Genomic DNA, 144,179 nt, shown 5'->3' with positions numbered 1-144,179 from the left:
GTTTATGCTGTCAGCAGACACAATGTCACATGGTCACAAGATTGCTTTATTTACACGTCTCTTCCTTGCGACGCATTCATGTGATCAAGGCCACTGTTCGAGTTAGCACTTTTGGAATGAAAAAATAAATGCTATTGCGGCTGGCAGTATCGGCAAAATACAAGCAGTCTGTCTCTCTTTTCGGTGCCTGGATCACCTTGAGTGGTAACTGGATATATATATATATATATAAAAACACAAAAAAGCTAAAATTTGTAAACAGCCTATTTAAACCTATCAAGCACCACTCAGCGCGTCATGTGATCAAGATCCCTAGAGGATCGAAACGCGTCAGGCGAGTGTGAGTGTACAAGGGGAAGAACAATAAATTGAACTTGCACGTACCCGTGGTCCGTCCTCCGTTATTGTTCAAAGCTGGAAGCCTTGCAGTGATTGGAGTTTAGCGCATATATATATATATATATATACATATCATCGCTCCTGCTGCACCTCCAAACCAGCGCACTCAAAAGACGGGTGCTTCAAAACGCGAAGGTGCATTCGCGTTAATAAATGCGCGCTCAGTCCCAGTCACATCACAAACACGGGAAAGCACTCACGGGACACTTCTGCAGTTCTTAGGTCATTTATTGCATAGCGAGCATGGAAAACATGACGCGTTTCGGCTATGCCTTAGTCTGATGTTGTAAAACATCAGACTTAAGGCATAGCCGAAACGCGTCATGTTTTCCATGCTCGCTATGCAATAAATGACCTAAGAACTGCAGAAGTGTCCCGTGAGTGCTTTCCCGTGTTTGTGATGTGACTGGGACTGAGCGCGCATATATATATATATATATATATATATATATATATATATATATATATATATATATATACATATATATATATATATATATATATATATATATATATATCAAGGCACGTGGGGTGTTCTGAAAGAATGAGCAGCACTCGAAACACGGACCTCTTGTTCCCCAGCAAGGCACCTGACGCGTTTCAAGTTATACTCTTCTTCAGAGGCGGTTCCGGTCAGAAGGTGCATGGCGGGCTGCACCCTCCTAATTATGCAGAATCGTATGTCCTGATTGGACGGCTCAAATGAGGCAATACGTTGCAGTCTGGGAGTTGCAGTCCCTTTCCTTGCCCCCTATAATATCTGCCAATATTCAATCTCAAGCTCTGGATGAGCCCCAGCCAGCGTGTCTGCCCTAAATCCATAGTCCGTGCTCCACAAGCGAGCCCCGCTGTCACGAAGCTCCGTGGCCCCCTTCACCTGGGGTGGTGCTAGCTCAGCGGCAGAACCACTGCTACTACATCAAGGCACATGGGGTGTTCTGAAAGAACGAGCAGCACTCGAAACACAGACCTCTTGTTCCCCAGCAAGGCACTTTATTGGTATGGGCCTCATTTGAGTCGTCCAATCAGGACATACGATTCTGCATAATTAGGAGGTTGCAGCCCGCCATGCACCATCTGACCGGAACCGTCTCTGAAGAAGAGTATAACTTGAAACGCGTCAGGTGGCGGTCAGCTGCCTGTTGAATGAACTGGTTTGCGTATCTGCCCATACCAATAAAGTGCCTTGCTGGGGAACAAGAGGTCCGTGTTTCGAGTGCATGCTGACATGTGATTAATGATGCGTCATAGACATAGAAGAAACATTCTTAACGTTCATTACATGAGTCGAATCCTCACATTCAGTTTTGCAATAGAGCGGATTGTTAATTTTTACCTCCTTGTCGCAAAAAGCAGTAACATAGCTTTTTTTATTTGTGCTGTGCTGGCATGCCTTGCATGTCTTGCATTTAGTAAATCCATTAGGTACAGTCAACCAGTTGGTGGTGTTGGATGACTCTGGGCTGCTAGAAACTAAGCTATTGTACATTGAGTGAGCTCTTTTATAAGTAATGTTAGGTTTGGGTGAAAGCTTGTGACCTATTATAGGCTAATTTTTGACAATTGCCCAGTTTCTCTGTATGATTTTCTTTATGGATTTTTCTTGAGCACTATAAGTGATAATAAGTGTCAACTCATCAGGATTTTGACTAGTTTTTTGTGACAACGTCCAAAGTTAAAAGTTGAAAATTGCTGTTCCATTTAAAATCTTTTAGTTTGGAAATAAAATCACTTGTGTCCCTTATATAGGAAGGTAATCCTTAAACCCATTCCTGAAGGAAGAAGTCTATATATTTAGATGCATTTTCCAGTAGACTAGATCTGGCTGAAATTATGGGCCTGCCTGGGGGCTTGGAGGCATTTCTATGGATTTTTGGAATTAAATAAATGTTCGGGACGGTTGGATGGTCTTTTCTGATGAACTGATACTCGTCCATTGTTTAACAGTCCTGCATATTTCCAAACCACCGGTTTAGCATAAAAATCATTGGCTGTCTCACTTAAGGCCACTGAGTTACTGAGTCTGTAACAAGATCTGTCGTTCAACTGTGACATTGCTTCCTCCACATAATCTTTTCTCGCCCACAAAACTACATTTCCTCCTTTGTCCGAATTTCTGATGATGACATTTTTGTCTTTTTGTAATTTGTTGATCAGAGAGTAATATTGTTTGTTTTTGTTGTTTATTTTCTTCTGGATATTTAAAATTTTGTGATTCAATTTTTTAATTTCACTGATCACATTTTCACTAAAAATATCAAGACCGTATCTCGCTGTTATAGGAGTAAATTTAGATTTCTTTTGGAATGGTGTGCTCTTCCTAGAGGCTTCCTATGAGGCTAATGTGTTCAGGGCTAAAGTGGGGGACAATTCTTCACCTTCCGTGCTGTAATTTTCCTGTTGTAGTTCAGTTAGAGCTTGCAACAGTGATTGGTCAGCTGAGGGCATAAGATGTGAAGATTCCTCTATCTCTGGGTCAATCAGGAAGTTAGTGTCAGTCCTAGCTTTCATTTTGTTTAGAGCATGACATTTTTGAAGCTTTAATTTTCGCACAAATTTGTAAATATCCATCCTGGTATTTGGATAATCAAAGTTTGATTCTGCACAGTACGATAAGCCAAGGGCCAGTATTTGAGTTTCGGCTTGGTTAAGAACTATTTCTGACAGATTAATCACTGTTCTTTTACTTTCCTCCTGTGTGTTTATCTGCGGTTCCACCAGCCCCTCCAGCGTTTTTTGTTGTTGTTGTTGCATGGAGTTGGCTCGTCTTCTGGCTTTCCGCCTCTGCCTCCGCAGGTAGTTTCTCCTCTGCCTGCTGGATTTTTCTGGGGTCTTGATCGGAGGGTTAATCTCCGCTCCTCAGTGGGGGACGGTGCCACACGTATTCCACCTGCCGTTGGTCGAATGGTTTCCCCTTCGGCTTCACTTTCCATCGCCAAGCTGAAATCGGAATTGGAAGTGTCTGCAGGTGCTTGTTTGTTAAATGGGGTGCCAGTTTGTTGTGCATTAGTGGCAGCATATTTGGTGGATTTCATGGCTTCATATTTGCGCGAAAAGGTGAAAATGGGGCCAGTTTCATAATCCACCCGGTCCCGGTGGAATTTGAACGATTTTCTTTCTTTCACCTTGTCTTCTTCTTTTCGTAATCGATTGGTCATTTCTTGTCTTAGTTTTGCTGTTTCCTCAGTAAGACCCATAGCAGAGATTTCATCATTCAACTTTTCAATGCAGAGTTGTAACACCGCTCAGTCTATCTCCGCATATTTTACTAGTATCTCTACCAATCACCTGGACGAGTCCAGATTGCATTGGGCCCATTCCTTCATCATTTCAGGATTCGGTTGGTCATACCTAGGTGCCGTTAAAATGTGCAATCCTCTGGGGATTCTCCCCACATCCAAATATCGTTGTAGTGACTTATGTTCCCACCACTTTCCTGTTCTCCGCGCATCAACTTTTCCAACGTTTTCATTTTACTTTTTAATTCATCATCCGTCCTTGTGACGTTAGGCCCTCGTTGATTATAGACGTTGCTAGTTGAGGGCTCATTGTCAAACAACTCGGAGGCTGCCGCCTCCCGGTCCTTCAGCGTGTCTGCCGACATTATGAATCTTAGAAGTAATGTAGCAAGCGTTTCATGGGCTCAAAGACGTATTAAGTAACCCTCTCCTCCCGTACGCTGTTCACACACCAATCGCCCCGGAATGCAGCTTCGTCCTACCTTTCACGTCTCTTCGGCGTCCCGTGAGTCCTCCAACACCACGAGTGCCGCAGACGATCCAGGCGGCACAATCCTTGGCTGTGGGGGGGCTGACTGTCCAAATTCCTTCCAGATTACTTTTACTTCCGGTCGTAGACTCTGATGTGGTTGTTTTGTGTAACAGTCGCCTCTTCGTGATTGGGGATCCGTGTTTTGACTGGTCAAAGCCTCGCCAGTCCAAATATCCAAAAGTCTGCTTCTCGCTTCCCACAAGTATCTACCAAGCAAAGCTGATGTGGAACCACGATTATGTGCTTAAAGTTGCAGTTTAATGTCAGCCATTAGTCGTTTTAGTCCGGACCCGACCTTGATCACATGACAACGCTGTTGGATATTGACAGACCATTTAAAGTGCTACATGCTGACATGTAATTGATGATACGACATAGACAGGGAAGACAAAAGACACACTATTGATGGAGGAATGCAGAACAAATCAAAACATTCTCCCCCAGTCAAGAGATCTGGGTTAAATCCATCATTCTTTTGCTCACCATGCCACTCCAGTTTAGACCTGGCCATACGCAAATCAGTCCTGACCCTGTGCCTCATGGGAACAGTCCAGCCCGAACTGCCAAACCAGGTCCTCCCTGGACCAGAAACAAGCATCCTAGCACCGGTTTTGAGGTTTCACCCCTCTTCAGCCAGAATAGCTTGATTCCAGTGGTACAGTGAGCCCGGGACCTATATCTAGGCATATCCGGCGCACTTAGGGCGAGAAAGCAAAAGACCCACAATTGATGGACGGAATGCAGAACAAATTAAAACATTCTCTCCCAGTCAAGAGATGTGGGTTAAATCCATCATTCTTTTGCTCACCATGCCACCCCAGTTTAGACCTGGCCATATGCAAATCAGTCTTGACCCTGTGCCTCATGGGAACAGTCCAGCCCGAACTGTTATACCAGGTCCTCCCTGGACCGGAAACAAGCATCCTAGGACCGGTTTCGGAGTTTCACCCCTCTTCAGCCAGAATAGCTTGATTCCAGTGGCACAGTGAGCCCGGGACCTACGTCTAGGCATACCCGGCGCACTTAGGGTGAGAAAGCAAAAGACACACAATTGATGGCCGGAATGCAGAACAAATCAAAGCATTCTCCCCCAGTCAAGAGATCTGGGTTAAGTCCATCATTCTTTTGCTCACCATGCCAACCCAGTTTAGACCTGGCCATATGCAAATAAGTCTTGACGCTGTGCCTCATGGGAACAGTCCAGCCCGAACTGCCAAGCCAGGTCCTCCCTGGACCGGAAACAAGCATCCTAGGACCGGTTTTGGGGTTTCACCCCTCTTCAGCCAGGATAGCTTGATTCCAGTGGCACAGTGAGCCCGGGACCTACATCTAGGCATACCTGGCGCACTTAGGGCGAGAAACCAAAAGACACACAATTGATGGACGAAATGCAGAACAAATGAAAACATTCTCCCCCAGTCAAGAGATCTGGTTTAAATCCATCATTCTTTTGCTCACCATGCCACCCCAGTTTAGACCTGGCCGTATGCAAATCAGTCTTGACCCTGTGCCTCATGGGAACAGTCCAGCCCAAACTGCCAAGCCAGGTCCTCCCTGGACCGCAAACAAGCATCCTAGGACCGGTTTTGGGGTATCACCCCTCTTCAGCCAGGATAGCTTGATTCCAGTGGCAGAGTGAGTCCGGGACCTACATCTAGGCATACCCGGCGCACTTAGGGCGAGAAAGCAAAAGACATAAAATTGAGGGACGAAATGCAGAACAAATCAAAACATTCTCCTCCAGTCAAGAGCTCTGGGTTAAATCCATCATTCCTTTGCTCACCATGCCACCCCAGTTTAGACCTGGCCATATGCAAATCAGTCTTGACCCTGAGCTTCATGGGAACAGTCCAGCCCGAACTGCCATGCCAGGTCATCCCTGGACCGGAAACAAGCATCCTAGGACCAGTTTCGGGGTTTCACCCTCTTCAGACAGGATAGCTTGATTCCAGTGGCACAGTGAGCCCGGGAACTACATCTAGGCATACCCGGCGCACTTAGGGCGAGAAAACAAAAGACATACAATTGATGGACTTAATGCAGAACAAATAAAAACATTCTCCCCCAGTCAAGAGATCTGGGTTAAATCCACCATTCTTTTGCTCACCATGCCACCCCAGTTTAGACCTGGCCATATGCAAATCAGTCTTGACCCTGTGTCTCATGGGAACAGTCCAGCCCGAACTGCCAAGCCAGGTCCTCCCTGGACCGGAAACAAGCATCCTAGGACCGGTTTTGGGGTCTCATCCCTCTTCAGCCAGGATAACTTGATTCCAGTGGCACAGTGAGCCAAGGACCTACGTCTAGGGGTACCTGGCGCACTTAGGGTGAGAAAGCAAAAGACACACAATTGATGGACGGAATGCAGAACAAATCAAAACATTCTCCCCCAGTCAAGAGATCTGGGTTAAATCCATCATCCTTTTGCTCACCATGCCACCTCAGTTTAGACCTGGCCATATGCAAATCAGTCTTGACCCTGTGCCTCATGGGAGCAGTCCAGCCCGAACTCCCATGTCTGAACGGGGGTGGTAAAGTGAGCTAAAGAATGATGATGGATTAAACCCAGATCAGTTTACTGGGGGTGAGTGTTTGATTTGCTCAAACGCTCCGTCCATCATCCCCTTTGGTATCGCTTTGTTCGCCCTAAGTTGGCAGGGTATGCCCAGACATGCGTCCCTTGCTCACTTTGCCACTGGATTCAAGATAGCCTGGCTGATGAGGGTTATGAACCCGAAACCGGTCCCAGGATGCTTGTTTCCGGTCCATGGAAGACATGGCTTGCCAGTTCGGGCTGGACTGTTCCCATGAGGCACAGGGTCAGACTGATTTGCATATGGTTGTGTCTGAACTGGGGTGGTGGAGTGAGCTAAAGAATGATGATGGATGAAAGCCAGATCAGTTGACTGGGGTGAGTGTTTGATTTGCTGAAACGCTCCGTCCATCATCCCCTTTGGTATCACTTTGTTTGCCCTAAGTTGGCAGGGTGTGCCCAGACGTGGATCCCTTGCTCACTTCACCACTGGATTCAAGATAGCCTGGCTGGTGAGGGTTATGAACCCAATACCGGTCCCAGGATGCTTGTTTCCGGTCCAGGGTAGACATGGCTTGGCAGTTCGGGCTGGACTTTTCCCATGAGGCACAGGGTCAGACTGATTTGCATATGGTCATGTTTGAACTGGGGTAGTGGAGTGAGCTAAAGAATGATGATGGATTAAACCCAGATTAGTTGACTGGGGGTGAGTGTTTGATTTGCTCAAACGCTCCATCCAGCATCCCCTTTGGTATCTCTATAGACATAGAAGAAACATTCTTAACGTTCATTACATGTGTCGAATCCTCACATTTAGTATCATAAAGGAGAAAAAATAATAAAACAATCCAACTCTGTTAATTAAGTGCCTTGAATGCATTTCATAATCAAAAGGAATTGGCACATTTATAATGATATCATAAATAGACTATAGAAGCATTCAAAAAGATTATCAAAAAATAATGATACTATTTGAATAATGTATAAAATGTAAGGGTGGGCGTAGTTCGCGAAGTAGCACTTCGCGAAGCTACGCAAAGTGAAGTTCGCACTACGCGAGCTACGCATAGCACTTCGCGAACTGCGTAGTAGCATGTTCGCACTGTGCAAGATGTTGTTTTCAATGATTGCACAGTGCGGACAAGCAACCGGCACTGTGCAATCATTGAAAATGGCATCTTGCACAGTGCAAGCTGTAGTTTTCTGCTGCTCGAGTAGATTTTTACTCGAGCGGCAGCTTTCTCAACGCGAACTGGTAGTTTCTCATCGCGAGCGGTCGCGAGCATACGCGACCCCTCGCAATGAGAAACCTGCCCTCCTCGCGTTGGGAATCTCGCCGGGAGGTTTATTTTCCATGCTCGCGATCGCGAACAAGGAAAAAGTCTCGCCAGGATGCCATTTTGCTTGCTCGCGGTCGCCAACTTGACGTTGAGGACCGCGAGCAAGCAAAAAATGACCGCAGCACTACGCAACACTACGCTACGCGTGTTTGCACTGTGCTACGTGCAGTTCGCGTAGTGCGAAGTTGCGCGAACTTCGCAAACTACGCGAGCGTAGCGTAGTGCTTCGCCCAGGCCTAATAAAATGTATAAATACATGTCAAATATTAAAAAGTTTCTAAAAAGGACATCTTAAAGTTGCATTCCTGATATATATATATATATATATATATATATATATATATATATATATATATATATATATATATATATATATATATATGCAAAAAAGAAGCAGAGAACTCTGGGTAGTTCTCAAGTTTAGGTGGAAAGCAGCTCCTGTATGGAGCACTCTCAACACCAGCGACACTCTAGATCTGCTCACCTCAAATGTCTGTTTTTCTATCAAAATCTTTAAGCATAGGATTAGCACAGTGCCATCCACGCCGAGATAGAAAAGGACAAAGTCTTTTGCCATTTGTACAGCAAAGTCTTTAAGCATAGGACTAGCACAGTGCTGTCCTTGCCGAGCTGTAAAATGACAAAAGCCAATGACCACTCCAGGCACTTATTACAGCTTTGAGTTGGTAAAATACCAATCAAGCCAACCTGAAATGAGTAAAAGCAACCCCTGACACAGTGTTTCGCTCTAATTAGAGCTCTTCAGAGAGGTATAGCTTTGTCCAGACACAAGGGAGCACCCAGTATAAGTATATATATCAATACAAACGTATTTAAACAAATACACACACATAAAAATGAATCTGCATATATACATAAATATATACACAGATATAATATAGAACTATCGTTTAAAAATAATAATCATAACTAATATGTTCATTTTCTAATGTTTAAGTAAAATAATTAATAAATGTGACAAATAAACTTCAAAAAAGTTACATATTTCTAATTTAATTATACATAAAATAAACGATATGTAAAAATACTTATCACTAAAAATATGTGAAAAATACAGACATATATATTTAAAAATATAAAATTAAGTACATAAACAAATAATAATAATAAGAAATATGTAAACAATACTAAAAAAACTGTTAAACTCCCAGAATAATAAATATACTGGGCCTTGTCTATGAGGCCTTGTGACACATTTACACCGCCTTGGCGTCACTTTTTGTGAATCACCGGCGGTGTAAACAATGGGCCATGTTGCGCCCTATTTATAAAGCGGTGCATCTAAGCAGATGCTTCACTTTGTAAAGCCCTGCGCTACATTATACCTGCTTCATTATACCTGCTTCAGGTATAATGTATGCAGGGTGGGTGTTCCTCCGCAAAAAACCTCATAGAAGTGGCACAGTGAAATCTCTCAGTTTACACTGCGCCACTTCTAGGATGCCACTGCGTGAATATCTTATGCATTCCTCACAGCAGGCCGAAGAATGGGGCTTGCCCCATGTGAAAGGGCACATTGCTGGACTTGCATCTGTTTTCTGACACACCCCAGAAATGCGTCGCTTTTGCACCTACAGATACGTCAGTAATACTGACGTATCTGTAACTCCTTGTGACATGGAGTGCAGTACATTAAATGCGGAGCATCCATGGTGTTGCAGTGAAAACAGTTGCATCGCAGCAATGCAACATTTTTCATCAATGAGGCCCACTATTCCCACTCCAGTATATGTAACAATAGGGAAAGCAATGGACATGAAGGGGTAAAATGTACTAATCCCACTCCAGTGTGTGCAACCGTATGGAGTACGTAGGACTCATGAGGGTTAAAATTTACTATTCCCACACCTGTGTGTGCAACAGTATGAGAAGCGTAGGGCACCAAAGGGGTAACATTGACTATTTCAACTCCAGTGTGTTCAACAGTAGGGAAAGCATAGGACTCAGGAGGAGTAACATTTACTATTCCCACTCCAGTGTGTGCAGCCGTAGGGACAGCGCTGGACTTAGGAGGGGTCAAATTGAGTATTCCTAATCCAGTCTGTGCAACAGTAGGGTAAGGGTTGGACGACAGAGGGATAACATTTATTATTTCCACTCCAGTCTGTGCAGCAGTAAGGAAAGTGTTGTACTCAGGAGGAGTAAAACTTACTATTCCCACTCCAGTAGGTGCAAAAGTAGAGAAAGTGTTGGACTCAGGAGGGGTTACTTGTACTATTCCCCCTCCAGTGTGTGCGCCAGTAGGGAAAATGATGGACTCAGGAGGGTTAGCATTTACTATTCCTACTCCAGTAAGTGCAACAGTAGGGAAAGCATTGGACTCAGGAAAGGTTAAATGAACTATTCTAACACCAGTTGGTGCAACAGTAGGGAAAGCAATGGACTCACCAGGAGGGGTTATATTTACTCTCCCCACTTCAGTGTGTGCAATAGTAGGGAAAGTGTTGGATTCAGGAAAGATAACATCTACTATTACTACTATTACTACTCTAGTCAGAGCAACAGTATGGAAAGCGTTGGACTTAGGAGGGGAAAATGTACTATTCCCACCATGGTTGGTACAACAGTAGGGAAAGCATTAGACTCAGAAGGGGTAAAATTGACTATTCGCACTATATTTACTGGTACGCTACAGATAGAAAGCGCTTCACTTCAAGCAAATAACATATTTGAACAATTCTATTAATTTACCCAAAATACTAAATAAAAAAATTAAGGACCCGCTTCACAAAAGTAATCTGATACAAAATCCTAACTTTACGACTTTCGGTATTCACAAAAGGCATTTATGAGTAGTAAAGTTAGGATTTTGTCTTAAGCTTGTCTTAAGTTTTGGTCTTAAGACACAATCCTAACTTAGGTAAACCTTAAGTTCAACTTTAGTTAGGATTTTGTCTTAAGACCAAAACTTAATACAAATTTAAGACAAAATCCTAACTTAAGTTTAACTTAAATTTATCTTCAGTTAGGATTTTGTCTTAAGACCAAAACCTAATATTAGTATTCACTATTATCCATTAACACAAACATTATTAATATAATTAAAAACACTCCACAACACTCCACTATGATGCTCTACTCCATTAAACTCTACTCAAGTTAATGACACTCTACTCCACTCTATGCAGCTACACTGTACAACACTGTGCTCCACTCTTTTACACTTTATTTCACTATTCCACTCTACAATGCTCTACGCAACTCCCTCTATGCCACTCCATGCCGCTTTACCCCACTCTATTCTATGACACACTACTCCACTCTACTCCACTGCTCCACTCTGCGTCACTCCACTCTATGTCACTCCACTCTTCAGCACTCTACTCTATGCCATTTCACTCTCCTACACTACTCCACTTTATGTCAATTTACTCTGCTCTACATCACTGTACTCTACAAGATTCTACTCCACTCTATGCAACACCCTATATGCCACTTCACTCTGCTTTACATCACTCCACGACAGTCTATGCCACACCATTGTACAAAACTCTACTCCACTCTGACACTCTACTCCACTCTACACCCTTCCACTCTATGACACTCTACTCCCTCCAGGACACTCCCTAACACTCTACACTACTCCATGTCACTTCATGACACTCCATTCCACGCAACTCAACTCTACTCTACACCACTCTAAGCCACTCCAAATACTCCATTCTACTCCACTTTATGACAGTCCACTCTTCTTTACCCCCTTACCTTTAGCCATGCTGATCAGTAGTCACGCTGGTGTACAACATGGCTTATACATATTGGCAAATCCAGTAGCTCTTGCATAGGCGAGACCTATTGGCTTTGCCAAATATTGCTTTATTTTTTTACTGCAGCAGCAACCTCTCCTCTGTACTTCTTTTAGCTTTCTCCTCTTACTTCCTGACTTCTCTTTCCCTTATTCAATGTTTTCCTTATCCGCTGCTAGCCATTGTCCCCCACATGTCACATTATATTGTTTTGAATTTTGAGCAATTTAACTTTTAAAATTCAGAACTAAACTTTTCATAGGGTAAAATGGTTTGTTTGCCTGGGTTCCTGTCCAACTTTTCTTTGTGTACTATTAATTGAAAGTTGTCCAGTTTACATAGCAGACGTGGCCTATAGTAAACCTATTTAGTAGAACATTGGAATTTTGAGAGCTCCTTTGAAAACAATTGAGTGCTCTGGCCTTCTAAAGACCGGTAGAATCCCGGAGCATCAACATTCCAAGGTTTGGTCACAGCTGTTACTGTGAACAAAGGGTTCATGGAGCCCAAGGGGATTTCAACCCCCTCATGCTCCATGAAGCCTTTGTTTTACAAACTAGAACATTCTTCCATCTGGGGCAGAGTGTTCTAATAGCCTTAGAGCCCTTCATAGCAGGCTCTATCGGCCATTAAAGGCCTGGTCCTTTGTAAAGGGCCCTCGCCTTGGGCCTTTAATGCTGGAGCGGGCCTTTAACCCCTTCAGTGCCCGCCCCTTTCCCCGCCCTGTGCCGGCCGTTGTATTAGCGGGCGGGGTCTATGACGAGCTGGACTCGTCATGGGCACAGCGCCACCGCGGCCCATGACGAGTCCAGCTCGTCATGGGCACTGAAGGGGTTAATGGCCAGAAAAGGCCGCTACGTTGGGTTCTAAGGCTTAACTAGCACTAGGCGTGTTTGTTAGTATTCTTCATATGCCACCATACCTGCTCTCTTAACTCCAAACTTCAAAATCGAGGCAATACATTTGGATAAAAGGTTGTATCTAGAAAACAAGGTTGCTTCAAGGTTCCGGAGACTGTAGGCCAGATATATCATAGTGTTGTGCTGCCATTGCACCATGCAAGGGGGCTAAAGGGTGACGCAACACTAAAGTCAGATTTATCAAGCCACTCAAGGCCACTTTACGTGGCCTTGTATGGCTTGATAAATCTGAGTAATGCAAGGCAGTGTAAATCACTGCCTTGCATTACTCTGCCCCAGGGAGGCGTTCCGTTGGTGAAGCATGGGTGTTGCCGCGCATCCAACCATAGATTCTGGCACATTCCCAAATTTACCATTAGTGGTATACAGACAATGTGTCAAAATACACTACTCCCCAGGGGAGGCATAACGAGGAGAAATATCTTTATTTCTCCTCATTTTCTTTTCTTTCTATGTGTGCTACATTCTGCTGCACACATAGAAATAGGAAAATGCCTCTCAGGATTGTTTCTGTCCAGGAAGGTGTCTCTTCCTGCACAAAAACAATCCTGCTTACAACGCAGGCACGCTTGCACCATGGTGCGAGGGTGCTGGCATTGGTGCTAGTCGTTCAAAAGTGCGACAGAATAAGGAAGGGACAGGAATGCACCGTATGATGTTAAATACGGTGCATTCCTGCCCTTTCCCTTTCATGCAGGGCAGCAGGGTCGCTTGCTGCGTTGCACTGTGTGACAGTATTATAAATAAGCTCGCTATCTAAGCATGCAAATCTGTTCAGCTATTGGTTTATATACCACAGATACATCTGATGCTGGATGGCTAAGGAGAAAAACAAGAGGTGGATATTCTGTCATGCTTTTTGATGCAACTTAGCTGTATGTATTATTATGCAGAAGCCACATATTTTAAAATTTTGGTAAGGCAAACTTACCTTGTTTGTAGAACTATGGAAGACAAATTTAAATGTTAATGTATGTCAACAGAATTCTGAGGAATTATATTTATGCAATACTCCTTATTAGGTGTCAGTCGGCAAAATATTTGAAATGGGTAAAATCACATGCCATTATGATATTAACTAGATTATTATCATTATACACAGAACTGATCTGTCGTTGACAGTCACAGCTAGCCAGCTTTGGGGCATAATTGCAGCTCCTTAATCTGGGTCCACAAATGAAAGAAACTTCAAAAATCGCATCAACATTTCACCGTCTTTGCATTCCTCCTTAAGCACACTTAAGATGTCCAAGCATCTGCTGCTCACACAACCAGTAAGAGTACACTTAGCACATCCACACATCTAAGCTCCCATCAGCAAGAGCTTTCAGTTCAGAGGCTGAATACCTCCCTGCAGAAGCCATAGCAGACCTGTCATTACGAGTTTATTTACATGCTGTACCCAGGTGCTATGTAAAATTCCACTGTGGGTGATATGAATATTTATATTTTATGTGTAACACATATATGTTTCGAAAAACTCATCAATTGTATATATGGAAGACGTAGGTACAACATGTGTTGTTACCGCCAACTCTAGTTTAACCATTTCGGATCTGCCAGGAAATGGTACTATATCTATCTCCTAGCTGAAGAATGTGCAACTTATTATTGTTAAAATGTTGCTATCTTCAGAATCAGTTATTATCTGCCTGGTAACGAGTTAAGGTGTTATTTATCGCCTTTGATAAATAACACCTATTACGAGTTCATGGGGGATAACATATGGAATTTGGCGTTTAACACAACAAAATCTGCATCTTGTTTGTCACAAAAGTTAAGTCTAAATCCACTATAGTGGTACTACTGATAAAACAGGATCAAGCCTACTTAGGCCAAGTCGTGGAGTACGTCAAGCTGCACATATGGCCAATAAGTGGAGGCATCACTTTTACCACACAGGAAAAAAATTGGAAAGTAAATGGAGAAACATTTTGAATGACTAAAGTATTTCATTTTTTATAAAAAAAGAATTTATCTAAGTATTTTAATGTCATTTACAAACATTCAACTTTGTTGGTACAAGTAATAAAAATCACATATTACAGCTCATGCAATGCACCAGCTACTCCAAGTGGGAGGAAGTGAACCATTAAGATTCCACCACATATATAAATAATGTATGTTACTAAGTTGGTTGATTAGGTGTAGTTTAAATAACTTTACGTGAATGTGTGTTAGGAAGTGTAATAAGTTGTTAAATAGGTAGCATGTGTGCAATATCTGCCTATCCGTATGAGGTAGAGGGAATGACAGAGGAGCGTAAGTTGAGATACAAGAAATAGATGCAAGAGAGGGGAGTTACGATCTTACTTGCGTTACATTAGGGGCTACCTGGAACAGATAGGTCTGAATAGAGGGAGATGTCCAGGTCAAAGGAAAAGTGAAGCAAATGGTATAGGGGATCAATGTTGAGGGACCTTCTCTCTTGGAGCTAATCTGATATATTGTCCTCAATTATGCCACTTATAAATCAAAACATCAAGTCTTCCAGGGTGTGACTAGTGTAGCAAAAAAATCCAAACTGTATCAAGAATTCCAATACTTCTATTCACTGTTTAACTCTGGAGAGGCCATATCAATCATCAATCTTGATGTGTCACTGTTATTGTCTGCCACACCATGCATCCCTGTGGCTACCACCTCTTGAATCCCATTGTCAATTTAAATATCTAGAACCAACATTTCCACTCAACTAAATCCCTTCTGACCTACCTCAATCTTTAATATCAGTCTCCATCTTCACATTGACCCAAGTTAGGGAATTTCTGCAAAGTGCATTTAAGAAAATGTGAAAGAATGCCACTTTATACAGAACGAAATATTGAATACACTAACATCTAAACAATGTTAAACTAACCAAGATGGGAATTTTATCTTAGTAAAAACACAAGAAAAAAGCAGGTGATAGTGTATCTCAATGTTTTTCCTGTGCACTACAGAGTGGTGTATCACATGTACAGTACCCCAGTGCCCATGAAACTGTTCATGTTGAACATGTATTATGTGCTTACATAGTGAAAACTGTGCTCTACTCAGTGGGGTATCCATCACATCCCTTTTTGTTTGCATGTACAGTTCTCCTGCATTTGAGGTGGACCTGTAATTTCTCAACATGTTGGGTGCATTGCCTGAAGTTTAAATTCACTTTGGTAAAGAAAGACTGCGCCTCTAATTAGGGAAGATATCCATTCAAATCATGAAGCGCTCCCTTCTGATTCTGAAGGTTACAGCAACCATTTATTAATCGCAATCACTACCATTTACGCAGACCCGTGAATTTTTGCAATTTAGCCTTGAAAAAGTTACAGTAATATATATTGTAAAGAGAACATTTTCATCCACCTTTTTTGCATAGGACCATTCTTTCAGCCACCCTGGTGCCCAAAATGAATTTCTTTTAAGATTTTTTCTTTAATAGTGGATAGAACAATGGAGTGGGGTATTAGGAGTCTGACCATCTTATCGGAGAATCTCTTAATTTTCAAGATGATATAACATAGCCCAAAACATGAACCACAAAATTAGCACCACAAACAGGTTAGTTTTTTATAAAATATTATGTCAGATATCATTTGTGGGCCCACAGGGCAGACAGGAGCTATGGGGCCCCAACCGTGGTGTCTGAGGCAAGTACAGCCTTTTCAGGGAGGAAATGAGGCATGCATCAGCTCCAAACTCTCCATAAAACCATAAGACACAATAACTTCAATATTCTAACCAGTGCATGTCATTTAAAGAACTAACATGCGTTTTAATAATACAGCAATGCTAAATACTCCACAATTCAACTTACAACACAACTGAGTGACCATAGTGGCACTTTTTTCCTTGTGTCACTACAACCTCTAAGCACCCACCATGATAAAATCTCCCTCGCTTTGTTTTATTTTGAGTTTCTTAATCCTGGTGGTGGCGTAGGTAAAGCAATAGTTCATGGTGCGACACCCCCGCCCCCCTCCTCTCTGGAGCATATCCATCAGCCTCGTACTTCTTCCTGTGGACGGGCCCACAGGGAGTGAGGAAACCCTCAGGGGCTGCCGCCATGCCTGCGTCTCTGTGACCGGCTTTGGCTTTGTGCTACAGCAGACCTGGAGCATGGAGCACATATGTGGCCAGGGCTGCTATTGCTGCATTTAACTCTAGCAAGTTCTACCCCGACCAGCTCGTTCATGCAGTTGCAGCCGCCCCAGTCATGGCGGAGAAGGTGGTTGTAACCCCCATCAGGACCAATGTTGTCAACATGTCAGGTACAGCCCCATCCCGACTGGAGCATGCAGTTGTAGGATTGATGGGAACGACGCCATCAACATGGCAGATGCTGCATGACTAGGCTAAATTAGGCAGCCCTGACTAGGTCAAAACAGAAACTTGCTTAGAGCGGTACCCTTCAGAATCAGATTTGAGGGACCAGGGGGACCCTTTGCAGCACAGGACGCTCCTTGCAAGCTGTCATGCACTCAGATTCCTTTGGATGTCCCTGGACAGTCTCTCATCCTGCAGGGCCAAGCAGACTCTTCAGCAGGCAGACAGGCTTCTAGGCACTCAGGAAGACCTTCAACTGTCCCAGCAGAAAAGGCAGACCTCATGTGCTGTCCCTTCTCCTCTGAGAGGCAGGCTGTCAAGCAGAACCAGCAAGGGTCACACAGCAGTCCATTGAATACTCTGCTGAGCGCTCCCTTCCTTGGTCTTGAAGGACTTTCAACAGGATCAACGTGGGGTGGCTTGGATCCCACCTTTATACACAACTTTATACACAACGTCATGGGGTATGGATCCACTGCCTCAAAGTTCAGATCAGGTTCTGTGTGTTTTTCTTTTAAGTGTCCATCTCAAGCTACTGTCGGAACACCCTTTGTGTAATCAACAGGGACTTGCTGGCCAGACTTTCCAGCTAGTCAAATCAGGCCTGTTGTTCCTGCACCCAGACATCCAGGTGCAGGAACATCAAGTTAGTTATAATTGGGGGCAAAGTGCGCTAGAGGTCCACCCTTCTTGTTACCGTAGCCATAGTATTTTGACTGTACTCAATAAGTGTCTATATATGACGACATGCATGTGCTGTATTGAGAAAATGTTATGCTTTCAGACAATTACATACTCAAACATAGTTCTGTGAATGCACTTTTCATTGATGGGTTCAACCATGTAATTTGATCTAACAAGTTAAATAATCCATTTTACTTACTACTACAGGGTCACAATGACAGAACAAGAATTGATATCCTTGAAATGTAAAACATCACAGCTTTATTGAAATGAAATCTGGTGAAAATTGAGTTCATGCCTGGTTGAGTGAGCAGAAAGAGAATTAGAGGGAATAAGCAGCATTTTTCTAAAGGTCTACACTCTTCAGCCAAGGAGAGGATCGTAGCAATCGTAGACTGCTACAATAGAAAATGATGCCATTTTGATCTCTTTATTCTTACAACACATTGTGTTTATATCACAGCTCAAATTTTCAATTAAGCCGTGCTTCTCTGCTCTCTGCGTGGCGTTGTAGCTCCCGGCCTGAGAATGCAGAAACATTGGACGAAGACTGGGGAACAAGGAGGGTTATTATATGTGTGCATGTGGCGCCCAAGACAAACACAATAATAGAGGGGTTACGGCTATACTGATCTCACAAAAGAGGCACAGGAATAGGAGGTGAACTGTTTGTATTTTCCCTTTTTTTCCAGACATAAATTGGAATTATGAACAGCTGCTGAAATTGATACAGCTAATGCTGAAAATCGTCAGTTCTCCAGCCTTTCAAACCTTTTTATTGCTCCTGTTGTGAGATCACATATCATGTTCTCTGTGGCCTGACAGACAAAGACACGCAGTGCGGTCTGATTATGGTGTTTGAGACTCCACAGGACTTTTTTCTCCTGTATATCAAACAGTTCTTATAATAGCCAATTAAAGATTATCCCTCCTTCTTCCTGGAAATCATCTCCCCTCTTCATGGAGGAGATCAGACACCTTGAAGAATTTAATAATAATGGGAATAAATGCTTTATTCTTCATAAGGGCTCTGAAGGTTTAAACGGTGAGCGCGAGCCACGTTGAGGTAATGCGTCTCCTAATGGACCTCATATGTTAGCTAATATATATATTATTTGGTATTAATTTGTAACCTTTATTAATCGTGATTTAGAAATAATCATAAGGTGAAAGAAAGCGTGGAGCCGTGTTATAAGATTATATTTGGTTCAAATAATATAGATGAGCATTTTGGGCCGGTCAGGGAGTTTACAAAAGACACTTAGAGCCCATTACATTAGGGCCGGGAATCCTACATTGATATTCATGATCCCCAAATTACTGATTACTGCGCCCCAAATTACTGATTCTATGGCTATCAGTTATTTCGGGAGTCGTAAATTCCGCATTACCCATGTACTCCCAATTAAAATAGAGCATTACCAATTGAACCATGTGCACTTTCCCTGATTCCTGTGGCATTTCAGCATTTTCACCCTTTGGTCATCAGTTTTAACTGATGAAATTTCCAGTTGGCAAAAATTCACTGTTTTTAGCCGAATCGGGAATCACACCTTACTCGTAATATTGGGCCACATGTACGAAGCACTGGCTGCAAAATACCGGTCCCAATTTTGCTACCAATGTGATATTTTATAAACTGATCTATGTACTAATTGGTTGGTTCACAAAATCCTAACTCCTAGTGGTTTGCAAATCGACCTAGCTCATGAATACTAATGAGGTAGGTTGCCATTTGCAACCCACAAGGAATTGCAGCCATCACAGGGTTGATAGGCTGCTGGGCAGCAGACCACCATGTTTGTGATTGCTTTTAAATTTAAAAAATATTTTTTTTTCAAATGCAGCCCACTTTCCTCAAAGGAAAATGGAATGTGTTTTAAAAAGAAAAGTAACTAAACATTTTTTAATCATTCTCAAAGGAGAAGGTTCCTGTGGGATGCCCTTTCCATTTGCGAATTGCACACCACTGTATGTTTGCAGTGGGTAAAGAATCATGCTTTGCAACCGGATTTCAGTCTCAAAAAATGAATATATACAATTCAGATTCAGTATTTGAAAGGAACGCCCTAAACATGCCCGTTCAAAGTGCCAAGTTGGCATTGTGTCACACACCCAAATTGCGATTCAGTAACGTTTTACAAAATCACAATTTGTGGATTGTACATACCAAAAAGCATTTTTGCAAAGTCAAACAGCCTGTTTCTGCAAATCAGATGTTTGCAATCACAAAATGTTTTTGGGTATTTGACCCATAGTTCTTAAACACTTTTCCATTTTGTAAAAAAATGGAAAAAACAGATAAACCATTGACAATGTGTGGAACACCTTTTTGAAATTATTTGTTTTCATTTCTTTATTCATTACTGGTGCTTCTTATACTGTGGCCATGTCAACTTTTTGACCCTTAAGAGCAGACTATGTCTCAGTGGATACAACTTCAGTCAGCTTTATGGTGGATTGACAATTCTTCTAATGGTTCAGAGTGTGGAAGTGGATATTGTCCTGGGGGCACTGCCAATCTGCGGCTGTTGCTTAGGGGTCTTTGGGTGAGAGTTGCGTGAAAATTGGAGTAAATTATGGAAATTCAGTTAGATACTGAAGTGTGACTAAATGTATAAACAGGTTGTTATCTACTTGATTCAAAATGTCCATTGTGGTGTAAGGCATGGAGAATTTCTACCATTGTATAACCCTCATGAGCCGAAATAAAGGTTCCATTGAACATGCGCACCTCAAGTTCACCTTATTATTGATATTACTTTCATGAACATTAACACATGAATAGAAAACACCCCAGACACTTTGTCTGGGACGTTGTATTCTAGGGATAAAAGAATGCACAGTCTTGGAACAACCATATCTGGTAAGGGCATTTCCCTGCGAAGTCAGAATCATGGATGCCATTTTTGGCTTTGCTGCAGGAGTTGCCATCCCCTCTGGCTTCTCTACTTGAAGGCATGCAGCTAGTATCTCCACTGCACTGCCACTCTCTTGGGCACAATGCACATTGGGGCCTTCTGGCCGGCGGGTCAGACTGCTGCCCCCCTTCTGCCTTCCCTTTCTGTTGCAGCATCAGTCAGTGGATTTGGCTGGGGTGACATAAGGATGGTCTGTCGGTTTGATGAATGTTTGTGTGCACCTGGACCATAAAGCCAGATCGGACAGTTGCAGCACTTTAAAACGATGTTTTAAGTCACTGTATAATCAGCCTGGATAGACCGCGCTGAGTGACTCTGGCTCTTAGGATAATGGAACCCCATTCCTCTTTCAGCTCTGGGGATGGGGCTGGCAGCTAGACACAATAGGGCCTTACTTATTCTATCAGTTACTAAGGGTCAGGCCTGCATGCTTTAGAGTATGGGTTTCAACTCCCTTGTCACCACTGGCCAGTCCTAACTTGTGTTGTACGTTTAATTCCAGGGAGGAATCTCTGCTTTTCTTCCATGTTCATGGTACCCCCATCTCCCATTAGGGCATGGCACGCACTGCCACGCGACCTGACCCAGCCCTGACCTGCAGGAGCAGGGTGTGACTGGGGCTGGTTATGTTCACTCAAAGCTTGGCTCCAGACAATACAGTCAGTGCATAATGATCACTTGCTCATCCTCAGTACAGACGTCTCTTGAAGTCTGTCAGAATTTAATTTGTAACTAACTCATTAATGGTGTATGTGAGAGAGGCAGCCTCAGCAGGTAAGCAGTGGGGAGTGTGACTGCCACTAAAGTGTAAGTATCAGTCTGGCACCCTCGCCCTGAAGATGCACAACAAAATGAGGATCTGTGGTTTGGAAATGTTCTAAATAACATATTCCAACACACAGCTTTGGCTTTATCAGATAACAGCATTTCTCATTTCCAGTATTACACATCAACAAGTCACTTGAGAATGAAGCAGCAAGGGGCTCAGAGAAGAAAATTGCCAAATGTTTGTGGCAAGACCATTTGTAAACCTTTTAAGGAACAATCAAATTCAATAAATCAATTACTCTTCATTTTGGCTAAAAATCAATAGAACAAATGAATATTAAACAAAATGTACAAAACACAGAGCTACAAATTTGATTCAATCACTTCAAAGGGCACAATATACATCATTTCGTCAGGGCCATAATCAAAACAGATCCAAACATAATAAGTAGAGTAGAAATTAACATAAAAGCTAATTTTCAAGCTCTAAATGCCAACGTGCAAAATCAAAACAATACACCTAAACATCTAAGGACATTTTTTTTGTCCTTATCAGCAAAGCACGCCTAATAAAAACTGACTACACAGAATTTGATTTTTTCATTGTGGCAGAATTTCAGGATTTACAGAGTAGTATGCAGACCTAGTCTGAACTTTGCATTTATAAGAGATGGGGCTTCCATAGATTTGAGGTTTTTGTGTGCTGGCATAATTGTTTTCAGGAAGACAAATAATGGCAAATTCTATTGAAATGTCCATATAAATAAATAAGGAAGAGGAATTAAAGTTTTTAATGTTTGTTAATTGATTGTCAGTGTATATAAATATGGGAGAAGTACAGTGGTCAGATCTCTGCTTGGAAAAGTTGGGGTGAGCTCCATGACTTAAATCTCTTTACCATTTGCTTTTCATCTTGCAAGAAGTTCCAAAGCTATTGCATTTTAGTAGCCAAGCATGAAACAACCCTAGGTGGAGCTGGTATCATTGATTTGCAGACATTGTGCCTTACTATTCACACCGGCACACTCTATTCACTGGTATTTGTCCCACTGCGATTCATCCATCTGCCCCAGTTTTTCTGCTTACCTTTTTTTTCAGGTTGCTGCTCTTTATTGTTCTCTGCAGAAGAGTAGCTCCTTTTCTTTGTATGCTTGAGGATGGGCCATGGCTCAGATGTTAAGACAGACTGTTGCATTCCACCTTTTTTTCCGTTTCCACGGATTCAGCCTTTTCCCCCTTAATAAGGAGTTCCCCCTTCTTAAGCGAATGGGGGGGGGGAGTCCTTCCAGTTGCTCCATTTCTTTTGTGCTTTGTCACTGCCACTTTGTGCACAGCCAATGCCGCCTGCTACTACTGCTGTGTTTTTTCAGTCATTGCCAGGCAGGTGGAGAAATGTTTGGCATCAGGGCTGACACAGTAAGAAGGTAGCATACCCCTATAATATTCTGTGGATGGACTTTCATGGTGGAGTGCATGCAGTGGTCACAGGTGGAAGAACTTCTTTGTCATGTTGAGAACCTGGGAAGAGATGGTAGGAAGGCACTATATTGAACACAGCATGGTTACATTAAAGAAGTTGCCTTAGGAGCAATTATTTTTTGCACTCCAGAGCATTAGGAAAGAGAGTCGAAATGTGATGTGTGGCTGTCCATTTTGCAAGCTTATTGTTAGAACCAGTCATGAAAGTTCTCATGGGAGTGGCTGTAGTGTTTTACTGAAATCCCCCTTAGGGTCCTTCTAGTGCACCTGTCAAAGTGGCCACCTGAAGAGACACTCAGAGCAGCTGATGACTTCCTTCTTTGTGTGTGGGTCTGAGTTGGTCATGTGATCCACTGCTGCAGCTTACCAATTGCCTCATTTGAATGTCCATGCCTTTTGCATTTTTATAGCTAATCACTTCTTTAATATTACCCTTCAGTTTTTGTGTTCATGGCTCCAGAGACAAGACACGTGTGAGGATAAAGGAGTAACCTTGTCTGTTCTCTGTTGGGTGAGGATAGGCTGCATTAGATGGTGATTCACCAAGACCTTAATTGAGGTGAGTACAAAGTTATCCATTATGAACGCCTGAATTTTTGGGCCTAGACCAATTTTCTGCATTTTCTGTTGGAGGAATCCCCAGTCCACTCTGTCAAATACCTCCTCCACGTCAAGAGTAATTCAAGCCATTTCGCAGAGAGCGCCAGACACAAATTGACAGATTTTTATAAAGCCTGGGTGGCAAGGAGGAAATGAGCTCTGACCAGACCTCTTCTAGATATGTTGTAAGCACTTCTGAATAAATATTTGCATTACAGTTATGTAGGGCAAGCTGGCATTAAAACCACCCTATCTAGAGTCCTTGTAATTCTCCCATAATAAGGAAAGTGTGGATGTTATGTTGGCACACGTTTCTTGCTAAAATGAATTCTATTTATTTTTGAGTGTGCTCTTAAGAAGAGGCGTGCACTGAAAATAAAGTAAGCTGCACCACTGTCATTGCCGAATGAAAAAAAATTGACCACTCTTTAAATTTTGCACCCCCTTGACAGACCTGCATGACATTTGTCATTCCTATAGAAGACTAAGTATGCTAAATGTCTTCATAATTTCATGTGGATTCATCAAATTATACCACTTTTAATAGCAAATGGACACTTTTTTAACACCTGTCTAAGAATGCACCCAATTGGCTAGGGTGCAAAATTTCAATAATAACAAGAGTAAACTAACCACGATAAGTATTTACCAATGCGCACATTTAGCAAAGAGCACAAAAATTATATGCAAATGAAAAAACTCATTTTCAACTGTCAAGGTATGTCTAAAAATGTTAACCCCTTCAACACGTTCGTACTTAACAAGCAAAGGCACGTCCCTGAGTGAAGTTCTGGTCTCTGCTCAAATTGGTGCTCTTCTTTCAGTATTTATTTCTGAAGCGGAGAGCAAAGATTTTCTCTATGGAAGTTAATATCTATCTATCATCATCTATCTATCTATCTATCTATCTATCTATCTATCTATCTATCTATCTATCTATCTATCTATCTATCTATCTATCTATCTATCTATCTATCTATCTATCTATCTATCTATCTACTATCTCTACCTACCACCCACATCCATCCATCCATCCATTCATCCATCCATCCATCCATCCATCATCCATCCATCTATCTATCTATCTATCTATCTATCTATCTATCTATCTATCTATCTATCTATCTATCTATCTATCTATCTATCTATCTATCTATCTATCTATCTATCTAACTATCTATCTATCTATCTATCTATCTATCTATCTATCTATCTATCTACTATCTATCTATCTATCTATCCCTCCATCCCTCTGTCTGTCTGTCTACCTATCCATCAATCATTATATATTTAGAGCAGAGCAGCAAAAGAGAACTCTTAGTCCCCCTCTAAAGAGGGCAGTGCCAGTCACAGCATGGTCACCACTTTATCATCACAGTGACCACTTCGTTCAGCGTTTAGCCCTAGCTGTAAGAGCAGCAACTCACTTTTAAGCCCATTTGCCTTTTTAAGCAAATCAGTGGTTTCAGTTTAACATCTTATTTCATCCCTATGCGAGGTTTGTCACCAAGAATTGAAAGAATAGCGGCAGGGGTTCGAGACTGAGCCATGAGAGACACTCGCCGGCAGAGGTGCACGGGTGGAGAGTGATGAGCTCCGTGAAAATGAGAAGGAACAGTATGAGAAAGGAATGGCGACCAGCTACGAGTGGATTATGTGATACTAAAATAGGTTATGGTAGAGTGTACAGCGGGTTAATCTGCACGTCTGAATACTGCAAAAAAGTCGAGAATGTGAGGATGGAAGTGAGTTCTTTAGGACCAGACTGGCAACTCAAAGCAGCTCTGGCAATTTTGTGCCCCTAACAAGCCCCCCACCCCCTGCAGCGTGAAGCACTACTGCTAAATAAAACCGGCCCCCAACACTGCTGCTCTTGTTACTGGGGGCCGATATTACAGCATTGATGCAAAACCGATCCCCCATCCTGCCAGCCTCCCGGGCAAATGCCCGAGGCCCGCTATGGTAAGTCCGGCCCTGGAGTTTTTGTGAACAAAGGTTATGAAGCTAGATTCAAAATTGAGAGCACTTGCTATAAAGTGCAGCTCCCTGGACTCAGATTTAACAGTGTCAAGCAGGTTATGAATAGAGAGGCAGGAGGTAGACGAATAACATTATGCAATATTTTTTTTATAAAACTGGAAGCAGAGAGATAAACTAGTAGGAAGTGGGAATGAAAGATAAGCATTGTTTTAATATTAATATTAGCAGAAACACCGAGTATTTATGCAGGGAAAACAGGTGCCAAATTGTAAATAGTGATGAAAGAGCGGTACAAGGCCAGATAGTAGGGTTAGAACTAAAGGTTTAATGATTCTGTCAGCTTTGAGAATGTGAATAACTTGGAGGGAGGAGGAGGAGGATTTATGGTCCAAGCTGGAGTGTGATAAAGCGAGTCTGAAGTGTGGGTGGAGTGTAGGGTAGAGGCAGTGGGCTTGAGAGGAGCCTCCAGCTTCTTCTGATGTTTGAGATCTTTGTGGAGAAGAATGCGCCAAACTTTCCTGCTGAGCGGAGGACTGACTGATGGTACTGCTAAAGTGAGTATTGGTTATGTTGGCTCTATTTGGAGGACTAGAGAACAGAGAGGGCAATATGTCTTGATATGAAGATAATTTGGAAGACATGAGATAGGTGTGAGGCTCTCCATGGCTAGACTGTAGATTTCATGACGCCCGGTAGTCGGGCTTTTCTTCTACTTATATCTAAATAGTTGTAATTTGATTTTCATACACGTTTGAATCAATCAAGGTTTCAGGAATAAGAGCTTCAGAAGTAAAGCTTAAAAATGGAATAAAGTGCCCGAGAAATGTAGTCCTCAGTGAGTCAGTGAATGTGAAAGAGGTGGAATTTGATCAGCGTGCAAGATCATTGATGATGGCAGGGCATTTATGTATTTGGTGATGTGACTACCGAGTGGATGACTTGGCGAGATGGTGGCCAACATGCATATTGTATGCAAAGAACTATATATAGAACATTACAGCACGCCAGCGTGTCTGGCTTAACTAAGTTACCATTATACAGGATCTTACTGTGTGCAAACAGAAGTACATGTTGGAAAGTTGCTGCCCGTAAACTGGTCTATCCCCTGGTCACTTCTTTATGTTTTCAAAAAGGGAAATAGTGCACGCTTGTCGTCTTGTCTATCATATATTGCTTATAATACATGTCCATATTATATGTACCTTTTGAATAACTGTATTCTACTAGATACTTGTTCAAATGAAATCACTTTTAGAGCTAGGCTGCAGTCATGGCCTTTTTAGATTACGTCTATGCATAGAATATTTTGCTTTGCTAATTAATAATGTTGGCTTCGTGAATTTCAGGTGAACCATTGTTCTTTGTTTATATTGTATGCCCAGGTTCTTACCGATGTAAGGGCAGCTTGTGTTTTTTTCAGTACAATATGCATATTATGGCATGGTCAGAGGGAGTTGGGCAGATGGCAGGTGGGGAGTATACAAGGGTCTTAGAGATCAGTGTATGATCGAGAGGGCTGCCATGTGAGTGTATAGAGGTACAGTAGGTGTTCTGTAGAGAGTAGTCAGGGACAAATTACCAAACATAATATTTTTTAAATATTTGGTATAAAGTTATGGTTGCCTAATGGAAGTGGTGTAGAACGACGTAGTAATTCTAGCCCGTCATCGAGATGATTAAAGTACAAGCTGTTGTTACTTAGTGGCTGGTAGAGGACCACAATATGGACATTAAAATTTGCAATAAAGGTATTAGAATTGTCATCAGCATCATATAAGCCGAATGCATTAATTGTACTGTTTTTATTTTTATAAATTTAGTTTCTTGTCAACCTTGCCACAATAACTATGAATGCCAGAAAATAGGTTGCAGAATATACATAAATTGCATGGCACCCAGATTCACTTCATGGACCACAATTCTTTGGGGCAACACGCTGGTAGGACTAGCAGAGTGCGGCCAATCGGATTTTTGTTTATATTCAGGCTCCCTTGAGCCGTTGGGGCTGACGAGCCCATGGCTACGCACCTGCGCGCCTTGAGTGGTACTTTACCTGAGAATATCTTTTGGCAGCCTACGCAGCAACCCCACACACATACCTACTCCCTGTTGACGAGAGACAACTACCTCGAAACACGTGTCCAGGGATGGCTAACGCGACACTCATTTTCATTTTAAATTTTTGGCATAGGCGTACCCGCCGACGCTACTTCATGGACCACAATTCTTTGGGGCAACACGCTGGTAGGACTAGCAGAGTGCGGCCAATCGGATTTTTGTTTATATTCAGGCTCCCTTGAGCCGGTGGGGCTGATGAGCCCATGGCTACGCACCTGCGCACCTTGAGTGGTACTTTACCTGAGAATATTTTTTGGCAGCCTACGCAGCAACCCCACACACATACCTACTCCCTGCTGACGAGAGGCAACTACCTCGAAACACATGTCCAGGGATGGCTAACGCGACACTCATTTTCATTTTAAACTTTTGGCATAGGCGTACCCGCCGACGGTACTTCATGGACCACAATTCTTTGGGGCAACACGCTGGTAGGACTAGCAGAGTGCGGCCAATCGGATTTTTGTTTATATTCAGGCTCCCTTGAGCCGGTGGGGCTGACGAGCCCATGGCTACGCACCTGCGTGCCTTGAGTGGTACTTTACCTGAGAATATTTTTTGGCAGTCTACGCAGCAACCCCACACACATACCTACTCCCTGCTGACGAGAGGCAACTACCTCGAAACACGTGTCCAGGGATGGCTAACGCGACACTCATTTTCATTTTAAACTTTTGGCATAGGCGTACCCACCGACGCTACTTCATGGACCACAATTCTTTGGGGCAACACGCTGGTAGGACTAGCAGAGTGCGGCCAATCGGATTTTTGTTTATATTCAGGCTTCCTTGAGCCGGTGGGGCTGACGAGCCCATTGCTACGCACCTGCGCGCCTTGAGTGGTACTTTACCTGAGAATATCTTTTGGCAGCCTACGCAGCAACCCCACACACATACCTACTCCCTGCTGACGAGAGGCAACTACCTCGAAACACGTTTCCAGGGATGGCTAACGCGACACTCATTTTCATTTTAAACTTTTGGCATAGGCGTACCCGCCGACGCTACTTCATGGACCACAATTCTTTGGGGCAACACGCTGGTAGGACTAGCAGAGTGCGGCCAATCAGATTTTTGTTTATATTCAGGCTCCCTTGAGCCGGTGGGGCTGACGAGCCCATGGCTACGCACCTGCGCGCCTTGAGTGGTACTTTACCTGAGAATATTTTTTGGCAGCCTACGCAGCAACCCCACACACATACCTACTCCCTGCTGACGAGAGGCAACTACCTCGAAACACGTGTCCAGGGATGGCTAACGCGACACTCATTTTCATTTTAAACTTTTGGCATAGGCGTACCCACCGACGCTACTTCATGGGCCACAATTCTTTGGGGCAACACGCTGGTAGGACTAGCAGAGTGCGGCCAATCGGATTTTTGTTTATATTCAGGCTCCCTTGAGCCGGTGGGGCTGACGAGCCCATGGCTACGCACCTGCGCGCCTTGAGTGGTACTTTACCTGAGAATATTTTTTGGCAGCCTACGCAGCAACCCCACACACATACCCACTCCCTGCTGACAAGAAGCAACTACCTCGAAACACGTGTCCAGGGATGGCTAACGCGACACTCATTTTCATTTTAAACTTTTGGCATAGGCGTACCCGCCGAAGCTACTTCATGGACCACAATTCTTTGGGGCAACACGCTGGTAGGACTAGCAGAGTGCGGCCAATCGGATTTTTGTTTATATTCAGGCTCCCTTGAGCTGGTGGGGCTGACGAGCCCATGGCTACGCACCTGCGCCCCTTGAGTGGTACTTTACCTGAGAATATTTTTTGGCAGCCTACGCAGCAACCCCACACACATACCTACTCCCTGCTGACGAGAGGCAACTGCGTCGAAACACGTGTCCAGGGATGGCTAACGCGACACTCATTTTCATTTTAAACTTTTGGCATAGGCGTACCCGCCGACGCTACTTCATGGACCACAATTCTTTGGGGCAACACGCTGGTAGGACTAGCAGAGTGCGGCCAATCGGATTTTTGTTTATATTCAGGCTCCCTTGAGCCGGTGGGGCTGACGAGCCCATGGCTACGCACCTGCGCGCCTTGAGTGGTACTTTACCTGAGAATATTTTTTGGCAGCCTACGCAGCAACCCCACACACATACCTACTCCCTGCTGACGAGAAGCAACTACCTCGAAACACGTGTCCAGGGATGGCTAACGCGACACTCATTTTCATTTTAAACTTTTGGCATAGGCGTACCCGCCGACGCTACTTCATGGACCACAATTCTTTGGGGCAACACGCTGGTAGGACTAGCAGAGTGCGGCCAATCGGATTTTTGTTTATATTCAGGCTCCCTTGAGCCGTTGGGGCTGACGAGCCCATGGCTACGCACCTGCGCGCCTTGAGTGGTACTTTACCTGAGAATATTTTTTGGCAGCCTACGCAGCAACCCCACACACATACCTACTCCCTGCTGACGAGAAGCAACTACCTCGAAACACGTGTCCAGGGATGGCTAACGCGACACTCATTTTCATTTTAAACTTTTGGCATAGGCGTACCCGCCGACGCGACTTCATGGACCACAATTCTTTGGAGCAACACGCTGGTAGGACTAGCAGAGTGCGGCCAATCGGATTTTCACTGCTGTGTTGAGAGGGGGAAATGGAGTAATGATCACAACAAAGCAGACTGGCAACAAAATATTTACCGTCTCTAGTCATCATTTCATCACTGAAATCTGCACTAGGTGCATCTATGGGTATTATCAGTTATAGAAGGACCAGTCAATCAACTCAGTAGGTCAGTAGGGTAACCATCCTGATAAAATGGGTTTAGCTAGCACACCATTATATAGACCATACAGAAGAAATAGTGAGGGAAAATCACAGATCATGGTATCATTAATGATGACAATACTAACAGTAGTACTAATACCAATACTAACTACACTAGCACAATGCACTTCCATCATTTATCTCGTTTCAAGGCGCTGATTACAGATACTACTTGTTACACAACTCATCGGTCCCAATGTTGTCGACCTCAGGAAAATGATAGGTGGAGTGGGCCCGCCACCCATTATACCATTCAGATTAAACAAATATCACAACAATGCATGGATTAATCCACTTAACTATGTTATATACTAATAAAAAGTATATGCCCACAAACTGCTTGTAATGCAATCAAGTTTTCACAAATAATTGGCCTCTTTCTAAGTATAAAGTGTTCTTAAAGTATGATTTTATTTCCTGTCAGCAAGCGGTGTTTTTGTAGCCAGCGTCCATGTCCGCACTCGACTTCCAGCTTAGAACTTGCAGGATCATTGCCGCTAAAACAGGGCGATATTGGTTCTAAGAATAAATTGGAATGAAACAGAATCATCCAGCATCCTGGCACGCCGCTGTTCATAACATGCCTGCCAACTTCATGTATTTGCCAAAAGAAAGAACATATTTGCAGGGCCATGTAGAACATGATATCCAGCTGCCTGGCTTGTCATGGCAGTAAGGAGTGATACTTAAATAATATTGATCTATCAGTTTGCAGTACTTTATGAAAGAGATACATCTAGAAGAGAAAATTGCGATTTTAAATGTGTGCATGCTTGTTTCCATTTAAATAAATAACTTAATGCAAAAAATAATGAAGTTTATAGTCACGATTGGTGGGAGAAATTTGATTAACCCAATATTTACCTCCATGCAATGATACAAAATGTAAAATATGTAAAGCATGTCAAATAATACCCTGCCATTACATGCTGTTGCCTTGCCTCTCAGCGGATGTTTTAAAAACATTGTGAATACTTGTTTGCTGTGTGCTATCAATTCAAGGCCGTCCATTCTGACTTCAAATGAAAATGCAGGGATTTGGAGACTTTATGATAAAATGTTAGAAATTAAAATAATGTTTTATTATGGTAGTTGAAAATTCGTATCTAGTTATAATTTCACTGAAGTAAACACCCTTGTTTGACAGAAACATACATAAAAAATGCTCAAAAAAGTAAGTTGAAAGTTTGATTAAAGGTGCAAGTACCACCATGCCAACATTCTTTCTACGGCTAACCATTAACATTGCCTCAGAATAAACGAGCAGTGATATTTGCGTAATTCCATTTTTCTCATTTAAGTGAAAATAATTAATGAATTCATTATTTAAACCTGTAAAGTGTCATGTTAACCTTTAGGGTGATCTGGCATTGGTGGATCAGGCTGCTGGAGGAATAGATGGATAATAAGACAAGAAAGGACAGGTTTTGAAATATTTCTGGAAGTTAAGATGATCCTGGATCATATGTAATAAAATTGGGAGGAAATTCCACTGATTAGCTGCCTGCAGTACTGGCTTTCCTGAAACATGTAATGGAAAGTAAAAAAGCTGAAAAGGAACGACGCATGAGATTGGTGGAAAATCTGTGGATTATCTTTTGGAGATAGGAACAGCCATGGTTGTTGAAGGCTTGATCCTATAGAAAGAGTCCTAACGACACGTATGCCGTGAATATTTATAAATCTCAAAGCACAATGCATTTATTATATGTTATTTTTTATTCGCTGGATACACACTGTGGGTATGATTTACAAAGGCAAATTTACACATTTTTGTAAATTTAATATTTTTCAATATTTGCAACACTGCAATTTAATAGTAACTTTGCGACTGCGGAGAAACTCCGTAATGAGGACGGAGAACTCCGCACATAAAAAATTAGGACTGTCTTTTTATAAAAAATGGCCCCAAACATGGGACCCATTCACAAAAGGGAATTTACATGTGAGTAAATCTACGCATGCAAGTTTATTCTTACACTTTTGAGTAACTTTACTACTTTTGTCTATTAACTATTTCCGAGTGTAAAATTACTAAAAAATGTAAAATTGCATGTCCTCAGCCCCTGAAATGGAAGGCGAAGTCAGCAAAAATGCCAAATACGACTGTAAAATTACTCCTAGTAGTGACTTTACGACCGTATTTAACATTCTGCTCACTTGGCAGAGGCTCCATCATTGAGGTATAGATCTCCTTATGGTAAAGCGTAGAGAAAAGTCTAAAAGCTTATTACATTTTTTTAAATTAGGAAAACTAATTTTATGATAAATATTAATGTTATTGCATTTTTTATATTTATCTTAAAGGTAGAATAATATAATAAAATACTCCATCATTAGTATCTTAATTTTAAATTCAAAGAGTAATTATTGTAACTATATTTAATTAAAAGAAAATTCGCTTTCTGCATTTTAAATTAAGGTGAAACTTTCCCACCTAAAGTAATGTTTTACTATGTATTAAAAGTATTAAAAGTTAAAAATAGAATTAATTATTCTTAATTTGTATTAATGTAACATTAATGTTTAACCTTAAGATGTTATTAACATATTTTAAAAAATAATACATATATATTATTCATAGATTTTTTTAACATTTATTTATTTACACTTTTAACTCGCTTAAATAATGTATTTGATTTTAATATTAGTTCCTTTGTTCCTTTGAGGTTTGAAATGTAAGTCCCTCCTACCATTATTTTCTACGGGAGGATGCTGCGGTAACAGCGAATGTCCAAGTGTGGTGCTGGACTTAGTCCAGGTCTGCACTGTAGTACATGTATGTGTGTGGGTCTTCCTACATCCCTTCCTAAGCCCCTCTAAACCCCTCCTTAATCCTCACTTAGCCCCTCCCCTTTAGTAGCAAGTACTTTTCATCCACTCCTCTCTGCCCACCCAACATTTACAACTAAAAAGTATATTTATGCATGCCCTCATCTCTGCTTGACAGTGAAAACATAACAGATGGAAGAGGTAGAGGCATAGCTCTCTACTTGTAGGTATGGGTATGTTAGTAGTACTATTGTAGAACTACTTGCAAATGCAGTTTTTGAATCGGCTTCTTTAAGTGAAAAAAACATTTTGGTCAACCAACATTTTTTCAGATTCTGTGGCTTCAGCAACATGTCACATCCCATCTTCCACATGAGCTGCAAAGATAATTGGCTCCCTACATAGGTATTTCTATCAATGTGTTCCTCCAGCCACTAGTTTTTCTATCTTGATCAATCAATCAATCAAACAACATTTGTAGAGCACACGCCATACCCGTGAGGGTATCAAGGCGCTGGGGGGGGGGGCACTACTGGTCGAACAGCCAGGTCTTGAGTAGCCTCCTGAAGGTCAGCAGGTCTTGGGTCTGTCGTAGGTTCAGTGGGAGGGTGTTCCAGGTCTTGGTGGCGAGGTGGGAGAAGGACCTCCAGCCAGTGGTTGTTCTTCGGATGCGCGGGACAGTGGCAAGTGCGAGGTCGGTGGATCGGAGCTGGCGGTTGGGGGTGTAGAAGGAAAGTCGTTTGTTGAGTTAGGCTGGGCCGTTCTTGTGGAGTGCCTTGTGTGCGTGGGTGAGGAGCTTGAAGGTGATCCTCTTGTTGACGGGCAGCCAGTGCAGGTATCTCAGGTGGGGGCTGATGTGGCCGTGGCATGGTACGTCGAGGATCAGTCGTGCCAAGGCGTTTTGGATGCGTTGCAGTCATTTGATGAGCTTGGTCGGGGCTCCCACGTAGAGGGCGTTTCCGTAGTCGAGTCTGCTGCTGACGAGGTCCTGGGTGACTGTTTTTCTTGTATCTGTCGGGATCCACCTGTAGATCTTGCAGAGCATGCGGAGGGTGTTGAAGCAGGAGGAGGAGATGGAGTTGACTTGCTTGGTCATGGAGAGCGTTGAGTCGAGGATGATTCCCAGGTTGCGTGCGTTGTCGGTGGATGTCGGGGCTGTCCCCAGTGCCGTCGGCCACCAGGAGTTGTCCCAGGCTGAAGGGTTGGTGCCGAGGGTGAGGACCTCCGTTTTGTCCGTGTTCAGCTTCAGTCAGCTGGTCTTCATCCAGTCAGCGATGGCCTTCATTCCTTCATGGAGGTTGGCTTTGGCGGTGATGGGGTCCTTGGTGAGGGAGAGGATCGGTTGAGTGTCGTCGGCGTAGGAGATTATGTTGAGGTCGTGCTGTCGGGCGACGTGAGCGAGCAGCCCATGTAAATGTTGAACAGTGTCGGGCTGAGGGAGGAACCCTGTGGTACGCTGCAGATGATCTCGGAGGCTTTGGAACAGAATGGGGATAGGCGGACGCTCTGGGTTCTGCCGGAGAGGAAGGAGGTGGTAGATTCCAGGGCTTTGTCTCGGATCCCTACGGCATGGAGGTGTGCCCGTAGTGTGCGGTGGCAGACGGTGTCACAGGCGGCGGAGAGGTCCAGGAGGATGAGGGCTGCGGTCTCACGGTTGTCCAACAGTATCCTGATGTCGTCGGTGGCGGCGATGAGGGCGGTCTCGGGCCTGTGGTTGCTGCGGAACCCTGACTGGGAAGGGTCCAGGATTCTGTTTTCTTCGAGTTATCGGGTTAGCTGTCTGTTGACGATCTTCTCGATGACCTTGGCCAGGAACGGGAGCAGAGAGATGGGCTGGAAGTTCTTGAGGTCTCTAGGGTCTGCCTTAGGTTTTTTGAGTAGGGCGTTGATCTTGGCGTGGTGGGGAGCGACCTACCAGCAGGGTCAAGGGTCATGCCTCTGGTATCCTTGGAAAGGTGGCAACTATTGATTGTACATCTAGGAGCAAGAAACATGAAGATAGACCTAATGATCTTAATTGCTTTGTTTTGGGTATCAACTTAATCAGATCTAATGGTGCACATTCCTATAGCAACAATGTGAGATTCTACTTTCCTTTCTTATTACAATATCACCCAAATTTGTATTTTCTACTCAAGAAATTTGAAAATGAAGATATTCACTTAAGAACTATGGGGATGTTTCCCTCCCTCCCCAGAAGACCTTTTCAAAAGGAAAATTATTTTCGCTGTGGATTCATTTATCTTATTCTCTCATCCATCTAATTCCAGTGCACCACATTGTTAGGTTCAATAATTTTCTTAGCATAATATTAATCAATTCTTCTTGGTTCTTCAAGACATTCCGAGAGTGGATAAATGCTTCGCATTCAAATAACCACAGAATTTGCATTATGATGATGTCTCATAAATGGTAGGAACGGGCTACCCTATGCGACCCGATTAGGCCTTACCCTAGAGGCTATTTTGCAATTGGACTATATAGCCACATTCCCAAGCCTTCCACTCCACTTCTAGCACATTGAGCACAATCGTTTGTGTTAAGAAAAGGAGACACACCACTACTTTCTCAATGAAACAGATCCTCATTGGCCAACATAAGCAAAAGTAGCGAAAATGTTGAACTTTGGAGTGGTTAGATGTATTATTACCTCTCCAATCTGAGTAGCAGTAGAGACAATTGTGGGCTTTGGAGGGGCTCAATTTACTATTTCTACTCCAATCTAAGCAACAGTAGGGAAAGTGTTGGTCCCGTAAGTCAAGGCCTACAGCGCTATAAAGCATGTCACAACCCCCGTTGCACAGGATATTTATTTTGGAGACAACAGGTCGCAGCCGCACTATCACCACAGAAAAAAGGGGGCAGAGGAGTGTAAGCGCCCCGTACACCAAGACCAACATCGCTAAAAATCACTCCACAAAACCCACTGTATGGGACACACCCGGGCAAGGCTGGGCTAGACCACTGCCCTTGGCCATTCCTCTATTAAAAGTAAATGCAAATCTATTGAGAGTGCTTGACAGGGTAAACAGCTTTTACAACACAGGTTGAGCCATGCGTGCCGTTTCCCCCACAAGCTTAAGCAAGCTTGCTTGACCCATGCATCTGCCTTAACCATGTACATGCGTGGTTCAGACATATAGTGGTCTAGTGTTCAGATGGGCGGGGAGAAGCATTGGAACAGGAAGCTCTGGACATGGACTGGTAGGTGGGGCTGGGGCCGGGTTTGGGGGGGTGGGTTTAGGGGTGGGGTCGGTTTTAGGTCTAAGGGGGGAATCAAGTATTTTTGGGAAAGGGGACAGGGTTTTAGGGCTCTGGGTGGTGGAGGGGGTTGGGTACTTTTAAGGGCTGGGGCTGAGTTTTGGGGGGTCTAATGGGTTTTAGGCATCAGGGCAGTGGAGGGGGTTGGGGTAGTTTATAGGACAGCACAGGGTTATGTTTTAGGACTCAGAGTGGGAGGCTGGGGTAGTTTACAGTAGGGCACATGCTTTTAAGCTTCAGGTCAGGGGGAGTGGAAGGGGTAGTTTTAAGGGCAGCGTAGGTTTAAAGGCTCAGGGTTGGGGGTCATGGTAGTTTTTTGAATGAGGAGCAGAGTTTTAGGCCTCAGGGCAGTGGGAGGGGTTGGGGTAGTTTAAAGGACAGTGCGGGGCATGTTTTAGGACAAAGGTCTGGGGTCAGGGTAGTTTATTATAGGGGGATGGGTTTAGGCCTCAGAGCCAGGAATGGGAGTGGCAGTTTTAAGGGCTGGGCAGGGTAGGTTTTAGGTCTCAGGGTGGGGGGCGAGGTAGGAGGATAGGAGTCTAGGGCGGGGGGGGTGGGTCGTTGTAGTGGTACTCTTTACCTCACATATACTTTTACCAATCATGCCTGTACCACAAAATTGCGTGGTAAAGGCATGCATGGTAGAGCAATGCATGATTTAGATGCATTTGTGGTTAGCACAGCATAGTAGAGGCCCACATGATTTTGCCATGTGTGCCTCTATCATACGACCGCTTGACTGTGCTTTATCTTTCATTGGTAGTTTATAGTCCTGATGGACCCCATCCATTTATTGCCACTACTGATTACTTTTGATTGTTTACTTGCATGCTCGGTATCTCTTATCTGGCCCCCACCAGATTCCTCAATTAGGTGCCATGGGCAAGCACAAAGCACATGAGCCCTAATCTTGAGATTCTAAATCATCTAAGGCTCCCAAGCATGCAGTGCAAAATTGTACATTAAGTGAAATTAATAATTTAATTCAAGAAACACTATTGGCACATCAATTTAATGAATACAAAGAGTTTAAATCTCTAATAAATAACACACACTATTATCACAGGAAGGTCAAAGGCTCATGTGTCAAACCTGTACCAATTAAAAATACTACTGATGCCCCAAGTGAAATGGTTCCATTTAGCTTGTTAATTGTGGATACTTTTTCAATGGCTCTGGCTTTGAATATAGCATCTTCCCTGAATCCAACTCTCAACAAGGATTTGATAATATCCACAATTCTCTGCTCGAAAATATGTGTCACCGGCTGATGATTCCATCCCCAGTACTGTATTGAATGAGGAGAAACACAGAGAGGACAGTGCAAGTATTTCTAACTCCATAAATTCAAAGTGTGATGTTCTAGCACATGATTTGATAGATCTTAAGCTTCTGATGCAGCATTAGTTAACAGGGACACAGACATTGTTGTAACTATGAATTCTTTATTGCCACTTTGCTCTGTGTATAACAGACTAGGTCAAAGTCACTCCACCAGTGTAGATAGGGCTAACTGCAAAAGTTCTAATGACCATAGACAAGAGTTGCCCATTCATAATCAGTGTTCCTTCACAGGACATAAAAAACACACCTTGTCTGCAGCATTGGAAGCCCTCGTGGTCCTGTTTGTGGCCCGTACAGGAGGAAGATGGCCTCTTCTAACTACCTGCATTTTCGGTCTTCTACTAATATTACCATAATATCTAGACAAGACTTATGCAGAGATGGACTTAGTGGAAGGGCCTATACCAAGAGGGTAGCTGTTGTTTAAATGGTTCATATACCCAAGTTAGGTGAGCAGACAAGGTAGTATAGTGATTCCCTAAAAAAGAAAGTTTTTTACTATATTAGGACGCAGTGTAGCTGTCTCTCCCTTGTCAGCTCTGACATAGAGAATGCATTTTGCATGTCATGGAGAGGGGAAATGTATCATACAATTAAGTTGAACCTAGCAGATTACAATTTAGTTGACGGGCTAATTTCCTTGGATATACGGGCTAATTTCCTTGGATATACGCTCTTTACCTCCACCAACTCTCAGAATTCAATTTAAACTTCCTCCTATCAATCTAAGTCCTTCTGCTTCACCATTGAAAAAAATATTGACTCCCTTCCATTCCTCTTGTCTCCTTTCCTCATGATGTAGACAGCTACTTTTTAGGGAAGACTTTTAGCTACCCTTTAGCTGTTCCCTCTCTAACTACCACACAGTAGTGGGCTTTTGGAACTCCTAGTCATTCTAATGGTTCAGGCAAGGTTTTAGAGAGAGCATCAAGAACCCCCTCTCTTAGTCCCCGTTGATCCTTATAGCAACTAACTGAGAAACACCCTTTTAAATTGCTATCCTTGGAACATTGTAGGCTTACATTTATAAGCTAACTGACTTGGAGTACCTGGAATTGGTGGATAGTTTTCATGTATTATTGTTTCAGGAAACATGGCAACTGAACCTATACATAGGATGGGCTTCACCACTTATTTTATTGGATGCGTCTTTCTGCAGTGGGGCAAACCTCAGGAGGGATCATTATTTCAGTCAAGATATTATTTAACTGCAATATAAAACTTTTGCATATCTACTCCCTAGTATATTTGGTTTGAATCTCTCTGGACTATGTGAATTGAGGGTTCACCTTTATGCAGTCTACAATTACCCCCTTCCTTATTACAAGAAGTCTCCAACTATTACAATTCTGTACTCTCATCTTTCTAATCTTAGATCCAAGCCATATCTTTTGATAGGTGGTGATTTGAATGTCACCTTCGAGAAGTTGGAGAGTATATATCTGGTAACAGAAGAGGAAGATGAAGCTAGGGGTATCCTGTTACTTGATTCCTTGTTTGTACCTTCTACTGTAAATGCTGCCCAGCTGCCCAACTGGCTTTATCTCACTGTGTCAGGTGGCCGTTGGGGACATTGTCGACATCACTAAGTTAGCATGAGCCCTCAGCCATTATGCAGCTTTGCGCATGTTACTACATGGCTTTATTTTTGCAAACAACTTTGTTCATGCCTTTCACATGAGAACTGTCTGTTGTGTTCTTTCTCTGCCAGTTCCTGGAGTTTAGTCTGTACATTGTGAGCAAGGTCGATAAACAATGCCCCTTGTTATTCTGTTCTGGTCAGGCCTTAGCACCTGAACAAAACATACCAATGCGGCTGTTGTTGGAAACTCGTACTTTGATAATATGGGGATACATGCATGGGAGCGAACATTTGGAGAGGGAGCTTTCCAGGTAGAAGAGTGAGACAGCATCTGTGATATAGATCTACACTCCATAGGCTAAGGTATGGGGTCTGCTGACAAAGCCCAGAGATCTTCTGTTATATAATAATACTTCTTCTTAGCAAGGGGAGGGAGGTTAGGCACTATAGTATTTTCTCCATTGTCTTTCTTTGATGACATCTCCCTTCATGATATATGGACTATCTGCTATGCTGACTATATTCGTATTATGCATTTTCCTGCTTGTTGTTCCACGTATACTGCATGTTAGTTAAAATAAACTATTTGAACTGTTTCGTGTCTCTATCAGATCTTATTGTGGACAAGAACACGAGTGTGAGCGGAAGGGTGTGTCTTGTTTCCGCGATTCCTGAGAGATCTGGGACTGGTGTGCTCTGGGGTGTCTAATCATTTGCTTCTCTGTGAGTGGAGGACAAGTGAGACACTATAGCTAGTCGGTCCTGGGTTTATGAGCACTCAGGTGGTAGGAAGACTCAGTCCCTGCTCACTAAGGTCCCATAATCCAATGCATAGTTCTGCTCTTGGGCAGAATCCCAGCAACATGGCACCCAACGTTTAGTCTGGTACTTATTTGCGAGACCCTTAAGTAGTGCTTGTGCTTGTCCATGATACCCCCTCACCGGTCCGTGGTGAGGGGGCTTAGCCTCCTATATTGATGAATTTATAGGTTTTTCAAGCTTGAATTTGAAAAGGTTTTGTTTCTCTTTTATACCGGTTTTGTGCCACCGTTCTCTCTGATTCTTTGTCCCATTTCTAATATGGCACAACCAGTCGCTATTGTGGCACCTAACCGCGCAGTGGTTACAGTGTATTTTACTCAACGCGGAGTCCCTGTTGCGGGGGCTGATTTTATATTTGTTGTCGAGGAGGATGCCGCTTACCGCTTCGAGGTCTTTTACACTTGGGTTACATTTCCCGCTGTGGATGGGAATGATAATTTTTTTCATGAATATACATATTCTACGGTTCCACAAAATTTTCGCCCTAATGCATTACTTGAAGTTCCGTTGACAGCCTGGGAGAATACCATTTGGTTTAATGGCGCCCTTCTTCACCCTGTTTCAGTGGTCCGTTTAGGCCCCTTATCGGTCGAAGGAGCCACTTGGCCTGTTTTGGTAGGCTTTACACCGCATCCGAACTATCTTCATGTTACATTCACAGAGCTACAACAGTTACAAACTTCATTGATTCATATAAACAGAAGCGAGGTGGAGACTTCAATTGATTTGTTGCCAGTTTTGCCATCAACTTCATTGACTGTGTTGCATAAATATGCATCTCTGCCTTTTAAGCTTGCAGTTGAAATTCCTGATACTGAAATACATTCATTGTCTAATACAGAGCAGTCCCTGTTGTTTCTTCTGGGTGCTAGTGGTTATTATAGGGACAGAGAACGTTTTTCTTCCGATTCTTCTTCATCATCAGCTTTCACTGTGGCAGAGCCTCCAACTGCTGTTTACGTCTTCATCTCCTGGTCTCGAAGAACCTATCTGGTTCCTCCTTGGACATACATATGGCTGGTGCTCACGATGGTGTTCCTCTTTATGTGGATTGGTTTTGTGACAGCTTTTTTCCTTCTAATAAATGGCCATTACTTGTCTGAACACCCTGCAGTTCATTTGGTAGATAGAGTATTGGCCCCACACACTTTGTCTCATAAAATAAAAAGGGATCAGAAGCTAGTTAATATTTCAGCATTTCCAGTCGTTGATGGTATAGTTTGGGATAAAGTGCCATTCGAAGTCTATGAACTGACCGAGATGATCCAAATTCCATACGTGTTCCATGTGTCTTTAGGTGATGTCATCATGCATGGAATACATTCCGACGACTAGGATGTAAATGCAGTTCAGTAACTGTTTACTGACTGTTGGACTTGGCCCTTTTTGCAGGGTCATCCCTGAACTTTTTGCCTTCCTCTTGTATTTTTTCTGACCTGTTGTTGGCTGTTTTATGACTCTGGACACTTTACCACTGCTGTTCAGTGCTAAAGTGCATATGCTCTCCCTATTGTAAATTGATGTATGAATTGGTGATTCCATAATTGACTGATTTGGTTTAATTTTCAGACCCCAGTAAAGTGCACTGAGTGTGCCCAGGGCGTGTAAATCCAAATGCTGCTGGTAGGCTTGCAGCACTGGTTGTGCCACCCACAGAAGTAGCCTGCAAAAGTGTGTCTAAGGCCTGCCATTGCAGAGCCTGTGTGCAGTCTGGTACTGTCATGCTGACTGGACAAGTGCACCCACTTTCCAGTCCCTAAACCTTCCCTTTTCTTCATATCAGACACCCCTATGGTAGGCCCAAGGGCAGGGTGCATTGTAGGTATAAGGTAGGACATGCCCTGATATGTGTGGCATGTCCTAATAGTGAATTACAGCCATTTTTGTTTTTCACTATAGCAAGGCTACCTGTTCTCCATAGGCCAGAATGGGCAGTTGGTTATAACATCTTATAATCCTAAACTGACTCAGGGAACATGGTAGAAATTCGAATTTAGTATGCCTGAACTCAGAATGATAAAATACATATTTTAGTGAAGTTGGTTTTAACATTCTGTGTTTGAAAATACCACTTTTAGAAAGTAGGTATTTTCTTGTCTAACCATTCAAACCTGCCTCTGCTAGGCTGTGGGTATTCCTTTGTCTGGAGTTTGAGTGACAGGGCTGGGGAATCCCAGGAGACAGGGTGAGGTGTCCCAGTGGTGAATAGAGAGATCTGCATCCAGATGGGTAGGAGGAGTTGCACCTGGGACCTGAATAGGGCTGTGCCTGCCTTCCACAATGCTGGCTCCACCTCCTGGGAAGCGGCTGATATCTCTGCCCTGCACAGTGAATGAAGAGAAGGAATCCTGTCAACAAAGTGCTCCAGGGCTGTACTTGCCTTCCAAAATGCTGGCTCCACCTCCTGTGGGGCGTCTGATGTTTCTGCCCTGCACTGTGAAAGGAAAGGAGAAGTCTGGTAAACAGAGTGCTCAGGAACTGGTTTGGACTGGGCCCCTCTCCCCTCAGAGAACAAAGGAATTTTGGGTATAAGTAGTGGGACCCTGATCCCAAGAATTTAGATCACTTTTGGAACAAGAAGAAACCTTTACTGAGGAGCGGAACCTGAAGAAACTGAGGAGAGACTATCCCTAAGCTGAAGTGCTGCTTGGGGGATTGGCCTGCAGTGGTTTGCCTGACTGTCAATGGAAGGAGAAGAGACTTTGTGTGCTTATTTCAACTTGTAAGGATCGCCAAGGGCTTGGAACAGAGCTTGCCTCCTGCTGAAGTCTCAAGGAAAACAGACTTCAACCCCCAGCTCCCCAGAGTTTCTTTTGAAGTGCCTGCTGCTGTTTTGGGCCTTCTGAGGGACTGCATGTCGCAAGGAGCTGGAAGCGCGACTCAACAAAGCCGAAGCGTGTCGCCGTCTCTGCTGCTGCCGTCGCACTTCTGAACAAGGGTGTCGCCGCTGGAGTTGTCGCACTGCACCGCATCGAGAGAAGAGTCTCGCAACGAGGAAGAAGCGTGTCGCCGTCGCTGTTGCTGCCGTCGCACTTCTGAACAAGGGTGTCGCCGCTGGAACTGTCACATTGCACCACATCGGAGAAAGCACCTCGCATCCCCGAGAAGCGCGCCGCCGTCAGAGCTGCTGCCGTCGCATTTCTGAACAAGGATGTCGCCGCTGTAGTTGTCGCATTGTGTGGAAGCTTCACGCATCGTGGGAGAAGAGTGTCGCAGTTGGAGCTGTTGTCGTCGCAATTCTGAACAAGGGTGTCGCCGCTGCAGTCCACGCATCGAACCGAGAACTTCTCGCATCCCCGGAGAAGCGTGCCGCACCTGGAAGATCTTCACGTCTTTATTTCTTTGCATCAGAACTTTGCCGCATTTCCATCGCTGCGACATTACTTGTCGTGAAAGCGCAATGCATCGTAAGGTACATTGACTCAAAGTGTCGCATCTTAAGAACTGAACTGAACTAAGCTAAAAACTACCATCTTAAAGTAATAGTATTGTGTATTTCTGTCGTTTATGGTCTTGTGGTAAATCTATATAAAGTATACTTATTTTTAATATAAAACCTGTGTGGTGTCCATTTGTAGTGTTGTCACTGGATTACTGTATGTGGTCACAAATGCTTTACACACTGCCTCTGAGATAAGCCTGTCTGCTCATGCCAAGCTACCAAGGGGGTGAGCAGGGGTTATTTTAGGAGTGTACCCCCTTACCCTGAATAGAGGCCAGGGTCCCTATTTGTCACAAGTACCTACCTGTGCCAACTAGAGACCCCCAAATCTAACACTGACTTAAAATATTATACTGCTTTTGAGACAGAATATTTGTGTTTAAATTCTGCCAACTATGCTGATTTATTCTGTTTCCAACATTATGGTCATCATTTTTACACAAAACCAGCACAGTCAGAAATACTGTTAATTATGCACAATGGGAGCATTGTCTGAGAACATTCCAAGGCAGTTCACGAACATAGAAAAATAAGTTTGTATATTTTTCAGGTTACAATCTGTCTGACCCAGAGTCATATTATTATAAGTTGACTGCAGCGACACATACAAAATTCATGCTGACCCATACTAAATTGGTATATTCTTCTACTTTCAGAGCCGATTTATCTTTAAAAAGATATGATTATTGGAAGGACATGATTGATTTGAAATCTATACGGGGTACCAAAGATTGGCAGGTGCAGGGTACTGAATCATTGCATCATGCGTGTTTAATACCATCACAGCTGATATTTTTAAATAAGACAGTTCAACAAACTACATGTTTTGGCTTGGCTGCTGCAAAAAAATTGAATATTCCTTCAATTCCGACTTTGACTGCCTACGATACTTGGCAGCAATATACAAATTATTTGCTAGATGTTTTACAAGACATGTTTCAAAATGGTACACTTAACTCATTCAGCTTTTATCCATTAGGCTGGTTGGTGTGGCCACTTAATAAAAATGCGTGTCAATTACGCTTTTCTAATGCCTCCGGTGGGTTCATGCTCAGTAGACCTGACCCTCGTTTCCCTCATTCTCATGCAGTCACTACATATGTTGTTGGTAAATTGTGTCAACAATGGTTAGGACACTCCACACTGTCATCAGTGAAACAACATCTTTCTCTTTTATCGGGAGACATTGATCTTGCTGACTATCTTTTGGGTCTAAAATCCCCTCGCACTAAACGTTTTCTATATACTGCATATTATGAACCTTGGAAACTGTCCCAGATGGAAGCTGCTTTCCGCTTACGACAACTTGATCAAGATAATTTGAGAAATGTTCTTGAAGTACTAGATAATAGCATTAAGACATTGTGTTCATGTATTTAAACATTGGATAATATTGTTTCATCTGTTATTGACATTGTACAAAATGATTTATCTATGTTGTATTATGGTCAAAATCAGTTGTGATCCGTAATGCAATTTGGTTGGATACTGCACACGCTGAAAAGTGGAAAGGTTCCATGGGATTATTTAAATACTTCTGCTTTGTTTTTACCCTTTAACCTGACTGATAAAGATAAGCATTAGTCACTGAAAGATGCTACATTTGCTATGTGACACATTGAGAAATGAGTGCAGTAACCATTCTCAATAGCAGAGATTGATTTGTCAGTATGGTTAATACACAGGTTTATCTTACTACCTATTTCCCTATTTCAGTTTACAGCGTGCATGAAACATTACCGTATTGGTAGATTTGAATCTCTTGGTAGCAATTTTACCCGAATTGTGGTCAGTGACCTTCACTTTTCGCTGTCAACATTAAGACAAGTAACTTTTCTTGACAGGGTAGGACTGTGATTCTACTGTGGGACATTCTTTAGTATGCACACAAGTTAAGATTCACAGGGCCTGTAACATTTCAGACCCTAATTTGGCCTGTTTTTTAAAAGGAACGCCAGTCCCTGCTATTATTCCCACGCTCACTTTACTTTGTAACGGAAGTTATCTTATCCTGAATAACCACAACTGCTGTGGCTTACGGTCAGGAGTCCCGTATATAGTGGCTGTTTCACAACATGTTACATGTTGCAGCAATGTTCTTTTTCCACCCCCACATGGAGTTGAAGATTGTTCACTGTGGCCTTCCATTCCTACTTTGAAAATAGATTTCAATAAGTTGAGCAGACTCAAATCGCTATTGTTCCAACAAGAAGTTGCTCTCACTTCAGCTTGTGAGACCTTCAAATTGCAGGTGGCATAAACATCTAGTGAGTTTCAGTCACTACTGAATACAAATCTCCCACTGCATTTTGGGGAGTTAATCCACCAAATATTTAATGTGTCTTAAACAGAGGGCCTTGCAATATTTTTTTAACTTGTGCATCGTAACATCCTTTCAGACTATTTTTGGAGTAATACCAGCTTTAATTCATTCCATGTTTCCAGCGCCTTCTGAGGGTTTCCCCTGGTGCTCTTGCTGATTTGAGGAGTGCTGGTTCTTCTGCTCCTACTACGTAATGGCTGCCCATCCTGTGGCTCAGCCCAGCTCAGGTCAGTTGCGGCTGTTCCATGACCAAATGCAGCAACTCTTTGGATGCTTGCCATTAGCAACTCTTGACATCAGCTATAGGCTGAACTTCCCCTACGCCTGTTTCACCTGCGTGCAACCTGTGTTCTAGTGTCGCTGGTGCCCCTTTGACTGGGCCCTGGATGTCTGCCTCTCCAATACATCACATGCTGACCTAGATTATGAACTGTTGGTGGGTCCGTTGTTGGCTCATGACCAGGACTGTTCCGGGGACAGACGCTTAATGTATGTAGCTACTATTGAAGCTTTGGTAGGCTTGAGTACCTGTGCTACGGTGCAGCACCTCTTGAAGCAGAGTATCATCGAATATCACGCAGGTTGCCCGGAAATGCTCCTCGATGCACAGGATTATGAGGAGCATGTCCGTTCGTTCGCCTTGCTCAATTGGATGGCGACCCTCTTTGTAAGGGACGATACGAATGACACTTTGGAGCTGATTTCATTCCTTAGTGCACGTCTTCTTTTTTATTTTGATGGATCTCGATAAATGGGCTTGGGGAACAGTTTTGAAGGCCTGTTTTTTCTACATAAACACTTTTTACTCCTCTTTTCACCAAATTACAATTTTGATATTTTTCCCACAATTTGGCCTTTACAACTACCGCTTTGGATCTGCTTACCTCTACCTTCTGTTTCTCTGGGTGCTACAGACCTGGCCAAGGGGAGGGTGTTACGTGGCCATTTGGGACATTGTTGACATCACTAAGTTAGCATGAGCCCTGCAGCCATTATGCAGCTTTGCACGCGTTACTACATGGCTTTATTTTTGCAAACAACTTTGTTTGTGCCTTTCACATGAGAACTGTCTGCTGTGTTCGCTCTCTGACAGTTCCTGGATTTTAGTCTGAAAATTGTGAGGAAGGTCGATAAACAATGCCCCTTGTTATTTTGTTGTGGTCAGGCCCTAGAACCTAGACAAAACATACCAATGCAGCTATTGTCGGATACTAGTACTTTAATATTATGGGGATACATGCATGGGACGGAACACTTGGAGAGGGACCTTTGCAGGGAGAAGAGCGAGACAGTACCTGTGATGTAGATCTACCATCTATAAGCTGAGGTATGGAGTCTGCTGACAAAGCCCAGAGATCTTCTGTTATATAATAATAATTATTCAGCAAGGGGAGGCACTATAGTCTTTTCTCCATTTTCTTTCTATGATGACATCTCCCTTCATGATATATAGACTAGCTGCAATGCTGACTTTATTCGTATTATGCATTTTCCTGCTTGTTGTGACATATATACTGCATGTTAGGGAATGTTAGTTAAAATAAACATTTTAAACTGTTTCGTGTCACTGTCAGATCTTATTGTGGACAAGCACAAGAGTGCGAGCGAAAGGTTGTGTCTTGTTACCGCGACTCCTGCGAGATCTGGGAGTGTTGTGTTCTGGGGTGTCTAATCATTTGCTTCTCTGTGAGTGGGTAGGATAACAAGTGAGACACTACAGCTAGTTGGTCCTGGGTTTATGGGCACTTAGGTGGTAGGAAGACTCAGTCCCTGCTCACTAAGGTCCCATAATCCTATGCATAGTTCTGTTCTTGGGCAGAATCCCTGCAACAACTGTATGCGTGCCAATCAAAATCTGACCAAGCGAGATCATATAATTTTAAAAGAGGGATGCACAAAAGTAGATTAGGCTATTTTCTTTTGGTTATAGCATTGTGGGCTAAGATCGTTGATTTCATCGAAATTCCTAGATCTGACAGTGATCACTTGGCATTACGCATTAGTTTAACTCCTACCTTGTTTAAACACTATCCTGGGAAAAGTGGTTTAAATCAAATAGAGCCCCTTATCACCAATAACTATTGATCAATTAAATGGCCAAAGGTGTTCACTAACTACGAAGTCCAAATCAAGATTTATATCTGTTTCAACTGGCGCATGCAAGGCAGGATATTCCTATAGTTGAGATCCATCAGCGACTACTGCATCAAGTGAGACAAAAATTACAACAGCCTATCTGTGCTCCTCCTCCTACTCTGGTCACTAGCAGAAAGAGTAATTTGCGGTACAATACAGAATGCCGCAAAGCAACATTTTCCAATATTCGAGCAATTAAATCTTGTGCTCTGCGTATGATAGAGAAGCTAGGTGTAATGATAGGCCCATCCTTAATACAAGTAAAAGGGAATTGGATGAAGCTATCTGGATGGATGTTTTGAAGGCCCCAAGGGCTATAGAAATAGGTCTCTCATTTTGAGAATCTCTACTCCTTTGTACCTGTATTGGAGGTTACTGTGGGAATCGCTTAAGCTAATGTATCATCATGCCCCATTGCTTTCCGTTATCATCAGATTGCATGAGAACAACTATGCTTAAGTGTGCTGTGGCAAACAGGGGGAGTTTACAGAGCGCATTCCTGTGAAAAGAGGAGTAAGACAAGGGTGCGTTCTTGCCCCACTCTCTTTTCTCTCTTTAGTAATGATGTTTTCAAAGATTTGTAGGGTGTACTCATGATTTCTGTTAGATTTGGCCTTCTCTGCAGGGTCACCCCCCAAATCTTTTGCCTTCAGCCCTCCTATTTTTGCTGAATTCATTTTTGTTGGCCTTAGGACTCTGTGCAGATTACCACTATGAACCAGAGCTAAAATGCTTTTGGTCTCCCTTAAACATGGTAACATTGGCTTGAACATGATTGCATTATTTAATGTACTTATAACTCCCTTGGAGAGTGGTATACCATATAGCTAGGGCCTTTAAATTGAATGCTACTCGTGGGCCTGCAGCACTCAGTGCGCCACCCACTTACGTAGCCCCTTAAAACATTTCCCAGGCTTGCCATTGCAACCTGAATGCAGTTTTTAACTGCCAATTCGACTTGGCAATATAACCCTCTTGCCAAGCCTAAACTCGCCATTTATTGCATAGAAGTCCCACCTTTGGTAGGCCCTAGTTAGCGCATATGGCAGGGTGCATTGCAATTATAAGGTTAGACATATGCGTTTAGATTTTACATGTACTGGCAGTGTAAAATTCTTAAATTCATTTTTCACTACTATGAGTCCTAAATTTCCCATAGGCTTACTTTGGGTTGCCTTATTACATTTAATAAGTTCTAACTTTTGATTGTGAACAGGTAAGCATTTCATGTCTGTGTCTGCACAACTGTAATTTAAAACCCTATTTAATGGTAAAGTCAGATTTTAAATTATAAAATTGAAAATGCCACTTTTAGAAAGTTGGAATTTTCCTGCTGACAAGGTGAGGCACTCACCTGAACTCCAGGCGGTTTTGATGGGGCGACACTACACCTCCTATCCCTCCGAGCAGTGTCCTCAGTGTCAGGTGGTGGAGCACTTTACTGGTGATACTACCTGAAGTGAAGGGGGTTTGGGTGAGAGGGAGAGTATTCTCTGTGGCATGGGCTCTTCTCCTAGTCACTGGTTAGCTCCATCAATAGGAATGTTGTTGATTTGCAGCACATGGTGCTCTGCCAAAGATAGCAATAATTAGAATCAGTTGTATCATTTTACCTTCAACCAATATTACTCAATGTCCACAGCATTAACTCATGCAATTTGTGCCCAAAAATGTATGCCCAAAAATGTGTCAATCTTGGACTGTTACCAAGTTAGCACAATTCCAGTGATTTGTCTCTTATCTCTCTTTTGGGTAATAGCAAATGAGGCGTGGTCTAAACAAATTATCACATAACAAAAAGACCTGTGATTGAAGCAGGATAACAAAACATGTGCTGTTGATCTGACCTCCTCTGTGAGTTATGCAATAAAAAACAAGTTTGCTCTAATCACGTTCCCTATACTAATTCTCTGGAATTGTCTTTCAGAACTTTAGTCTTAGAAAAAGTTCCACTCGAATGCTGAGTGGACTGGCCAAGTTTTGTGGTCATGCGTCACGCACATTCTATCTATACCTAATGTGTCTTTGTTTTCTTTGCTCTTTTCTGAAGGTGCTGATAGAAAGCAGGGATGCGGTGAAGGTAAGCTGACGGGTCCAAGACTAGGCTGGAGAATCACAATAATGCAAGAAAAACAGGAGGACATCTCTGGAGATCAGGTGAGTCCCTGTACGGGGAGGCCACGCAACTCGTGTTCTGTGAGGTTTTTATACCTGCGTGACTCAAAATGGGCCCTGGGACATGTGCAGCCTTCAGATTTTGCTAGATTGCAGCATGTGTGCGTGCCACATGTTCACAGTCCATACAAACAGGAATTCTGGTCTGCTGCTGCCACCAGGGATTTATAGCATTTAACAAACATTACTTTTCAGGCATACCACTGCCATCAGGGAGTTATAGCATTCAGAACAGTAAACAAAACATTACATTTCAGGCCTACCACTGCCATCAGAGATAGGTGTAATCAGGTGCAGGACTTCAATAAACAACACTACGGGGAGGGGGGCGAAATCAGTGAAACCAATACCAACTGGTTATTTTAGGAAGGGGAGTGCCATGTGGGAAATATGCTGGCGGGCCTTGTTGGAGATTGTGACACCTGCTTTAACTATTTGCTTCCTTTAGCCTGTTACTGGGTCACATTACAGGGTGAAGTAGGCAACTGGCCTTTGTTTATTCCACCCAGACAGCCACACAATAGAGGGATTGGATGTGTCTGGATGAGCTATCAACTAGTAGGGCAGGCGGCAGAGCTGGGCACAGCCCCACTTGCAACTGAATAGGCTGTGCTCTGCCTTCACACACAGGACCTGTCACCCCTGCATTGTTAATGCAGCCAGCTTGGAGCCAGGGTAGGGGAAGCAGGAAACCTCAAGCACTTCAACGGGAATTCCCTAGAAACTTCTCCTACTTCAAAGAAAGCACCCTTCGGTTCGCTTACTGGACCTGCAGATGGACTCTCAGAAGACTGCCTGCTGTGTACTTGTTAAGACTGCTTTTGTGCAATCGTAAGGAATGTTTGCCGCCTCAGAGTGCCTTGAACTATCAGAGGGTTGTATAACAGAACCACGCATGTCTGAAACATGCGTGCCTCAACAATGCAGTTTGTACAATGGCTGTGTCATTACCACACATTCCTTTAGCATGCAAGTTGTTACAGCGACTTGTCTTAGGGAAGCGCTGGACTTTGGAATAGTATAATTTACTATTCCAACTCCAGTCTGTGTATCAGTAGGCAAGGTGTTGGACTTAAAATCCAACACCACATTCCCTACAGCAAGTTGTTGTAATGAATTACATGCTAAAGGAACGTGTGGTAACATCACAGCTGTTGTAGTGCCCACGTAAAGGCACTGCGTGATTCAGACTGTGTGGTAATTGCTATTTCACCCCTCAGAGCCCTACCCTGCTGCTTGAGTCCTGTTTCATCACTTATACCTCAGACTCCAATGCTAGAGGCTCAGGGACAGAAAAGGTCGAACCAGCTTGAATAGGTGCCTGGACCTAGCCTTAAAGAGCCTTGCCCCCAAGTGGCCCTCTAGTCCTGGTGGTTTTGTCACTAAAGGTGCCCATATAGCCAAAATACAAAACTTGGGAAACTTGTGGCTAAAAACTGGTCAGAGAGGAGGAGGGACCAAACTGCTCATCTTCCCGACTAAGGTGCATCACCGGTCTACCTGACTTCGCTACAGCTCCCACAATGTTCTTCTCCACAGCAGCATATCCTGTTTGGGGGTGCTTTGCTGAAGGGATAGCTGGCCTCATGTAACTCTCGTTGTCTACAACTTCCTGCATCGTCCCGCTGGAGATGTGTGACTACCAAAAAAAGACTACGTTCGAACAGAGAAATCTTCACTGTGAGTTCGTCAAGCAGCTCTGCAGCAATGACACTCCCTCTTCGGACACCGCCAGCAGCCTCGTCCTGCTGAACTTTACCTTCTCAGAACATTTTCCTCCGAATTTCTTCTAAGTCTGAAGATATGCGCCACCTGGGCCCAATCTACTTCTTTTGTATAACTTGCACAATGTTTTTAAAAATATATATGTATAAACACTGAACACTGGAGGCATGATTCATAGAAAAAGCTGAAAATCTGCAACAACAGGTTTTAGACCTGCCTTGGATGCAGATTTATAACTTTGTATAAAGGTATTCAATGATACACCTGAGTGAAAACCTGGAGGAGCGTCAAACCTAGTTTTTGGGTTTCCCTTTCCTAACTTTCAGATGCAATTCAGAATTCTTAATTGTAGACATTGTACAATTGGGCAGCCCATCTGTGCCAATCAACATTTTATCTTCTCCGAAGGAAAAGTATGTTTCCCAGTCGGGAACCCCATTGCCCCACACCTCCACCAATGTTCATGGGGGCAGATTTATGTTGCACTTGCGCCACTTTTGCGCCGCCGTTGCGTCACTTTTGTGACGCAGCAGCGGCGCAATTCCTGCGCCATGGTGCGGGGTATTTACAACGTGACGCATCTGGGAGATGCGTCACGTTGTAAAGCCCTGCGCCACATGTAGGCGTTCCAGGGCAGGTGGGGGCGTTCCGGCGCAGGAACGCCTCCTAAAAGTGGCTGAGTGAAATCTACAAGATTTCACTCAGTCACTTTTAGGCCCATGCTGCGTCAAAACCCTGCGCCTTCTTGAAGCAGGCGTAAGGATTGACGTAGCATTGTACAGATAGGGCCCCCCAGAACATTGCTGGAGCTGCGTCGCGCTTGCGACGCAACTTCAGCAATGCGCCACTTTTACGGCACAGATGTGTCACGTATCTGTGCCGTTTTTGCCCCATGGTTCGCCGCATTATAAATGCGGCGCATCTATGGTGGCGCAGCTGTGGCGCATAATAATTGGCGCATCCCTGCTGATATGCAGGGATGCGCCAGTTAACATAAATCTGCCCCATGGTGTTTTATTCTTACCATGGAATGGAGTCTACTCCTACCCTTGACAGCAGTAAATCTACAATCTTTTTGCAAGTGGGTGTGGGTTGGAGACAATTTTGGGAATATACCCAAACATCTGCCTTTACGTGGGAGCAAAAATGTACATGTATTTTTTTTGTTTAATCCGTGGACGTCAATACACCTAAATGCCAGGGATCGCGGAAATGACTTATCAGGGCCCTTGAAGCCCCCCACACCCTATTAAATCACCAGAAGTGGACTCACGTGCCCTTTCACCTCAACAACATAAATAAAGTGACATAATCCAATCTTGAACTTTTGTGACATTACGGAAAATTATTCCACATGTTATTTGACTTTTCGGTGCACTTTCATTGTGCATTGATCAGCACATTGACCCCTAAAAAATGAAAGTGACCTTGTAGCTCTCAAAACGCCAACAGTTGTCAGCAAGTAAAAGCAACATTCTAGAATGCTTATAGACGACGATTATTGGTTATATATGTCTGAGGAAGGGAGAGATGTGTTTTTCTCTTCACTGTATGCCTCTTTACAGTAAAGCACGCCGAAATGCTGCTTCTCATCAGCAGATCTGTTGCTGGGTCATTAATGCTAAAAAAAACTGAGCAGACTGTACTATCAGATTTCACCAAGACTTGCTTTAAAGACTCTCTCCTCTGTATCAATTTTCACATATATACTGTGTTTCTTTATTATTTTCAAAGTATCTCACATGCAAAATTAACAGAGGCAAGGGGTTGGAACAATTGAACCATAACAAAGCTCAAATGGAGCCCAGCGTCGTAGCGCAGAATGGGATAAGGAGCTTCTGAGCCTCCCATATCTCATAGATATTCATTGCCCGTGGGCTGAACGGGGCCCCCTAAAGGTTTTGGGGGCCCCTGGAGGATTGCCCTCCCCTCTTCGTTGCACCGCAGGGGTTGCAGGGGCCTGTGTTATGCTCCTACTGGCGCCCTGTTTAATCTGCGCTCTGAACCGGGGTCGCAAGAATAGTGCCAGGGGTCGTAGAGGAGAAGCCACGGGTCACAGGTCTATTAATAGAGAATATTGGGTAAAATATATTTGGCCATACTGCAGATATTTTAATTAATTTTTAACAATGCTCTTGCTTTTTACTGTATCAATCGAACAGTTAATACATTAATTCATTCATTGTGCAAATAATGTTTTTATAGAAATATTTAAATCTATTCCTAGAAGTGCACGTTTTGTGGAACATAAAAATAACATCCGGCATGTAAAACGCTTGCTGTAAACTGGATGTTATAAATGAACTGATGAATTCGTGGCAGAAAGACATTTCGGTGATTGTGTGGCGGGCAGCCCTTTTCTCCATGTTAGCAGGTATGCTTCGAATTTCAGTTTTTTATAATTTTGTGGAAGTGAAGTTTCATTTAGCTCCCAAAAGTGTTTACATAGCCAGCACTTCTTTCAAAGGTGCATCTTAAAAGGGTTCGTTTTGTTTTTACAACCTACTCCCTCCTCTGTAGAGCTCTGTCTGCCAAATTTCACATTCTTTCACAATGCGAGAAATATGAGTGCGCGCAAGTATTTCCCAAGTACAGCATAATTAGTTGGTATTTACTGCTAGGAATAGCTCCTAGCACCATACATATTCTAAATATGATAACTCCAACTTGGCAGCAATATAACTTATCTTGGTTCTTGAGAATGCGAGTCACTTTGCAAATATCCTGAAATCAATCATCTCTTTTTGTCAACCTTCGTATCAGGATTACTTAATAGCCACTGCCAGATGAACACAACCATGCTAGGCAACAGCAGAGGAAAACATTGGTAGGAACTGATAAAAGTAAGACTTATTATTTTGTGATTACTTCATCTTTCTTTTCTCAGGCATACAAGTCAAAATATATTGATGTACTTAAGCTTACTGGAAATATTTAGTTGGTGTTGCTTAGTAGTATGATTTAACGTTTCTCAGTTTACACGCTTTAAATGTGATAATGGCGTGAAAAAGACAACCGATTTTCCAAGTGCTCAAACCCGATCACTAAAAAACGAGGGGGCATATTTACAATAACTGGCGCATCCCTGCATATCAGCAAGGATGGGCCAGTTATTGTGCGCCACAGCTCCGCCACCGTGGATGTGCCGCATTTACAATGCGGCGCACCATGGGGCAAAAACGGCACAGATGAGTGACGCATCTGTGCCGTAAAAGTGGCGCATTGCTGGAGTTGCGTCACAAGCGCGACGCGGCTCCAGCAATGGTCTGGGGGGCCCTATCTTGTTAATGCTGCGTCAATCCTTATGCCTGCTTCAGGCAGGCGCAGGGTTTTGACGCAGCATGGGCCACTTTTAGAAGGCGATCCTACACCGGAACGCCCCCCCCTCCCTGCGCAGGAACGCCTACATGTGGCGCAGGGCTTTACAACGTGACGCATCTCCCAGATGCGTCACGTTGTAAGTACCCCACACCATGAAGCAGGATTTGTGCCGCCTCTGCGTCACAAAAGTGACGCAACGGCGGTGTAAATGAGGCGCAAGGGGCTTGTAAATCTGCCCCGGGGTGTTTTCTTCTGCTTTTAATAACATAATTTACACAGGTTCATCCTCCTTGCCTTGCTCTGTATGCAGCATGTAATATACCATTTTAGAGCGCAAAAAGATATTTTATTTTTAGAAAATACTCATTGAGATGATTGTTTTATCATGACATGCACTGGAACTAATTATCCACAGTAAGGGATGCATAGCGGTTGTGCTGAGGTCTTTGTGATGTAAAAAGTATAGTTTACGTATGTCCCAAAAGCCTATCACAGAAACAAGACCTATTCAATAAAAGCGCCTAAGTTATATAGTGGCCAGTTTGGTGTATTTGGGTAACTCTAGGACACCTTTGTCATTGTGCGTGCTTCATATTATTGAAACGTGTTAATAAGAAAAATTGCACATTTATTACTGTCACGTAGGTCACTCACATACTGGGAGAATACATTTCCAGGCTGTAACTTCAGGGTCCCTCTCTAGTGGAAGGTCTGGTGTCCATACACAGGCACTGACAGGTGGCAGGGACAACTGTCAGTATATGTGCAATGTCATCTTGCGGCCTGGCCAGTGAGGGATCAAGCAAACACCCCACCAAGGTGAGTGACGTTTGTGACTGCATAAATCATCCCGAAAGTTGAATATCTGCTAGATATTTTGGTGCTGTGTTTGCACCACCAGGGATATTATTCTAGGACAATCTATATGAGATTATATCCTATTTCATGATGCCTGTTATTTCCATCTAACTCTAATTGAATATCAATGTAACAAACATTATGGGGTGGTTATAATGGCGATCCGCCCGCCATTCCAACTTGAGTAACCCCCGCCATATTATTATGGTGGGGGGTATCGCGGCGGATGGAAAGTCCGTCGCTTTTCCGCCGGTCAGCAATTGTTACGATTGCCAGCCGGGCAGAGCTGGGGCATGATATGGTGGCGATGCCTGAAAGGCACTGCCATCCATATTATGATGCCTGGTTGAAAAGGCCTTTCCATGGTGGCAGAAAGGCTGGCGGGGATGTGCTTTGGGGGCTTGTTGCAGGCCCCCAGGGGGTGTGGGGGTGTGGTGGGTGCACTTGGGGGGTACCCATGGTACCCCCCTGTATTCCCATGCACAAGGTGGCAGGCAACGCGCGGTGCCTGCCACGTTGTGCACGGGAATGCACAATATGTCAATTTGGCATTGCGGCGGGTGCTGCACCCGCTGCATTTTCAAATATGCGGACTGCAACCGCCAGGGTGGCGGTCGCATCCTAATCAGCGGTGCGAGACCACCGCATGTGTGGTGGACAGTCCCAGCACCAGGAGGACGGCAGGCGGACTGAAGTCCGCCCGCCATCCTAATAAGCGCCTATTTCTTCAAAAAGGCAAATTAATAACACAGGTGTATCCGTTGAAAAAGACATATTTAACACAAAATAGCAATGCAAATAATTTTTAGTCAAACATTCACATAAATATAATCCAAGGGTAAATTGCAAAACGTTTTATGCACATCAATACTGCACGTTCCGTTAAACACATTGGGTCGATGTTTTTGAGCAGTCGTGGATGTGTTGGATGCCCACTTTCTGAATATAACTTGAGTGTGTATGTCTGCTACATATTACACAACAACTCTATTGGACGTTTATCCAAAGAAAGATGGGAAATGCGTCGCTGTTTCGGTCTGACATTGTTTTCATCCCCAAAACCATCCTCAGGATTGCATTGTTTGTACGAAAACAAAAAGCTCCTTTTAAAAATTTGAAATTCAACATCTAGAATGCTGACAAAGATAAACAACCGTAGTCTTTCATGGGCTGCATTATACATGCGCCGCATATTCTTTCATTGCGCTGGGCGAACCTTTTAAAAATGTGCTGTATTATGATGAATGCGCTGCCTCAGGGCAGCCCCAGACTTGCACTGCCCTAGGGGCAGTGCATTCATGTGAAAAACAGAGCAGCTACTTTGAAACCGCTCCGTGTTTTCACAGTGCATGCGGCAACCCACCTGCACTTTTAACGGGGATTAGAGAACCGCCTGCAAGGGGATATTTGGGGGTCCATATGACCCCCTTTACACCCTGCAGAGGGCTGCCATCAGAGAGAGGCACGAGGCAAAGGGATTCCCTCATTTGCATGGGGGCAAGCCCCCATGCAAATGAGAGAAAACCCCCTTTAGATAGTGCTGGTGCTTTATGTGTGCCAGAGCTATCAGTATTACAGAAGGGGACACATAAGCATGTGCGGCCCCTTCTGTAATACCAAAGTGCCCCAGGTGCACACAAAGTGGACATAAACACCCATTGCACCCCCGGGGCACTTTGTGTCATATGGCTTCAGCTAGGCAATAAATTGCATCATTGTGCTCTAGGCTCAGGTACACATAGTCTTCCTCTCGAGATTAATCCAGCTTAGTCTGGGAATGTTGCAAGGTTTCAGTGACTCCTGTGTAGTGTAATGGATACACATGTGTTATTAATTTGCCGTATTGATGGCATAATGTTTGTTGCACTGATATTCAGTTAGAGTTAGATGCAAATAACAGGCATCACTAAATAGGATAGGAAGCACTTTAGCTGAACCAGAGGGTCCCTGCAGGCTGAGACTTCACCATGCAGCGGGCTGACATTTGGTGAGTTGTGTCCAGTTCGTGACCAAGAAGTGGTCCTTCATTCTCTCTCGCCAGGTAATGGGGTTGGACCATCCCTTGGGGGAGATTCTTTATTCTACACCTACACACACTCTAGGTACACTTAGAGTAGGGTTAGCCTAGTAACAGTATGTCCGATTACTGCCATGCTTATATGCCTGCATATATACACTGTTTTAGGACAATGATAGAGCTGTACCTACAGTTTGATCTTTTAGTGTTTGTAAACACTTTCATCTGCTTCTGTCTACTGATTAACGCAGCACATTTATTCTATACAAGAATAACGTTGGTTCAACAAATATATTGAAAACATCCCACTGTGTATTCTGTATATTTCTCTGAGTACAAGTAAGCACGAGTGACTGAGAGAAAGTTTCTGATTTGTTTCCACGATCCCTGAGATGTCAGGTTTGCCATGTTCAGTGGTTGCCAGAAACTATTTGCTTCCGGCTAAGGCTAGGTGGACTAGTGGTGGCACTGTGAGCTAGCTGGTCTCTAGGCCAAGATATCCTGTTGGGGTGCTCGGAATCAGTCTAGGCAACTGTCATAGCAATTAGTGTATAATGGGCAACATGCACTATTACCGATTATTTTCTTGCATGTAATCAAAAGTGGAATTTCAAGGCGAATATGTCAGCCTATGTCAAGCGTAGTTATCAGACTGCAATATAAAATATTTGTATTTGATATGAGTCACAAAAATTTGAGCAACTGTTAGATATATACAAATAGTGGTTACATGCAAGAAAGTAATTGTTAGTAGTGCATGTTGCTCATTATACGCTAACTACTATGACACTTGCAAATATGTTTTTTGCACTTGTCAGTTTGAAATCGACTAATTAATAATTCAACTAGATGAATTGCCATGTAACACCTTGATAAGTGTTCTTACACACAGGGTTACACATGTGAGAAAATAATTGGGAATAATGCATATTGCCCCTTTAAATATAATACATATTAAGTATGTCTTGTGTTTGGTGTGCTTTGACTTATCCTTCTACTTCAAATATTGTTTGTGAATAATTCTAATTTATTGTCATTTAGACTAAGCAACCGAATGACCCAACAGAACATATTGTAGTACCTATCAAATATACCCAGGTTCTGAGGGATACAAGGTTGCCCCATTACACTTAATGACACTAAGAGGGGCCCTGCCTCCAGTGAGGCGGGGGAGCCAGCATGACCAGATCAGTGCATTGCACCAAGAAGTGCCCTAGGAACAGCTTGGTGTGCAGAAGGCAGCACTTGGGTTCAGCTCAAGTGCATGCAGTATCGTTGTGCTGGTGTAGGAAGAGAGCATGCAGCTACAAAGTGCACGTGCACTACTCAATTGCATTAGATAACTGTGCTATATTTATTTGCACTGCACAGGTCACTTCTGTACAGTGAGATGATATAGTGCATCAGGAGCAGTTACCGTGTGTGCAATACGTCTGTGTACCACCCCTTGTGCAGGAAGAGTTCATGCAGCAGTAGGAACACCTTAAACACTGATAGCAACACATCACCCCTCCTGACCCCGGAATTGCATAGTAGAGAAGCCTGTGCCATAGAGGGGGGGGGGGGTAGGGGTTGTGTCTGGGCACAGTGAATGTGTCAGTTGGCAATATGGCACTGGAGGGTGGGGCATGCTAGCCCAGAGCATCAATGAAGCTGACACTGGCTTTGTGTTCCAGCAGTGTCACGTGGTTTTGTCAGCACACGCTGGGTACATCTGAGACCATGGTGATTTGCCCCTGAGACTACTGGCTGCAGCTTTCTGTTTCATTGCCGTATAGCCACCAGTGCTGTGTGGTCTCGAGATGGCAGGTCAGTGTGTGGGATGATTTTTTTGGTGTGTTTATGGTCCTGTCAGGCTAGGTGGGTGGCTGGGTTGCACTGCTGATTTATTCTGATAAAAAAAATCCTGGAGCAAGCTTAAGTGCACAGAGTCTGACATATGCAAAACACGTATATATAGCATAGGAGGACATGAGTGGCAGTTTTCTTTTTCCTTGCCCTGCCCCTCACCAGGACAGCTCCCCCTATCCCCACCCATCCTCAAGGGTACTTTTGACATCAAGTCAGGTCCCTGAAAAGTCCGTTTGACATGCTCTGTCCATCTGCTGTCTTGTACCCTGTTTATTCACAGACATCATTTTCGTTGTATCAAGTAAGTATAGATAGATCAAATGTAATGATGCTTCTTCTTGCTTACATTTACAATACAAAGGATTGGTGACTTTTATGTAAGCGAATGGTGGCAATTATCAGTTGCACATTGAGGAAACTAGCTGATGCACTTTTTAATGGTCTACTAGGTGTAATTGGAACGGCATTGTGCTGGCGGGTGCTAACCAAACTTGCACACTTATGGTGAATGGAATTTTCCACCAGTAGATACATTGAGATACCCTTAAATCCGGTGCTGTCCTAGTGGGATGCCGCTAGCCTTGTGTGTTTCCTTCATTGGTCTACTAGGTTTAGTGTGAGGATGCAGTGAATCTTAACAGTCCTTCATAAGTTCTGGTTGACATGTCTTGCAAGGCAGCAATGATTAATTATACATATTGAATATATGAGAATCCGACGTAATGTAAATGTAACAATATAGTGTCAATACTGCCCTGGGATGCCCCTTAGATTATTTGATTTATTTGGTTTGGCTTATATGTACAGAATAGACAACTTAGAGCAAAAGACCTGAGGTTCCAACCATGTGCACCATATGACTTAATATGGAATATAATGATTATTAGACATTCAATACACAACAGATGAATAATCAAAACAATAGGAGGTTTGGTTAGCATCCGTGGCATTATGATGATAGATGAAGATGTACTATTAATATAAAACATCAAAAAATCTTTAATATATTCTTCACGTGCAATATGCACAATACTCAATAGCTGATTGACATTTCAATAGACGATATGTGGAATTTACTTGTTTTTCTTCAATGATGTAAACCCATACGCCACCAGACACCTCGTGGTCAGATCGTAGACCTAGAGCAGAGGTTCGTTGAAATTAAGTCTGACAGTCACTAGATAAACAATATTCCTTAATTTCAATATTATGACATTTGCATTGCATAGACCAGTATTAAACTCACCTCGATATGGTGACCGCACTCATTATTTGCTGCGCAGAACGCTTTGGACTAGTCAGTAGCACACACACTTATTGATGTGTGTTATGGCGCCCGCCTCAAACGCTGACTAACAGGCGCACTCGCTCCTCGCGTTTAGGTGAGAACCATGATCATATTATCAGTAAGTAATATTATTTAGATTAGATTTTAGAGAATTGATTTCTTCATTTTTTTTTTATTCCAGCAACTTCAATAATATTTTGTGGCACTAATTACGTTGTATGATTTCTTGAAGGATATGACATCTTGAGAAACTGATTTTATATGCCATGACAGTTATATTTACATCCATATAGAATCATACAGATTTCTAGGACAGAGATGAGTGCATTTAAGATTTTATGATCGACTATTTTGAGACGTTGTCAGCTTTTGAAATTCTGAGTCATATTACGTTCTCACAGACTCAACTATAAGGCACTCATTGATGACTTTACCGGGACGGAATTACAACCGGCAATCAGGTATGCCAACTGTCAATGACAAGTAAATATTCTGATATATATACTTCATATACAAGGAATGTTTTGTGACGATGGTTTGGTTTTGTCTCCATTTTCCTTCTTTATAAACAAAAGGACTTTAAGAATACAGACAGGTATTTGAGGTTGGTTTATAAAACTATCTTACTAGTGGTAGCTCGCATTGACATGTAGCACTTTTTGGTGACCACTGAGACCAATTTAAACCATACATGGGTGCATTTTTGAAGAACCACAGTTATGGCAGTACACCATTTTCGAGGTTTCAGTTGGAACGCCTTGTACCTAGAAAATGTGTTTAGGATATAATGCAAAGAAACTAAGAAACTGCAATGCTGAGGTTACAGAGAATATATTTATGATGTGCTGTGCATGGGTCTTCACAAGAATGTCATGAAAAAGAACTTTAGAAAAAGACAATGACCTACACTAATGTCAACAAAGTAAGTGAACAATTGACAATGAAGGAAGCTGTAGTATTACAATGGTATATGTTTTCTGTGTATTTTTTTTTTAGCCCTGAGGAAGTTGCGGGCTAATCTCCAAATGTGATGAAACACATGTTGGCTTTGTAGCTAGAAACAAAGAACCAAACAACAGACTGAAAGAATAAATACAGCTGTCGAATTTCAATATATTTTGAATAGGCTATATGATTTATATTCAAGCGTGTGATAAAAGCTAAAGAGTGAACAGTAACAGTGATTTTATCACACATTGGGGAGTGGGGTAGACCTCCCTACCTTTTAGCACTGCATCTGTACTGACATTGCGACAAATATTGTGTGTATAAATTGTGAGCTCAATCTCCCTTTTTTTGATCACCCGTACAAGAATGATCCTGATATTAGTCTCTAGGTGTTTGGCTTAATGTTGGTGGCATAGAAGATATAATGGCGTAGGCTAGTAAAAAGGAGAAATTGTACTGGATGATGTTTAGATATGAACTGTTGTTTGCTGAGTCTTAACTGTTGTTTTTTCTGTACTAGAGCAAGTTATTTCTCAGTGTTTACATATGAAAACGTTTGTATTTCACTCTCACGTACCCGTAACACATGTAACAATGTCTGATATATACCTTATTGATGCTGCTCATCTAATAATACATTACGTTGATGCATATGGCTAGCATTAGTTTGATATGAAAGGGCGATCTATGATTTGTACTGATTGAACAGACAAACACTTGTACAAAAATGACATGGCGTCTTGGCCAGATGGTATTGAGTGTCCTGGCTTGGAGCATGAGTACACGAGCATAAGCATGTTCAAATGGCTATATGTGTGTACTCTGCTTTCCGTTCATGTCCATAATTGAAGCACTATATTTGAATGCCATTTGTTTGTATTCATATGTACCTGCAATACTGTACACTGTGATAACGATAGTAGAGTAATCCCCACCTGTTTTATGGAATGGAGACCCAATGCATGCAATCTGCATCCAGTTGGACATGGGATTTCAGGTAGCTTTCGGTTAAGAGTTTAAGCAGTTGTTCTTGTTTAAAGAAGAATTTCTTGTTATGTACTGCTTTACATTTTTGTTGAACCACTTTTATGGCTCTGTTTAGGATGGCTTTACTAGCTGTCTTCAGATAAGCAGTTGAATAAATTCTGCAGCCCCAACAAACAAGGGTGGTGGAATTGTACCAGTGGCTTACCAGCAACAGTTACTCCAATACCATATACTCACCTGGGTCCATAAACATGCATACACACAGTCTAATCAAACTGCTGGAGTCAAAGTTTATGTTTCTGACTTCAAGATTAGTTTCTCTTCATTCCTAACTAATCTTTTCACTGATCAAAAAGTTCTTTCCTCTGGTCAATGGACCATTAGTTGAACTAGTTGATGGTGAAATGACATTAATAATTTCTCTTCATACCAAATTAAATACCCACAGAGTCGGGAAAATTTTAAATCTTTATCTAAATTAATTGCATGTGAACCACCTCTTAGTACAGTACAGTCTCCGTCACTCATAGGAAGGAAGATTTAATGAATTAATCATCGTACACATACTTTATACCTTGCAATGACTAATGCTCAGAAAGAAGAGGACAGAGAGAAAAAGACATCTGCACATTCACAAAATAATATTTACCTAGGATGGTTTGAAAACCAACCCCCTGGCCAAAGGGCTGGAAAAGATTCCCAGGAAAGATCAGGTGACAAAGGCTTCAGGAAAGGATTAAGGATAGGATAGATGACCTCTCTAACACCGACGCTTGTGTAGCACCCCTCTCTGACACTCTCTTCCTCCTCGAGATTCTTCCGCGATCTTCTAATCAATTAATTTGAGATAGATGGTTCTGCATTTGATTCTTCATCAGCATCTCTCGTTACTCCGACAGCATCCCGAGCTCTGCAGCATTCAGCAAATCTCCGTCTGACTAACTAACTAAGACTACCTCAATTATACCGTTCAATATTCATGTACCACCCAATAATGTTTCAATATCATAAAAATACTAACTCTGAGTAGACAGGCAAGGGGGGAAGATCATCACACCATGCTTATATGTCATATTAGTCTATCATTCCATTGTTCCTAAACCCAACCCCTTAATTTTTATTCCAAAACTAACATTCCCACCCATATTCACATCTTATTAGAAACATTTGTTGTATTTTGTCATGAACATCCATCATCCAGAGATCTTCAGCGCTTGTTCCCAGGGTATGAAACTTTTGTGTCCTTGGATCGCATTCAAGTGTATCGTCACTCTTCTGGCTCAATCTCACCAGGCATGCGCGGAGGTCACATGTCTAACAAACTCGGGACTCATACGAGAGGCCCAAATGTGTACTAATAAGAAAGTCAGAAAGACAAATATTAATTTTCAAGAATAAATGGTTTCACTGTATACCACCCATCTCTACTCAAACCCCATCTATTTATTAATGCTTTCCCCGCATTAGCATTAGTAAAATAGCTTGGTTTAATTGCAGCAAAGCAGATGCCGTGCATGTGAGCTTTCAATCCGCCATTTTAGTATTTTCTGCTCATGTGCAAGAATTTCCCTCCAAGCGATAGCTCGTCATATTGCGTAAATGCAGTTGACGCATGCGCAATAAAGTTTCCAACTTTCCATTAGCAGCCATTTTAGAATTTCGCTCGAGTTACTTATGTTAGTAAACACATATGCAAGCTTCTCTAGCCCTTATTTTGATGAGGTGCGTATTAGGTTTACACAATGCATAATTAATACAAGGTTAGGGAGTTAAATGAGAGGTTTGCTTCCAAGCAAGTCTCTTTTATACGAGTCCTTGCTCCATCAGAATAACCCATCAAATCATACATGAGGTCTTTGGGTCCTACATAAGTGTATACATGTGTATCCACAAGAGCAATAACAATTGTCATATATGTGTGTGAGTGCGCATGTAAGGGGGTACCAGTGTGTTTGTGTGTTTATGTGTGTGTATTTGTGCAATGAAATCTGCAAACATGTCAATGTGTACATACCTGTTTGTGTGGCTTGTGGACCAAGTTTGCTGAATCCCTCTTGCATTCTGCACTTCCACCTGCATTCAGTGATCCCCTATGCCTTGCTCTCTCTTTTATACCTTGCTGTCTCCTTTGCACCATGTATTCCTACAGTCATATTTGAGCTTCCCACCAGCCTTTTAGTTTACATCCATAACTCTCCATCCATTCCATATTGTTCTCCTCTATGCCTTGCATTCTAAGCCCCCTACCTCTCCATCTTTCATTCTACACACAATTATCTCCTCAGGTACATGCACCTTGTGTTTTTCACCCTTTACACATTGCTGTCCGCCTACTTGCACTTTGTGCTCCCCTTCTGCATGTACCTTCACTCCTAACCCACTCTAACTTTGTGCTCTCCACCCCCTTAAAATCCTTTGTTCCACATCACCTAAAACCTACAGTTGCCCTACCAACCTCCTTGCCTCATGCTCTTACCACTTATGTGCATCCTATACGTCCACTTGCACCTTGGGCCACAGATATATTTGTACACTGTGCTATCCATTGCATCCAAAACTTCCCTCACACTATGAGCTTCCTATTTGTCATGTGCCCCCTGAGACCCTGCACTGTCGCCCCTAACATTTCACATGTTGGTGTTACTCTTAATAATATAACTGTTTTACTTTTTTGCGTAGTTTGTAATTTTGTATTTGTAATTATTATGTGTAAATATTTTTTACATTGATTATAGTTGTGGGTTGTTAGATTTGTAGGGGAAAAGAAAGAGATTTATTTAAATTAGAAAATGTTGTTTTATATAAATGAGAGATAGAGGTGCCGATTCCAATCCTGTGAAACCCGGGTACGAATGGTCGTACGGAGCGTATTCTCCATACGACTCGCACCCGGGAAATCCTCCTTACAAAGCAGCAAGTACGATTCGTACAGAAATACCTTTTCCGTACGAATCGTAAAAAACTACGTGCGGCTAAAAAATACCCACAATTCCGATCCGGGACATCGCGTACGTGACGTCCGGATGGAGTCAGGCAGCATTTTACAGACCAGCAAGTACGATTCGTGCCTACGTCACTCCGCACGGCAAATATTTTACGGCAGCCAAAAACTCCCGGGAAATTGAGGATGACGCGAAGAAGGAGCAGCGGTACGCGACGGACAGCCATGGACCCCATCCTACGTGTCATCCCGGCCCTCCTAGCCTACGACCTGGTGCACCGAAACTGCCGTGCACGCCGCAGAAGGTCAGCACAACACCCAGGGGCAAAGGGGGGGCGAGGGGCAGGAAACATAACCTCTACCTAATTTTAAAAATACCATATACTGTCCAATCATTACGTCCAGGGTCTGGTCACTTCGGGGGGTGTGTCCACCAATCCCCGCGTACGCGTACCCGTCACCGCTACAATGGTGGTACGGGCCGCACCCACGCCCTCAAAGCGTGGGTACGGCCCGTACCACCATTGCAGTGGTGACGTAGGGGTACGAGTGGTACGGGCCATACAGACGCTCTGAGGGCGTGGGTACGTCCTGTACCACCATTGTAGTGGTGATGTAGGGGTATGTGTGGTACGGGCCGTACACACGCTCTGAGGGTGTGGGTACGGCCCGTACCACCATTGTAGTGGTGATGTAGGGGTACGCGTGGTACGGGCCGTACACATGCCCTCAGAGCATGGGTACGGCCCGTACCACCATGGCAGTGGTGATGTAGGGGTACGCGTGGTACGGGCCGTACACACGCTCTGAGGGCATGGGTACGGCCCGTACCACCATTGTAGTGGTGATGTAGGGGTACGCGTGGTATGGGCCGTACACACGCTCGGAGTGCGTGGGTACGGCCCGTACCACCATAGTAGTGGTGATGTAGGGGTAGGCGTGGTAGGGGCCGTACACACGCTCTGAGGGCGTGGGTACGGCGCGTACACCTACATCACCACTACAATGGTGGTACTGGCCGCACCCACGCTTTGATGGCGTGGGTACGGCCCATACCACCATTGTAGTGGTGATGTAGGGGTACGCGTGGTACGGGCCGTATACACGCTCTGAGGGTGTGGGTATGGCACGTACACCTACATCACCACTACAATGGTGGTACGGGCCATACCCACGCCATCAAAGCGTGTGTACGGCCCGTACCACGCGTACCCCTACATCACCACTAAAATGGTGGTACGGGCCATACCCATGCCATCAAAGCGTGGGTACGGCCCGCACCACATGTACACCTACATCACCTCTACAATGCTGGTACAGGCCGTACCCACGCTCTGAGGGCGTGGGTACGGCCCGTACCACCATTGTAGTGGTGATGTAGGGTTAGGCGTGCTACGGACCGTACCCAACCTATGAATGCGGGGGTACGGACCGCATCACCGGTAACCCTAGGGCACCAGTACATTTGTGATACAAGGCGTACACACACCACAAATGTTGGCTTAGGGCCTGGTGCAGCATATAACCAGTGTATTGGGGTGTGTTCATGGCCAGGACAGCAGTGCACTGCACCAAGGGTGCGGGTGGGTGGGTGGGAGTCTGCCTAGGAGTCCCAGCAGTGGACAAAGACATGTGAGGTGTGGGTGCCTATCACTCCCAGCAGTGGACAGAGACATGTGAGGGGTGGGTGCAGAGGAATACCAGCAGTGGACAGAGATATGTAAGGGGTGGGTGCAGAGGAATACCAGCAGTGGACAGAGACATGTGAGGGGTGGGTGCCTATCACTCCCAGCAGTGGACAGAGACATGGGGGTGGGTGCCTATCACTCCCAGCAGTGGACAGAGACATGTGAGGGGTAGGTGCCTATCACCCCCAGCAGTGGACAGTGACATGTGAGGGGTGGGTGCAGAGGAATACCAGCAGTCGACAGAGACATGTGAGGGGTGGGTGCAGAGGAATACCAGCAGTAGAAAGAGACATGTGAGGGGTGGGTGCAGAGGAATACCAGCAGTGAACAGAGACATGTGAGGGGTGGGTGCAGAGGAATACCAGCAGTGGACAGAGACATGTGAGGGGTGGGTACCTATCACTCCCAACAGTGGTCAGAGACATGGGGGTGGGTGCCTATCACTCCCAGCAGTGGACAGAGACATGTGAGGGGTGGGTGCAGAGGAATACCAGCAGTGGACAGAGACATATGAGGGGTGGGTGCCTATCACTCCCAGCAGTGGACAGAGACATGTGAGGGGTGGGTGCAGAGAAATACCAGCAGTCGACAGAGACATGTAAGGTGTGGGTGCCTATCACTCCCATCAGTGGACAGAGACATGGGGGTGGGTGCCTATCACTCGCATCAGTGGACAGAGATTTGTGAGGGGTGGGTGCCTATCACTCCCAGCAGTGGACAGAGACATGGGGGTGGGTGCCTATCTCTCCCAGCAGTGGACAGAGACATGTGAGGGGTGGGTGCAGAGGAATACCAGCAGTGGACAGAGACATGTGAGGGGTGTGTGTAGAGGAATACCAGCAGTGGACAGAGACATGTAAGTGGTGGGTGCCTATCACTCCCATCAGTGGACAGAGACATGTGAGGGGTGGGTGCCTATCACTCCCAGCAGTGGACAGAGACATGTGAGGGGTGGGTGCAGAGGAATACCAGCAGTGGACAGAGACATGTGAGGGGTGGGTGCCTATCACTCCCAGCAGTGGACAGAGACTTGGGGGTGGGTGCCTATCACTCCCAGCAGTGGACAGAGACATGTGAGGGGTGGGTACAGAGGAATACCAGCAGTGGACAGAGAAATGTGAGGGGTGGGTGCAGAGGAATACCAGCAGTGGACAGAGACATGTGAGGGGTGGGTGCAGAGGAATACCAGCAGTGGACAGAGACATGTGAGGGGTGGGTGCAGAGGAATACCAGCAGTGGACAGAGACATGGGGGGGTGTACATCATGATCAGATGACCACAACTCCATGGGTGTATGTACGCATCCCTAATGTTCGACTATGTTTATAGTGCCATAACAACACATCACTGACAGCAGTGTCCCACTCACATGAGGATGGATGTTTTTCCCACACTGCATGACACACCACATGTGGGTGTGAGGACAAATGACACATGCATACCCACCCCTGGCGGATGCAGCACAATACACACACAGAGATCATGCCACAAGACTGTAAAGTCATGTCAATGCCTACTAAACTAAGAGAGCCAAAGGGAACACACACTGTCACGCACATCCCAGGACTGATAGGAATGTACAGGTGCTGGGACAGCCACCAAGATGTTGCCTCTCATGGAAGGAATAGGGTGGAGTTCCCACAGATACATTGCCCACAATTGTCAGTCAGGTGCCCAAATACCCTGCAGAACAAGTACCAATTGTGTGCTAGGCTGGGATAACACACATGCATAGTGCGTAAAATGGAGAATTTCACCATTAAGGCATTACAACATACTCAATACACAAGTACAGTGACTAGCAAGGATGGCACAGACAATGCAGCCGGAGACATTGCTGAGCAGGCATGGCCATAGTTGAAGTGATCCGTCACCAACAAAGGAAATGTAGACAGAGGTCAGCACAACAATTGTGCAACTTCCTGCAGGGAAGATGTCAGGTGCCACAGAGGAAGGAACACTCCTTGGGACAATGTCTCCAAACACAAATAGCACACACGATCAAAGATTCTTTGCAGAGACCTTGTGATGGCACGCAGATACCATGGTCCACCCCATGAGCATCAGACTACAACATTTCCCTGACACATAACACATTACCACAACCCCAACTCCTGGAGCATCAGCACCCACATCAATACCTGAAATGCAAGTGTTCAAAGTAAAAAGAAAATGCTTTATTCAGCATTAAAAGCAAAATTATAAAAGGACACTATTTACAAAGGCACATGGCCAGTCCAGATCAGAAGTCCTTGGGGGGGGACATGGCCACCCGTCTCCCCTAGCTTGCCTGCACATTAGAACCCTCATGTTCGTCGACTTGGGGGGGGCATCATGTAGGGAAGGACCAGGCACCGCAGGGACAGGAGGTGTAAGGGTAGGTGTGGTGGGTGCAGGGACGGACGCCTCCACCACAGGGGGTGGGGCAGCGCCAAAGGTGGAGGTCAGCTCGGCGCTGCACACTGCTGCCAGGTCATCCAGCGTATCCCCTGCGCCCGAAGAAACCACAGGCTCAAAGGAGGGGGGGCGGTCGGAGGGATGGGGTGCAGCGCTACTGGATGAGGGGGGCCAGGGGGGGGACTCAACTCTCCTACTCGTGGAGTGCCGTTCCCGTTTGTGGGCTCTTGAGCCAGAGGGGCTGAGGCCCAGCACAGCCAAGTAGGCCTCCTTGTCAGATTGTGTGGTAGGGGAGCTGAGGGGAGTGCCATTGGAGGGACTGGGTAGTGCGGCATGCGGACTCGGACTGTGGCTGCATGTATGCCTGTGTGCCCCAGACCCAGTGGGTTTGCCTTCATCCCCCTGAGTGTGCGTGCGAGGAGGTGTGCGCTTGCCCTTACGTGGTGGTGTGCTGCATGTGTCTGGTGGGGTGCGTGCTTGGGAATGTCTGGGTGTGCTTGGGACAGGCATGGGAGTGGGAAGTGTGGATGGTGCAGGGGTAGGGGGGGACGAAGCGCTGCAGGAGACTCACTGCTGCCATCAGTGAAGAGTCCATGGACCTCAGCAACATCCGTTGGTCAGACATCACTGATGACATGCCCTCCATGTACAACACCATCTGTGTCATCAGTCTGGTGTGGCCATGGAGGACATTCAGCATCGATGTCTGGCCAACCTGCAACTGCCGCAGAATGTCCACAGACTCTGCAGTGAGGGCAGCAGGGGGGAACAGGGGCAGGGGGTGCAGTGCCTGGCACGAAGGAGACACGGTGGTGCCTTGCACGGACAGAAGGGACCGGAGCAACTGCGAGGGCGGTGATGGGAATGGAAGGGGCGGTGACAGATGTAGTGCTGCTGCCAGGTGTTGTAGCAGCCTCTGCCTCCTCGAGGAGTTCAGCCTCGGACCCGTCAGTGTCGTAGTCAGTGTTGCCACTAGACAGGTCCTCCGCCTGAATCCCCTTGCCCTCCGTGCCACTTGTTCCCGCAGACTCGCCAGCAGTGGTGGCAGCGGTGCTGGAACCCTCCTCCAGGTCCGTGCATGTGTCTCCCTCGGTGTCCTCCGATGATGCTGTGGGCAAGGTGAAGATACAGAAAATAATCAGTCACCTGTATACATTTGACACATGAGTCCAAACAAAATATGTCACAGTGCATATCAGGAAATGCATCATGAGTAACATCTAGAATACTCTGCACATATGTAACCATGCACTCCCCAGTTGGTTGACCCACCATGCCACTTGGAAACAATGGAGATTATGACACAACAGCAAATAACTTGATATCGAATTATACTGAGAAGCTAGTGTTGGGAACAGTTGAGCACAGCAAGACTGCGAAGGCATGCCACCTCTTGTTCACTGTGAACGAAACAGTATTGGTGCACCCAAGGCCAAATAACAGACCTCAATGCTGAAGGTGTCCCCACACTCAGAGACCTGTGAGTACTTTGGAAACCCAAACGAAAAACATTGTGATCCCTTGGGACTCACAACACTTTACACAATGTACATGTTTAGAGTGTGTGAATGTGCCACTTTGTGAACAGAACACACATGTGCCTGTATAACAGAAGTCACACAAGGAGGTGCACACAAAACTACATTTATACAGTCATTGTATGAGCTGCCAGCCGAATTCAAATGAGCCACTGTAAAGAAGAAATTGGGTATCAGTAAGTACATATACATGCACCACGGTGGTCTGGATGACTTGACACTCATAAGTTGGTATCAGCAACAACCAAGGGCTTACCCAAATGCAAACACACTGTGGGAACATGGATATGTATAATCAGAAAACAAGTGGTAATCGAACTGTGCCATTCTTTAAAATGTGCCAGCGTTTCCCCAGAAAGTGTAAAGGCACTTTCTTTTGCACTTTCTTGGGAGACATCTGTCATGCAGGCACATTATTGTCCTTTACAACAAAACATCAAAGTCAAGCATATGAAAAATTGAGACATGTTGACAAGTGTAGTGAGTGCCAAGGTACAATACTTCTTGACTAACAACTTGAATCATGCCACCTGTCACATGGCCATCCGTACCATGATTACACAGTTGGCAACACGTCTGACCCACTGCCTGTCATGTGGAGTGTCACACATGTCCAAACAAAGGACAATGCATTAGCTAATGTGCCTGTAACTGTGTCGGGATAAGGAGCACCTGCACTGAGGAGACACCCTCATGGGAACCAAGAATGTCCACACAGATGTCAGCACACACAGACCAAACTACGTAGCATCTCGACCACACACTGGTGGCAAAAGTGGATGAGCATGAACCATGTATTTTAACTTTTGACACATGCTGCAAAGCACAAACATTAAACCCTGCACAAAATGACTGGGTCACTGCATGTTGAGTGTCTGTCCAGACAATTATCACACACAGGTCAGACCTGGCAAGGAGACATAAGGTTTGGACATGTAGGCCTTGCCCGCACAAACCCCCCATACCTGAGACAATGTGATTGAGACAGATCAAGAAGTTACACCTCTTAATCTGGGTTTACTAAAATGTGCATCAAGAATTCCTAAATGTACTCCACATCACCTTGTGAGGCTGCCAACACAAATATTTGTGACAAACAACCATCAACAGATAGTTGTACATAGACACACAGGCACTGCCCAGTGTGAGGATACACAAGCCAAACGGGGTCAGCCTGTACAATGGGCACATGTAGCACACTTTAGATAAATACAAATGAGGCCAGGGAACAATGCCACAGAGGCCAACCTATGCTGAACACACAGAGAATGGGCACAGTGTTGGATGACACACATGATTTCGAGGCAAGGGTGTCTTAGGGGACTGTAGTGGGCACATTGCTCCATGGTCCTTGAATGATCTGACTGTAACATCAGCAACCGTCCCGGCACTATGCATATCTCCCACTCATGCACATCATGTCTGAGGCCACATCATCGGTCATGCATGCTGCAAGTCTTTTCATTTGAAAACTCACACTCCTATGTTGAGACTCTGCATCAGTGCCAACTAATATGGACCCCAAAATGACTGAACAGGACAGGGCACAGGCAAGGTAACAACACATGTCTCAGACCCCCCCCCACATGATGCAGAAAGCAATGTGCACTTGGATTAACGGGCAGCCTAGATGACCATGTGCAATAGTGATTACACACAGACCAGGGAACACATGTCAAGGAGGGGACGGGAGGAAGAACTGCACCGGTTGACTTTGGGGAACAGGATATGCACTGCACATATTAACCCTCGCAGTGTATCCAGGCGACTGAGCACTTCCAAAAGCTGGTGACACACAACAAACACACATGTACCTACCCGATTCCTGCTGCTGCAACTCCTGTAACCGCCTATCCAAGTCAGGGAAGACCACCGCCAGGACACACTTCATCTGGTGGGTCAGGCGTCTGTGCCCGCCGTGCTTGCGTGGAGGTGAGTCCTTCAGCTGGACCCGGGCGATCCTCCGGGTCCAGCACCGGATGTCCTGCCAGCGTTTCCTCACTTGGGCTAGGCGCTGACTGCGACCCTCCACCGATCTCACAGCCCTGACGGCCTGCTTCCAGATCTTCCCCTTCTCGTAGGCAGTTACCTGTGAGGATGACAAAGTGAGACTACATCACTACACCTGCTCCATGTCACAGAGACACACATTTGAACATCTTTGATATGTTGAACACGGCATAGTATGGTGGCAACAAATAGCAGCTTTGTCATAAGGACATTAGCCTCTGTGGAAGCTCCAATGCACTACATGGCATTGAAAGTACACAGGTGGCATGAGGGGAGCAACACACTCCCTGATCATGGCACACACTGTGCATCACATGCAACACCAGGCTGATGGACAGCACCTCCAAGCAGTCACATGCCCCAGGCCACTGACGCAACCTCAGCTGAGTACACAGACACACACAGGCACAGATAAATCACATGCCATTGGCAACAGCAGATACAAACCTCACTCTGCACATGTCACTTGCCTGTGGGGTGTCACAGGTGTGGGGCTAGCTCAGCAAGTCAGACACACAGCACGGCTTACTTCTCACATCAGATGGGTAGAGCTGTTGCCTCCTCCATGCAGCTGTGGTGCAACACTTCAAATAGACACTCACCCACATGACAAGGAACATTCACACACATCAATGTCCAGGGGGCGTACACATCATTTGGACACTCTCACCACTCTCACCACAGCTCCACTCAACTCACACACATCTGTGGGTACAGTCACCTGCCACACCGGGGGGGCCACTGAATCAACTCAGGACTATAGAACAAAAATGGCCCAAAGGATTGGGCAGGCTGAATGTGCTATGCACTATGCAGTGAATGTCACAGTAAGCACAATGCAAGTGAGGAGTGCACACATGAACTACATCATGCTCTGCATGAGAGACATAAGCCATTCCCATCCCTGGGACCCACTCTAAACAACATTGCATATCTGTCACACCTGGACAAAATGCCAGAAGTGAGAGCCACAAAAAAGGTGCACAGTCAAAGGTAGTGGAGTCAGCACTCACCTGTTCCCCTGGTCTCCCATACAGGCTCGGGTACTGTGGGAGGATGACATCTAGCAATGCCTCATTCTCCTCTTGTGTGAAAGGCTGGGCCCTCTCCACAGACCTTGACATGGTGCCAGAGGAAGCACAGGCAGCAGCAGTGGTGTCGACTGAAAGCTTGTGCAGGCAAGTGCCCTCTCATGGGTTCTGGCTGACTTATATCTGCCTTGCTGGGCTGTTTCATTTACAGGAGTACAGAGTGATTGGTCAGACTCATTTGCATCCTACGTTTCCTCCAATCCCTTTAAACATACACCAGTGAGTGCCTTTGCATGGTTCAAAATTTGAGCATCATGTGAAGTCAACAACCACTTTGCAACATTGTATTTAGTTGCCAACTGACTTTTACAGGCCACCTGATGGAAAAATTTGAACTAGAAACTCGGTATCCATGACAACCAGCATGCATTTAGGCCCTAATACTTGTCCCTCATGTGTCCTTATGAAAATTAGAAATCCACACACAGGTATGGTGCATTTCACACGTACCCCTATGGCACCAGTTGCACAGTGCGTTTGACACGTATGTGTATGACCAGTGTGTACAGGTACGTGTACTACGGTCGTACACGTATGTGTATGACCAGTGTGTACACGTACGTGTACGACCAGTGTGTACATGTATGTGTACTACGGTCGTACACGTATGTGTACAACCAGTGTGTACACGTAGGTGTACACACTGGTCGTACACATACGTGTACGACCGTAGTACACATACGTGTACACACTGGTCGTACACGTATGTGTATGACCAGCGTGTACACCTACGTGTACACGCTGGTCATACACATATGTGTACGACCAGTGTGTACACGTAGTTGTACACACTGGTTGTACACATACGTGTACGACCAGTGTGTATGCGTATTTGTACACACTGGTCGTACACGTACGTGTACGACCAGTGTGTACACGTACGTGTACTACGGTCGTACACGTACGTGTACGACCAGTGTGTACACCTACGTGTGCTACCAGTGTGTACACGTACGTGTACACAATGGTCGTACACGTACGTGTATGACCGTAGTACACGTACGTGTACACACTGGTAGTAGACGTACGTGTGTACGGTCCGTACACACACCCGTACTCCAGCGGCAACACCAATATCATGATACGGACCATTCACAGGCCCTCAGAGTGTATGTACAGGCGTTTCACAGCTCACACTGGTGATAGGAGGCGCACACGAAAGGAATGGAGGTGTCAGACTCGTGCACAGGTGTACATCAAGTCAGTGTCATTGCAGTCCTTCATGTGCAGGGCCTAGGTGTGTCAGGCAGTGCTATGGCACATGTCTCCTCATGTTTTAGCACAATAGATGTGTGATGACCTGTGTACACATGTCATGTGTGATGGGGCAGTATGTGGCACACTTCCCCTTCCCACTTTGCACATGTGTGCATGTAGTACAAACGTGTCAAGCACTGCATCACTGGTATGGCACAGTCACCAACACCCGCACTGTCCCCTGATGCCAGGGACAGGGACACTAACACCTGACATCTAAGTACCAGCATGCCCCGATGTGACTATGTCCTGTGTGTGTCATGTGTTCCCATGAGCTTGCTGTTGTTGTTCCGTCAACTGCATCTGCTGTTGCTGCATCCAACATGTGTCTGTGTGTAGATCGATGCTACGAAGATGATTTTTTACATGAGGACATATCTGCGCCGTATCCATGTCTGTGTTTTCGTTTTTCACGTGTACCCCTTCATCGCAATGTGTGTGATCTGTACATTTTCAATGACATGTGACCTGTGCGTCTAGCTTGCCGCCAGCTGTCTGTATGAGATGACATCCTTCAAATGCAGATATGTGGATGTATGTCACTCCTGTGATGACTCTGGCTGTTCACTTACACTGGCCCACAACTAGTTTCGGGGCATGTCATGTAGATCTTGACAATCAACGGGTGTCGCTGGCTTTTCGTAGGAGTATCACCTGGCTGGCATATTGGTCCTGGATGTATTGCACAGACCAGACTCTGTATTTAGCAGATGTGTAGTAGCAGTTGAGCATGTGCTCAGTTCATTGACATTGATGTTGTTATGTACTCACTCTTCGTTATTCCTTCCAATGTTCTGCAGGGCACCGCCTCTCCCCTGACCAATGCCAGACTTGGGTGCCATGAGGGAACGTGACTGCATAAGACGTTACCGCTTCTCGCAACAGTTGATTGAGAACTTGACCGCAAAGCTGGAACCACACCTCCAACCGCGACACAGGTATCCTACTGCACTGACCCCCAAGATGAAGGTGATGGCAGCCCTACATTTTTTTGCCACCGGTACGTTTCAATTCACCATAGCTGATGTGGGTGGCATGTCACAGACCATGTTCAGCCGTGTCCTGCATGATGTTTTAGAAGCCATGTTGGAGCACCTGGATGAATTAATCCATTTCCCGACTCATGAGGAGATGACAGGTGTCAAGAGTGATTTCTATGCCCTGGGAGGGATGCCCCATGTCTTTGGGTCCATTGATCGGACACATGTGGCTTTTGTACCACCACAGGCACAGGAGGTCAACTATCGCTACCGTAAACATTACCACTCTATAAATGCCCTTGTGGTGTGTCTCGCTAACATGCTGATTTTCCATGTCTGTGCACGTTTTCCAGGGTCAGCACACGATGCCTACATCATGAGGCGTAGCAGGGTGCCAGAAATGATGCTGCGGCTGCACAACGAACGAGCATGTCTTGTTGGTGGGTACACTCTGTTTGTCCTTTGTTTTGCGCTATCTTTGTATCTTACGGCATCACCTGACCCACTTCTTTACATGATGTTTCCATGTAGGGGACTCTGGCTATCCCAACATGCCATGGCTGATGACGCCTCTCCGCAACCCCAGAACAGCTGCAGATCACCGTTACAACAACGCACATGGGCAGACCAGGCGAGTGATCGAGAGGACGTTTGGCCTCCTGAAGAGCCGATTCCGGTGCCTTCACAAGACAGGTGGGTCCCTCCCATATGCACCGGTGAAGGTCTGCAAAATCTTCCTTGTGTGCTGCATGCTGCACAACATGGCAGTGGAGAAGGCTGTGCCACTCATCCTGGATCCGGATGAGCAGGAACATCCACCCGTGGAGGATGAAGGGCTTGGTCACGAGGCAAGTGAGGATGAGGAGGAGGAGGACGACATCCGGAGTCAGCTCATACACAACTTCTTCTCATAATGGTGAGTCCATGGGTCGGAGTGTGCACGCTTGGAGCCTTGTGTGGCATGTGTTGCAATGTGTGTGTCCAGCTGACTGTATGCTAAGTGACTTAGAGGTGTGTTCAGATGTGTCACTCGAGTGATGATGTCCTTCCACACATTTTAGCTTAGACACTCAATTTAAAAAGAGCATGGTGACACACTTATTCCTGTAGAGTAAATGACCATGCATGCGGATGACAATCTTTTCCCTGACTTCTTGTGTGTCTGTCATCCCCAGGTAGTTGCGCATGCTGTCTGCTCGTGTCATCCTTGGCCTCCCGCTATTCCTCATGAGTATTGCAACGTGTGCTGAATCAGCGTCCCATGCACGGACATGGTGAAAAGTGTTTTTGGTTACGGATTGCTGCAAGGCATTTTGGTGTTGGTAGGTGTTTGGAATGTGTGGGCACTGCTCCTGTGCATGTTGTGTTACTATGCATACATGTCGACTCACCATGGGGCACATGACATGTTGCATGACTCCCATGAATTGATAGTCACCCTTCGTAACAGTCATCTGTAATGGGACTGTGGATTCTGATGAAGGCATCAATGTGTGTACATCTTCCCTCCGAAACATACGGGATGCTACGGGTGGACATGGTGTGGGACATCCCCATGAGAGGATCAATGGGGAATTGCAGCCCCTCCGTGTGCAGCAGGGGGTGTTTGGATCACCCCCTTCACTTGTGTGTCAGTTCAATGGATTTACAGCATCTGTGTTGTGAAGGGGGTGTCCAGTGTAGGTCCCACATGCTCAGCCTAATGACCTGTGAGTCTGTTCATATTGATGCATTTCCCGAGGTGTGAACCTGAGTAATAAAGGTGTTCCTCACCCTCCAAGGTGCCTCATCTCTGTCAATGCAGGTCTCTTGCCACTTTGCATGCGGCATCTTTGGCATATTTGTCAAAGATTGTGCATATGAGTCTATGTGTAGTTTAGCAACATGCATGCAGTTACTCAGGGATTAGGATCTCTATTGTGCATGATGTCCAAGGTTGTGTATGTATTTGGCCATGTTGGTCACCACAACGGGCCGTCAACACCTGCTGAGGGTGTGTATCCTGTGCGCAGCTCGGCCTTCAGTTTCCTGATCCTGTGTCAGTCATCTTTGGTGATTGTGCATCCATTGTCTCTGGGTGTGCCATGGGAAACCGGGCACTCCTTCCTTTACGTACGCCTTTCTGACATCCTTGTCTTTGTGTGCAACTTGTGGCATAGTTTCCAGGACATGCCGCCTGCTGCTGCGGCCCCTGCAGCAAGGGCCCACAAAGTTTCCAGATTCGGCAACACACACACCTCAAAGATGCTTCTCCCTTCCTCCCTCCACCGATTAATTGGGCTGTCATCAGCTTGTCTGTGCCACTGTTGCGGCCACGCGGTGCCAAAGGCTGGACCCTCAGCGCATGCAATGTGCACATTGCACGACCCTCCTGTCCTTGCATGACCCACATCACACTACAGTCTGATGTTGCAGCCGCCCTCCAAGCATTGTCCATCCGAAAATCTACCACCTGCTCTCAGGCATACCCTAGGCGCACACACGACACCTTTGCATGATGAGTGTGCAACTCCAACTGCCTACACAGTGCTGCCCCGCCTTCCAGGCCCTGTCACACCAATCAGGTCATGTCCCTCCTACTCCCCACCGGCTCCATACACCAGCAAGGCCATGCGAGTGGGACTCAAGCCTTCAGCATGTAGTATAGTGTCATCATCTGGCACATGGCCCAGGTATCATCTCTCAGCGTGTCAATCTTCAATGTGTCCAGGTCCCCCTCTCCGGCATCACATGCGCACAGCACCGCATCATCAGCTCGTATGCCATTGACAGCCAGGTGCTCCTCACCCTCACCAAAGACGCAGCCATTGCCAGTTCCAACATTCAAGAAGCATGAGATCCATTGATAAATGGCTGAACATCAGCCACCTGAGGCTGGACTTGTACAGGGCTGACCTAATCATCTGAGGATTGTCCCCTTACAGCTGGGTCAACTGCTTGTGTCCCACCCGCAAGAGCCCTGCACATGCACCCAGTGCCCACGCACACAAGATGGTGTGCATCATGGATTCGTCACTCACATTTGCCATGCTAATCACCAGCATCTGTACCTCAGGGTGCAACACCCTCTGCATGATGCACATGATCCACAGATAGATCCACTCCAAGGAAAGACAGACCATCCCCCAGGCCCACGACACCAGCCATGTCAACTACTGCCCCGCCCTCTATGGAGCGAGTACATCCAAACTCCCGGGAAACTTGTCCACATCCAGGCTGCATGTGCACACCTCAGCTTCAACATCCCGCGCCCCAGCCACATCAACGTCCACCAGAGATAGCTGCAATGGATCACTGTCTGCTGCAGGATGACCTTCAGACTCCTCACCCACACTCATGAGGCAGGCCACAACCCCAGACACCCAAACCAACCTTGCCCGTCTGTCATCCGAGACCCCGTTGTGCCAACTCCGTGCATCCAACCTTGCCCTGGCTACCATTCTTCACATCCTCCGTACTCCAGCATGCAGGACATAGTTCTCCCACCTGGCAAGACAAACCTGCTACTCCCTCCCCGGCAACATCCACATAAGCCATGACCTCTACGCCTTCATGATACTCTTCCCAATCGGTCTGTCCGCACAGTATTGCATGCCCCCCCTCAGCAGCTTGAGGCCATCACGGGTGAGTATTGTGCTCCATGTCTGTATTGTATGATACATTGTGACCCATGTGTGTCCTGTACCAGACTAAGATTCCAGGGTATGGATGGCTGGAGTTAGTTCAACACTCAGGCATAGTTTGACATTTCCCCACACGTAGGTTGTTTACTCATGCAAAATGAATGCAACATCTAATTGAAGAAATTAAGATTTATTCTCGGTGAGGGGCCTGTTTAGTGTGGACAAATAGGTGCTATACAGTGTGCATGGAATCCAAAGTTCACGGGGAGATGGGATCCTTGTCATTTCGAGTCATCAGAGTCCAGACCACAGTGTTGGTCATCATTGGTCAGACTGTGACCAGCAAGTCCATGTGGCAGAGAATGTCATTGGATGAGGTGCTGCTGTTGCGCATGAGGAACAGGTGCCAGGGCAGGTGACCTGGGGGATGTGGATGGTCCGCTGCCTCTCACGGTCTTTTCCGTGGATGACCCACCTTCCTCGGGGGACCCTCAGATACAGGCCTTGACGATGTTTGTGACGCTCCGTCGGACGATTCCTCCTCCTCCCTCCCTGTGGCTGGTGGTGGTCTTCGCCTGGGGGCACAGGGAGGGTTGGCCATGTTGTTGGCGATCCGACGGAGTGAACGGCTCATGTCCGTTTGCACCGCCAGGAGTTCAGCCAGTCTTGCCTACATCCGTCCTTGGTGTTGTTGTTGACTGGCGTGTTGCTCGGCCTGCTGGTTCTTAATCTCGTTGAGGGTCGCCACTACCTGGCTGATGCCCCTGGTCTCACGCCGGTATGTGTCCAAGATGTGGCGTATGTGTGACATACCGGTTCCCTCAGCTGGCTGGTCAGGTTCGCGCCTCTGCCTGTCTCCACTCCCACCACCCCTGCCCACACGAGCCTGGCCTGCCGTTGTGGGAACATCGGGTCTACGGGACCCCTGAGGGATGGCATTTGCAGGGTCGTCTGTTTCTCCTGGGTGGCCGGAGAACCTTGTCCCTTCAGGTCAGACTGGCTCAGTTGTTCTGTGCGGGCAGGGCTCTTGGGTGTCTCCTGGGATGTGGCAAGAATGGAGGTGGTGGTTGGCACAGATGTACCTGACGCAGGTGCTGCAGGGGCTTGGGCACCAGAGGGTCCAGGTTGGTTGGGGTCATCCACAGAGTGCTGAGAGTCATCGCTGCCGGTGGGATCATCTTCCTGCCGAGCCTGGGCCTGTGATTGTTCCCCCCCAGTGTTGGGGGAGATCCATGACGTTGCCCTGTGTGTGAGAGAGAGACAATGTAAATGCTGTTTAATGCGACATCCATGTTTCAGACATGTTCTAGTTGCCACAGTTCCTCCAGGTAGTTGTATGTGCCTAGCATTCACATCAATGTTCACTTGTGGATGGGTATGTTGCAGGGGAATGATTGAAATGTTATCCAGGGTCTATGACATGTCGCCTTTGACCTTGGATGCTTTTTTGGCTGTGGCTTGATCTTGTTGTGTCACATGTCCATTGTGAGAGTGTGTGACTCCATTGGCTGCCCCGGGGGTGTGTGCTTGTGTGAGGGGTGCGTGATCATCCCTCAGTCCGACGCTGTTCAACATCCACATGGCCCTCCTCACACAAGTGGCCCGCCACCACAACCTCAAAAATATCTCCTACACCGACGACACCCAGCTCATCCTCTCCCTCACCAAGGACCCGCACACCGCCAAGACAAACATCCACGAGGGTCTGAGGGCCATTGCCGACTGGATGCGGAGCGGCCATCTGAAACAGAACTCGGACAAGACGGAGGTTCTCATCCTCGGACCCACACCCTCAGCCAAGGACGACTCCTGGTGGCCGATCGCTCTAGAGACATCACCGACACCCACCAAACACGCACGCAACCTAGGAGTGATCCTCACATCCTCCCTCTCCATGTCCAAGCAGGTCAACGGCATCTCCTCCTCCTGCTACGACACCCTACGCAGGCTCCATCGGATCTACTGGTGGATCCCGACCTAAACAAGTAGAACAGTGACACAGGCCCTCGTCAGCAGCTGACTGGACTACACCACTGCACTCTACGCAGGACTCCCATCCACACACCAACGGCGGCTACAACGCTTCGGAAACGCCTAGGCACAACTGATCGTCAACGCCCCCCGCCACAGCCACATCACCCCCCTCCTGAGAGACCTGCACTGGCTCCACATCGACAAGAGGATCACCTGTATGCTCCTCACCCACGCACACAAGGCTCTCCACACTGCCGGACAAGCCTACCTGCACATCAGACTCAGCTTCTACACCCCCACCTGCCAGCTCCGCTCCGGCAGCCTCGCCCTCGCAGCTGTCCCCCACATCCAATGTACGCCTGCCTGCAGCAGATCCTTCTCCTACCTCGCCGCCAAGACCTGGAAGACCCTCCCAACCCACCTACGACTGACCCAAGACCTACTTGCCTTCAGGATACTCCTCAAGACCTGGCTCTTCGAGCAGTGGTGGAACCCACCCCCCTCAGCGCCTTGAGACCCTGACAGGTAAGTAGCGTGCATTACAAGTACCCTGATAGATTGTTGATTGCTTGACGGTGCCTGCTGGTGGGTGTGGTGTGATTTGGCAGTGGGTCTCCCAGGTTATGTATCTGTCCCACCATGGCGCATGCTGCCATGTCAGTGAGTGTGAGTTCCTGTCTTAGATTTCTGAGCTTGTTGTATTTGTGTTAGAGTTTTCAGTTGTCACAGGAGGGCCTTGTGCTGCCTACAGGAGTGCCAAGTGTCAGCTACCTTGTCAGTACTTTGCCAGTCCCTGTGCATTGCACATGGTGCATGGGTATGTACCTGGGCCATATGGGCTGAGGGCAATGGTGTCCGTTTCTGAGTTGTACAATATGTTTAGTGATCCCCACTCTCCCAGCATCCCGGACATCCTGTCTTGGGTTTGTGGTTTGTGTAGGCTGGGACATGGCATGGCCTTGCTTTGTGAATGGGGCATACTCATGTTAGTGGCATGAGCGTTGTTTAGAGTGTGGTTGTGTCAGGTGAGGGCTTGGGGGTAGGTGAGTGCATTTGTTGTAGTTGGGGTGTGGATGCCATTCTACCCATGTTACGTAAGTTATTTGTGTACTCACCAGGCTCTCGAACTCCTTCGACTCCGTGTACTCCCACCGGCGGAAGCAGGGCCATCACCTTCTCCTCCCAGGGATGGTAATATACCGGTCTGCAGAGCAGCCCACCTCCTGTGAGGTTATTCTGGGCGTAGTCCTCGTTCATTTTGCGCTTGACTGCCCTCCGCAGATCGTACCACCTGGCTTGGCATTCATTCCTGGTCCTTCTGATGTGCGCAACAGCATTCACCCGATCGACGATCCTCTGCCACAGGCTAGTTTTTTGGGATATGCTGGTCTGTCTGACCAATGTTCCAAAGAGCTGTGGCTCGACTCTGATGACTTCGTTGACAAGGATATCCAGCTCCTCCCTTGTGAACTTTGGATTCTTGTCTGTGAGCATGGTGTGGGGTGTGGGTGTGGAGGGTTGTGGGTGTGTGGGTGTGAATGTGTAGGTGTGTGTGTATGTGTAGAGGGGGCTGTGTGAAGGAGGTTGTGTGAAGGTGTGTAAGTTAAGGTGTATGGGTGCAGTTGTTTGTGTGTGATGTCTGTCAGCAGTTGGTGAGTTGCAAAGGCTCATGGTTTGTGATTGTGGGCCCTTTTTATTGGTCCATTTGTGGGTGAGTTTGAACTTTTGGTGGGTGTGTTATAAGAGGTGGTTGGGAGTATAGGCCTCTGTTTGCCTGTTTGGATGTGCCAGGTCAGACTTTTAGATGTTTATTGTCCTGTAGACGTGTTTTGTGGTGTTGTGAGAGTCGAATTGGCCCTCCTTGGGCTGTTTTACAGTGTACTGGTTCAGTACGAGTCGTTTTCGCGTATGTAAGGTGCGTCCATAGCTATGTTGTTGTACAGTCATCACATATGCAATGTTGTTGTACGATTCGTACATATGCGATGCTGGGGTACGGTGTTGGGGTATGGTGCATCCAAGTACGGGGCTGGGGTGGGGGGTACGGGGCGTACATACGCGGGTGCTGGGGTGGGGGGTACGGCGCTTACATACGTGTGTGCTGGGGTATGGTGCGTACATGCGCGGATGCTGGTGTCGGGTGTACAGGGCGTACATATGCGGGTGCTGGGGTGGGGGTACGGCGCTTACATACGTGTGTGCTGGGGTACGGCGTGTACATGCGCGGGTGCTGCAGTGGGGGGGTACGGCGCGTACATATGGGGGCTGGGGGTACGGCGGGCATGTACATACGGGGCTGGGGGTATGGCGCGTACATACGGGGGGTGCTGGGGGTATGGCACGTACATACGGGGCTGGGGGTACGGCGCGTACATATGGGGGGCTGGGGGTACGGCGCGTACATACGGGGCTGGTGTACGGCGTGTACATACGGGGGGCTGGGGGTACGGTGCGTACATATGGGGCTGGGGGTACGGCGCGTACATATGGGGGGGCTGGGGGTACAGCACATACATACGGGGCTGGGGGTACGGTGCGTACATACGGGGGGGCTGGGGGTATGCCGCGTACATACGGGGCTGGAGGTACGGCGCGTACATCCCGGGGGGGCTGGGGGTACGCGCCGTACATACAGGGGGTGGTGGTTACGGTGCGGACGTACGCGGGCTGTACGACTCGTACCCCGGGCACAAGTGTACCCGGGGTAGGGTCGTGCAAAGTTCGCTCCGTACGGGACGTTTTCCATACGCTTGTGTATTCGGCACGCCGGTACGGATCGGACTTGTGCGCTCAGACTTCAGTTTAACGACTCGTACGTAAAACTGTCTGGGGACGTCTCATAGACTTTTCCCAAGGTCATTCGTATGTATTTTTCACATACGAATCGTACTTCGCCGTTTGTACAGGACTTGTATGATTCGTACGTAAAAAAATACGGTTACGAGTCGGACGGTACATTTTTTTAACGGATCGGAATCGGCTCCTTAATTGTTAGTTATGAACAAAATGAATTATTGTTACTTAAACTGGCTGTTTTATTATTTATTGGTTTTATTTTTATTAAGTGTTCATATATTGCGAATTTAAAATTTGCAAAATATATTATATCATTATAATTTGTGTTTTTTTATTTGTTTAGTGTAATAGCTATGTTAATGCTATTATTGCTTTATGTATAATGCATTTTACATTTTTGAGTAATTTGGTCTATTTTGTGAACAGAAGGGAAGGAAGTGTATTTAATTATTTTTTTAAAATATTTATGTACTATTATTTGTTATATTTACTAAATGTTAATTCATTTATATACTTTTTGTTTTCCGTATGTGTTAATACTTTTTATGTTGTTAACTATTCAAATGTTTATTTAATAATGATTAGGAGCTTGAATGGTATATGTAACCCTGTTGAAGTTCATAACTTTCCATGTTTTCCTTTACATTGGAGTGTTAATAGTAAATGTAATCCCTCTAAAGCCCAACACTTCCCCTACTGTTCTTTATATTGAAATTCAAATAGTAAGTCTAACCCCTCCAAAGTCCAGTACTTTCCCTGCTTTTTCTTACACTGGAATGGGAATACTAAATGTAACCCCTCCAAAGTCCAACATTTTCCTTACTGTTACTTAGAATGGAGTGGGAATTATTACATCTACCTCCTCCAAGTCAATCACTCTGCCTATTGTTGTTTAGATTGGAGTGAGAATAGTAAACATAACCTTTCAAAATTCCAATGTTTTCTCTGATTTTGCTTACGTTGGAGTGGGAATACAAAATCTAGCCCCTCGAAAATCCAAAATGTTCCCTACTGTTACCTAGATTGGGGTAGGAACAATAATTCTAACCCCTCCAACGTGCAACACTTTCCCTGCTTTTGGTTACATTGGAGTGTGAATGGCAAATATAACCTCTATAAAGTCCAACACTTTGTCTACTTTGGCTTAAAAGACTAATTAACACCCCTGCCCGGGACACTGCTTACCTTTTGTTGGACCTGGCATTTCTTGGCGTGATTACCCCTGAATTTTTGCCTCTACCTCCTCTATTTTTGATCCTGTGATGGATTTCGTTTTGCGAACTTAGATGCTTTGGGCACTTTGCCACTGCTGATCAGTGTCACAGTGTGAGTGCTCTCTGTATAAAGTGTGATGGTAATTGGTTGTCCATGATTGGTATGTTTGCCTTACTAGTAAAGTCCCTGGTAAAGTGCACTATGTGTGCCAGGGCTGGTAATGCAAATGCTACTAGTGGGCCTGCAGCACTAATTGTGCCACCCACACAAGTAGCCTTAAAGAGGGAACTCAGGCCTGCAATTGCAGTGCCTGCGCGCAGTTTGTTAAACTGCCATGTTGTTCTGACAAGTTCACCCACTTGCAAGACCTTACCCTTCACTTTTTATGCACATCAGACACCCCTATGGTAGGCCCAAGGTACCCCCTGGGCAGGGTGCAGTGCATGTGAAAGGTAGGACATGTACTAAGGTGTGTACCATGTCCTGACATTGAAATAATCTCCATTTCGTTTTTCACTGTTGAAAGGCCACTGGCCCATAGGACAGAATGGGGAGGCTGTGTAATATGTTTTCCAGCCTATCTTCCCAAAGGCTTAAGATGGAGAGGTGACGTTTGGTATGCCTGAACTCACAATTCAATAACACATCTTTTTATGAAGGTGTTTTTTGCATTGTGTGTTTAGAAACCACTCTTTTAGAAGTGGCTGGGTTTTTGTGCTCTAACATTTCTGTGTGTCTCTGCCTGGTTGTGGATTGACTGTCTGGATTTGAAAGTGATCGGATCTGGGGAATGTCTTGACCCAGGGGAGGAGGTGAGACAGCAACAGGCTGACCTGCATCTGGAGTGTAGGGGGAGGAGTAGCCACTCGAGGTGAAGAGGCCTGGGTTGCAGCCATTAAACAATGGTCCCATCTCCTTCTGAGTGATTGAGAACAGACCCCCACTAATCAAAGGAAGAAGGTGTCACTGGCAGGAAGGCACCCAGAACAGGTTTGAACAGGGATCAGTGCTCCCCTGAACACAAAGACTTCAGAGACATTTAGAGGTATAACTATGAGAGATGAAGCCCCTGAACTTTGGAGAAATGGATTGATCAAGTTTGAACAAGCGGGAAGCTACTTCGTGGTCAAGAGGAGCCTTTGCCAAGGAAGAAACAACTGAAGAGACTGAAGGATAGGACTGACCCTTGCTGTGTGTTCTGGGGCTAGCCTGCAGTTTGCTGTTTTAACCAAAGAGATGCTAAAGGGACTATGCTGTGTGCTGTGTCCCCCTGTTTGAAAGGACTTTGCTGTGTGCTGTGTCCGGAAATAACTTTTCCTCAAAGGCCCGAGGTGAGCTGGCTCCCTGTTGCGGAAACTCAGGAACACAAAAGTTTCCAGGAGAGTCTCAGTGATGCTGTGTGCACGTGCTTTTCGCAGCCTGAGCCCTTCGTGAGGATTGTCCTGTGATCGTGCGCATTGGAGTCCAAGTGAGTCTCAGCGACGCTGTGTGCGTTTGCTTTTTGCAGCCTGAACCCTTCGTGAGGATTGTCCTGCGATCGTGTACACCTGGAGTTCAAGTGAGTCTCAGCGATGCTGTGTGCGTGTGCTTCGTGCAGCCTGAGACCTTTGTGAGGAGTGCCCGGTGATCGTGAACCCGAAGCTCAAGTGAGTCTCAGCAACACTGTGTGCATGTGCCCTGTGGCAGCCTGAGATCTTCGTAGCATCAGCGGCTCGGACCGGCAGCCCCGGAGGAGCTGAGCCGCCAGCCTGAGCCTGTCGTTGCCAGAGCGGGACCTCGAACCAACCTCGTTGAGGGAGGGCCCGAGTCTCACTGCCCGGAATTCACAAAGATTGCATCGGAGGCCCAAGTCGCTGGAAGAGTAGAGGAGATCGAGGTCGCACCCCCCAGGTAACATGTGTCAATACCTGGGGCGGGGTGCAGGCTCGGAGGGAGATGCTCTCGGCCTCTCCCATTCCTGCAGCGCGAACCTCTGCTTTGGCTCGTATCGCAACCCGTACTTGCCCAAGGAGTGACAGTACCGGGGCCAGAGTTCGGAGCTGCACTTTTTGTTTACAGCATACCCATGTGGGGGCAACTGTTGACAGAGGCTGACTGCGAGTCAGCACGTGTGGCGTAGAGACCGCCAAAGGCACGGTGATTGGTGCTGAAGTGAATTACGCATTGCATTATTTCTGCATAACGAACTACCTGATTGACGTATTACACATTGCATTATTTCTGCATAACAAACTACCTGATTGTCGTATTACACATTGCATTATTTCTGCTTAACAAACTACCTGATTGTCGTATTACGCATTGCATTATTTCTGCATAACAAACTACCTGATTGTCGTATTACATATTGCATTATTTCTGCATAACGAGCTACCTGATTTTCGTATTACGCATTGCATTATTTCTGCATAACAAACTACCTGATTGTCGTATTATGCATTGCATTGTTTCTGCATAACGAACTACCTGATTAGTGTATTACGCATTGCATTATTTCTGCATAACAAAGTACCTGATTGTTGCGTTACGCATTGCATTATTTTTACATTGCAAAGTACCTGATTCTAGCATTATGCATTGCATTATTTTTACATTGCAAAGTGCCTGATTCTAGCATTACGAACTGCATAACAGTGCATTAGAACTGCAGTGGAATGTTTAGAAGTGCTCATTAACATTGCCAGAACTTACAAGGGCTGGCTGGCCTAACAACCAGCCAGGTGGAATATTAAAAATACGCATTTGTTCGATTTATATTGTGTGGTCTTATCGTATATCTTTTAATATAAATTTATACTCATTTTTATGAAACTCGTGTGGAGTCCATTTGTGGTGTCATCATTGGGTTGCTGTGACCGTGGTTGCAAATACTTTACACATTTACCTTGAAGATAAGCCTGGCTGCTCATGCCAAGCTACCAAGGGGGTGAGCGGGGGCTATCTGAGAAGGTGTCCTTCCTTTCCCTGATGTGGAAACGAGGGTCCCTATTTGGCCTAAGGCACCTACCTCAGCCAACCAGCGATCCCGGGCCTAACACCCTTCAACAAAAAATTAACAGATTTGTGTGGGCAGACAAGCACCCTCGAATTGGTAGGGATCTCAGTTACCATTCCTCAGCTGAGGGTGGCCTGGGAATCCCAACCTTCGACACTAATACCAGGCCACCCAACTAAGGGTCTTAGTGGAATGGTCACGTGCAGAATCTGAAAGGAACTGGTTGTTTATACTGGGCATTGGTGGGCCAGGCACTATGGCGCATTCCATTCCTCCCTAAACAAGCACGGCCCAAATTGTTATACCTCTTGCCCATTACCAAGGCAACACTGGCAGTCTGGGACAGTTTAGCGGCATAAAGGGGCCTCACGACCTTTCCCTCACCACTTATCCCCATAGTCAACAACCCAGATTTTGAACCGGTCTCCCAGGACGCCTCATTCCAGGTATGTGCGCATGCAGGCTGCAGGTCGGTGGCCCACTTGTTTGACACGGAGGGTCCTCTCTCCTTTGAGTCCCTCCATGCAGAATTCCTGAAACAGAGCATTGGCATTACACTCAGATCCGACACTGGGCGTTGCATCCCACTACATGCCCTGGTGCAGAGTGACAACTTACCCCCTTCGAACACTGGCTCTTGTTGAGGATATCTGACAAGCACCTGGTTTCAGATCTATACCTCTTGATCAAATCACATACGGAGGTCCCCAAATCCAAGATCCAAATACAATGGGACACAGAAATAGGCAGGGAGCTCATGACCAAAGAATGGGGCGATATTTACTACAGGGCACGGAACACTGCTCATAGCATGGCCAGTATCGAGACAGCCACAAAGATCATCACCTACAGGTATTGCACACCGCACCAGATTCATAAATATAATCAGCCCAAATGCCTAGAGTGCTGGCGTCAATATGGATCCCCAGGTACACTTCAATGTGGATCCCCAGGTATGCTTCTACACATTTTGTGGGAATGCCCGAAACTTAGATCCTGCTGGTCACAGGTGCTCACTGACATTGACACTCACTTGGACACAGAGCTCCCTAGGTTCCCTGCTTACTAAATCTTAGGTTGATAGGGTTACCGAACCCTATCAACTTCCCCCTCAAGTCCCAACGGGGTAAACAAATCAGCTTGGCCTTGGCATGGCCCTGCAAAATATTCTCTCCCACTGGGGTACAGTGCACATCCCGACGCACCAAGGCTGGCTACACCGTATGTGGTATACACTGGGGATGGAACGCATCAATATCTCTCTGTCGAATCAGCGATCTGCATTTCCTAAACCAAGGGCACCATTCCTGAATTTATTGACATCAGACTTCAGGGAAATCACCTGCCCTAAATACCTTTGTTTGCAGTGCCTTCCTGAGGTCGCACGACCTTCAACCAAAGACCTCCATTAGTGCCGCACCTTAAAAGAGCAATCCAGCACTCACTATTATTTCTCCTTCTTATTTTTTCGGTAACCAGGTCCAGGGGGTAGGGGGGTAGAGGGAGGGGGCGTTGGGGGTTGTTATGTCACACATATTTTTAGTTCACAGTACTAATTAAACACATTTTATATTAATATTTAAATTAGGTTACATGAGTGTTTTGGGTATGTATATGTTTGTTTTATATATAGAACAAACATCTATATGTAGCCACTCTGTAGTTATATTGAGCAAATATATAGATTTTTTTGATAATTGTCCCTTAATACCTTTGCACCCATTTGACAATGTCTGCTAAACTTTGCAGATCTCTTGCCCCCATTTAATTGTCAGAGTCCTGAAAGTGTTGTGGCATTTCATAAGAGAGTGCAAAGAAAAAGAAGAGTTTTTTAAATCCAATGCATTTTCCACAGATTTTAGTATTTTGTGTAGCACGAAAATCATCAGCTGGATTTTTGTGAAATCTGGCAGTATTACATAATAGTGTAGATAATACAGTGGGAGAGAGCAGAGAGTAGAGTAAGTAAATGTTAAGTTATAAGGTCATTTTTTTGCTATATCTGTGGCCACAGCAGTACTGTGGTATAACCTAGGCCCATAGCGATGACAACGGATTATCTAATTGGCTAATGTGTACTTTTCCAAAATCTGAAGGCAGCCGAGTTACTCTATACAGCAGTTTCAGTGTGTTTTGTAGTATACCTTAACAGTGTGTTTTAAAAAACATTGAGTCTTTTAATTGTATTTCTAATGAGGCCAGTATAGTGGTGATATGTAGGCAATAATGTTTCGAAATGTATAAATGTATTTTTTTATTACAGAATACCGCAGTTCTTTTGCCTTGGTTTCTAGAGCGTACCATGGTACCGTAAAAGTATATATTTTTTTAAAACATATATATCCATATTTACTCATGCTCCTGTTAGGTTGGCTCTTAGAAGAGCCAAAATGTTCCAGCATGGCATTAACGGTGTGCCCATGCTGTGCTGGAACTGGGGAGGAATACAGACGGGGGGACACATGTTGTGCGCCCCTGAATGTATCCCCATGGTGGGGAAGGCATGGGGTCCTGTAGGGCCCACTTTGTTCCTCCACTGCCAGCCTGTTAAGGCGGGGCTTCTGCCATGAACTGGTTGGCAGTGGCGTAACTTGTAATCTGCTGAGATGGAGTGCACCAGTCTCGCTCAGCATATTGCATTGAGCCTCCGCTGCCTCACCACCAGGAATCGACTGTTCCCTGGTGCAGCCGGTAGTCCTTCTCCGCTACGACTACAGTCATAATACAGTGGACAGATCACCGTGAGTGCGGTGGTCTTACAACTGCTGCACTCGTAATCAGGCCCCCATATACTTTGTTAATAATCCTGCAATGCGTTAGGAGATAATAAATGATGCTCTATCACACTCTAATCCTGAGAAGTTCCTCTCAATTATCTATATACAGTTAATATACTTTAGTGGCAAGTCTCAAAATGACGTGTCTCCAAATATTTTATACCCAGAAAGTACAATGGACAATCCAGTCTAATTGTGGAAAACACATAGGGCCCAATTCACAGAATTAAGTTAAGACTAAATCCTAAACTTACTACTTTGTGTTATTCACAGAATGCACTTACTACTTTTGGTATTCACAGACTGCACTTACTACTTTTGGTATTCACAGAATGGATTTACGACTACTAACTTTACGTCCGCACTCGGGCCGGAAATTCCAGCCTGGAGGCGGAGCTTCCGGCCCGGAGGCGGGGCTTATGGGCCGGAGGCGGGTCTTCCGGGCCAGAGGCGGAGTTTCCAGGCTGGAGGCGGAGCTTCCGGCCCGGAGGTGGAGATTTCGGCCATGGCTAAATCTCCGCCACTGGCTGGAATCCCCACCTCTGGGCCGGAAGCTCCGCCTCCGGCCCGGAAACTCCGCCTCTGGCCCGGAAGCCCCGCCTCCGGGCCGGAATTTCCGGCCCGAGTGCGGACGTAAAGTTAGTAGTCGTAAATCCATTCTGTGAATACCAAAAGTAGTAAGTGCAGTCTGTGAATACCAAAAGTAGTAAGTGCATTCTGTGAATACCACAAAGTAGTAAGTTTAGGATTTAGTCTTAAGTTAATTCTGTGAATCGGGCCCATATGATGTTTGTTCAGATCAAATTGTATGTTTTTTATTGCCTCGGGAAACGTGAGCATAACTTTATGCCTTCACCTGCAATTTGGAATAATTTGAAATTTTACCCTGTACCCGCAGAATTGCAACACTTGAATTTATATGAAAGTATCCTAATTCACAGTTTACATCCTTTTCAAACTATTATTAGATTGCAACTTAAATCTGGGAAATTTCAATCTCAAGAATTAGTGCATGCACTAAAAGGAAAGGTTTATTTCTTGCATTAGATAAATATATATATTGACACTGGGAGTACAGCATGAATTAGAAGAATTTTTGTTGTATTATTTAATGGAGTCCCAACAAAAGGTAAAAACATTTGACAAGACTTGATAAGCATTTACAAAATGTAAGCTGCTATTTCATACTTGCCAGAAAATAATATACACTACCATATTTTTCAACTGAATGACTTCATTGCCAACAATGACCTACTAGTTACAGACAAAACTAATGTAGGCCATTTTCAGAAAATTGACAACAGCACTATAGTATACATCCACTGCATTCAAAAAATTTAATGGATGATGCCTTAGAACCATATCAAATGAGAGAGGGTACAGGAGATTCTGTTAGTATTTGGAAAAAAACTTTAAAGGGTCAATGTTATCCAGCTGTATTTCCAACAGGAAAAGAAGGGTGATTTGATGATCATCTTATTCCAATTTCTGCATCAGAATACCGTTCGACAAGACTATGGTGCCGATCACGATCCTGCAAAAACCGGGTACGAACCGTCGGACGGAGCACAATCTCCGCCCGACGCGTACCCGGTCGTCAATTTTCACAAACAAGGAATTACGATTCGCACGGGTACACCATTACCGTACGAATCGTAAAAAAGCCCGACCGAACAAAAAAACACCTACCAATGCGATCCGGGAAAGCGCCGACCTGACGTCGGGACGCTCGCAGCCAGCCATTCACGACCCAGGAATCACGATTCGCACCGACGTCACCCCGCACGGTGAATATTTTGCGGCAGCCAAAAACTGCCGGGAAATCAGGACGACGCGAACAAGGACCACCAGTACGCGACGGACAGACGACGACGCGAACAAGGAGGACCAGTACGTGACGGACACACAGGACGACGCCACCAAGGAGGACCCGTACGCGACAGGACGACGCGATCAAGGAGGACCCGTACGCGACAGGACGACGCGAGCAAGGAGTACCAGTACGCGACGGACAGACATGGACCCGAACCTACGAGTCATCCCTGCCCTCATAGCAGTACACCTCCTCTACAGGTTACGACGCAGACGCCGCAGAAGGTCAGAATAACTAAGGGAGGGGGGAAAGTGGGGTGGGGTGCGGGTGGCACAACCAGGGCAGGCCACAAAACAACCACATAAGTCACACACCACACATGGCCTGGACATACCTGACTCCCATGCCCTGGTCACCACGAGGGGGTGGGGGCGTGTCCTGATAAGCCAGCGCCCGCCACAACGGAAGTCCGTCACCACGCGAACCGGCAACACAACCAGACAGGTACGTCCCGTACCCACGCCTGAAGAGCGTGGGTACGAGTCGGACCACGCCCACACACGTCACCCCAACAATGGCGGGACGGATCGCACCCACGTGGCAAAGGCCTGGGTACGGGCCGCACAAACATCACATAGCGTGGGGACGGATATGTACGGACCCTACCCCCACCCCGTATGCAAGGAGCGTACCCCCCAGCCCAACAGTGCAAGTACGACCCGTACCCCCACCCGCGTATGCATGGAGCGTACCCCCCATGCCAACAGTGCAAGTACGACGCGAACCCTCACCCGCGTATGCAAGGAGCGCACCCCCAGCCCAACAGTGTTAGTACGACCCGTACCCCCACCAGCGGACGTACGGAGCGTACCCCCACCCCAACAGTGTAAGTTCGACCCGTACCCCCACCCGCGAATGCAAGGAGCGTACCCCCCAGCCCAACAGTGTAAGTACGACTCGAACCCCCACCCGCGTATGCATGGAGCGTACCCCCCATGCCAACAGTGCAAGTACGACGCGAACCCTCACCCGCGTATGCAAGGAGCGTACCCCCCATGCCAACAGTGTTAGTACGACCCGTACCCCCACCCGCGGACGTACGGAGCGTACCCCCACCCCAACAGTGTAAGTTCGACCCGTACCCCCACCCGCGAATGCAAGGAGCGTACCCCCCAGCCCAACAGTGTAAGTACGACCCGTACCCCCACCCGCGTATGCAAGGAGCGTACCCCCCATGCCAACAGTGTCAGTACGACCCGTACCCCCACCCGCGGACGTACGGAGCGTACCCCCACCCCAACAGTGTAAGTTCGACCCGTACCCTCACCCGCGTATGCATGGAGCGTACCCCCCATGCCAACAGTGTAAGTACGACTCGAACCCCCACCCACGAATGCAAGGAGCGTACCCCCCAGCCCAACAGTGTAAGTACGACCCGTACCCCCACCCGCTAATGCAAGGAGCGTACCCCCCAGCCCAACAGTGTAAGTACGACCCGTACCCCCACCCGCGAATGCAAGGAGCGTACCCCCCAGCCCAACAGTGTAAGTACGACCCGTACCCCCACCCGCGAATGCAAGGAGCGTACCCCCCAGCCCAACAGTGTAAGTACGACCCGTACCCCCACCCGCGTATGCAAGGAGCGTACCCCCCATGCCAACAGTGTAAGTACGACCCATACCCCCACCCGCGGACGTACGGTGCGTACCCCCACCCCAACAGTGTAAGTTCGACCCGTACCCTCACCCGCGTATGCATGGAGCGTACCCCCCATGCCAACAGTGTAAGTACGACTCGAACCCCCACCCACGAATGCAAGGAGCGTACCCCCCAGCCCAACAGTGTAAGTACGACCCGTACCCCCACCCGCTAATGCAAGGAGCGTACCCCCAGCCCAACAGTGTAAGTACGACTCGTACCCCCACCCGCGAATGCAAGGAGCGTACCCCCCAGCCCAACAGTGTAAGTACGACCCGTACCCCCACCCGCGAATGCAAGGAGCGTACCCCCCAGCCCAACAGTGTAAGTACGACCCGTACCCCCACCCGCGTATGCAAGGAGCGTACCCCCCATGCCAACAGTGTAAGTACGACCCGTACCCCCACCCGCGGACGTACGGAGCGTACCCCCACCCCAACAGTGTAAGTTCGACCCGTACCCTCACCCGCGTATGCATGGAGCGTACCCCCCATGCCAACAGTGTAAGTACGACCCGTACCCCCACCCGCGTATGCAAGGAGCGTACCCCCCATGCCAACAGTGTAAGTACGACCCATACCCCCACCCGCGGACGTACGGTGCGTACCCCCACCCCAACAGTGTAAGTTCGACCCGTACCCTCACCCGCGTATGCATGGAGCGTACCCCCCATGCCAACAGTGTAAGTACGACTCGAACCCCCACCCACGAATGCAAGGAGCGTACCCCCCAGCCCAACAGTGTAAGTACGACCCGTAGCCCCACCCGCTAATGCAAGGAGCGTACCCCCCAGCCCAACAGTGTAAGTACGACCCGTACCCCCACCCGCGAATGCAAGGAGCGTACCCCCCAGCCCAACAGTGTAAGTACGACCCGTACCCCCACCCACGAATGCAAGGAGCGTACCCCCCAGCCCACCAGTGTAAGTACGACCCGTACCCCCACCCGCGTATGCAAGGAGCGTACCCCCCATGCCAACAGTGTAAGTACGACCCGTACCCCCACCCGCGGACGTACGGAGCGTACCCCCACCCCAACAGTGTAAGTTCGACCCGTACCCTCACCCGCGTATGCATGGAGCGTACCCCCACCACACCAGTGTCAGTAGACTCGTACCCTCACCTCGAATGCATTGAGCGTACCCCCACCGTGTATGTGCCAAGCGTACATATCCTGAAATCGGAGGTGTGTGTGCAGAGTCCTCCCAGCAGTGCCCTGAGACAGGAGGGGTGGGTGCCTATCACTCCCAGCAGTGCCCTGAGACAGGAGGGGTGGGTGTGGAGTCCTCCCAGCAGTGCCCTGAGACAGGAGGGGTGGGTGTGGAGTCCTCCCAGCAGTGCCCTGAGACAGGAGGGGTGGGTGTGGAGTCCTCCCAGCAGTGCCCTGAGACAGGAGGGGTGGGTGCCTATCACTCCCAGCAGTGCCCTGAGACAGGAGGGGTGGGTGTGGAGTCCTCCCAGCAGTGCCCTGAGACAGGAGGGGTGGGTGTGGAGTCCTCCCAGCAGTGCCCTGAGACAGGAGGGGTGGGTGTGGAGTCCTCCCAGCAGTGCCCTGAGACAGGAGGGGTGGGTGCAGAGTCCTCCCAGCAGTGCCCTGAGACAGGAGGGGTGGGTGCCTATCACTCCCAGCAGTGCCCTGAGACTGGAGGGGTGGGTGCAGAGTCCTCCCAGCAGTGCCCTGAGACAGGAGGGGTGGGTGCCTATCACTCCCAGCAGTGCCCTGAGACAGGAGGGGTGTAACACATGTGTGTGAGGCCAGAATTATCCACATGCATACTGGCTACAAGGGAACATGTCCCCATGAACTCATGTCAACAGACTCCACACACAAGTACAGTGATCACCAAGGATGCCACGATTGTTGCAGGTGGAGACATGGCCCTGCATGCATGGCCAAAGTAGAAGGGCTCCGTCACACACACAGCTCATGTAGACACAGCTCTGCGCTAAACATTGGGAACACCCTGCAGGGAAGAAAGCTGGGTACACAGAGGAAGGAATACACCCTGGGACAAGTGCACCATGCAGTAACTGCTTACATGAACAAAGAAAGTTAGCCAACACCTTGTGATGGCACACAGATCACAGGGTCCCACCAATGAGCAGTACACTACTACATATCCCACACACCCAAACCCTAACACACCACCCAAAACCATGTAGCAGCCCCACCAACACCAATACCAGCATAGCAGTAGTGTGATAATGAAAACAAAATTAAGCTTTATTCAGCATGAGCACAATGTCCGTGGATCGCAGGCAGTTCAATCTTCACAAAGCCCATAGGGCAGTCAATGATTCTCAGCTGGATGGGGGACACAGTGGGATGCGTGTCCCCTACCTTGCCTGCACAGTCAAATGGCATCGTCTTCCACACTGGTGAGGGCATCAGGGGGGGGGGGAAGCAACAGGCACCGCAGGGACATCAGGGCAAAGGGGCGGCGTTGTGGGTGCAGGGATGGAGGACTCCACCACAGGGGGTGGGTCAGTGCCAAAGGCGGAGGCCAGGATGGCACTACACACCTTTGCAAGGTCCTCCAGGGAGTCCCCTGCACCCGAAGGGACCTCAGGCCCCAAGGAGGGGGGGGGGGTCAGAGGGATGGGTCGCAGCGCCACCGGGGGAGGGTGGAGACAGGGGGGGAGACTCAACCACCGTGACCGGGGACCTCCTTGACCGCTTGCGTGGTGGTGTAACTGTGGGGCTCAGGGACAGAGCGGCCATGAAGGAGTCCTTGGGGGAGATGTGGCCAGGAGAGCTGAGGGGAGGGGATTTGGAGGGAGTGGACTGGGTAGAATGCGGACTCCCACTATGGCTGCGTGTCACACGTTTGCCCCCCGACCCAGTGGGTGTGCCTACCTCACCCTGTGTGTGCGTGTCAGGAGGAGTGCGGTGGACCTTCCCTGCTGGTGTGGTGCCCGTGTCCGTTGATGTGGGTGCATGCCGACGTCTGGGTGTACGTGGGACAGGCATGGGAGTGGGAAGTGTGGATGGGGCAGGGGTAGGTGGGGGGAGGTCGCGCTGCAGGAGTTCCACTGCTGCAGTCAGTGTGGAGTCTATGGACCTCAGCAAGTTGCGTTGGTCAGCCTGCGATGAATGAATGCCCTCCAAGAAAGCCTCAATGTTGGTGAGGGTTTTGCCGTGGGCATGGAGGACATTAAGGATCGCAGCCTGACCAACCTGCAGTTGCCGCTGGATGTCCACAGACTCTGCATTGGCGGCAGCAGTGGAGACAGGGGCAGGGGGTGCGGTGCCTGGCAGGAAGGAGACATGCTGTGACCGGGTACGCTGGGAAGGGACACGAGCAAGTGGGAGGCGGCTGGTGGAAACTGAGGGGGCGGTGCGAGGTGTTGTTCCGCTGTCAGCTGCTGGTGCAGCCTCCGCCCACTCGGAGACATCGTCCTCGGACCTGTCAGCTTCGTAGTCTGATGTGCCAGTCGACAGGTCCTCGGCCACACTCTCCTCCGCCTCTGTCCCACTCGATGTGCCAGACCCGATGTCACGGCTGGCACTGGTGCTCGGTCCCTCCGCCTGGTCTGTGTCCATGTCTCCCTCTGTGTCCCCCGACGATGCTGTGGGCAGGGTGGAGAGACAGAAATTAATCAGACACCTGTACACATCTGTCACATGAGTCCAATCTACATAGGTAACATTGCATGGCCTGAAAAGGAAGATCCCTAACATCTACTGAACAGGGTACCGATGTAGGGCATGAAACACACAGTTGGTTGAGCCACCATGCCACTGAAATACCATGGAGAGCATGAGACAATAGCTAAACACAGGAAACGGAGTCTGACATAGCACCCAGGCCCTGGGGACAATCCAGCACTGCATCTGCACCACACAGCGTTGGCGAAAATACCGATGACCAGGGACCATATCCATGAACTTGAGACACATGCTGCATAGGTAATGCTGAAAACATGCACAACATGACTCGGTCACTGCACATTGCGTGTGTGTCCAGACACATCACACACTGCCCAGACCCAGCAAGTGGAAATCAGGATTTAACACATAGGCATTGCCCGCCCCAACAAGACCCTACACGAGGCAAATTGTTGAGACACAGGTGGCACCAACATCTCATAGTCTGGGTGATACACACAGGGGCAGGCAAAAAGCAAGATTGGACGCCAAACAGCCAAGGTGCGCCTGTACAAATAATGAGGTACCAGTGCCCATCCTCAGATGAGTATAACAAGACACACAGGCACTGGCAACTGTGAGTATGAAGAAGGACAATCAGGTCAGGCTGCACAGTGGACACCTGTACAAAATAGCACGTCTATATACATGGTGACAGGGGACAATGGCACAGAGCACAACCTACGCTGTAGACACTGAGATTGGCCACGTTTATGATGACACATACACCACTGAGGAAAAGGTGCCCCAGGGGACAGTAGTGGGCACGCAACTACATGCCACTGAATGGTAATGACTGCAACACACGTCACCATCCCTGCACTATGTGTATCGCACACTCATGCACATCATGTCACAGGCCACTACATAGGACATGCGCGCTGTAAGGCATGACACATGAGAGACCAACTCCCATGTCTGGAGTCAGCATCAGTGCCAACTGACATGGAACCCACATGCAGTGAACTTGACAGTGCACAGGCAAGGTCCCACAACCTGTTACACACCACCCCCACACATGATGCTACAGTCATTGTTCTCGTGGACAAAGCGCCAGCCTACATTACCTTGTGAAGGAGTGACTACACACAGACCAGGGAACACATTGCAAGGAGGGGAAGGGTGGCAGGGGCACAGCGCTATACTGGGGCAAACAGGATCTGCACAGCACCTTTAAACCCTGCCAGTGAATTCATGCTACTGTGCCCTTACAAATGCCGGTGACACACAACAAACACACATGTACCTACCCCCTTCCGGCTGCTGCATCGCCTGTAAGCGCCTCTCCAGGTCTGGAAAGACCACCGGCAGCACACGCCTGTGGAGGTGGCTCAGACGGCGGCGGCCGCGGTTCTTGTGGCTCTCAGGTGAGTCCCCCAGCAGGAGCCGTGCAATCCTCCGCGTCCATCACCGGATATCCTGCCAGCGTTTCCTCACCTGGGGCAGGCTCCGCCTCCGACCATCCACACCCCTCACGGCACTGACGGCGGTCAGCCAGATCTGCTCCTTGGCAGTGGCGCCTACCTGTGAGGAGGAACAAGTGACACCACATCAATACACCAGCCACATGTCACAGAGAGACATATGGGTACAAATTAGCTGGTTACAACAAGGCATGTCATGCAGCCAACGCATTGCACCTTTGTCATAGGGACATCATCCCCTGGTGAGGGAAAAAGCAGTACGTGCCACAGTGGGTACACAGGTGGAATGATGGCAATGTCACAATCAATGATCAAGTCTCACACTGTGCATCACACCCACCCCTCCTGTCTCAGGGCACTGCTGTGAGTGATAGGCCCCCACCCCTCCTGTCTCAGGGCACTGCTGTGAGTGATAGTCCCCCACCCCTCCTGTCTCAGGGCACTGCTGGGAGGACTCTGCACACACCCCTCCTGTCTCAGGGCACTGCTGGGAGTGATAGGCCCCCACCCCTCCTGTCTCAGGGCACTGCTGTGAGTGATAGGCCCCCACCCCTCCTGTCTCAGGGCACTGCTGTGAGTGATAGTCCCCCACCCCTCCTGTCTCAGGGCACTGCTGGGAGACATCAGGCACCCCCCCCTGGGACCCCCCCGACAGTACATGGCATGTGTGTTACACCTGGACGCAACGGCAGAAGTCACACTCACAACATAGGGACAGTCTGTGGCAGTGGCCTATGCACTCACCTGATACCCTGGTCGCCCATACAGCATGGAGTACTGTGGGAGGATCACATCCAGCAGAGCCATGTTCTCCTCCAGGGTGAATGGCTGTGTCCTCTCCACAGCCCTTGACATGGTTCCAGGGAATCAGTAGCAGCAGCTGGGTCGACGAATGCAAAGATGTGCAGGCAAGTGCTCCCTCATGGGACCTGGCTGCCTTATATGTGCCCTTCTGCCCAGTCTCATGCCCAGGAGTACAGAGTGATTGGTCACTCACATTTGCATCCTATGTTTCCACCAATCCCTTCAAAGCTAGCAGTCTGTGGGTTCTCTATCGGTTTCATTCTCCTGCATGATGTCAGCCCCACAAACACATTGCAACAAAGTAGAAGAATTCCAACTGACTTCTGCTGTGCACCTTCCAGAACAATTTCGAATTTTGAACTTGGTCTCCATGACAACCAGCATGCATGTAGGCCTTAATACTTGTCCCCTATGTAATTTGGAGCATCACACACAGGTACGGTGCGTTTGGGGGCCCTAGGGCACCCCAAATGCATGGCAACGGCCCGTACATGCATGCCTACGCTCTCCATCACTATGGGTCTGCACGCGTATGCGTACCCGTAGGGGTACGGAACGTACACACGCATCTACGCTCACTATCACTATGGGTCTGCACGCGTATGCGTACCCGTAGTGGTACGGACCGTACACACGCATGTACGCTCTATATCACTATGGGTCTGCACGCGTATGCGTACCCGTAGTGGTACGGACCGTACACACGCATGTACGCTCTATATCACTATGGGTCTGCACGCGTATGCGTACTCGTAGTGATAGTGAGCGTCGATGCGAGTGTACGGTCCGTACCACTACGGGTACGCATACGCGTGCAGACCCATAGTGATAGAGAGCGTACATGCGAGTGTACGGTCCGTACCACTACGGGTACGCATACGCGTGCAGACCCATAGTGATAGAGAGCGTACATGCGAGTGTACGGTCCATACCACTACGGGTACGCATACGCGTGCAGACCCATAGTGATAGTGAGCGTAGATGCGAGTGTACGGTCCGTACCACTACGGGTACGCATACGCGTGCAGACCCATAGTGATAGTGAGCGTAGATGCGAGTGTACGGTCCGTACCACTACGGGTACGCATACGCGTGCAGACCCATAGTGATAGTGAGCGTAGATGCGAGTGTACGGTCCGTACCACTACGGGTACGCATACGCGTCCAGACCCATAGTGATAGAGAGCGTACATGCGAGTGTACGGTCCGTACCACTACGGGTACGCATACGCGTGCAGACCCATAGTGATAGGGCCGTACACACGCATCTACGCTCACTATCACTATGGGTCTGCACGCGTATGCGTACCCGTAGTGGTACGGAACGTACACACGCATCTACGCTCACTATCACTATGGGTCTGCACGCGTATGCGTACCCGTAGTGCTACGGACCGTACAAATGCCTGTACGCTCGCCATCATGATGGGTACACATACGGCAGCACTCCCACAGTGATTTGGGAACATGCACAGGCCCTCTCAGCAGCAGTACGGCGGTTTTTACACATCACTGTGGTGATAGGCGACACACATGTAGGAATAGGGCGGACATACTTGTCCATGGATGGACATACTTGTCCAGGAATGGACATCAAGGCATCGTCTGTGCATTACTACATGTGTGGGGCACAGGTGTCACAGGCTGTGATGTGGAACATGCCTCCTGAGTGGAGAAGGCACCAGATGTATGATGAGATGTGTACATGTGTACTGTGTGAGGGTGCAATGTGTGCCAGGCATGCCCTTGACTCCTTTGACATGTGTGCATGTGGGACTGCGCACTTGGGGTGAGCGTCACTGGCATGGCACGGACACCAACACACGGAAGTGTCCCATGATGCCCGGTACAGGGGTCATGACACATGACTTGTCACTACCCACAGTGCACAATGTGACTATGCCATATATGTGTCCGGGATTTACATCAGGTTGATGTTGTAGCACCCTCAAAAGCTGCAGCCGTTGCAGCAACCAACATGTGGCTGTGTGTAGATTGTCATTGCACACTGTTCCCAACACCATGCCACATGTGTTATCGGATGTGAGGTGCACATGTATGCATGGGACACGGAGTAGCGTGACAAGGCCATGTCAGCAAACTCACAAGGAATGTGTGGTGAGTCATGACATGTGCACCTTCATGGCAAGGTGTGTGGGCTGGACTAGTGTAATGTCATGTGACCTGTGGCTCAAGTGTTCCGCTACCAGTCTCTGCAATCGGCATCACACTTCTGCTGATGTGTGGGTGTATGTCACTCCTGTCTTGCGTCGGGCAGTGCACTTGCACTGGGACACAGCTATTTCCATGGCGTGGCATGGGGAGGTTCTCAATCACCGTGTGTAGCTGGGTCTTGGAAGGAGTGTCACCTTGCATCCATACGTGTCCTGGGCATGTAGCACATGCCTGACTCCCTATGTGGCATGTGTGTATTGCCAGATTTACATGTGCTCAGTAGACATGAGTTGTTCTCGTAGTGCACTCACTCTTCCTTGTCACTTCCAAATTACTGCAGAGCGCCTCCTGTTGCCCGAAGAATTCCAGACTTGGCCACCATGCAGGAGAATGACAGGATCCGGCTCTACCGCTTCACCCAACCGTTGATTCTGGAGCTGACGGCGAGACTGGCACCACACCTGCAACCGCAGCACAGGTATCCTACGGCACTGACACCCCAGCTGAAGGTAATGGCTGCCCTACATTTCCTTGCCACGGGTACCTTCCAAAATACCATAGCTCATGTTGGTGGCATGTCCCAGAGCATGTTCAGCGGTGTGCTGCATGATTTCTTGGAGGCCATGTTGATTCACCTGGATGACTTCATCAAGTTCCCAACCCCTGAACAGATGACTGAGGTCAAGCGTGGATTCTATGCCCTGGGAGGGATGCCCCATGTCATTGGGTCCATAGATGGGACACATGTAGGTTTGGTACCACCACACGCACGGGAGGTGGCGTACCGCAATCGGAAGCACTACCACTCCATCAATGCCCTTGTGGTGTGTCTGTCCAATATGGTGATTTCACATGTCTGTGCTCGTTTCCCAGGATCAGCACACGATGCCTACATCATGAGGCGTAGCGGGATGCCTGATATGATGATGCAGCTGCGCAACGAACGGGCATGTGTTGTTGGTGGGTACAGTCTGTCTGTCCTGTATTCTGTATAGCCGACCAGCACGACCGCTACACCAGTTCTAACGATGTCCATGTGCTTCCCATGTAGGGGACGCTGGCTATCCCAACATGCCTTGGCTGCTGACACCTCTCCGCAACCCCATCACGCCGGCCCAGCTCCGCTATAACACCGCCCATGGCCGGACAAGGCGAGTGATAGAGAGGACGTTTGGCATGCTGAAGAGCCGATTCCGGTGCCTCCACAAGACCGGTGGTGCACTCCCTTATGCCCCGGCGAAGGTCTGCAAGATCTTCATGGTCTGCTGCATGCTGCACAACATGGCAGTTGAAAGAGCTGTGCCACTCATCCTGAATCAACATGACGAGGACCATCCACCCGTGGAGGACGAAGGGCTTGGCAATGGGGCTAGTGATGTGGAGGATGTGGAGCCGCAAGAGGACATCCGGACTCGGCTCATACGCGACTTCTTTGCTTAGTGGTGAGTACCAGGGTCTGAGTGTGCACGCATTGGTCCCCGTGTGGCATGCGTTGTGATGTGTGTCTCCACCTGCATGTATGGCACGTGGGTCAGAGGTGTGTGTGGGTGTGTCACTGGAGTGATGGTGGCAGTGATGGTAGTATTTCCCCAGTCATAATTGTGACCTAGCATGTTGTCATCCATACATGTGTCGAGTAACTGCACATGCAAGTGGCTGTGCTTTTTGTGGCTGACTTCTTGTGTGTCTCTCTTCCCCAGGTACCTGCGCATGCCGTTTGCTGGTTGCATTGTTGTGGCACTGCTATTCCTCATGGACATGACATCGTGGGCTGACTCAGCGTTACAGGCACGGACACGTTTGGAAGTCTCCATGGGGTAAGGGATGCATCTGGGGTGTATTGGGTGTGGCAGTTGTTCACGATGTGTGCACACTGCCCCGGTCGGGGTTTGGTTCCTCTGCAGACATGTGGCATCCCCATGGGACACGACATGCAGCTGGGTACACCTGAATAGATGGGCTGCCTGGTTGTCAGTCATCAGTGATGGGATAGTGGATTGTGATGATGGCATCAATGTGTGTGACACTGCCCTCGGACACATACGGTTAACATTGTCTTGACATGGCGTGGGACTTCCACATCAGCGGATGTATGGTGTATGGCAGTCTCTCCGTGAGCAGCTGTGGGTATTTAGCTGTTAGCCGACACTTGTGTGCCAGTTCCATGGCTATCACGCATTTGTGCTGCAGAAGGGGGGTGCCAGTGTTGGAGCCACATGTTACTCCACATGATGTGTTCATGTGTACTTCAAGTTGCCTCTGCAATCCCAAAAACATGACTATTAAAGGTGTCCCTATGCCTCCAAGGTGCCTCTTCTCAGTCAATGCTGGTGTGTTGGCACGGTGCATCCTGCATGTCTGGCATGGTATTCCCTGATTGTGGCTATGTGTCAATGTGTCGAGTGGCAAGATGCAAGCTGTGTGTGTGTGCTGAGACTGTGTATTGTGCATGATGTCCATGACTGTGTGGGTATTGTGACATGTGCCATCCCCATGCATCCAACGTTGTCCATGACCCCATTCTCTGCATCCACCGGACTCAAGCTTGCAGGACATGGTTCTGCCACCTGTCTACACATACCTGGGTGCCCCCCAGGACACGGGCCAGGATCCCTGACCTCTGCGCATGACTGTTGCTGTACTCAATGTGTCTGTCAGCACGGTTGTTCGGCCACCCCCTCAGCTGGTTCTGACCATCACGGGTGTGTATGGTGCTCCATGTCTGTCTTGCCTAATAAACTGTGACCCATGTGTCCTGTGCCAGACTCAGGCCCCAGGGTGTGGATGGTTGAAGTGAACAGATGACTCAGGCATGTTTAGACTGTACAAGACACATGTTAGGTAATAATGCTACCAGCAGGCATCTACTCTTAATAGTGTGATTTATTATTGGGGGGGGGGGGACAAAGTGAGGGGCTTTCCGGGATTAGGGAATCCAAAGTTCAGTAGGGGAGTTGGTGTCCTTGCCATTGGAAATCCTCAGAGTCCATGCCACAGTCTTTGTCAACATTGGTCAGCCAGTGACCAGCAGGGCCATGTGGCAGAGAATGTCTCTTGATGCTGTGATGCTGTTGCCCCAGTGGGCCAGGTGCCAGGCCAGGTGTCCTGGGAGATGGTGATGTAGCAGCCACCCTCACGGTCCTTTCCGTGGACGACCCGGCTTCCTGCGGGGAACCTCAGCAGCAGGCCGTGACGACGTCTGGGATGCTCCGTCGGATGTTTCCTCCTCCTCCTCATGATCCCTCCCTGTGGGTGGTGATGTTCTCCGCCTTCTGGCACAGGGAGGGTCGGCCATGGTGTCGGCCATCCGACGGAGTTCAGCGTGAATCCCCTGGGACGCCGTCACTTGCTCAGCCTGTCTGTCCTCCATCCTCCGTTGGTGTACCTGTAGACAGGCTATTAGCTCCGCATGTTGCTGGGCCTGCTGGACCTTGATCCCCTCGAGGACGGACACAACCTGGGCCATGCCCGTGGTGTCCTGCCGGTATGAGTCCAGGATGTTACGGACATGGGAAAATACCGGATCCCCAGCCAACTGGTCAGGCTCGCGCCTCCGCCGTCCTCCACTCCCACCACCCCTGCCCACTTGCGTCTGGCCTGCACTTGTGGGAACATCGGGTCTCCGGGACCCCTGAGGGGTGGCATTGGCGTTGTCGCCTGCCTCCTCCTGGGTGCCCGGGACACCGTGTCCCTCCTGGCGAGCCTGGCTGCATTGTGGTGTTGGGGCAGGGATCCTGGGTGTCTCCTGGGATGTGGCAGGAGTGGGGGTGGTGGTTGGCACGGTTGTACCTGACGCAGGTGCTGCAGGTGGTTGGACACCAGAGGGGCCAGGTCGGTCGGGGTCGTCCGCAGAGTGGTGAGAGTGGTCGCTGCCGGTGGGATCGGTCTCCTGCAGATCCGGGTCCTGTGAGTGTTCCCCCCCAGTGTTGGGGGGTGCAGCACGACGTTGACCTGTGTGTGAGAGAGAAAATGTTAATTTTGATCCATGCAACATCCATGTTTCATCCGTTACAAAGTTGGCACATTTCCTCTTGGAATTAGGATCTGTCTTGCATTCCACTCACAGTGCACTTGTGCATGTGTGTGTCCCTTGGGCACCAATTTGGCCCCTTTAACTATGTGTGGCACAGTCTTACTTGCTGCGTCAAGTGTGACTGCAGTCAGCAGTGGAGTGTGCATGTGTGGCGAGCCATGCATTTGCGCCTTCCTTGTAGCACTGTACATGTGCACATGGAGTGGATCCACACACTTATATGATGCAGGTGGCTGTCCTTGTGCTCTTGTACAGGTTGTGACATGGCCCTGCGTTTTGCCATGATGAAGAGGGGGGGTTCTGGCACTGGCCACCCTTGTCTACATGCACGCAGTCCACCTGCTGACGAGCAGACATTCCCACACACCAAAGGACTGATTTGCTCTCCCTGTGTCTCCCTCCTTCTCTGTCCCCCTCTCCCTCCCTCTCTGTCCCCCTCTCCCTCCCTCTGTGTGTCAGCCTCCTCCCTGTGTCCATCTTCCTGTGTCTCCCTCCCTCTCTGTCCCCCTCTCCCTCCCTCTCTGTCCCCCTCTCCCTCCCTCTCTGTCCCCCTCTCCCTCCCTCTGTGTGTCAGCCTCCTCCCTCTGTCCGTCTCCCTCCCTCTCAGTCCCCCTCTCCCTCCCTCTGTGTCCCCCTCTCCCTCCCTCCGTGTGTCACCCTCTGTCTCCTTGGCCCAGCTTCCTGGGCACACACTGTTAGCAGATCTTTGAGTGGCCCTTGGCCTGTTGATGTGAGTTTGTTTCTGATCTCCAGGCACCCATTTTGTCTGCTGTGTGTCTGTGCGCTGCTGCTGTGGTGGTGTGTGCTGCCACTCTTTCACACTGTTGGCTGTTCATTAGCTGCTGGCATGTGCAAAACAGTGCCTTCACCCCCATGTGTTGATGCAAGGCGTCCGCCATTTGCTGGCAAGTCATTCCTGTGTTGGGACACAGTGTTTGTCTGGCTGTGACCTAGGCCATATGGGCAGAGGGCATTGTTGTCTGCTTTGGAGTCGCACTATGTGATTCTTGGTGCCCAGCCTCCCGCCATCCGGGTTACCGTGTCATGTGTTGTTGTCTTCTGTGGCCTGTGACTTGACATTGTCCAGCTGGGTGCATGGGGCATGGTGGCAGCAGTGGCATGTGCCTGCTCATGGAGTGTGGTTGAGTAATGCGATGGCTTGTGGTGGTTGCGTGCCTGTTATTAATTTTGGTTGTGGTTGCAGTTCCCCCCATGTGAGGTGCGTTGTTTGTGTACTCACCCGGGTCTCGGAGTCCTTCTACTCCTTCAACTGCCTCCACCGGCAGTATGGCCATCACCCTCTCCTCCCAGGGATGGTACTGTACGGCTCTGCGGGAGGGCCCTCCTCCGGTGGCGTTGGCCTGGTCGTGTTCCTCCTGTCTCTTGGCTCTGACCCTCCTCCGCAGATCGTACCACCTGTTCTGGCAATCCTGCTTGGTCCTCCTGGTGTCCGCAACAGCATTCACAGCATCGACGATGGTCTGCCACATGGCTGTTTTGGCTGCCTGGCTGGTGCTTCTGACCAATGTTCCAAAGATCTGTGGCTCGACTCTGAGGATTTGATCAACAAGGACCTCCAACTCTCGGTGACTGAACTTTGGATTCTTGGTAGTGGGCATGGTGAGGGGTGTGGGTGGGGATGGTGTGGGTGTGGGGGGGGTGTGGATGTTGGGGGGGGTGTGGATGGTTGTGTGTGTGTGTGAATGTGATGAGAGGGTGTTTGTGAGGGTGGTCGTGTGAAGGTGTGCAAGTGTAAGATGTGGTGTAGCTTGTAGTCTGGTTCTGTGGTGTCTGGCAGCAGTGGGTCTGTTGCAAAGGCTCATGGTTTGTGTGTGTGGGCCCTTTTCATTGGTCCATGGGTGGGTGTGGCAGTGTTTGAATTTTGGGTGGGTGTGTTATAAGGAGTGGTGGTGTATTGGGCCTCTGTTTGTTTTTGACAGTTGCAGGTCAGTGATTGTGTTATTTTAGTGGTTGTTGGCCATGTTTAGTGGCTGTGTGCCTTTCGAATGGTGTATTCTTGTGTTGTTTTGTTTTGTCCTTGTTGTGTACGTGCGTTTTGAGCGTGTGTACGGTGTGTACATGGGCCATTTGGTTGTACGATTATGTCCTTGTGTGTGGCTTTGTACGACTCGTACATGCGGTTGTGATGTTGGGGCATGGGGTGCGCTCCGTACTTAGGAGGTTGTGTTGGGGGTGCGCCAGGAACGTACTGGGGTGGGGGTACGACTGGAACGTACTGGGGTGTACATGGACGGTGGTACGACACGTACAGGGGTGGGGGGGTGTACATGGACGGTGGTACGACACGTACTGGGGTGGGGGGGTGTACATTGACGGTGGTACGACACGTACTGGGGTGGGGGGGTGTACATTGACGGTGGTACGACACGTACTGGGGTGGGGGTACGACTGGAACGTACTGGGGTGTACATGGACGGTGGTACGACACGTACAGGGGTGGGGGGGTGTACATGGACGGTGGTACGACACGTACTGGGGTGGGGGGGGTGTACATTGACGGTGGTACGACACGTACTGGGGTGGGGGGGTGTACATTGACGGTGGTACGACACGTACTGGGGTGGGGGTACGACTGGAACGTACTGGGGTGTACATGGACGGTGGTACGACACGTACTGGGGTGGGGGGGTGTACATTGACGGTGGTACGACACGTACTGGGGTGGGGGTACGACTGGAACGTACTGGGGTGTACATGGACGGTGGTGCGACACGTACAGGGGTGGGGGGGTGTACATGGACGGTGGTACGACACGTACTGGGGTGGGGGGGTGTACATTGACGGTGGTACGACACGTACTGGGGTGGGGGTACGACTGGAACGTACTGGGGTGTGGGTAGACGGGGCTATGACACGTACTGGGGTGGGGGTGTGGCTCGCACGTACTGGGGTGTAGGTACACGGGGGGTACGACACGTACTGGGGTGGGGGTACGACTGGAACGTACTGGGGTGTGGGTAGACGGGGCTATGACACGTCCTGGGGTGGGGGTGTGGCTCGCACGTACTGGGGTGTAGGTACACGGGGGGTACGACACGTACTGGGGTGGGGGTACGACTGGAACGTACTGGGGTGTACATGGACGGTGGTACGACACGTACAGGGGTGGGGGGGTGTACATGGACGGTGGTACGACACGTACTGGGGTGGGGGGGTGTACATTGACGGTGGTACGACACGTACTGGGGTGGGGGTACGACTGGAACGTACTGGGGTGTGGGTAGACGGGGCTATGACACGTCCTGGGGTGGGGGTGTGGCTCGCACGTACTGGGGTGTAGGTACACGGGGGGTACGACACGTACTGGGGTGGGGGTACGACTGGAACGTACTGGGGTGTGGGTAGACGGGGCTATGACACGTACTGGGGCAGGGGTGTGGCTCGCACGTACTGGGGTGTAGGTACACGGGGGGTACGACACGTACTGGGGTGGGGGTACGACTGGAACGTACTGGGGTGTACATGGACGGTGGTACGACACGTACAGGGGTGGGGGGGTGTACATGGACGGTGGTACGACACGTACTGGGGTGGGGGGGTGTACATTGACGGTGGTACGACACGTACTGGGGTGGGGGTACGACTGGAACGTACTGGGGTGTGGGTAGACGGGGCTATGACACGTACTGGGGTGGGGGTGTGGCTCGCACGTACTGGGGTGTAGGTACACGGGGGGTACGACACGTACTGGGGTGGGGGTACGACTGGAACGTACTGGGGTGTGGGTAGACGGGGCTATGACACGTCCTGGGGTGGGGGTGTGGCTCGCACGTACTGGGGTGTAGGTACACGGGGGGTACGACACGTACTGGGGTGGGGGTACGACTGGAACGTACTGGGGTGTACATGGACGGTGGTACGACACGTACAGGGGTGGGGGGGTGTACATGGACGGTGGTACGACACGTACTGGGGTGGGGGGGTGTACATTGACGGTGGTACGACACGTACTGGGGTGGGGGTACGACTGGAACGTACTGGGGTGTGGGTAGACGGGGCTATGACACGTACTGGGGTGGGGGTTTGGCTCGCACGTACTGGGGTGTAGGTACACGGGGGGTACGACACGTACTGGGGTGGGGGTACGACTGGAACGTACTGGGGTGTGGGTAGACGGGGCTATGACACGTCCTGGGGTGGGGGTGTGGCTCGCACGTACTGGGGTGTAGGTACACGGGGGTACGACACGTACTGGGGTGGGGGTACGACTGGAACGTACTGGGGTGTAGGTAGACGGGGCTATGACACGTACTGGGGTGGGGGTTCGACTGGAACGTACTGGGGTGTACCTAGACGGGTGGGGGTATACATATACGGGGGGTACGTGTCGGACGTACGGGGGCTGGGGGGAGTGTTGGGCGCGTATGCGGGCACATGTCTCCATGGTTGCTGTAGGAGTTCGGTGCGGACGGTGTTTTTTCCATACGGTTGTAACCTCGGACGCACGGGATGGATCGTGATTCCTCGGTCGGACTTGGTTTTTCACGTTTGTAAGGTAAATCGTCCGAGGACGTGTCGGACACATTTTCCGACCCGAGGACGTGTGGGGAATGATTCCCAGTGCGGTTCGTATGGACTTTTTACCATGCGAATCGTGATTGCCAGTTCGTACGGCACTTGTACGATTCGTACGGTCAACAGACCCGATACGAGTCGCACGGGGGAATTTTTTACCGGATCGTGATCGGCACCTATATCGGGAAGACCCACGTTTGAGGCAAAACATACCGTACATTTTCACTTTACTATATGAAAGTGAATTATCTGTTACCTTTTATGCTATTGCGCATGTGATGTGAACTGGAACAGGAATTATTAACATAATAGTTAAAGATTTCTTTAATAAAGCAGAAAACAATGACAAAAACCGGGAATATAACTTAATAAATATCATGGCATGTCAACGAGCCACAAATGAATATTGGTTCTGAAGACATGGAGAGCTAAAATGTATGTTGAGGAATTTGGGACCACCAACTTGGTTTCTGACTTTAAGCTGTGCTGAACACTTATGGTATGATTTATACACTTTTCTACTTGAAGCTAACAATAATTTGACAGATGTGGCTGGGAAAATACCAGTGGAATTATATTCTTTAGATCTTACAAATGTTTGCAGAATTTTTAAATCACAAATTCCAAACTATGCTTCAATTCCTAACAAATAACAACAACAAAAACTAGGAGAGGTTGTTAATTTATTTTGGAGAAAACAGTACTAAGCAAGAGGTACACCTCATATTCATATGCTGTTATGAATAAAATATGCGCCAAAATCTGGATATGAATCAGATGAATCTGTTCTTCTATTGAGCAATATGTTACCTGTAACATTCCACATTTAGAAAGTAACACAACATTGTTTGAACAAGGTATTACATTTGAAACTGACAAATGCAGAAAATAATGTTTATGGAAATTTCAAAACAGATAAAAGTAGTATATAAATGTAATTTTGCATTCCTAAGATCAATTTAAAATAAAAGGAAGAGTGAATACTATTGTGTCTTCTGTTAGGCATGTTGTTAAAGGAAAGTCCCCAAGAAACACATACAATTTAAAAAGAGGACACATATCACAGCAGATCAATGACTCCAACTCTTTAATACTGCATATATGGAATGCTAGTATTGATATCCAATTTGTTGCTGATAATTCAACAGATGTTGCCCAGTATTTAACTTCATATAATACTAAAGCTAATAAAACTGATATGAAGGAAGATATATCTGATAAGAAATCTTTAACAAAAGGGCTCTACCGATTTAGCCTTAAAATGCTTTCTCATAAAGAGGTTAGCAGTTATGAGGCATATGAACATTTAAGCTCCTCAAATTTGTATGCTAAATCTCGGGCTATTACATGGCTTAGCTTACAATTAGTGTACTTGCGAAGAAGAGTTTAAAAAAGTTTGCAGGGAATTGAATATCTTTCTCACTTTGATCCTGAAAACAAGTACATTGTCAAACAGATTTAATAGGCACATACTACCATAACAGAAACACTTTATTGGAAGACTTATCACTATATATAGTAGCTTGATTTCATACTTACAGAAATAATGTCGCCAATGTTGTTCATAATGGAAAATGTAATGTTCCGGGAAGGGACGGCTGCTTAATACACCAGTTAAAACCTGCACTAATTAATCACTGAAAACTTACACATGATAATCCTGCAAACAAAGATTTTTCTTTTTGGCAGTGCTACAGCTTTTTAAACCATGGCAGAAGGAGAAAGAATTGATTGAACATTTATATCTTATGAGGAAGATTTTATAACTACAAACCCAATATCACAACACCACAGTTTAAGGTTTATTTTTATCATGTTGGACTAAGACATTTTAGATTAAAAAATAAATCCAATCAGAAATATTATGCAATACTACAAGTACCAATACGCCTTCTAATAGAAGTCCTGCAGAACCACTTGGGTTACCATATATTGTAAATGAAGGAACAATTGGTATGGGTGAGGGTGAGCTTGCTTTAGGAGAAATGTGTGAGGACGGTGAACATTTTGACTACACCTTATCACAATTAAATTGTGATCACCCTATATTAAAATATATCTCAGGCTAAGCTGGTACCGGGAAAAGTTTGATTATAAAAGTTATAACTGCTTTTCTTCAAACAGTTACCAATTCATACTTGTCTTTCGGTGTTACTGCTCCAGCTGGATTAGACGCACATAATATTAAAGGAATAACATTACACCGACTACTATTACTACCAGTAGAGCATAATAATAAACTGGAAAACTTACAATCAAATAGTGATACCTTATAAGAACTTCATAGAGTTCTCAAAATACTACACATTTTGATTACAGATGAGGTTAGTGTGTCATTTCTGTGCAAAAATAGTCATGGTTTTTTATGACGCAATTTGGATGTAGAACAAGGACTTATAAATGAAGCTGTGGGACATACAGTAAAGTTTATATGTTATGGAAGTAATGATGAGATTGAAATTGTTATTGTCTAATTTGACATCATTAAGGAACACAAACACATTGAAGGCTACTAAAAGATTTTAATTAATGAAAGCCTTATATAGTCAAAGAGAGCAATTTCCTATATACTTATTTTATACTGTTGCAATACATAAATCTCCAGGTTAAAGCTTGGATTATGCATTAACGTTCCCTCAACAGTTTTTAAAGAGGGTATGGCACATGTTGCTTTATCCCGTGTCAAAACGTTACAAGGACTATATATTATAGATGTTGCTGACACCAAAATTAATGCAGACACGTCTTGTGTATGCAAATATATTAATTTAAGACAGATATATACTCCTTCTCTTTGTGAATATCCAGTGGTGTGTAAACCTAATATATATATGAAATGGAAGGAAAGCTTTAGAACTAATGAGGCTGGCAAGATGGTACCTAAGTTAGGCCACCACTTACCTCTCTCCTCTCTTCTCTCCCACTGGGTGCTCCCCCCATGGAAAACGGATAATGCGCCTGGGGCTCCAATGAACTGAAGAATACTGTGGGCTGATAACGGAGGAGCAGCGAGGTAGATGCCACGCATGCTCATATAGGAGAAGGACAGGATTCTGCAGCGCGAGTTGTGGTAATCTATTGCACGGCTGCTGCCGATGGCTTTTTCCGGGTTGGATACGTCGATGGCTACCGACAGCTTTGGTTGCCTAGCTGCTGGGACGCTTTTGAAGTTCAGACCACGGAAGCTATGGTGATGGCTGCCCGTGGATGAGGGAAGACGCAGTCGGCTACCATTCCATCACGGCCACGCCGGGAAGAGCCAGAGACTAAAACTGAGGCCAGGAAAGTAGACCTTTGTGCCAGTAAGGGGAGCAAACAGGAAAAAGAAAAGGAAGAGACTGAAGGGCATGTCAAGTCAGTTTCTTAACATCTGCCACTGTCTGGGAGCTGGGGAAGCTACAGCCCTCCATTACAAGTATGTTTTTACCCTCTAGACACGAGCAAAAATTAAAGGGGGTACGAGGGAGACAGAAAAATCAAGGAAATAATGACTGCATGTGGGGAAGTGCGCTATGTGGGGGATTTGCTGTGCAACCCAATAAAGAGTATAATACTCGGAATACAAGGCGAGGGAAAGGATAAGAGTCTGCCTGCTCAGGGTGGGACCCCTTGGCTGTCAAATAGCGAAAGCACTATCTTGGAAGCGCCCCCAGATACTTGTTCTGAGGATGGGAAAGAGAAGGACATAGTGTTAAATAATAACTGCTCCCTCACTGTTTCTATCAATAAAGCAGAGTCTGAGATGGGTGTTAATTCACCAGGCATGGTAAACAAAATTAGGCACAGCACTGCTACAGGGGGTAATCCTCAAAGACAGACCATGGAGACCGGACACCTCTCCCCCGATTCTCTGGAAAAGTTATTTTGTTTAACTGAGGAATCAGGGGTATCCGATACTAGCATTTCTGCTAGTAGCAATGGTGGAGTTTCTCCTTTAAGCAATAGCAGCATGGAAAGGGAAAGGGGATCTATTAACTCACATTTTTAATGGTGGGCGGCCTCCAGGATCATGGTCTCTGGCAAAGATTGCGGTCTTTTAAAACAAAAAAGTCCCTACAACTGGGTTCTTATCGCCCTATCACCCTGATTAATGGTGATTCTAAAATGTATTCAAAGTTACTGGCCAGCCGACTTGCCCCAGTAATCCACAAAGTCATCTCGTATTGCCAACATGGGTTTGTCCCTGCTAGATCTACTATTGACCATATCCAGAGAGTGGTCACACTATTCGACATCACCAATGTTGCAGGAGACCCTATGGCACTCATCTTGTTGGATGCTGAGAAAGCCTTTGACAGGGTCTCCTGACAATATTTGTGAATGGCTATGTCTAGAAATGGTATCAGGGATGGCTTTATCAAGGCAGTACAAATGTTATATACCGAACCATCAGCAGTAGTTCTGGTGAACGGTACGCTCTCGGAGAAAAATGTAATCTCTAGAGGGACTATACAGTGGTGCCAGTGCTCCCATCTCTTATTTGTGGTGTTTATTGACCCCTTTATCCGTAGGCTAGAGAATAATGCACTTATACCGGCAACCTGGTCACAGAATTGGCCGACTAAGTCCTTGGCCTATGCAGATGATATTGAATTGGTTACATCTGATCCAAATACTGCCATAAAGATAATCGAAGATGAGGCTGAGCTTTTTGGGCATATCACCAGTTATGCTTTGAATCAGGACAAGACATAGATTGTGCTCAATGAGAAAATCACGATGGCAGAGAACCGGGTAGTTGAAAGAGCCACATACCTCGGTGTTAGTATAACCACCAAACTGGATAATTTGGTCAAGAATACCATGGAACCCTTAATGGAACATACAAAAAAAGATCTTGCAAGGTTGAACAACTTACATTTATCCATTGGGGTAGGTGTAATGTAATAAGAATGCTGTTTCTCCCGAAATTATATTTTTTTAGGGCAATAGGTTTGGAATTTACCCCTCAATGGTTTAAAGCAATGTAGAATATGTTTTCCAGGTTTATATGGGCATACACCCGACTTCACAGAGCACTTAGGTTTATCACCTTTACTGAGGGACAGAGGAGGCTTGGCCCTCCCAAATCTGAAATAATATTATTGGGCTACCACATTAATCTATAGCCATGAGTTGCTTAGGATAAATATGGATAATAGGCCAAATACTAAGGTTCCCTCGCCATTTGAACTTATGTTGAGGGGGAGGCAGGAGGATGTCTGTGGAGGCAACTACATGATAGTTAGTACAAGAAAGTTTGTTTTAAAACTCTTTTTATTATCCATAAAGTATGGAGTACCATATGTAAAACCCTGGGAATTGGTAGAATATCCTTTCATATGGTAAATATCCATTAGTACGCATCTGTTATATCGCGTACCATTACTTTGCAAGCGTTACAACTCATGTGATGTTACAACGCGTAGCCTTTACTACGCAAGTTGATAACGCTTGTGAAGTGAAGGCTATCCACATCATTGTGTGGAAATGGACGCGCTTCCTTTCATCACAACGATGTGCAACACTGACGACGCAGGAAGCAGGAACCGAGGAGAGAGATGTAAGAGGGGCTGTGTAGTATTTAAGAGTTTAGGGTAGAGGGAGGGTCGTGCAGGGGGTAGTCTTTTTGGTTTAAGGGTAGTGTAGTTGTGTTTGTGTAGTGTAAAGTAGTGTATTTGCATTTAGGTTAGTGTCTGGGGTCTTGAAGGGTAGTGTTTGGGAGTAGGGACAGGAATGGGGGTAGGGGCAGTGTCATGCTGGGGTTAGTCTAGGGTTGTGTTTTAGGGTTTGGGGTAGTGTTGTGATGTTTGTGTTGAGTAGGGTAGTGCTTTAGGGTTTATGGAAGAGTCAGGGATGCGTGCAGGGTAGTGTTTGAGTGTAGGGAGCGGGCTGGGGGAAGGGGGAGGGTCAACCAGGGGGTAGTGGTTTAGCGTTTAGGGTAGTGTAGTGGTGTTTGAGTAGTGTTTGGGTTAGTGTAGTGTTTGGGTAGTGTTTTAGAGTTTGTGATGTGTAGGGTAGTGTATTTGTATTTAGTATTTAGTGTAGTGTTGGGGTTTTTTTACATTAAAAAAAGGGGTTAGGAAAAATAAGCGGGGTAAATGTATGTTTTTATTACTAGGCACGTTTTTAGTTCGCATACATTAACACTTGCAATGTAAAGGTATGCGAACTAAAAACTTGCGTAGTAACGGTATTTTCTAAGTAAAAACACTGAAGTAAAAAGCTACGAAGTAATGGTATGCAAAATATTATTTAATACACCTATATCCAACAAACATAATCTCCCCAAGATTTTTGCAGATCTATATATAGATAAATGGGTTCGGGTTGGGATTGTTCAGATTGGCTGTTTGTTTTTCTTCTTTAGGGCTTAAGTCTTTTGACGAATTGAAAAATGAATATACCCTTGATCGAAGGTATTTTTTTAAGTTCCTCCAGGTTAGGGACTTTCTTTGGCGAAAGGGAGGGGGAAGGGTTAAGTTTCAGAGAGTAGAAACCATTGAAAGTATAGTTAGAGATAAAACTGGATCTATCGGGGAAATCTATGGTTTCATCAATGTTGCTATGCCCGATGATCTGGACAAATGCTCTTTAAAATGGCAGGCCAAACTGGGGGTCTCAGCTGAAACTTTTTTGTACTCTTATGAATTGTCACAAACTATTTTAATGTCCACTAGGTTGCAAGCACAATTTTACAAGATATGTTTTATGTTGTATTATACACCCGATAGGATAGCCAAATGGGGATCCGGAAAAGGAACAGCATGTCCATGCTGTGCACTTTATAAAGCTATCATCATCCATACGTTAGCATCCTGTAATGTACTGCAAAAATTAATTAAGGATATTTCTGATTTTTTACAGAAGTGTTAAGAACTGAAATAGCATTTTCAGAAGATAATCAGAAGATTTAGCAATATCTCTAAGGCATGGTTAGTCCCTATTCAGTATCTGACCATTTAGCGCTGGGAAGCCTTAGGGCAGCCATGCATTTTATAAATCCTTAATAATAATTATAATAAGATGAAAGAATGTTAGGTACGTCAGGAACAAATTGAGTAGGTAATGGACATGGAATGATTTTTTTAGCTATGTCTATCTTAAGGATGTTCATCGCCTCTGCCTAGTTGGATTCAAGGCCACCGGCTTTTGAACAATGGCTTGCCACATTGCTAGCAATGTGTAGCCAGGAAGTAGCCATATATAAAAGGAAAGGTTGTCATGCACGTGAAAAGGCATGAAAATCTGGGATCCCGTGATCAAATGGATGCAAGGGCATAGCGGGTCTTGATCGAACCTATGCATGTTTTACCATCTTTTGTATAGACCTTTTTTTAGTAAAAAGGGAATATGCACATGGTACTTTAGAAATTCACATGTACCTTTATGGATACTACTTGAATAGAGATTCATAGGATTGTACCTGGATGATGAATACTCTTGGGAAGCTTATCTGTTTTTTGATGATTAATGATGTCATATATTGCACCTGATGAATTATGCGTTAATGTATTACCTGTCTGAGGGGGGTGGGGGGAGAAGTGGTGGGGGTGCTCTTGCATGTAAAATAACATGAATAAAGATTATTTAAAAAAAAAGAACTAATGAGGCTTTGGAAAATATTGAACCATGTAAATAAAAGAAGAAAGAAAACAACCTTGACATTTTAAGCTTTCAGTTTACTCTTACAAATGTTTTTAACTGGTATAGTAATGTGATTGTTAATTTGCTTTTGCATTTATCTTTAGTGAAAAACGTACTTTTAGATAACACTGATGCACCTTTTTGTAAGACTATAAGTAATTTGTAATCCCTACATCAGTGGTTTCAGAGATAAAATGGATGTTTATGTAGAAACTGTTTGTTTGTCAATAAATGAACAACAGGATGTCCAGGATTTTTTGTATGGCTTTTCTTGAAGGAGTAGCAAATGAGAGTTTCCCACATCCAGATCTTTTTGCTCTAAGCTAATATTAGGAACATGAATGTTTTCAATTCGTAAATGCTTTCTCAACAGTCATGGAATTTGAAAGATTTGTGTACCTTCCTATTCCTGATTGTAAATCAATATCAGTTAAAAAAATCAAATATCATTGCAGTGCACCCTAACTTTTGTTCTAACTGTGGATGTCAAGTTGTCTCATCACTTTCCTTAACTATGGTGCAAATGTATTTATGTGTAATCATACAAAGAAGCGTCCAGATAATACAAAAATTAATACGGTAACTACAGATTTCACTGTTATTCAATTTTCCATATCTAGATGCACTTTCACAATATCCTGCAATTAGTTTCTGTCATAGAGAAAACATTTTTTGTGGTCATTATACCATATATTTAAGAAACAATCTAGGAGGGACTGATTGTGATGACGCTAAGTTAACCTTTAAACACAGATCGTCCAAAAATGTATTGAAATGTTGCCTTCTGATACTAACTCCTATATTTAAATTGTTGGTCAGAAACTCATCATTTGTGAAATTTGGAGTATATGTACTACATACTACCTACAGTAGATACTTCATTATGCGGCCTAGCATGGTTGATGACTTGTGAACAAATATACTGCTTTAGGTAAGGAAAACAGCTTACAAATTAGAACGCAACTCACACATGAACAAACACAGGATTAGAATGGGTTTGTTCTCAATTCATTTGATTTGTGTTTTTCCCAAGTGTTTGATCGTGAACAAAATATAATGCTATTCTGCACCCTAGGAGGCGATAAATAATAGCATAAATAATAACTTTACTATTACTACCAGCTGAACAACACTAAATAAAAGCAGTTTGTTTCAATGTCTATGCATGTTAATTAATGTATATTAAATGTTCTGTAATTGAGTAGTTTACATGAAAAAATTAAGAATGATTTTGAATCTAAGGGAACAATAGTATTTATATAATATACGTAGCTACTTCATGATACTTACTTTTGATTTACCTTCTCCTTTAGCCTTAAATGTCATATATTACTACCAGTATTTGTAAGTTAAAAGTTAGCAATAATAACCAGCTCATCATTATAATGAAGTTGAAAGCAGTTCTAACAAGAACTTTTTTGTCTTCTTTTTGTTTTGTATTTCTTGGGGGGAAGCCACCCTCTAGAAACTGTAGGTCAAAGGGGCCAACTATAAAACAAACAAAAATGCACCTAACTGAGCATCAATAAACCTGGGTCAAAAAAACTAAAATAAAAAACCCTATGGGTTTTTGGGAGGACAGCAGTGAGAAATGACAAGGTCACAATGAATTTTCGGATCACTGACATAATATCGACTACAAAAATATAGACTTACAAAAATATCGATGCCAAAATATAGAATGCCAAAATATCGAAGTCCTATCTCCAAACAGGAAATTACAAAAATATCGAATCCAAAATATCGTTGTAAATAATATAGTTAGTCAAAATATCGAATTTTTTAAATGTTTTAAAAGTAATGTTAAATAAATGAAATAATACATATAATTAACTGACACATACTTATAAATACTTAAATAACAGTAAACTTAATGAATAATTAAAGTAAGTAAAAAAAAAAAATTAATACATATATCTTAACGTGATATTAATTAAAAATATTCAATATTTTCTGTATAGGATAGCGGGCGCGTAAAATTTACTATTACCACTCCAGTAAGTGCAATAGTAGGGAAAGCGTTGGATAGCGGGAGGGTAAAAATTACTATTCCCACTCCAGAGAATGCAACAGTAGGGAAAGCGTTGGATAGCGGGAGGGTAAAAATGACTATTCCCACTCCAGAGAGTGCAATAATAGGGAAAACATTGGATAGCGTAGGGGTAAAAATTACTATTCCCACTCCAGAGAGTGCAACAGTAGGGAAAGCATTGGATAGCGGGAGGGTAACATTTACTATTCCCACTCCAGTGAGTGCAACAGTAGGGAAAGCGTTGGATAGCGTAGGGGTAAAAATTACTATTCCCACTCCAGAGAGTGCAACAGTAGGGAAAGCGTTGGATAGCGGGAGAGTAACATTTACTATTCCCACTCCAGTGAGTGCAACAGTAGGGAAAGCGTTGGATAGCGTAGGGGTAAAAATGACTATTCCCACTCCAGAGAATGCAACAGTAGGGAAAGCGTTGGATAGCGGGAGGGTAAAAATTACTATTCCCACTCCAGAGAGTGCAATAATAGGGAAAACATTGGATAGCGTAGGGGTAAAAATTACTATTCCCACTCCAGAGAGTGCAACAGTAGGGAAAGCGTTGGATAGCGGGAGGGTAACGTTTACTATTCCCACTCCAGTGAGTGCAACAGTAGGGAAAGCGTTGGATAGCGTAGGGGTAAAAATCACTATTCCCACTCCAGAGAGTGCAACAGTAGGGAAAACGTTGGATAGCGGGAGGGTAACATTTACTATTCCCACTCCAGTGAGTGCAACAGTAGGGAAAGCGTTGGATAGCGTAGGGGTAAAAATTACTATTCCCACTCCAGAGAGTGCAACAGTAGGGAAAGCGTTGGATAGCGGGAGGGTAAAAATTACTATTCCCACTCCAGTGAGTGCAACAGTAGGGAAAGCGTTGGATAGCGGGAGGGTAAAAATTACTATTCACACTCCAGAGAGTGCAATAATAGGGAAAGCATTGGATAGCGTAGGGGTAAAAATTACTATTCCCACTCAAGTAAGTGCAATAGTAGAGAAAATAATAAATGTATTTTTATTTTTAAATTAATTAATTATTAATACAAAAACAAGTATTACAATTAATTACCAATCACAAAAGAATTGATTATTTATAAATACCAATACATTTTTGATTAATTAATTAACAATTAATAATTAATTAACAAACAATTGTTTTTCAATAACAAACATTAATAAATGCAAATAATACCAATTAATAATTAATGTATAATATATTAATTAAGGATATACACAAATTATTTAAATAATTATTTTTTTCCAATTATATTACTTCCCACCATATTCCCGTATAAACACAATACCCGCTACAAATATTAAATGAATACAATTAACATAATTATCAATTTACCTATTAATACTAAATAATTACCAATTAATACTAATTATTTACAAATTAATAATTAATCAACAACCAATTAATTTGCAATACCAATTAATAATTAACTAATAACTATTAAATTACTTCCCACCCTATTCCCCTATAAACCCACAACCCGCTACAGAAGTAAAATGCAAAATTAAATTAAAGATATATTAATTAACAATATACACAAATAAATTAAATAATTATTTATTTACAATTATATTACTTGCCACCATATTCCCCTATAAACACACTGCCCGCTACAAATATTAAATGAATACAATTAACATAATTATCAAGTAAACAATTAATACAAATTAATTACCAATTAATACTAATTATTTACCAATTAATAATTAATCAACAACCAATTAATTTGCAATAACAATTAATAATTAACTAATAACAATTAAATTACTTCCCACCCTATTCCCCTATAAACCCACAACCCGTTACAGAAGTAAAACGCAAAATTAAATTAAAAATAATTAATAATTCCTATAAATTATTATTTAATAATCTATAATTAAATTACTTCCCACCCTATTCCCCTATAAACCCACAACCCGCTACAGAAGTAAAACGCAAAATTAAATTAAAAATAATTAATAATTCCTATAAATTATTATTTAATGTACTATAATTAAATTACTTCCCACCCTACTCCCCTATAAACCCACAACCCGCTACGGAATTAAATTACAAAAAAATAAAAAAACATAAAATTCAATAATTTAAAAATATTCTAACATACATTCCAATATTAATACATACTTTTAACACATATACTAACACTTAAAACACTATAAAAAATTCGATATTTTTAACAACTATATTATGACTGTCGATATTACTTACTTCTATATTATTGCAATCGATATTTCTTACCTGTTTTTCGATATTCTTCACCACTATATTTTTGCAAGTCGATATTCTGTCCATTCGATATTAAAAACTCGATATTCTTGCTACTCGATATTTTTTTTTCGATATTATGTCTAGTTACCTGAATTTTCACATCACTCTCCCATGGGACAATACCTGTTTGACAGTATATATAGTAAGTTGCAGTCCCCACATAGGGCTCTGACTGCAACTTGCGCGCCAGCTGGTGGAATTGTGGGCGAGACAGATGTGCCAGATTGTGGTTATACTTCAGTGGCCAAGCAAGTGGAAGGAATAGCAGCAGGTGGAACATTCCCAGGTCCATCAGAGGTTCCCTTCTCCAGTTGGATCAAATCCAACTTGTGTCTCCTTTCTGTGTGTGCAAGATGGGTGGAATGCATAAGGTGCAGGTGGTTCCTCATTCCGGTTGTCCGTGAGGAGTACTGCTGTCCTGTTCCACGTGAGATTACTTTCTTGCACAAACAACAAGTCACCTGCCTGGAATTCACTTTCTTTCCCCCTATGGTATTGCCAAATCACCCACTCCTTTAGTTGTTTTTGGCGCTCCAACTCCTTCTCCATGGCAATTCCCTTCTCTACCTCCTCCAGTGCATCGTGAGGAGCAGCAGAAGGTTGACAGCCGTTAACCATGTCTGGAAAATATCCACCTATAAAACAGAAGCAGCAGCAGGCTCGTTTGACTTCTGAAAAGGTCAAAAGCAAAACAGAAAAATGTAAACCAGCTTTCTATTGGCTGGGAAAACAAATGTCTATCCTATCAGAATCTTTGTTACTATCGTGGAGTACCCCAGATAGCACTGCGGTACTGGAGAAACTCCCAGCCAAAACAAAACGATAACACTGCATAATGTTAGCATACAACCTTTACCCTGCCTACAAATACTACTTTGCATTTAAAAAAAAAAAAAAAAACATTACATTACTTATAAATCAATTCTTTAAAAAAAAGAAAACACACCACAACATGTTGACTACAAAAGTGTAGCCCAATTCTAACAAAGAAGAAAAAAATCCAAATAAAATGTTACTTTTCACAAAACATTAAATACACTTAATTGCATAGGGTTCGAACTTTACAAACTTTCAACTTCTAAAACCCCCCAAAATTAACAAAAAAACAAAGGTTAAAACGTAGTTATAGTTATGCATTATTACATTATAACAACAACACATTTAAACTACACAAACCTGATAAATACAATAGTTATAGTTTTTCTTGTAAGATTTCATTTAAACATGATTTATATGACTTTTAGTGCGGTCCACAATATAACATAAAATATCTACGTTAATGATATCGTCGAACAACTAGGATATAGGGAGATGGACTGCCAAGGAGAAGATTTGGATCTCAGTGCTGAGGACTAACAGTCTGCTAAAGGAGATGACTTTACCCCTAATTGTCAGGGAAGGGAGCAGTGTGTCTTCCCACGTCCGAGAGGAGGGAGGCAAGAGATTTCAAGGCTGGAAATGGTCATGCTCAGGATGGAGGACAAAAAAGGTGATGCTGAGAGCGCCTTGGAGGAGAAAAAAGTTACTATTGGCTCATGAGATAGGTTTGAGAGAGCTGGACCTCAATGCCAAGCATGTAGAGTCCAGCGGCGATGGTGGCAGCATACCTGCAGTGTCTGAAGGAGACAAAAAGGTCTGAATCCTTAAGAATTTGGTGCCCAATTATGTGGTGGAAGATGACAATCACAAGTGTTTTTCTATATACGAGGGAGCCCTGATGGTTCACAATATCCAAGAAGGGCACTGAGGGGGCACCACATGCCAACAATGGGAAGGGACAAACCTCTTACTTTAGAGGTTGGGGACAAAATCAGCTACTCTCCCATGAAGGCCAATTTGATAGCTAAATTTGGGCTTAACCCTGAAAAGTACCACCAATGGTTAAAGGACAGCCAGAGGCTCTCCAACCAATCCTGGGTAGATTTTGCAGATTACTCCAGAAAGTCAATGGATGGTAGGGTGTGGGGCAGCAAGGTTAATGACTACAAAGGGCTATACATTCTAATTTTGATAGAGCACATGCTTAGTATTTGTTTTCCAGAGTTGTGCCAGCACCTAGGTGACAGCAAGCCGACTGACCCCAGCTAGCTTGCCTAGGAGGTGGACCTCTGAGCCAGTACCAGTGTCCAAAAAGGTATCTGGGGAAGACTCCCACAAGGCTGGCAGGGGTTCCACCAGAAAATAGAGGAGTTCTCTAAAGGCCTCCAAAATAATTCTCAAGGAAATAGTGGCAACCATTCCCAGTCTGAGCCTTAGAAGAAGGGTTTTTTTGACAAACAGGTAGGGAGGTTTGTAACTGAATTCACCGCGTGCTATAGATATGGGCACTCCAAGGGCAACCCAAATGTCCAAAGAGGGCACAGACCCCCAACGGTGGGATTAAACATAGGTAGGGTACTATAGCTCGTGGAGAGGAGGTAGTCTCAGTTAGTTTTGGGAAGCAGGCAGAGGTGACCCTGGTTTTCCTGGCAGATAAGGAGATGGTGGCAAAATCCCATATATCTGCAAATACATATATGTACAGGCAGTACGTCACCATCAATGGGCAATGGCTGGAGTCTCTGAGGGACAGAGGAGCCAGCATCACTGTTGTGATGTGTCAGCTGGTGTCCTCTGAGCAGGTCCTCTCTAACACATTCCCCCTAGTCATAGTCTGCGACAATTGTGAGAGTCACCTACTGGTGACTTTGCTTCCCTTAGGGGGTCTCAGGTTCTCTAAACATTGCTGTGAGCCCTGCCAGGTCTGTAGATGGTCTGTTGGACAATGACCTGAAGCACACTATCTGGAAGGAGGTAGAGCTCAGGACACAACTTGAGAAGTTGGGATTGTCTGAATTGGTCTGTATTGACACAAGGTCCATGGATGCCCTGGAAGGGAGTCAATGGCATCTGGAGCCTGGAACAATGGCCTAGACTGCTGCCAAGAAGGGGAGGGGCAAGGGGCATGGGAAACTAACCCCTGACATTCCAATGGTTGAGTTCTACTGGGCACCTGAGGAGGATCTCCCAGAGCCAACCAGGGAGGACATTGTCACCCTGGGTGACCTTCCTGAGCTTCCTGGTTGACAAGTTGAGGGTGGGCCCACCAGGGAGGAAGTCTGCAAGGCACAGAAAGTGTGCCCCACTCTAAGGGCTTGAGGCAGCAAGCTGAGGGCCAGGTAGCAGGTGACACCTCTGGGATCACTTATCTATTGGGAGAATGACCTCCTATATGATGAGCCTAAGGCTCCTAGATCTGGCCCAACCTATGTGCTGGTGGTCCCCCAGTGTTACTGGACCTACCTACTGGGTTTGGCTCATGACATACCCCTGGCAGGACATATGGGGCAAGACAAGACCTTCGCTAGTCTTGTTGCCCACTTCTGTTGGCCCTGGAAAAAAACAGGCTCGGATGCATTCTGTAGGCCCTGTCCCAGCTGCAGGTCAGTGGGAAGTCAGGAAAAAAGCTCAAGGCTCCCTTGACTCCATTACCTGTCTCTGGCACTCCCTTTGAGAGGGTAGGCATCAACATTATTGGACCCTTGGACTCCAAGACAGGTTTTGGTGACAGTTTCAACCTTGTCTTGGTGGACCTCGCAACTCGCAACCCAGAGGCCATCCCTCTGAGGTCGAGGACTGCACCTGCGGTGGTCAGGGCTCTGATAGGGATTTTAACCCATGTGGGTTTCCCCAAAGAGATAGTGTCTGACAGAGGCACTAACTTCTTGTCAGCGTCCATCAAGTCCATGTGAGATGAGTGTAGGGTAACTTATAAGTTCTACACACTACAACTCCCAAAACAACGGTCTTGTGGAAAGATTCAACAAGATCCTGAAAGGCATGATAACGAGTCTGCCTGAGCCCATGAGGCATAAGTGGGACTTTCTCCTTCCATGCCTTCTCTTTTTCTACAGGAAGACTGGAGAGTTTAGCTCCTTTGAACTCCTCGATGGCCACCCTGTTAGAGAACCTCTTTGCCTTTTGAGAAAGGGCTGGGAAAAAGCTCCCTGGAAGCCTCCTCAGGATGTAGTCAGTTATATGTTGGCCCTCGGCAACGAGGTGCACCATTTCTGCAAAAAGGAAAAAGGTATGCTTGAAGCCAGTTAGGAGATTATGATGGTCTGGTATGATCAGAAGGTCACTCTGGTAAAGTTTCAACCTAGACAGAACGTGTGGGTTATAAAGCCTGTCAAGCTCTGAGCTCTCCAGGATGGCTGGACAGGCCCATATGAGGTGAAGTAGCAGAAGGGGGAGTACACCTACTTGCTGGATCTCCAGACCCTTAGGAATCCCTTAAGGGTGCTCCATGTGAACCACCTCAAACAGCACTTTGAGTGGCCCAAAGTAAACATGCTCTTACGGACAAATGAGGGAGTGGAAGAGGATGGCAAGCCTATCCCTGACCTCCTGTCTGCCCAGGAGCACAATGTGTAATGGAGGGTGTCAACCTCTCGCCTACTTTGATTCCAGAACAGCAGAGTAACTGTCACCAGCTACTGGGGCAGTTTGCTTCCCTGTTCTCCCTTACATCTGGACTCACACACCTGTGCATCCTCGACAATGACACTAAGAACAGTCAACCTGTTAAAAATAAAATGTACTGATTGTCAAGGTGAGGGCCATTATCAAGGAAGAAGTCTCCAAGATTCTGACCGTAGGGGTGATTGAGCCCTCAAACAGTCCCTGTTCAAGCCCTGTGGGGCTGGTGTCCAAGGCTGCCCCACTGGGTGCCACTCCAGAACTTAGCTTCTGTGTAGGCTACGGGGTCTCAATTCCATCATGAAAGCTGACACATACCCCAAACTGATGAACTCATCGACAGGCAGGGCCCTGCCAAGTTTTCAGTTTTCTCAGTACATTTGAATTAACATCAGGGTGCTGGCAGATCGCTCTGTCTAAGGGGGCAGACGAGAGGACTGCACTCTCAACCCCAGAGAGTCACTTCCAGTTCCAGGTGAGGCCCTATGGTTTGAAGAATGCCCCTGCTACCTTTCAAATGTTGGTCAACAGGGTTCTGGCATTCTGTGCCGCCAACCTGCATGAGATATCGTTCTACAGCTAAAGCTGGGAGAAACACCTGTACCACCTCCAGGAGGTGTTTCAGGCCCTGCAGCAGACAGGCCTGTCTATCAAGGCCAGTAATTGCCAGATAGGGCAGGGTTCCATGGTTTATCTGGGCCACATGCAAGGCCTGTCTCTCCCATAGATAACATTGGAGTTGCCTTATAAATTTTTATAAGTATAATTTCCAAATAGGAAGACATAACCGTTTCATGTTTAGTGTCTCCGGAATCCCAATTTAAAATCCTAACTTATGGTGAAATCAGATTTTAAAATGCAATTCTGAAAATGCTACTTTAGAAAGCTAGCATTTTCTTACGTTAGCCATTTGTTGCATGCAGCCTGTCACATGGCTGGCTGTATTTGGCAGCTGGGGCTTGTGTATTCCTCCTAGACAGCCACACATAATGGGAATTTAGGTGTTACTGGATAGGCCATCACTGTCAGGATGGGAGGGAGGAGCGGGACACAGCCTTACATACACCTGAATAGACTGTGTTTTGTCTCTACACAAAGGTCCTAACTACCCTGCATTGCCACTTCAGCCAGCTTGTAACAAGGGGAGGAGTAGGGATATTCTTGAACTGCAAAGCCACTGTCTAGAAGCTTCTCCTACCTTTCAGAACCAGTACATCAGGGGATATAATAAGGACCTCAGGCACCACCACTTCAGTAAACTTCTGGACCTGCACTACCAGGTAGAAGGACTGTGTGCTGCTGAAGGACTGCCATTCTGCAGGACTGCACTGCTGTGCTTTGCTGTGCTGACTCCTGCCTGCTGCCCTCTTGCCTGTATAAGAAGAACTGGACTTGCATCTCTTGAACCCAGAACCCAGAGTGACTCCAAGGGCTCGGCTCAAGTTTGCGCTATATAAAACTCTATAAAAAAAAAGGGCTCGTTGGCTGTCCTCCTGATCTGAAGCCTCAAGCACATAACAGCCTTCCAATAACCTTGCATCTGCACCTGAACTCTGCCATCTGTCAACCTACTCTTCCAAGTCGGGCCACCCCAGTCCTGGACCCTTGAAAGGTATTCTGCCAGCCTGTAGATCCATCAGAACTGATGCATGTCCTCTGCTGCTTGGCACAACCCCGAGCAGAACTGATGCATATCTGCTGCTGTGTGGATTGGACCTGTCGCAAAAGAATTGCATCACATTACAGGTTTTCGGAACAAACGCCTCGCCCCAACAATGCGTCGCAAAGGACTTTGCATCGAAGGCCCCATCAACAGGATCCTCGACATTGACACAACAGGACCTTGCACCATAGCCTCGCTACATCAAGGAGTGAATGCATCACCTCGGCTGTATGACGCATCTTCGGCGCAGATCCACTCAACGCTCCGCAAACCAGGATTGAAGGTACTTTTGTCCAACAGGCCTAACTGGGTCCCTGTAGCCAGCCCATGCTTCATCGTAGTCAACATGACCTTATCACTTTTTCCCAACCCGGAGCAACCAGATATCTACAGTTGGCTCTTATGCCTTTTAGCACAATTTTCATTATCAACATAACAATTCAATATCTCCAGTTCTACTAATGGATGTTTATCATTTTGGTCTTGTTTTATTTATTAGAAACTACTCAATTTTTCAAACTATGTTATGGGCTTCTTTTGGTGTGTTTTCACTGTGTTACTGTTCAAAGTGTTGCACAAAATACTTGACAACATAACATTTAAGTCTATTGTTTTGTGACACTAGATATGCATACTGTTATGAGCATTGTTATAAAGTTCAGATATCAACTTGCAATGCCATGTCAGAGATTATAGGGGCATGTTTACATCATGCACTTCAAGAACTGTAAAGAACAGAGGCAGTGCCTTCTTTGTGCAATCGCCAAATTGAGGAACAGTAAAAATACCAATTAGTTAGCATAGTACAATTCTTTGAAAGTTATCAAATATATGAAACTATTATGCATGTATAATTGTCCTACCAAGGGTTTTCCTTTTAAGCTTTCTAACTAACTCACTATCAGTTCCTGAAAGGACATCAATATTCTTTAAGAAAGATTTACAATAGGCAGCAATAGATAAGAGAACACTCTAATATGAAGATAGGTGAGAAAGATGGCAGAAAGCTTGCAAAAATGAGTTGAAGTCCAACAGCTTTCCTACCATCCTTCCAGCCTCTCCATATATTCCCTTTTTGTGTCTATAGAAGAAAGAGAACCAAAATTATGGAAACATATCACAACTAGGGGTAAGTCAGCAGTACAGGTGATCAGAGGACACATGTACCATTGTGAAGACGGTTGCAGGTACGAGGAGGCTTCACAACTGCGAGGTAAAGATGTGATTATGTATACTTTTTGAAGCAAACCGCTTGGCTAAAACGTGTTTGAATTCATTATGTCTTCTTGTAAGGCAGATGGATGTTACAACTGGCATTCTTTTTGTGTTTTTTAACGGTACCATCACAGGTTTTAGGTGAATCTCGAGTGAAGTTGAGAATTGGAACCCCTAACAGCCCTGAAGAAGTTGCGTGACGCAACAAAACATGTTGGCAGTACAGAGTTGATCATGGTTTGACGAAAAACATTTTTAATTGGCGAAGCTTGCAGCATTTAATAAAGTTGTGTCAGGTCAGCAAGCTTCACCGATTTTTAATGGTGAGAATTACATTTTCAGATTTTCACAGGGGTCTAATGGGCACATTAGAAAATACTAGTCACTAACTCCATTTAAGTTTCACTATCACTCTTAATCTATTGGTTTGAGATTCTTCCAAAAGGGGAATTTACACCTATCTTTTATTCACACAGAGAGAGAGTGACCGATGATGATAAGTGGGTATGCTGGCGAGAACCAGCCAGCAGCCCTCTGGGTGTTTCTACCGTGAGGTACTCTCTCTCTTTTATCGCATTATTTTACATTCTTTGGTTATTTTCGGGTGGGATTCAGCCTCTGATGGTTTTTAAGACATTAAATTGATACACCATGACAATCTGAGTAGTGATAGGGCACACACTCTAGGGAATTGAAAAATATTGAAACCCCTGTTGTCATAGTCTATGGATTGGGTGTAGTGTAGGCGAGGCCATTTGTTGTTTATAAGCAGTACAGGGTGACCAAGAATTCCGAAAGAGACCATACATGTGTTGGCTAGAGCTTCATTGAAAAAGCATCCACAAATGTAATAATTCAGTCTGTACAATTAAATTCAGACAAATGACAATACCAACAGAAGAAAATGTAATTTAAAATTGTTGGCACAGTTTAATTAAATGGTTGACCAGAAATTAAATCTTGCTAATGCATAAAAGAATAACGATTAAAGACAACAAATGAGGCAGATGTTCATGTCTTACCTATGGATTTGTCAAATTGCGGACGAACAGCACTGCATATGATTACAATCCCTACATGTAAAAACATAAAACAAATAAACTAACATTGGCATTTTTGAATCCCCAATGCCAGAGCAAATGGAATCTGTGATAATAATAAATAAAGATAGCATAACACAGCACCTTCGACCATCTAAACGTTTGCAATCTAATATTCATTGGCGAGTCCAACCTGTGAGAACTCATCAAAAGGATCCATGCGTTGCAAAAGCTTCTTCCATATTATAATGACAAGTATCCTGCTGTCGTTCAAGGTGTGACTGTGTTTTACACAATAGATTTGACCTAAGGACACTGCCCTGTCCAGGTTGTTCCCTCAAACCAGTACACATTATTGGTCACCTCTGGTAAGTGCGATATTTGCTTGTCAATTTAATTTTCACATTTGTTGGAACAAGGGATGATAAAGTATGAAGATAATGTGGTAATTAAGTGGAAAGCATGTGATGCTAAACTCAGTCATTTGTTGTACTAATTGAGTCAAGCAGGTGCTAAAATTCACTTTCAAAAGTAGGTTGGGAATAGTGTGTCTTTTGTCACAACAAAACTATTCCTGAAGGATCAAATCCACACCAGAAGATTATTGAAGGTGTTCTTAAATTTAAAAGAGAGCACAACAAATAGGGAGTTGAGATGCCTAGTGTCCCCAACAAACTGTTCATTATATTTTATATAGAGTTACTCTCCGACTATTCTGCCTTCCAGTAGTAGTAGCTTGTAGTAGATCATGAGAGGTGTGAATGGGGCCATGTGGAGGTAGTGTGGAAATGTGGATTTTCCTGATCAGTTATGTCCCCTATCTTGGACCCCAACGATTCTATGTGCATGTCACAAGTACATATATGTTCCCTCCAGTTCCAGTTTCCAAGACGCAAACATATGTGTGTCTACCGTCGACATGTTCTCTGTCAGATCCGCCATCAATGGGCTGGATATTCAATTCCTAAGTATGAAAAGCCACCGACTTTATATGGCTAAGGTACTCCATTTTTACAGTTCAGGCAAGTAGGCCCGATTCTTTCCTCAAAGCCTTTCCCTGCTCTCTGTCTCTGACAGTTTCAGCTTGAGCTCGCATCTGTATCCATGAACTTTGTCCTACTCCCTGTGCAGCTAACGGTGCCTGCCTCGGCCAGTTTTCGCCTGCCTGCCAAGAAGCTGTATTTCACCTTCGAATTATCTAGTTTGCTCTTCAGCCGATGCATTCCTGTCTAGTGATTTAGGTAAACATTTCCTTTAGCTCACAGGCAAAGGACTCAGCCTTTCCGTCCTCCTGCAAGTGATTCATAGCCCTGTTGCCATGGAAAGTTTTCTGCCCCTCGCTTCTCATATAGACACTTAGACGCTTGTACACGCACATACAGTTAGTATAGAATAGATTCTGTCCGAGAGTCCTTCCTTGTGGATAACATAGTTCTCTAAACATAGGATGTTAGATATGATTTGGGATTAGGTTGACATGACCCCCTAGACTTCTCGTCTCCACATGTAGAGCTAAATGTCAAGTCCCCTTCACCCCCTAGTTGCACGTCAATCACACGTCATGCTGCTGCGCACGCATCCATGTTAAGTATTATCGTATAGATCCACCTATGTAAGATAATGAGAGCCAATCATGTTTCTTTTTGCTCCTTATTACGCCTAGTTTCAATTACGTATCACTATGTTAATTTATCTTATCAATTGTTACGCCTTTCTGCACTTGTTTCATTGTAAATGTATGACCTATAAAAGTTACTTCTTGTCAATAAAGTATTGTACTTCACTTCCTGAACCCTCGTGGTGACGGAACCTGAAGGCCGCGACTCGAGTCGGCCATTTTGGATGGAATAAAGCCCATTTAGAAAACCTCTTATACCACGGATTCTGCCTCTCGTTATTCTGAGCTATTTTACTTTATTTTAAAGATTCCGTATGAAATTCAGTTTCGGTAAAAAGAATATTTACCACATAATGGCGCCCGAACAGGGACACTTTCTCATCTCACGCGCCGGCGGTGCGTTGCAGGCCCGGTCTCCTGCCACAGCTGGACGGACCATAAACGCGTACCAGCAGGATTTCCTGTAAGCTCCCTCCGGTCAAGCGGGGGCGACTGAGGCTGCGATCAACCCAGACGAGGCGGTGAGAAGTGCGAAGTATCCCGACCAGAGCCTAGCTGAGAGAGCAAGATCCGAGGTATACAGAAGCCCACCAGGTTTTTCGAAATCCCGATGTCCAGAGGGTCCGCTATCCGCAGTCATCGAGTCCTGTCCATTCTCTGAGGCCTTCCGTTTCAAGGAGCTACTCGGTGAGTACCATCGCCGAGGAGGCATGTTGACGCGCACATAGGTTGTGCCGGTCAAGACGGATTTGGGTACACAAATCCGGTCTGCACTGTTTAGCAGTGTATATGTACTGTTTAGCAGTATATCAAGTATTCCGAAGTATTCAGTTATTGTCAAGAATTCAGCGTGGTGATTAGTTAGGCAGACTGTCATCATTGTCGGTTATTGTTAAAATGATTAATGTTCAATGTTTAAAGTGTTCAAATGTCTTGCATATTGTGGTATGAATGATTGTTCTTTGTTCACTGTTCATTATTGTGTTTTTCGTATTAAGTGAATTCAAGAGTAAGTATCAGATCAGTTGTCAATATGCCGCTCTTCTCGAAGTTAAGACAGATTACTACCAAAAAAGGGGTGCTCGAAGAAGCAGTTCCTATTCCTCCTAGGGACACTCCAGGGCATTTTATGTACCACAAGCATGGCTTAGATGCCATATTGTTTCTTGATCTATGGGTAGATTATACCAAGGGATTGCCGGAAAGTCAAAGGTGGCCCGCAGCGGGAACCTGGGATGCAGAGTGCATCATGAAAGTGGAGGAAGAGTTATGGAAAAGAAAGGTCAGACAGTCACAGAAAGACGCTGTTGAGTTATGGCGTAAAGAATCTCATAGACGTACAGAAAAGCACGTAGACAAGAAGAGAGGAGTAAAGAAAGTTCAAATAAAGTTCAAGAAAATCTATTAATTGAGGAAGGTATCCGAGTGAAGTCAGAACAAGTAAATAGACAAAGAAATGCTCTTATGAATGGTATGTATCCCCTTCTAGCCGAAGGACTACCAAAGGCTGTTCCAGGGATGCCAAAAGACTTGCCACCCCCGTTATTTCCAATTAAGGTACATCAAAAAGGGCATCCCAGAACCGCAGAAGATGTTTTTCTTTCCTCATATCTAGACGACACAGCTCCCGAGTATACTAACGCCACACTACATAGACCGTCTGGCGGAGGGGTTCAACGTCAGGATCAGGTATCCGACCCCGTGCAACAGCAAGTCCCGATACAAGCTTCGGCAAGCACATCTGTCCCCGCAGTCGATTCTACAGTGGTATCGACACCCTTAGTTGCTGTGTCACGTTCAACGAACCCATTCACACCCGATGCCCCAGATGGGGCCACGGGAGGTGCTAGCAATACCTTTACACCACCCAGAATAAATAAACTTGTCTTTCAAGAATCAGCGCATTCACGTACACCTAAATTCGTAAATGAACGTACGCTTAAGGAACTCCTTGTAAATTGTAGATATGACCCGGTGGTTGGTAAAGAGGACGAAATGGTCCTGGCATCATTACGCATCAGGCGAGCCGCAGAGTATTTAGCAAGGTTACCAGGAATGACTACGCATCTAGATAACATATACCATTTTGTTCAAACAGGACGAGATCCAGGATGTATTAACAGAGCTATGGAATTCCAGAAAGTAGAGATACAGGGGGAACTGTTACGTTTCCTCATAAACTGTGTGATCAGAAATCAAGACCGTCCGGGGGTAGACCCGAATGCAATGCTTATTCTTACAAGATGGAGCCAGAATATATCAGAAGGGAGACACGATAAGCAAAATTGTATAATAGCCATGTGCCGAAAAATCCGTAGAGAAATAGAGCGTATTCATGAAGAAAGATTGGGAACAGACGAGTTCGAGCAAGATGAAGTGTCCGAATCAGGGAATTCCGCAAGACAGTCAGAGACCATAGCCTATGTAGGCAGAGGAAGATCCTGTGATAATGCTAGATGTTTTTCTGATCCCATACACTCTGTATGCCCAAATAATAGCAGAACGTATCCGACGCCTGTAATAAATCTGAAGTCTCCTGAACATTTGTTTCAAGCCGCAGATAAAATACTACGAGAACGAAGGGGTTACCACCTCCTCGATTCCATGGATGAGCAAGAATTAGCCAGATCAGCTGTTCACTGGATTGACAGTCCTGAAAAATACGGTGATGAGACCGTAGCACACACGTTTTTTAATCTCAGTGCAGATGAACAACGTTTAGCTGGAATCTATATGATTCAGCAACTCCTTATATTATATAAGAGCCAACATGCTGACCCTGGTCCTTTACCTGATATATTAACGGAACTACTCACGAACAGATGGAGAGGTTCTAGTAACAAGCTAATTAAAGAGATATTAGTGTCACGTAAACAGTATGTCCTTTTTGTAAATCCGGATTCTCTCTCGCTGCCCCACAGAGAAAGAACGCCGTACTATATGGATAGACAAAATCCTTTACGAGAAGTGCACCCAATAAAAGGCGAAGACAATGAGTTTCACCGTGTATTTGTTTACACACCCATATCAAAAATGGAATTATTAGAAATGAAGAAAGTAGTACCTAGTCATGACAAAGACCCAGCGGGTTTCCACCGAGAAATTAAAGACATGTTACTAATGGGAGAGTACACCTTTCCTGATATTATGACGATATTAAAGGTGCTTTTGCCTGCTGGCATCTATGAAAAACTGAAAGAAAAAGAGTGGGAAGTGGGAGACCAAAAGATAGACTGGACAGCATTAGCAGAGGAAGAAAGGGCCCGAACTGCAGGTTCAGGGCTCGGGGATAAAGTTAAACTGTTACCAGGTTTACTAGTACAGGTACTGCCACGTCTATTAACTACAAAAAAGGAAGATTGGGGTGCAATCACAGCCTGCAAACAAAAGCAAGATGAAGACACAAGCGATTATTATGCTCGATTTGAAAAATGTTTTGGTATAAACAGTGGTATAAAAGCAAGTAGTGACTCATATCCACATTTATTTGTGACAAAATTAGTGGAAAATGCATTGCCTCCAGTGAAGAATAGAATATTGAAATTCGAGAGTACCTGGCAAAGTAACACTCCGTCACAAATGCTACAAATGTTACAGTATCATCACAATAGAATTAGGGATGAACAAGAACACGAGCATAGACGCATGAAGGATACAAAAATGAAAATGCTAGTTTCTCAGACAGTACCAGCAGAGGGTCACAAAAAGGGTGTGACACATTCTGGTGATTCTGCAGCTCCTGTAAAAGGAACCTGCAATTACTGTAAGCAACTAGGCCATTATGTACACGATTGTCCAGTCCTGAAACGTAATATAGCTACAGGTATTGCAAAAGAGAGACCTCGATTAGTTAGACAAGATCAGAATGAACAAGGAGCTATGCAGCATGGACAGTCCATGCCAGTTCAGCAACAGTCCATGCCAGTTCAGCAACAGTCCATGCCAGCCTCACAGCAGCCCATACAGTTTGTGCCAGCTGCACCACCGTTGCCTGCTACTGCCACACAAACCACAACACGACAAATGTATCAGACTGCACAATATGAATATCCTGAGTATCAGCGTTACGCATGAACAAGCCTAGAGAGGGAAGTTGACTTACCGCTCATCGAGATTCCTGTAGATCAAGAAGGACCGTATGTACATAGTGAATTGTTAGGTCAAGATAGAAAATTCTTACTCGATACAGGGGCAAGTCGAACAACTATAAAACGTAGTGAAGTTCCAGGGGCACCCCTCTCAGGCTCTCAAAATGTTTCCCTTGGTTTTTCAGGAAAACCTATTGTTAATGAAGTATCACAGCCTCTCCCACTTACGATAGGACCTTTGACACGAACTACAGATTTATTGCTTACTAAATCATGCCCAGAAAATCTGTTAGGAATTAAAACTCTGAAAGCACTAGGAGCCATAATATGTTGTTTTCCGGAAGGAGTAAGGTTGTTTCTACGTGATTTTAAAGGTCACTATGTGTCTAGGGACATGGATCCCCGACTACAGACTTTACCAGTACATCTATGGGCACAAGGCCCTACGGATGTTGGCTGCATGAACATTACACCATACCGAGTCACATTGAAAGCAGGAGTGGTACTACCACGAATGCGACAATACAAGTTACCACATGATGCTGTAGTGGCTTTGCTGAAAATCATTGATGAGCTAATTGCCCAGGGAGTAGTTGTAGAAACAGACTCCAATGTATGTAATTCACCGATAATTCCGATTCTTAAACGAACTGATCCTACTGCCCCACCAGTATACCGATTGGTTATTGATTTGCGTGAACTAAACAAGTGCATTGTACCACAATTTCCTGTGGTCCCTGATATATCATCATTATTGACAGCAATTGATTCCGAAGCAACATTCTTTACTGTAATTGATCTCAAGAATGCCTTTTTCAGCGTCCCAATAGATCCGGAAAGCCAATATTTGTTCGGATTCAGTTTAAATGGGCGCAGCTTTAAATTCTCACGCGCTCCCCAAGGATTCACAGAAAGCCCCAGCATCTACAGCCAAGCACTGAAACGAGAACTTGACAGTATCCACATGCCAGTCAATACTGCACTGCTTCAATATGTCGATGATCTGCTGATCACCGCGAGAAGCGAACCTGAATGTGAAAAGGCTTCTCTGACAGTTTTACATTTTCTAGCCGACAAGGGGCACAAGGTGTCTCCTTCTAAGCTGCAATTCTGTGTCCAGCGAGTTATTTATCTTGGTCACTCGCTGTCCAAGGAGGGAAGGCAGCTTACACCCGACCGCATTCAGTTAATTGCTAACATGTCAATACCCCAGACACAAAAGGAAGTGCGGGCTTTTATAGGCCTCACTTCATATTGTAGGCAGTGGATCCCTAAGTACGCATTTCTAGCAAAACCACTCATTCAGTTAACCACACAGGAGGCAGCCACATCGACTGTTCTCCCTTGGACTCAGGAACATACACAAGCTTTTGAAAGCCTAAAGGAAGCTTTATGTCAAGCACCTGTTTTAGCAACACCATGTTATAGCAAACATTTTACACTCTTTGTTACAGAACGTGAAGGTACTGCCTTGTCAGTACTCACTCAGGATCAAGCAGGATCACGCAAGCCATGTGCTTATTTTTCCAGTACATTAGATCCCGTAGCTCAGGCTTTGCCTGCATGCCTGAAATCAGTGGCGGCGACAGCTTTAGCAATCAGACAAAGCGATGCCATAGTATTAGGACATCCATTGACAGTACAAGTACCACATGCAGTAGAGGTTCTTGTGAACCGAACACAAACACAACACTTGACCATAGCAAGACTTACCGGTTATGAACTGACATTGTTTCAACCACACATAGAGATCCGACGGTGTAATACATTGAATCCTGCTACACTATTACCTGTAATTGGAACAGACCCACTAGCTCATGATTGTGTTGAAATCATTGAAATAAAGACGAAACCTAGACAAGACTTGACAGACGTTCCATTGTTAGATCCAGACCTGACGTTGTATGTAGACGGATCGTGCATGAGAACAAGTACAGGAGATTTAGTGGCCGCGTATGCAGTCACAACAGACACTGAAGTTATTGAGACAAATTGTATAGATACTTTGTCAGCCCAAGCAGCAGAACTTATTGCTCTAACACAAGCCTGTATTCAAGCCACAAATAAGAAAGTTAATGTATACACTGACTCACGTTATGCATTCGGAGTTGTACACGACTTCGGCGTACTGTGGCGAGAGAGAGGTTATTTAACCTCCCATGGTGCCCACATTCAGCACGGACCCCTCATTCATGCCTTGTTAGACGCAATACATCTACCCACTGCTATATCGATTATGAAATGTAAAGCACACACGAAGGTTACTGATATCATTTCTCAAGGCAATGATTTAGCTGACAGAACAGCTAAACAGACTGCTCAGAATCGCACATTAGACATGACAAAGCCAATAGTTCAGACACCAACACAGTGTATGACAATTAAGGATCCCGCACTTGACGTAATTGACATACAGACACATGCTACTGCAGAAGAATTAAAGAAATGGACTGAACTAGGAGGGATCCAGACAGATCAGGGATGGATGACGAAGGAGAAATCTGTATGGTTTCTTCCTGACTCTATGGTCCAAGCCATTATAGCTACAATTCACAGCCCGGCGCATTTAGGAGAAAAAGCTATGCTAGATAGCATTCAACACATTTGGTTCAATAAACATTTACGAGCAGCAGCTAAACAAAAGGTCCGTACCTGTATGATATGTTGTCAGTTCAACCCGGGAAAAAGTGTTCCCGTAGAACAGGGTGGATTCCAGACTCCTGATCATCCTTTTGAAGTGCTCCAAATGGATTATATCCAGATGGAACGATGTCGAGGATTCAAATATGTTCTTGTAGTTGTCTGCGCTCTCTCCCGATGGACTGAGGCGTACCCAGTATCAGATTACACGGCCCCGACTACTGCCAAACAGTTAGTTCGAGAATTCTTCCCACGGTACGGGCTACCACGTGTTGTATATTCAGATAACGGCCAGCCTTTCTCATCCGAATTAATGAAACATGTCTCACTTTTGTTGGGATATCAGTGGAAGTTCCACTGTGTCCGACACCCCGAGGCAGCAGGTCTCGTGGAACGACATAATCAAATTTTGAAAATCAGATTGTCTAAAATATGTAAGGAGAAAGGTGTTGACTGGATAGTAGCCTTACCAGTTGCACTATTTTACATAAGAATGGTAGCACACTCTCGAACAGGGCTATCCCCGTATGAGGTGATCTTCGGAAGGCCACCAAATATGTGGGGGACGCCTGTACCACGTAAAATAACTGATGTTAATTGTAATATGCTGACAGATTACCTGGCTTCCTTGATGTCTGCACTACAATCTTGTCGTTCACAGGTAGCTGCAGCTTTTCCTGACAACACTGAGGTGAAACCCCATGACGTTGCTCCGGGGGATCTGGTGTTTGTGAGGAATTTCGATCGGAAAACCCAATTGGAGCCCAGGTGGAAAACACCGAAGCTAGTCCTGCTGACCACAAGAACAGCCGTGAAAGTGGAGGGCCGCAAAGGATGGATACATTCCAGCCATGTTAAGAAATTTCATGGACTATCCTCGGATATAGACACTGTGCCCTGCACTCCCTCACAGACTGATTCAAAACTTCCCTTTGTTGAAAGAAATGACTCTCAGAACTATAAATTAAAACTTAGGCCCAAACAGTCGAGCAATTTGATTGTTTAAGTCCTCTCCAAGGTGAAGCGGTTGAATTGTCTCTGACATGTATCCCTTGGACCTGAGTAGAGAAAATACCAGAGAAATGTTGAAACGACAGGCGTATTGTAAATCACTGCGTAGCTACTGTGTGAGGACATTATTAATTCTGTTTTTATTGAGTGTTTTAATAATCATTACGAGTGTGATTTTGCACATATATCATCCTATTTCTAGACATGTTTATAATATTACTGCTGAACATTCTTTTAGTGACCTACCGCCACATGAATTATCTTATAGACTTGCGCTGCGCAATAACACCTTCATTAGTATGTTACATCATTCCCATCAGACTAGTAATGCCACCAATTGTTGGGTGTGTGGCCGACTCCCTCCCTATCAGAATAACAAAGGAGTTCTGCCTTTCTTTCCACATCCGTTCACACACAATGGCTCCTGTGGAGCATGGTTTAGTTTACTAAATTCCATAGACCCAGACACAGCAGTTTATCAACAACATTGGATATGGGGAAATCTGAATCTAGTTTTATTCAAAGTCTGTCACCCTAATAAGGAGGGTCACCCCAGTAGAACAGGAACTGATTTAGAAAATGAAGTGTATAAATTAGGTAATTTTACGCCTAATCTCATGATTTTGAACGTCAAATCCGAAGTTGAATTAATTCTGCCCACTATGTCAGTATTTCCAGTTAAGGGTGAATTATGTGTGAGAAAAGTTGGTTCCATACACATGGGCCATAGCAAATGCGTTACTACAGTAGACTATAGTGATCAAGGGAAATCTTCATTTAGAGCTTCTCGCCATTCTTACTTTATATGTGGTCAGACGGCATATATGCGTCTGCCTCTAGATTGGGATGGTACCTGTTACATAGCATTCCTTTTGCCACCTGTTTTCCTAGCTCCCCCTGATTATTATCGAAATGTTCATTTAGTACACAAAAGAGAGCGTAGAGATCTCCCAGTTGTCGATTATACTGAGACGGCATGGGACAAGTATGTAGATTTCAATAAAGGTATCTTTCCCTATATAGGTACAATATCAAATAGTAAGCTGATACGCAGACTCACCAAGACTCTTGAAGCTGTAGTAAACGAGACTATAGCCGCCCTAGGCAATCTGACAGAGGAACAATCAGTGATGAGAATTGTTGTTCTCCAGAATCGTCTTGTCCTTGACGTCATCCTGGCCGATAGGGGCGGAGCTTGCAGGGTCATCGGATCCAGCTGCTGCATATTCATACCAGAAAATTCGCCATCTGTATATAAAGCTATAACACGCCTTCATAAGATTGTAAGCCAGATACACGAGAATCCAGGCACTTGGACGTGGTCCGGGTGGTTTTGGAGTGTGATATCAGCCTGGGGATGGAGAGTTCTATCCTTCCTAGGTATTGGCCTTCTTATGCTCTTCAGTTGTTGTTTATGCCTGCAATGTGGACCAGCGATTTGTGGTCTGTGTGCCACATCATGCATTCCATATCAAAGTTCTCGTTCAAAATGCCGGAAAAAGAAGGAAGAAGAAATGATGCTCCATGAGCAAATCGATGGAATAATGAAGATTGATATCTCTTGAAGGGCAAGTAGGGGACAAGGAGGGAATGTGGAAATGTGGATTTTCCTGATCAGTTATGTCCCCTATCTTGGACCCCAACGATTCTATGTGCATGTCACAAGTACATATATGTTCCCTCCAGTTCCAGTTTCCAAGACGCAAACATATGTGTGTCTACCGTCGACATGTTCTCTGTCAGATCCGCCATCAATGGGCTGGATATTCAATTCCTAAGTATGAAAAGCCACCGACTTTATATGGCTAAGGTACTCCATTTTTACAGTTCAGGCAAGTAGGCCCGATTCTTTCCTCAAAGCCTTT

Source organism: Triturus cristatus, chromosome 10 (genome assembly GCF_964204655.1).
Source record: "Triturus cristatus chromosome 10, aTriCri1.1, whole genome shotgun sequence".
Classification (NCBI taxonomy): Eukaryota; Metazoa; Chordata; class Amphibia; order Caudata; family Salamandridae; genus Triturus; species Triturus cristatus.
The sequence above is the reverse complement of the archived record's forward strand: the minus strand, read 5'-3'. Positions refer to the sequence as shown.